Source organism: Sorex fumeus, unplaced genomic scaffold, assembly GCF_029834395.1.
Source record: "Sorex fumeus unplaced genomic scaffold, SorFum_2.1 ptg000098l, whole genome shotgun sequence".
In the NCBI taxonomy this organism is placed as follows: domain Eukaryota; kingdom Metazoa; phylum Chordata; class Mammalia; order Eulipotyphla; family Soricidae; genus Sorex; species Sorex fumeus.
Genome location: NW_026606155.1, coordinates 86,462,928 through 86,568,854, shown reverse-complemented (window position 1 = coordinate 86,568,854; position 105,927 = coordinate 86,462,928). Strand labels below are relative to the sequence as shown.

The 105,927-nt window shown below is 44.5% G+C and overlaps 2 protein-coding genes across 4 annotated transcripts; one reads left to right on the top strand and one right to left on the bottom strand.

Annotated features, from left to right (window-relative positions):
- Positions 1 to 943: 943 nt before the first annotated feature.
- Positions 944 to 61,687, top strand: ZNF106 (zinc finger protein 106). The gene is made up of 22 exons (XM_056134265.1): positions 944 to 1,115; positions 13,130 to 13,212; positions 18,924 to 18,985; positions 25,896 to 26,096; positions 29,911 to 32,091; positions 34,174 to 34,804; positions 36,030 to 36,099; positions 39,087 to 39,241; positions 39,324 to 39,384; positions 40,211 to 40,534; positions 43,329 to 44,109; positions 44,836 to 44,891; positions 45,525 to 45,670; positions 47,687 to 47,821; positions 49,569 to 49,685; positions 51,366 to 51,557; positions 51,983 to 52,045; positions 52,676 to 52,795; positions 53,695 to 53,766; positions 55,099 to 55,170; positions 57,222 to 57,368; positions 57,858 to 61,687. Exons 2-22 carry the CDS (start codon positions 13,159 to 13,161, stop codon positions 57,912 to 57,914), a joined length of 5,697 nt encoding a protein of 1,898 aa, XP_055990240.1. The 5' UTR covers positions 944 to 1,115; positions 13,130 to 13,158; the 3' UTR covers positions 57,915 to 61,687.
- A 1,446-nt stretch (positions 61,688 to 63,133) lies between these two features.
- On the bottom strand, positions 63,134 to 105,531 carry CAPN3 (calpain 3). Of its 3 annotated transcripts, XM_056134276.1 has the most exons (24): positions 105,223 to 105,531; positions 91,125 to 91,194; positions 90,542 to 90,660; positions 88,027 to 88,160; positions 87,514 to 87,682; positions 86,449 to 86,583; positions 82,693 to 82,776; positions 81,699 to 81,784; positions 78,904 to 78,981; positions 76,659 to 76,819; positions 75,176 to 75,345; positions 74,877 to 74,888; positions 74,160 to 74,368; positions 73,192 to 73,228; positions 69,646 to 69,663; positions 67,321 to 67,422; positions 66,016 to 66,093; positions 65,513 to 65,570; positions 65,372 to 65,436; positions 64,781 to 64,849; positions 64,611 to 64,689; positions 64,310 to 64,426; positions 63,585 to 63,643; positions 63,134 to 63,160 (listed from the first exon to the last, which is right to left on the bottom strand). In XM_056134276.1, exons 1-24 carry the CDS (start codon positions 105,529 to 105,531, stop codon positions 63,134 to 63,136), a joined length of 2,445 nt encoding a protein of 814 aa, XP_055990251.1. The 3 variants fall into 3 exon arrangements, with proteins under 3 accessions (XP_055990251.1, XP_055990250.1, XP_055990252.1); XM_056134275.1 differs by lacking the exon at positions 69,646 to 69,663; XM_056134277.1 differs by lacking the exons at positions 67,321 to 67,422; positions 69,646 to 69,663; positions 86,449 to 86,583.
- Between the last annotated feature and the right edge of the window lie 396 nt (positions 105,532 to 105,927).

Here is a 105,927-nt window from a genome sequence, read left to right as displayed (position 1 = left end):
GTGATGTCACAAATACAGAACTGGAACAGTTACTCAATCCTTTAGAAGCAAATTTGTATTTACACATAGATGGCGGTAGGGCGTTCGCCTTACAAGCGGCCAACATGGCCAACCCCAGTTCGAATCCTCTGTCCCTCTCGGAGAGCCCGGCAAGCTATCGAGTAATCGATATGCCAAACACAGTAACAACAAAGTCTCCAATCGAGATGTTACTGGGCCCGCTGGAGCAAATCCACAATCAACGGGAGGGCCTTTACCTTTACCTTTACATAGATGGTGGCAGTTGCTTTTTGATTTGCTTACACAAACGTCTAGTTAAATTTATTATTAGAAATTCAACAGTACAATAGTAATTCTTCTCATCTGCTTTAATATACTTTGGTTTATCTGACTTATTTTAGTAAAATGGGATCTCAGGGGAATGAACATGGTTAAGTTGAACAAATATAATATTTAGTATTGATCCAATGTCTGTTCTAATAGACAATATTCATTGATAGGTAGTTGACCAATGCTATTCCTTTTTATTTTAGCAACATCATGAAAAATATTCTAATTTTAAGGAAACAGAGATCCCCAAATCCCAATTTTCCCTCACATAAATTACTAGCAGCTTGGCTCAGGATCTGGACTCAGGTGAATCTGTTCTAGAGCTCTTGCATCTTCTACTAAGTTTTACAGTTTTGAACCGGCTTGAAGTTTAGCTTAAGCAGTTGCCGCTGACACAGGGGCCGGAGTGAGACCCGGAAGAGCCTGCTGGAAAAGGAACCAGGAGCTGGTCACAAGAGCCCAGTGCAGCGGCGTAACTCTTCCGCTAGCCGACCTGCTTTCGCTTTTCTTCCTCTAAGCGTCTCTGCTGTGTCCGTTGTTCACCCTTGTGTGTTCAAATAAAGCTAGATTATTGAGAAAGGCGTAGCGCAAAAGGAAAAAAAAAAAAAAAGAGCGCGACGGTCGCGGTGTGCGCCTGCGCGCTGGCGGCGGCGGCGGTGCCCGGCGGGGAGCGGGTCCGGAGCGGGCTGCCGGACCCAAAACAGAGAAGGGGGATCGTGGGGATCAGGGAGCTCCCTCGCCGGGGCCTCGGCGACCTGATGGAGTAAGAGGGGTCGGCTGTGAGTGTGAGTATCCAGGGGCTGGTCTGTGCGGAGGCGGACGGGAGCCGGAAGGTGCGGGTGGGCTGCTCCTTTCGGGAGGTTCGGGGCTGCAGAGCGCGGCCGGGTCCGTGCTCCCGCGGGCTGCGGCGCCGTGGCCACCGGCTCTCCTTTCCCGGGAGTCGGTACGGGTTTACGGGCAGTCGATGCTTCTGGCTTCGGGGTACAGATTCCCGCGGGGGCGTTCCTACTCTGCTCCCTGGAGGAAGCGTGGCTGCAGAGTGTTGACCTTTGGGGGAGGCCGCTGACCTCCTTTGGCCCCCGGTGCCGCGGGGAACTCACGGACCCGGCTGCTTTAAGAGGTACAGGTTTCAGGCCTGGAGCACCATTCGTCCTCTCCTGATTGACAGCCCCCGTGCTTTTTCATCCTGTGCCTTCAGTAGCAGTGAGAAGCTTCTTAGTAACAACTACGAATCGTGGAGTACTTACTATGTATCAATTAATGTTTAACTCGGATCCGGAGCAGAATTACGGGGAGGTGCTGCTTTTTGCACCGCGCTCTTAAATCTGTTCATGTGTTCAACAGTTTCATCTGTTGAGTATTAAGCCATCTTGTTGGAAAGTTTGAGATTTTTGTGGTTCTTAGCAACTTGGGACAACCATCCCACTTAAGGGAAGTTCTCTTAACTAGTACACCAGAACTTTATCTACCATAGGGGACTTTGCATCTTATTTACTCAGTCAAAATTTAGAATACTTGGTAAAAGCCTAGTATTCTACACTTCATGGGAAATCTTGAAATTTGTTTTAATCCTCATCCTCAAGTTTGGTAAGAATGAATCGATGGAGGATACTATAGGATACTATGTAGCTTCAATTAAGATTTACTTAGCACCAACTACATGCATGCTGGATTCTCTTAGTTCTGTCTTTTGTCCTCTCTCTCTCTCTCTCTCTCTCTCTCTCTCTCTCTCTCTCTCACACACACACACACACACACACCCCACACACACAATCAGGTATTTTTTTAGAGGAAGGTGGGGTTTTGTTTTGTTTTGTTTTCTTTGGGAGTCACAGCCAGCTGTACTCTGGGTTTTCTTCTGACTCTGCGCTCAGGGATCACTTTTGGGTGGGGATCCTTGGGGGACCATGTCGGATACCAAGAATTGAATCTGGGATTAAATCCAGTTTGGCCAAGTACAAGGCAAAAGCCCTGCCTGCTCTACTACTGCTCTGGCCCTAGGAAGGTGGTTTTTTGGGGAGCTCTTTCAGAAGAGGTCACTCAGAATTTGATGGTAATTGGCTTAAGCTAACATAGCTAGGGTAAGTGGTGAAATTGACATAATATCAAAATCTACCCTTTCCTGTTACATAGTCTAAATACTTATTCTGAGATGTATCGACATTACAATTGTTTCCAGAATTAATTATTGAGTCCATAAAAGGTGAAACCCTTAATAAAGATAATTTTATTTGCTTGTTTTTGGGTCACACCCTGCTATGCTCAAGGCTTACTCCTAGTTCAGTGCTCAGTGGATCACTTCTGGTCAGCTCCAGGGACCATATCTGTGCCAGGATTGAATTGAGTTAGCCATGTATAAGGCAGCCATCTTAACTGCTGTACTGTCTCTCAGGCCCCCAATAGATGGGTTTTTGTTGTTGTTTATTTTTTTTTAATTAAAATTTTTTTTTATTTTGGGGCTATACCTGGCAATGCTCAGTGGTTACTCCTGGCTCTCCACTTGGGAACCATATAGGGTACTGGGGATTGAACTTTGTTGGCTGCAAGAAAGGTCAGTGCCTTACCCAGTGTACCCACTGTACTATCCTCCCTGTTTTATTTTTTGGGGGGAGGGGGTTTTGTGTTTGAGCCCAGGGGAATCATTATAAGCAATGCCATCCACATAGTGCCCTAGTTGTTTTAATTTTTTTTAATTGAGATAGAGTTACAAAGCTTTCATGATTGAGTTTCAGTCATGCAATGATTGAACACCCATCCCTCTACCGTTGTACATTTTCCACCACCAAATGTCTCCAGTATCACTTCCCCTCCTCCTGCACCCCCCCACATCCTACTCCTCCCTCTGCCTTTATGGCAGGCACTTTCCTTTTATTCTCTCTACCTTTGGGCATTATGACTTGAAATACAGATACTGAGAGGCTGTTATGTTTGGTCATGTATCTAACTTTCCCTCGATGATTTTTGAAGTGAACTTCAAAGTGGTTGGTAAGGTGGTTATAGAATATAAAGTAGTCTGATCTGGTCTGGTCAGGACTGGAGTGATAGCACAGCGGTAGGGCATTTGCCTTGCGCGCAGCCAACATGGCTGACTCGAGTTCGATTCCTCCGCCCCTCTTGGAGAGCTCGGCAAGCTACTGAGGGTATCTCGCTCGCACGGCAAAGCCTGGCAAGCTACCCGGGATGTATTCGATATGCCAAACACAGTAACAACAATGGAGACATTACTGGGCCTGTTCAAGAAAATCGATGAACAACAGGAGGACAGTGACAGTGATCTGGTTAGTTCAGAACCAGTTGCTTTGATTAAAAAAAGAAAAGAAAAAATGAGTGGCTGGAGAGATAGTATAGCTGATAGGGCACTTGCCTTGCACACAGCCAACCTGGGTTTGATCCCTGCCACCCTGTATTGTCCCCCAAGCACCATCGGGAGTATGCAAGCCTTGGGCATTACTTGATGTAGCCCAAAAGCAAAAACAAAAAAAGGAGAAATTTAGATGTACAATAATTACCAGCTTTTCCTTTTTAAATTTCTTGGAACGTCTGTGTCTGAAGCCTCCTGCATTAGACAAGGAATAGTGGTAGACAATAGATTACTTGATTCTGGGATCAGGAAGGCTCAGTGAGAAGTATAAGTATTTAGTAATTTGAAGTTCAGGATTAGTTTATATACCTAAGAAAATGAAAGGCATCTAGGCAGACAAGTTACATATGAATACTCCAGTTACACATCCGGCTTGCTCAGTGTGTATTTGAAACCGTAGTCAGTTGGGACTTTTTTTTTTTTTTTTTTTTTGCTTTTTGGGTAACACCCGGCGATGCTCAGGGGTTACTCCTGGCTCATGCACTCAGGAATTACTCCTGGCGGTGCTCGGGGGACCATATGGGATGCTGGGAATCGAACCTGGATCGGCCATGTTGGCTGTGTGTAAGGCAAACACCCTACCCGCTGTGCTATCGCTCCAGACCCAGTTGGGACTTTTTTCCCCAATTTTTATTTTGAAATCTGAGTTTGTCAAGAGATGAGAATTATGTGTTCATCAATAGACAACTGGTTAAATAAATAATGCATCTGTTAGAATGAGCCAGCCATCTCTGTGCAAATAATATTGACTCCCCAGATCTATTAAGTGGTGGGGGTAGAGGGAAAGTGCAGAGAGGTTGTGCACTTTGCTACCATATGTGGTTTAAAAATATATATATGTATATATATATATGTTTTTGCATATGTATAAGTATTTGCTTTTGTAGATACCTGGACCTTCTCTGCCAGAATATTTTTGTTTGGGGGCATAGCTGGCAGGGCTCAGGGCTTATTTCTGGCTCTTTGCACAGAGATCAGTTTGTGATGGTGCTTGGCGGATCATATGCCATTCCTAGGATAGAAACCAGGTGGGCTGCGTACATGGCAAGCGCCTTAACCCCCTGCCCCCGTATTGTCTCTCTGGCCACTTGCTTCATTTTTTTATTATGAAAAATTTCAAATATCCAGAAATGTAGAGGAAATACCATATTGAACTTCTGTAAACAGGTGAATATGGTTTTTTTAAAAATATGTTAATATTTGTTCTGCCTGCTTTTATTCCTTGCATTTTACTACTGATAAGAATGACTTTTCTTGGCAGGGAGGATCACACCCAGCGATGCTCAGGGGTTACTCCTGGCTCTGAACTCAGGAATCATTCCTGGCAGTGCTTGGGGAACTCAGGAATCATTCCTGGCAGTGCTTGGGGAATCATATAGGATGCCAGGGATCAAACCCGGGTTGGCCGCTGCAAGGCAAACGCCCTACCTGCTGTACTATAGTTCCAGCCCCATGAATGACATTTTCTTGCATAACTCAATATCACACTGGACATAATTCCTCTGCATACCCAAATCTTATCAAAATTTCCTTGTCATCCCCCACAGTCTTTTTGTTGTTTTTTTTTTTTTTTTTGGTTTATTTTTGGTTTAGGGCTACACCTGGTGGTGCTCAGGGCTAATTCCTGGCTCTGTGCTCAGGGATCACTCCTCACAGTGCTCATAGGGTGCCAGGAATTGAACCTGGGTCAGTTGCATGCAAGGCAAACACCCTACCCATTGTACTATTGCTCTGACCCCCTTTTCAGTCTTTCTTTTTTTTTTTTTTTTGGCTCATACCTGGCGATGCACAGGGGTTACTCCTGGCTCTTCACTCAGGAGTTACTCCTGGCGGTGCTCAGGGGACCATATGGGATGCTGGGAATCGAACCCGGGTCATTCACATGCAAGGCAAATGCCCTACCTGCTGTGCTATCTCTCCAGCCCCCCTTTTCAGTCTTTTAAAACTATTTTTGTCTTATTTCTATTTATAGTCTGCATTGCATTTGATAACTATCATTTTCATATCTGGAACAGTTCTTTTTCTCTCCCTTTCTCTTTTATTACTCATGACTTATTGAAGAGTCTTGGTTGTTCATCTGATTAATTTTTGTTGTTGTTTTGTTTTGGGACCATACCTGGCAGTGCTTAGAACTTAATCTGGGGCCAGAGCTATAGTTTAGTGGGTAGAGCATTTGTCTTGCACACGTCCAACCGGGGTTCAATCCCCGGCATCCCATGTGGTCCCCCAAGAACCACCAGTAATACTTCCTAAGTGCAGAGCCAGGAATTACCTCTGAGCATTGCTTGGTGTAACCCAAAAAGAAAAAAAAAGAGAGAGAGAACTTAATCTGGGCCCTGTGCTCAAGGATCACTCCTGATGAAGCTCAGAGGGCCATATCCCTCCTGCCCTCCTTCTCCCCGCCTCTATGGCAGGCTCTTTCCTTATTAGTCTCTCTACTTTGGGGCTTTATGGTTTGCAAAACATACTGAGAGGCCATCCTGTTTGGTCCTTTGTCTACTTTCAGCACACATCTCCCATACCGAGCAATCATTGACTTAGTGGTGGCTCTGAACTCAGAGCTTACTTTTTGCTCTGAACTCAGGGATCACTCTGGCAGTGCTCGAGGGACCATATGAGATGCCAGGGATTGAGTCAGTCTTGACTGCATGCAAGGCAAACACCTCACCCACTGTACTCTCTCCAGTCTCCTATCTGAGTCTTTTTTTTTTTTTTTTGCTTTTTTTTGGTGGGGGGGCGGGTCACACCCGGTAATCCACAGGGGTTACTCATGGCTCTGCACTCAGGAATTACTCTTGGCAGTGCTCACGGGACCATATGGGATACTGGGAATCGAACCCGGGTCGGCCGCGTGCAAGGCAAACACTCTACCCACTGTGGTATCGCTCCAGCCCCCTATCTGAGTCTTAATGATAACATTTAAATTACTACAACTAGGAGGTAGAACTAAATTCTTGGCTGAATTCTGGTTAGAGACTTTGGAGATATTATAGGCATGCTATTATGTAACAGTAACTTCCTGCTTTTGGTGATAGTGAGTTTGATTTGTGGTTCTGTTGGTGAGTTGAGTCTTCACTGTAGAATTGCATCTACCCTTGAAGTGAACTGTAAGCCCTTTAAATTTTGAAATACTAATACAATATTAAAATCTTATTGTGTGGAGTGTGTGTCTTTGTGGTGCCACTGGAGATTAAACCTAGGATCGAATATATGTAAGCATAATGCTCTGTAACTGATTTACATCTGTTTTGTGGGGTTTGGGAGACTTGGCCATAACAGTGATGCTCAGAGTTTACTCCTGGCATGTTCTGGGAACCATATGGGATGCTAGGAATAAAATTTGGGTGCTTATGTGTAAGGCAAGTGCTCTATCTGCTGTATTATTTCTCCAGAACCTGTTTTGGATCCTAAACCTCTAAATGTGATATTTTTTTGGTTTGTTTTTGGGCTACACCTGGCTGTGATCAGAATTTACTCCTGGCTCTGTGCTCGGAGATCATTCCTGGCAGTACTCTGGGGACCATGTAGGGTGCCAGGATCAAACCCAGGTCAGGTGTGTGCAAGGCAAATGCCTGACCCACTGTACTTTTGCTCTAGCCCCAAGGTGATCATTTAATTTTATTTATTTTTTGGCTTTTGGGGTCACACCCAGCAATGCATAGGGATTACTGTTAACTCTGCACTCAAGAGTTACTCCTGGTGGTGCTCGGGACCATATGGGATGCTGGGAATCAAACCTGGGTCGGCCACATGCAAAGCAAACGCCCTACCTGTTGTACTGTAGCTGAAATGACAAAACTCACTTTAAGAATGTGGTTTGGCGTTGGGTTGGCAGAGGTTGGCACTCCCCCATCAAAGGTCAGGGGTTATTCCTAGTTTTGCTTGGGAGTCATTCCTACTAGACCTGGTGCAGGGATATCAAACCTAGGCCTTCCACATGCAAAGCATATCTTCTGGTTCACGTGGGTCAGAAAGATTTTGTTTGATTTTTGCTTTTAGTTTTGGGGCTATACCTGGTGGCCGGAGCGATAGCACAGCGGGTAGGGCGTTCGCCTTACAAGCGGCCAACATGGCCGACCCGAGTTCGATTCCTCCGCCCCTCTCGGAGAGCCCGGCAAGCTACCGAGAGCATTTGATGTGCCAGACACAGTAACAACAAAGTCTCCAATGGAGACGTTACTGGGCCCGCTCGAGCAAATCGAGGATCAACGGGAGGGCCTTTACCTTTACCTTACCTGGTGGTGCTCAGGGGTTGCTCCTGGCTCAGTGCTCAGGAATCACGGTCCTCCCATTGTTCGATTTGCTCCAGCGGACCCAGTAACGTCTCCATCGTGAGACTTGTTGTTACTGTGTTTGGCATATCCAATACGTCATGGGTAGCTTGCCAGGTTCTGCCGTGTGGGCGAGATACTCTGGGTACCCTACTGGGCTCTCCGAGAGGGGCGGAGGAATTGAACTTGGGTCGGCCATGTTGGCTGCGTGCAAGGCGAACGCCCTACCACTGTGCTATAGCTCCTAATATGGTTTGCTTAGAATTATCTGAGCCTAGAACCAAACTTTATAGATACTCATTTTCTTAGAACATAGTTATATAAATAAGTGTTTGCTTTCAGAAAGTTAGGAAATTAGACAGTAGGGAGTTGGTGAGAGGTGCCAGGAATCCAACCCTGGGCCTCGTATATATGAAACATTTGCTTGCTGTACCTCTGAGCTACATCCTGGTCTATTCATAATGTTTCTATAATATAACAATATAATAAACAATGTAGCAATGTATCCAAGATGTGGATATAAAAAAATAACAAACAAAAATAACATTAGTCTGCTTGTCACTTCACATAGTCTTACATAGTTTAATGTACCCAAATGTTTCTCTGTTGAAATACATGTAATTTTATGATAAATTGCTGTTTAGCTACAATTAGCAGTTTATATTAATATTTTAAATTCCATTAGGTATGTTAACGCTGAAACTTTGTTTCAGGCAGGATTAGGAGGTATTATAAAATATGATAAAAGAGGATATAAAATACATTGTGATAGTGGGGAAATTCACAGCTGGCCATACTTGTGATTATAATCTCTTATTCTTGGTGTGAATAAATATTTCCATAGTAAAATATATTAAGAAGCGAAGCGGGTATTGAGTCTTATGGGCCGAGAACTGTTATAGAGAAGGAACAGGATTTGAGAGGAATATACAACTAAGGAACTATTACCTAGTCTGGGAGCTTTTGTGGCTCTTCTTCAGCATCTGACACTTGGACTGAGATTCAAAGAGTAAGTAGTTAGCTAGATGAAAGAACTAAAACATTTCAAGGACAGGGACCAGCATGAAAGTGTCATGTGGGAGGGACGTATGTGGGAAGAAATGAAAACCTTGCTTTGTTGGGAGCTTAGAGAGCTGGGGGTGGGGGTGCGGACGGGGGAGTTTTTCTACACAGTATTCAGATCTGTACTCCTTGTTTGTTTTGGGACCAAACCTGGTGCTGCTCAGGGATGCTGGAGTGCTGGGGATCAAACCCAGGTTGGCTGCGTTTGATGGAAGACAAGCATCTTCCCTGCTGTACTATCACCTCCAGCCCCTCCTATCTGTGTTGTTATATAGTACATACCAGCAGTGGGCATAGTTAGTGGACATTGTAAGATCTGTTGATTTTTTTTGTCTTTTTTTCCTTTTTTTGCTCTTTAATAGAGCCTGGCAAGCTCCCCATGGCATATTTGATATGCCAAAAACAGTAACAAGTCTCACAATGGAGACGTTACTGGTGCCCGCTCTAGCAAATCTATGAACACTGGGAAGATAGTGATACAGTGCTACCTTAATAGATTCCCCCAAAGGGCTTTTAACTATAAGGACTGTGGCATAAGGCATGAGCAGGTATGGGAAAGACTTTTCCAGTGTCTAGTTGAGGGGATCATAGAAATGCATGCTTAGATGGAGGTACCACGGAATTGAAGTTAACTGGAATCCTGAGCCACCTGGTGAAAAAACAGCTGCCATGAAGGGTAACCCAGAACCTGTTGATCTTGTCACTAAATATAAGACCTCCCCCTCCCAGTACTCCACTATGGGAGTAAAGGATTCTTCTTTTTTTTTTCCTGGAGGGGAGGGTATCACATCAGTGATGCTTGGGGGTAACTCCTGAACTCTGCACTCATGAATTACTCCTGGTGGTGCTTAGGGGACCACTTGGGATGCTGGAAATTGAACCCAGGATGGCCACATGCAGGGCAAGCACCCTCTGTCCTGCTCCTGAAGATGCTTCTTTGACCTGCTCTACCTTCTTGAGCATTGTCTGAGTTAGGTTAATAAGTCCAGTTCTTTTATGACTCTATTGGCAGAACCTCCTGCAGAGAGCAGTGATTAACAGAAATTAAAACAACTAAAATCACTGGAGAGTGACCACAGACAAGCAGATTTTGGAAGGAAATTGACACATAAGGACCTGAATTGATTAAGGTGGTTTCTTGTTTTTATGGCCCAATATGTGCTAGGTATGAGAGGTTAAAATACCACCGGTGACCTCTTATTCTCTGAGGAACTAAAAGTTAAAGCTCACAGCGACCATTCTTTCCTCCAACAGTTGTTGGAAAGTGAAAGAAGAAATCTGGAAAGTACATACTGAAAGAAGCATCAAACCCTTTGAATAACTTCTACTCAGATCTTGACAGATGGGTGAGCTGTCTGTGTGAGCTGTCGGGTTTCAAGACGTTCAGCAGAGAGTAAAAGAAGTCAATGGAGATTTCATCTGCCCAAAATTATAGGTTGAGTCAAACTAGCTACCTGCTAAAAGAAAAATAAATAAGAACCATCGCTGAAGAGGAATATGTTGGAATCTAAAGACTCTACAACATGACATTATATTTAGGGTTATTGTATTCCAAGGTTACCTAATTAAGCAAAAGATCAGGAAAATCTAACTAAACCTCAAACTAAAAGATAACCCTACAGAGATGGACCTTAGAAAGCTTGTATGGTGAATTAATTGGAAAAGGATTTAAAATAACGATGTTAGTAAAGGAATGTTCTCATGAATGTCCAGCAGGAGACTGTAGAACTGAAGTTATAGTGAAGGGACTAGAGATATTGTAGAGCAGATAGGGTGCCCACCTTGCATGTGGTCAGCCCAGATTCAATCCCCTGAACCCTCTGTGGTCCTCCATGCCCCTCCAGGTATAATGCCTGAACCAGGAGTAAAACATGAGAACTACAGGTGTGACAACACACCCCTCCAAAAAAAAGAAAGAGTGAGCTTCTCTGCTTGGCTAGTTGGTCTCCTAGGGACTCCTTAATTGGCTGGTTTGCACAACCCAGGCCCCTTATCCAGTGTGTGTCATATGATTGCTACTGGGTCAGCCGAAGGCTCAGGTCATTTCCCTTGGTCACTCCTTGAAACTTGGGCTTCTCATAGCATGGTGATTGGGTTCTAACTGTTCAAATATACAAAGATAAAAATTGCAAGATTTCAGGGGGTGGAGCAATAACACAGTGAGTAGGGCTTTTGCCTTGCATGCGGCCGACTTGGGTTTGATTCCCAGCATCCCATATGGTCCCCCAAGCACTGCCAGGAGTAATTCCTGAGTGCTTGAGCTAGGAGTAACCCTTGAGTATCACCAGGTGTGACCCAACAACAACAACAACAAAGATTGCAGGATTTTAAAAAGCATCTTTCTTACACTTATAATTGGTAAAGGTAAAGGTAAAGGCCCTCCCGTTGATCGTTGATTTTCTCGAGCGGGCCCAGTAACGTCTCCATTGGAGACTTTGTTGTTACTGTGTCTGGCATATCGAATACTCTCGGTAGCTTGCCGGGCTCTCCGAGAGGGGCGGAGGAATCGAACTCGGGTCGGCCATGTTGGCCGCTTGTAAGGCGAACGCCCTACCTGCTGTGCTATCGCTCCAGCCCACTTATAATTAATTTTGTTTTTTTTGGGGGGGGGCTTGGGGGGAAGTCACACCTGGCTTTTCTCAGGGCCTTACTCCTAGCACTCCAAGGGTCACTCCTGCCCGTGCTTCGGGGGCGTTAGATTGCTGGGGACCCAAACTGGGCGTCCTACATGCAAAGCACGTGCTCCATCATGTTGAGCTGTCTTTAGAGGCTTGTTGTCAAAAAATCACACGGTCACTTTCACCACATTTTATTTGTCAAAATGTGTTACAGAGGAGGAAAAGTGGACTCTGCTTTTTAATGGGTAGTGACAAGATTATTTTGGGAGGTAATGTTAGGACTATCCATGGAAACCGTTTTCTACAATGCTTTTTTTAAAAAATTTTTATTAGTGAGACACCATGAGGTACAGTTGTAGACTTAAAAATTTTTGTGCTTGGGTTTCAATTATACAATGATCAAGTACCCATCCCTCCACCAGTGCCCATTTCCCACCACCACAAACAATCCCAGTATCCCTCCCACCCCCTGTCCCCCCATCCCACCCTTCCTCTGGCAGGGCATTCCCTTTTGTTCTCTCTTTCCTCTTGGGTGTTGTGGTTTTCAAAAGAGGCTACAATACTTTTATTTTTAAAATTTTATTTTAGTTTGGCTTTTGGGCCACATCTGGCAATGCTTAGGGGTTACTCCTGGCTCTGCACTCAGGAATCAGTCCTTCAGTGCTCAGGGGACCTTATGGGATGCCTGAGATCAAACCTAGGAAAGCTGCATGCAAGACAAGCACCCTACACACTGTACTATCCCTCCAGCCCTCCAAGGTGCTTTTAAAAAAAAATTTAAGCAAGTTAGTAAGGGGTGCAGAAGAAGTGGGTGGTGGTGGGGTGCGTGAAGCACACAAGTTCATTGTTCTCTAGAAGATCTGTGATGAAACAGTCCCTAGTGAAAATGAGACAATGAGCCATGAAAACCAGAAGGACATCTTAAGTATAAAAATACAGAGAGAAAGAACAGAATGTACTGAATGTACAGGGTGGGAGAGTCCCTGGTGAGAAATGAATAGCAAGGAGAGACTGTGGACATGGCAAAGGACTTTGGATTTCCGTGACACGAGACTATTAGAAGAATCTGAGCGAAGGCGATACGTGCTGTGATTTAAAATTTTAAATATCCTGTCCTGGGAAATCCTAGGCTGTTTTGAGAATAGACTGTCAAAGGACAGGAGTGGAAATAGGGAGTCCAATCAGCTGGCCTATACTTTCTGAGATGATTGCTGTGGTCATCTTGTTAGGAAGGTGTTAGGATGGGAGTGTAAAGGTGGGACTGTCAGGATTTGCTGATGTGGGTAGAGGTGTGCTATGAAAGTGGAATCCAAAAACCCAAATTTCATGCCTTTTACCCTGGGCACTTAGAAAAATGGGAAGACTTTGCCCAGAGGGATAGGGCAGAGATGAAGGAGATGCAAGATTTGAATTTGGTGGCTGTATTATGATTAATCTATGATAATTTGGGTGGCAAAAGGTTGCTAAATGTCACTTCCTCCTTCCAGGTGTGACGAGTGCTTCAGATCTGATCACTATGGTACGAGAACGAAAATGCATATTGTGCAACACTGTGTACAGCTCAAAAAAGGTAAAGCTATAAGAAGGGTGGAACCTGAGGCTTTGTGACTGATTGCCTTTTCAGGCATCATATGGAATTTGAGGATGGGTAACTTTACATATTTAATAGTTTTTTTTCCTTTGGCTGGGTTGGTGTGTTTGAACCAGACAGTGCTCAGGAACTGCTCCCAGGACTGTTCAGGGCCATGAGGTTTTGGGACTTGAATGCATACAAGGCATGCAAGGGCTTCGGCCCCTGTAATATCTATCCCCCAAGTCGGAGAGGGGAAACAGAGTTAAACAATATTTTCTACAATTTTTAATTTTTAGTCTCATTCTAAGTTTTTTTGGAAATGATTGCTTCACAAAGCCATTAACTATCTTAGTAAACCTCTATCCAGAATTTGAAGGTAAGAGAGATAGTTAAGAGAAACTTAGGAGTTAGAGAGATAGTACAGCAGGCAGGGTTCTTGCCTTGTACATGACTGACTTGGGTTTGATCCCCAGAACCCCATATGGTCCCCGGAAGCCCACCAGGAGTGATCCCTGAGTACAGAGCCAAGAGCAAGACCTGGAGCACCACTGGGTTTCACCCCAACTCACCTCCCCACCCCCCAAAAAAAGAAATTTAGCCAGTTACATATAGAGAGAATATATGAAATTTAGTTAGTAGTCAGTTACATATATATGTATATATATATGTGTGTGTGTGTATATATATATATATATATTCATACGGGCTGGAGCCATAGCACAGTGATAGGGTGTTTGCCTTGTGCGCAGCCGGCCTGGCCGAGCCGGGTTCGATTCCTCCACCCCTCTCGGAGAGCCCGGCAAGCTATCGAGAGTATCTCGTCTGCACGGTGAAGCCTGACAAGCTACCTGTGATATATTTGATATGCCAAACACAGTAATAGTAAGTCTCACAATGGAGATGTTACTGGGCCCGCTCGAGCAAATTGATGAACAACGGGAGGACCGTGACCGTGATATATTCATACACACGCGCGCACGCGCACACACACACACACACACACACACACACACACACACACACACATATACAGAGAGAGAGCAAGAGGGAGAGGGAGAGAGAATATGATTTATAGTTCAGGTTATTTTCTGTTATACAAGCTTCTGATTAGGGATGCATTTGTTGACATAAACATGCTTTTTTATGTTTTTCCTGTGCCTATGTTTGAGAAATTGTCCGAGGTGACCACAAGGTGGGGATGTTGCTCGATGCAAACTAGACCTTTAAAGGAATTACAAACAACCTGTGTTGTATCTTGGGGAAATTGACTAATTTGTTTCACGTTTTGCTAGTTCTTGATATTGTCCTTTATTTTCAAAATAGTGCTGCTAGTTTTTTAATACTTGAGAATATTTTTCCTTTATATTTTCAAGAATTTTTGATTGTCAACTGGGAAGTCAGAACTGTGGAAGTTACCCTGAGCCAGGATATTATAATGTCAGGGATGTCTAAGTGGACCTTGCAAGAAGTCTGGGTCTGGGGGTTCTAAAATAAATGGAGAGGGGCTAGGGAGGTGGCTCAGAGGACTGGAGCACAGTCTGTGTGCGAGAGCCTTGGTGCAGCATGGTCTCTTGAGCACGACTGGGTGTGACTCAAAATAAGATAACAAACAAATACTGTCTTCCCGTTGTTCATCGATTTGGTCGAGCGGGCCCAGTAATGTCTCCATTTTGAGACTCATTGTTACTGTGTTTGGCATATCGAATACATCACGGGTAGCTTGCCAGGCTTTGCCGTGCCGGTGAGATACTCTCGGTAGCTTGCTGGGCTCTCCGAGAGGGGTGGAGGAATCGAACCTGGCTTGGCCAGGCTGCCTGCGTGCAAGGCAAATGCCCTGCCGCTGTGCTAAGTGAAATTAAATGGAGAAGAGCTACGTTAGGTGGAAGAATATGTACAAAGCACAGTTATATGACATCATTTAAAAGTCCTAGGATTCAGTTAAAAAGGCTCTTCTGGTTAAAACTGTTTCATCTGGAAGTTGTGGGACAGCAATTCAGTTTTACAATTTAAGTGAAGAACAAGGGTAAACAGTGTTAAATGCTAGGCTGAGGGGTTCAGTTATGATTCATCCAGTGGTGTTGAGTGAAGTATGTTTTTCTTTTCCTTTGGAGATTTCTGTTAGTGCTGGGGAAAAATCAGTTGAAATTTCAGAATCATGAAATAACATCTGTTTTTTTGCAGAAGTAAAAAAACTGCTCTTTAAAAAAAAAGAAACCACTCTTATGGTTATGAAAATTGTCTAGGCTAGAGTTTAATAAAAAGCCACCATTCCTCTCAGAGAGCCTGGCAAGCTACCGAGAGTATCCTGCCCGCACAGCAGTGCCTGGGAAGCTACCTGTGGCGTACTCGATATGCCAAAAATAGTAGCAATGATGGTCCTTATTCCCCGACCCTGAAAGAGCCCCCAATATGCCATCGGGCTATACTAGCATGTGACGGGGACGAATGGAGATGTTACTGGTGCTCACTCAAGCAAATCAATGAACAACGGGGAAATAGTGATAGTGATAGAGTTTAATACACATTTTCAATAAATAGAAATTTCTTTTTCTTTTTTCTCTCTCTTTTTTTATTTTTGGGTCACACCCAGAAATGTTCAGGGGTCACTCCTGGCTCTGCACTCAGGAATTACTCCTGGCAGTGCTTGGGGGACCATATGGGATGCCGGGGATCAAACCCGGGTTGGCCGCGTGCAAGGCAAACGCCCTACCCACTGTGCTATTGCTCCGGCCCCCTTTTTTCTCTTTTTTTTTTTTTTTTTTGCTTTTTGGGTCACCCCTGGCAGTGCACAGGGGTCACTCCTGGCTTTGCACTCAGGAATTACTGCTGGCAGTGCTTGGGGGACCATATGGGATGCCGGGGATCGAACCCGGGTCGGCCACGTGCAAGGCAAATGCCCTACCTGCTGTGCTATCGCTCGAGCCCCTAAACAGAAATTTCTTATGGCTATTTTCAGACTACATGGAAATGGGAAGTTGAGTCGGTATAAGATTGGGAGGTAGGCAGTCAGAGGCGGGGGCAGGCAATCAGGGTAGAGTAGCTTTGCATGAAACAGCTTACAACTTTACTAGATTTTTCTCTTGGCATTTTTTCTGCTCTGATTTAAAACATGGTTACTTTTGTCTTTTTTTTTTTTTTTCTGTGCTGGGGATTGAACCCAAGGCCTCATATATTCAAGGCAAGTTATCTGCTGCTACCTCCCCAGACCCCAAATATTTTAATTATGAAAATTTTTCAAATTTGTTCAGCCACTAAATCCGTTTTCCCTCATGTCCTCCTCCCTCCACTCCACTCCTTTAAAAAAAATCATAATGCTAAAAAAATCAGTGCTGGGGCTAGAGAGATACATAGTGGGTAGGGCGTTTGCCTTGCATGCAGCCGACCTGGGTTCGATTCCCAGCATCCCATATGGTCCCCTGAGATCCGCCAGGAGTGATTCCTGAGTGCAGAGCCAGGAGGAACCCCTGAGCATCGCCGGGTGTGACTCAAAAAGCAAAAAAAAAAAAAAAAAAAAAGAAAAGAAAAGAAAATCAGTAGTGCTTACAGTGTGATAATGGTATATGAAGCATGGTCTATGGGTTGAGATCTGCCAGGGATTAGAGTTTCAGTTCACTATTTGTTTATCCTTGTTTACCAGAGAGCAGTATTGTGAATATTTTTGACATCAACCCTTTAATACCTGAACCTGTTCTTGGCACATTGTAAGCAGCTAGCAGATATCAGGGAAGAAAACAATGACTTTCTTTGAATTCTGTGTCTTTAGGATATTACTCAGAGTTTCCAGTTTAAGTGAGTAAATATTTCAGGGAACAGTTAGGGTAGTATTCAGCACTCAGAGTAATCTTTTCATTACCTATGTAAGGAGCCATTCTGTGTTCCAGCAAGATACAGACATAGGCTTGACTGTGACAAAGGCTAGAGACTCAGAGGTTTGAATTTTTGAGGGATTTTGTATACGTCAATTCCCAAGTATTTATGGATTTGTGTGGCCATGTGCATGTTTGTTTATTTTTGTTTGCTATTGTTGTGAAGCCTACTCCTGTGAGAGCGGAAGGGCCTCTAGGCCTGCACCCTCTTGTGCTCAGGGGACTGTGCAGTGTCCTGGTGTAAACTTGGTCGCACATTCTGCTATTTGGGCCATATGCCCAGCTTCGCACTTAATATTTTAAGTGGAAACTCTTGCCACAGATGTTACTTCTTTTCCGTTAATGTTGGGATGAAGGAAGAAATGAACCAAGTCAATTATTTATTTATTTATTTTTGCATTTTGGGTGACACCTGGCAATGCACAGGGGTTACTCCTGGCTCTGCACTCAGGAATTACTCCTGGCGGTGCTCGGGGGACCATATGGGATGTTGGGAATTGAACACGGGTCGGCCACATGCAAGGCAAATGCCCTACCTGCTGTGCTATCCCTCCTGCCCCTAATTTTTAAATTTTTTTTTTATTAGAATTTGATTATTTGAAGATAGGTGAGGAAGCAGTGAAAATGAAGGCAAGATTGAGCTGCTGTGTTTGGAACTTTTTTTGCTTTTTTTTTTGTGGAGCAAGATAATTTTTATTGAAAATTATCTAGACTTGAGAAGACATTTTAAGAATAAGTTGTTATATTTGTAACAAAGAATTTGTTGAGACTTGAGAAGGCATTTTAAGAAGAGAAGTTGTTATATTTGTAACTTCTCTAGAATTGATGTCTCCATCTGCTCATCCAGCAAGTATTGATGCCTTTATGCCAGGTTTTCACTAAGACTTGAGTCAGTGTTCCAGTTTACTCCAGAGAAATTCTCAGTCAAGTGGGCCAAGAGTGCATTGTTACCTGCGTTATTCAGTTTTAGCTTTTTGTGATTTAGTTACCTGTAGCTAGAAATAATCCAATATTACCTATAATAAGGTATTTTGTGAGAGAAAAATCACATTCACTAAAGTTTTGTTCATTTGTTTTGGATTTTATTTGTAAGCTTGTTTTGGGGCCAGAAATTCTCAGCGGCTATTCCTGGCTCTGCACTCAGGAATCACTCCTGGCTGTGCTCAGGGGACCATAGAGGATGCTGGGAATCGAACCCTGGTCAGCCATGTGCAAGGCAAATGCCCTATCCACTGTACAGTCTCTCTGACTCACATTCACACAATTTTTATTATGATATATTGTTATGATTGATTTTATTGTTGTTAATCGCTACTGCACTTAATGTATACTACTATGTATGTATAAGAAATAAACAATAGATGGAGGATTCAGTTCTGAGTTTTCAGCATCCACAGCGCCTACAAGCAAAAGCGCGCTGTGCTTTCAGTCCCCGCCACTGCTATTAGGCGAGTCTGCTGTTTGGAGTAAAGTAGATGAATGGTTGAGAATTCGTGTTGTTCTTTAAAAATCCGACTTAGGCAATTCCTACATTGGAATAAAATTTAACCTACAAAATTTTGTTTTTATTCTTTTGCTTCTAGATTTAACTTTCTCAACTTTTTTTTGGTATTTCTTATATAATTTCTTTTTCTCAAAATAAAATGTCAGTGCTATAAGTTGGTATTTCCTTTACAATCTTTTTCCAAAATAAAATGTCAGAACTACAAGGCAAGAGTTACTAGGTAAGGAACTGACTTTGGTATTGAATTGAAGGAGGAGTTTGAATTCCAATTGTTGACTGAGGAATTTCCCTCCCAAAGTAATCCCCCGAGTTTTAATTTGCTTTCTTTAATTTTGAAGGAGATGGACGAACACATGCGGAGCATGTTGCATCACAGGGAACTTGAAAACCTGAAGGGCAGGTATGGGAACTGCTGTCTTCCATGAGCTTGTGAGTGTGGGGGGAGCTGAGTGCTGATGGTGCCTGTCAGCTTACTTGATAGTAATCATCTTACATGAATGTTGTTTTGTGGCATAGAATTGTCTTCATAGCAAGGAAGTAGTTTTTTTTTATTTTTTGGCATTCCAAAGGGATGTTTTATGCATCTCAGATGTGTGGAAGTCATGAAACCTCTAGCAAATAGGTTATAATGAAAAGATGGATTGATGTATATTAGCTCTTTTGCTGGTAAGCTTTTATGTTCCTATACCAGTCTTGCAACTGATCTATTTCACATTATTGCCTCAGCGGTGTTGCAAGATACTGCCTGCTCTAAACTTCCTTTGTTGCTAGGATGGTCTTTGCAGTCCAGCTTCTGCTACATAGCCCTGATTCTCATTAGTGTAAAGAAAATCAAAAGCGTGCTGCGCTTCAATCCCCAGCACTGCATCGAGTCTTCCGACTACCTTCAGGTGATCTCTGAGCACAGAACCAGGAGGAAATCCTGACCTGTGCCAGTCGTGGCTTGTAAAAACAAACACAAGAAATGAGCTCTTCCTAAACTAAAATATAAGATACTTTACATTTTATATAAAATCAGTGCATCTCCATAGGAGAGAAACCCATTTTATTCCATGGCTCTTGGTGTATTTTACTCTACTGCTCAGGGGTTAAGGGCCTGCCACCTTGCAGTGGCAGACCCTGGTTCAAAGCCCTGTACCACATATGGTCTTCCTGGCACTGCTGAAAATGCTTGTTGCATTCCAAGGTCACTTTTTCTATTTTTCTTTTTTTCCCCCAAGATTTGGGGCCATGCTCAGTGTGCTTAGGAACTTCTTGTGGCTTTGTGCTCAGGGGACTGTATAGTGCCAAGGATGAAAACCACGTCTTCTGCATGTTAAACGTGTGCTCAACCTCTTGAACTATCTGGTCTCTATTTCAAGATAACTGATCAGTTATTTAAAGCATTTATAAAATGCAAATTTTGTGCTCAGGAAAAAACTCAGGTAAAGGATTAGTTTGTATGGTTTGCATGTCAGAGGCCTGGGTTTGATCCCTGGTACTGTTGGGTATGACCCCCAAAACCAAAATATCAAAAAGCCAACAAATTGATTACTTACAATTCATGTTCATAGTTAATACAGAATTATAAAAAGAGTTTTAGAAAAGTCCTTTCCTTCTTCTAAATCTTATACCTCTCTTAAAGCAAAGTTAACAGTCTGGGGTCTGTCCTATTCAAACCTCTTTTTGTCTGCATATGTAGATTTATATTGGTGTGCACAAAGTTTGTTTTGATTTACTAATATAGCCAAATTCACTTGCCTTATTATGTTTTGTTCTGTAACTTGTTTTCACTTTTTCTCCCGCGTATTAATTATGGAGACTTTTTTCCCCCTCAGTTACTGGAGCATAATCAAGTAATAAAGATCTGAGCTGACAGTACAGATGTCTGTTTTAGCACTATAAACCCTCTCGTTTTAAGGGAGTACTGTAGTACTTATTTTTTGTGGGAGACTCCCTTGTAGTGATGGCCAAGAGCCTAGTGTTACAGGGGAGAAAGTGTGATACTGGGATGAAAGCTAAGGCCCAGCACTCCAGCGTTTGAGCCATTTGAGCCATCTCCCAGCCCCTTGTCAGTATTTGCTTTGTCCTATACTAGAAACAGTGTTAACAAGTTTTATATTATTTCCTGATGAATTATAAGGGAGAAGTAAAGCAGGTAGTGAAGGAAAACAGCTGGCAAAATTATGCCAAAACCAAACAAAAATTTTTAAAAGCATTTACAGACTTGGAATGTTAATTATGGTGCTAAGCAGTCATCATCACTAGAAACAAAATAATTAGAAGTCATTATTTTCTTATTCTCTTTGTGATTATTTTCTTTGCATTTTATGTTTAATTACTGACTTTCTAATGTTAAGACTTCGTTTCACTTTATATCTCTATCACTATAAACTTTCGTTGTGTTTGAGAAAGTAAACTGCTTATTTTTAAAGTATCGGAATGTAAAATAATAAGTTGCATCTCTTACTTGGTTCATAATTGTGGACATCTGGAGCATTTCCTTATTTTTTCCCTAGTGTATTTGATCTGATGTGTAGCCTATAAATAGTTTTTGTTGATAGATGTTATTAAAAAGGCACAAACATCAAACAGCTGTTATGGTGTTGTTAGTGTGCAAGCTTAATAAAGAAAAGCTTATGGATAAAATATCTCAAGGCTTTGCATTTCATACATGAGAGGAGGTTGTGTGGTAACAGGATGAAGCTAATTTGGACCCTTAAGCACTAAGAAATTGTTTCCTTTATTAGTCAAGAAGTAAAGTAGTACTTTTCCCCAACAATCATTTTAAATATGTGTGCAGTGCTAATTTATCTACTATTGATGATCATTACATTATTGATTGCTATTAGATTTTTAGGATGTATCATTTACCAAACGCTGCGTGTTGAGAAGAATGAATGTAAATAAAGCATGTAGAATTGGTCCCATGGTGTCTCCAGAATTGTTTGGCTTCTCAAAACTTGAACCTACTGGCTTTTCCTCTTTTTTCCCTCTGTTTTAATTTTAATTTTTTAAAAATTTTAGTCTCTATGGTTTACAATCTTTCTCGGGCACTCGTATCTCTTAAAAGAGAGGAATGGTTTACAATGCTATTAATGGTGGTGCTTCATGCATAGAACATTCTGTACCCCAGCCTGTCCGTGTCCGCTTCCCTTCACTACTGACTGTTCTTTCCTTTCATGAATGTGAATGTTCTTTCACTTTTTGATATTTCTTAGGAATCTTACTAAAAAATATATTTTATTTATAAGGAAAATGTTAGCTATTTTCAGGTTTTGTTTCTTTGGAGGCCACTTGCCCTGTACTTAAAAGGCTTATTCCTGGTTTTGTCCTCAGGGATCACTCCTGGTGATCCTCAGGGGACTTACGGGTGCTGACAAATGAAATGGGTCGCTGTTTACAAGTGCCCAACCCCAGAATTACCTCTTTAGCTCCAAGATTTCTAATTCTTGATGTTTTTTGGCACTAATTTTTATATTGCCTGAACCCTTTGGCATAAGTTTTTTTGGGGGGTTGGGGGACAACCAGTAGTGCTCAAGCTTTACTTCTAGCTCTGTATTTGCGGGGCTGAGGGTGGCTCGAACCTGGGTAAGGCAAGTGCCGTACCCACTGTACTGTTGGTCTGGTCCTCGGGCAGGATTTCTTAGGAATTTTTTGTTTTGTTTTGGAGAATTGGAACTTCCCAAGAGGTGCTCACAAGGCCAGGGTGCCTCACCTGGTGCCACTCAACCATCTGGGCCCAGTGCTAGGTAGGACCTGAGGATGTGGAGGCCCTGCACGGTGTACCCAGTCATTTCCAGGAGCCAGCGGATGCTGAGGATTGAACCAGATGGAGTACTCGCTCTTTGATCCTCTGGAGGTGTATCTGTGTCAAATAGCTTTGGATCTATGGTGTCTTTCTTGCAAGGAAAGGAGAATGTTTTAAAAATCTGTTTTGAGGGGGCTGGAGCGATAGTACAGTGGGTAGGGCATTTGCCTTACATGTGGCTGATCTGGGTTCGATCTCTGGCATCTCATATAGTTCCCTGATCGCCGCTAGGAGTAACCCCTGAGCATCACTGGGTGTGATGCAAAAAGGGAAAAAAAAATCTGAGAGATAAGCAAGCTTTAAAAATTGAGTATATATTTTACTCATGGGAGTCCTGGGTTTGATCCCTGGTGCCTAATGGTTCCCTGAGCACTGATTCTGGGGATAACTTATGAGAACTGCCAGGTGTTGCCCCAGAACAAAAAATACACAGAAGTCACATGTGAGTGTTATGTATCCCAAATATGCTTGTGCTTTGGGGATTGCAAACTGCATTTGTGATTATTTACAAATAAATTTACGTTTTTTTTTTTTTAATAGAGTTACTGTCGTACTAGATTGCTTAATATTAGGAAAATTCACTGTGGCCTTTAGTAATGTCTTCAAAAAGAAAGGGATATTGATAGTTAGAATATGAGAAAACTTCTGTGCATTTTAGGTTTGTTTCTTTTTTATTTTTTTTTGCTTTTTTTTTTTTTTTTTTTGTCACACCTGGCGATGCACAGGGGTTACTCCTGGCTCTGCATTCAGGATTACCCCTGGCGGTGCTCAGAGGACCATATGGGATGCTGGGAATCGAACCCAGGTTGGCCGCCTGCAAGGCAAACGCCCTACCCGCTGTTCTATCACTCCAGCCCCTATGCATTTTAGTTTTAAGAGTAAAATTTAGAATTGATCTCGCTCGTACTGCAATTGGCAATGTGCAGTTTAAACTAGTTTTTAGATAAAAAGATCCAGGGCCAGGGATGTAGTCTTGCATGTGTGACACCCTGGGTTTGATCTCAGTACTCTCTTAACCCTTTTCCCCACCCTGCCCCATACACATACTGAGTCATACACATACACAATGAACTAAAACATTTCCATAGTTTTTTTTGTTTGTTTTTTTATAAATTTATTTATTGAATCTCTGGTAGAGCAGTTACGAAGCTTTCGGGTTTAAGTCTCGGTCATGATGAAACACCTGTCCCTTCACCAGTGCACATTTTCCACCACCAAAAACCCCAATATACCCGCCAACCCACACCCTCCTCCTACCTGTGTGGCAGATGGTTTCCACATTACTCTCTCTCTACTTTGATTACATTCAGTATTTTGACACCAGACCCACCATTATCATTTGTGATTTTACCCCAACATTCACATCTGCTGAAAAGGCAACATTAGACAATTTGTTTTCTATTGCTAATAATAAACATTTCCATAGTTTTTATGGTTAACAGGTCTAATATGAAAATTCAGTTGACTTGAAATTTTTATTATAGTGTATGTGTGTTCTTGGTCTATTACGGTTCTCATATACTTTGGAGACTGTCCATTGTGAATAGATTATATATGCATTTATTTTAATTTTGCTTCATTTATTTTGGGGGCCACAGTCAGCAGTATTCAGAGCTTACTCTTGGCTCTGTGCTCAGAGATCATTCCAGGTGATGCTTGAGGGCTATCTGCAATGCTGGGAACTGAAGCCTATGCAAGCAAGTCCACTATGTGGTCCCCAGATTATTTATGTTTTTATAGGTATGCCAAGAGGTGCTTGAGGGATGGTGTATATAAAACTGGGAATCAAACTCAGGACCTCACATATGCTGGGATGTCCTTTGTCACTTGATCTGTCTCTCCAGTTCTTATTATATATTTTTAACTTTCTTTTTGTTCTTTGTCACAACATAATGTTCACTTTGAATGAGATACTGTGACTTTAATTTGTTTGAGAGAGGAATATTTGCTGGAGAAAGTTGATTTTTCTTTAGATATAAGGGTCACAAGCACAGTGGGGGAAAAAAACAGAATTACATGGAGTTAGACCATTGATATTGGGATAATTGGGTAATGGTATTTTCAAGGAACTTTGTTAGAATTTATTTAAAAGAATCTTAGGTCAAAGACTATGTTCTGTTGAGAGCATTTTGTGGTTTCAAATCCCAAAAAGTGATGTTTAAATTTTCTACTTTTCTGAGATTTTATTTATTTTTTATGATTCTTGCAAAGTAAAAAGTTTTTTGTTTAATAAGCTTACTGGTGTTTTGTTACTCTGATGCTTAACCACATTGAGCTACTTTTAATATTTTAATCAAATTTCAGGTGATCTGTAACAGAAAACCATCTTCTAGTAAATGAAGTGCTTTGTTTTGAGGATCTTTTCTGGTTATGTGATGCAAAATCTTCTCTTGTCTTGAACTATGGAAAAGTGGAGTGTGTGTGTGTGTGTGTGTGTGTGTGTGTGTGTGTGTGTGTATCTGTATCTGCCTTAACAAAGACTGTCTGCCTTTCTATTTTTGATAGATTTCCATAGGAAGTGCACAAGTATTACTGGGTCAACCCAGTGATGCAAAGAACTGAGTTAGGACTATTGAGATTGTTGAATGAGTGTTACAATCCCTTCATTGTCCCTGTGGACTTGCTGTTCCAGTGTTTCTCAGCAACTGTTGCAGAGACAGCTGAAACCCATCAAGGGAGAAGCTGAACCGGCAGTTACAGTCTTACAGTCTGCCCCTGGGTTCAGTACCCGACTTCTTACACTCACCAAAGAAAAAAAAACAATTTCCTTTCTAAACTTAAATCCTAGCTTTGCTTTTCTGTATACTCCAGCATTTCTGAAATTTGAGAAAAACCATTTGTCTAATGCAGCTGTCAGCTTCCTACAACTGAAATGCTTTCCATTCCCTCTTCCCTTTAAAATAAGCCCTCCTAAAGCCGTTTGTGGATCAGATGTATCACCCGACTAAAAAAGTTTGCTGAGACTATTTCTATCATTTGTCCTGGGGTCCGGAATCTTCACATTCTGGGCAGAGTTCCAGTCTTTTCTGTTTAGTTACTGGATCAGGATTGGTTATGCCGCCTCCTATTTTCTCCACCCCTCAGTTTTCATTGGAAGAAAGCTCTTGGGCCCCAGGTTAAATGTAAGCGCTGTTACCAGGCTTTCTGAGTGCAGTTGGCACCATGGGTGTGCTTCAGGGCAACTTCTGTTTGCTCTGAGCCCCCTGCCCTGCCTCCCCTTTCACCATGTTTCCTCTGGCAAGATTTTAAGTACAGCAATTCAAGAAGATTTCTCCTCCTAAACTACATTATTCTGAAGTGTTTTGCCTCTTGATTGCTGGAAAAGAATCTTACATTCATTTCAAAAGTCACCTTTGAAAAAACGTATTGAAAGTGATGAAAGGAGCATTGAAATCGGCGATCACTAATTTCTCACTGTGCCTACCTGTGCAGTGTCTTTCAGAGGAAACTATTACAGATCTGGTGAGCGTGCCATGCCAGTGGGGAGCATTGATTGTCCTTCATCTCCCTCTTTCCCTAGGGATAGTAGTCATGAGTGCCGAGTGTGCGGGGTCACAGAAGTGGGTCTTTCCGCATATGCAAAGCACATCTCTGGCCAGTTGCACAAAGATAACGTTGATGCCCAGGAAAGAAAAGATGATGGAAAGGGAGAAGAAGAGGAAGAAGAATATTTTGACAAGGAACTCGTTCAATTAATAAAACAAAGGAAAGAACAAAGTCGGTGAGTAATGATTTTTGTTTTCCAAAAGCCTGTCAGAAACAGAACACAAGAATACATTTTCCACTTTCACATTCTCAACCTGTAGTTCAAACTAACCTGTGTTGCAAAGTTAAGTTGAAGTTGCAGTCTTATGAATACAGGACAGTGGAATATTTTCTTGAACCGGGTACTCTACTTAGAAAAAGAGAGAACTGTGTTATCCCAGCATTCAAACTAGCTATCACTATTACATAGCTGAATGTTTTACCACATTGAGGGCTATGTTTAGAACTTCCTGTTGATTCCAATTTTTTTTTTGAATGCCAATAGTTTGTATTTAGTATCCACATTTTCTGGCGTAAGGAGCATTGGCATAGTGCTTCAACCAAATTTGATTTATCTTTTAAAAGTTTATTATTTAGTGCTTTAGTAGATATTGAATAAATAAATGCATATTTTACGTTTGACATTGTCAAGATCATCTGAATTTTCGTGCTTATACTACACAGTTGTATGCCTATGTCTTTAACTTAGGTATTAGTTTTTTCAAATTTTACCATATTGATTTATGGCCTACCAGTGATGAATAAAAGAAACATGGAATTATGAGGTGAAGTTCACATTTCAAGTTTAAGTCATTATAGAAGCATTTCAAATTCTAAAATTTTAAGACTCGAATCTATTACTTCATCTTACTTCATTTTTAGTGGTAAAGTGAAGCTTTAAATATCAATGAGAAGAAAATAGTTTTTATGACTGCTAGAATTTTTTTGAACAAGTCCTGAAAGACTTTTTTTATAGTCTTAAAATATCAGTAGCAACATGGTTCTTCAATCATTTTTTGACCTTCAAATGACACTCTCACTGCTTTCTGTTTATTCTTTCTCCTGTTTTGGGGGTTGGATCTTATAGGAGACCAAGTTCTATTTTTGTTCTTACACACTTGTGCCATTATTAGCTTATCTGTGCAAGTGACTAAACATTAAATCAGAATAAAGGAACTTTTCATTAAATTAGATATTTATATTAGTAGTTAATATTTTTCAAGTAGCCTAGTGTGCCTCTTTGACCAGTTTGAAAGTTATCTACTGATTTCTTTATTAGGCTTTTAATTTCTTACTTCCCCTTCATTCGCCCTCCTCCCCCATACACACCCTTCCCTTCATGAAGGTTTTTTTTTTTAATTGTTATTTCTGGATGGGGGTGTTGAGCTGCAGGTTTTTGTTTTTTTCTTAGTATTATTATTTTGGTTTTTTGAGCCACACCGAGTGATGCTCAGGGCTCACTCCTATCTCTGTACTCAGTAAATGATCTTCCTGGCACGGCTCAGGAAACCATATATGTTGCCAGGAATCAAGCCCACTTTGGCCATGAGCAAGGCAAGTGCCCTACCCGCTGTACTCTGTTTCCAGCTCCTACAATAACAGCTTTTTAAAAAAATTAATTTTAGGCAAATGGTCAAGCTCAGCTCATCCTCCTATAATAGTCCTCTGGCCTGCATGCTCAGGGGACTACCTGGGCCACACCTGGTGGTCCTGGGGTGCCATATGGTGTGGGGGAATCAGACGTGGATCTTGCACACACCCCTGACCCCTAAAAGCTTTTGTAACGTTAAGCTTAGTATTGAGTTAAGATTCAAGCAGATTTAGAGGGGAGACCCCAGCAAAAGAATTTTGTTTGTTTGTTTTTCCATTCTGTCAAGTCTTTGTCATCACGCTCTCAGCTCTAGAATCAGATTGCCTAACTTCACATCTCTCACTTACTGGGTCTGGTACTCTAGGCATGTTAACTTTTTCTGATGCTTAGTTTCCTCATCTGAAAAGTAGGCATAATGATACAGGGGTATAAAAATTAAATCTGTATGAAATGCTTGTCATGAAATGGCTGACAATTAGTACTTATTCCATTTTAGTTATTTTTTATTTTATTTTTTTTTAGCATTTGTCACATGCTAAAAACACTGTGATAGGCATGCACAGGCATTTTGTAGGGGGAAATGCTTTATCAACTATTCCTGTGATGTTTACTTTTATTTATTCATATTTCTGTGGCTCCTTGTCTAAAATAGTTCAAGCAGCTGTAGCTTCTTTATAGAAACCTCTAGCTCATGGTACTCCTTATAGCACTGAGTTTGGGCACTACTCATTGGTATTTGCTATTTTATTCTTGCTCATGACCTTATTTCCACAACTAGAGTGTAAATCCTTCACTAACAGTGGTCAAAGTTTCTCTTCACTACTGGGAAAGAGGACTCACAAGGGCTGGAGCACATACTTTGCATGTGGAAGCTGCCCCTAACCCTTCGTGATCCCCTAAGCATTACTAGGTGTAATGATCTTCCCTTCCTCTGCCACCACCACCCCAGCTCCAAAAAGGAAAAAAAAAAAAGAAAATTTTTCTCTCAGCACCGAAGTTTTGAGTATTTGTTTTATCCCATGTATAGTAATGAAAGTGATTACATGCTAAGTAAAATGTTAACATTTAAAATGGGTGAAGAAAACTGAGATGTTTAGGAAAAACCTGTAACTGGAGAAGTCACAACAGTAAAATTGACTAAACTTAAGGGTTTGGTTTTTTTTTAAAAGTTTTTGGGCACACCCAGCTGTGCTCAGGGATTACTCCTAACAGCGCTTGAAGGACTGTATATTGTGTCAGGGATTGAACCCAGACTTCCCTGGTACAAGGCAAGTGCCTTACCCATTGTACTGTCTCTCTGGTCCCCAATTTAAAATTTTTTAACCAAAACAACTAATCATAGCTATAAAATTATTCTCACTTTCAAAAACCTGCACACGGTAAACTAGTTAGTGGATGGTAGGAATCAGAACAGACCAAGTAAAACAAGAGCAAGAAAGGTAGGGCAGTGTAGATATGATATGTCAGTCTTAGGGACTGGGCTCCACCCCAGCAGCACTAACCCTTAGTGGCACTTAGTGGTCATTCTGGGCATGTTGCTATCATCCAAGGCCCTGTGCCCGGCAGGCATGTATTCCAGGCTTTTGAGCCATCTCCCAGCTCCTAAAGGAATCAACGTTTTAATGTTCAAGGGGCAATAAGAGACACAAAATAGTTTAATTTCTATACTTACAAATCATGAAATAAAAGTTTAACCTTAAAGAAAGCAACTGCTATTAGAAATAAAAGTAGGGAGCTGGAGTGATAGTACAGCAGGTAGAGCATTTGCCTTGCACGTGGCTGATGCAGGTTCTATCCCCAGCATCCCATATGGTCCCCAAGCACAGCCAGGAGTGATTCCTGAGTGCAGAGCCAGGAGTAACCTCTGTGCATTGCTGGGTGTGACCCCCCCCCCAAAAAAAAAAGGAAACCAAAGTAGACTGTAGACTATTGCATATTCTAAGTAGACATGAAAGCAAGAAAGTAGAGACAAGTTTGATATTTGATCTAGTTATCTATGGGTTTTCCCAAGTGCGGCTCATGTGGCCTGAGCACCCTGGGGTGGGTCACCTAAGCCAACCTGGTGATGCTTGGAGCTTCCAGAGCCACACTTAATGATGCTCAGGGAACTGTGATGCTGGGGATTGAACAGGAGTCAGTCACATGCAAGGCATATGCCTTCGCCCCTCTGCTTTATTACTTTGGTTTTTGGGTCATGCCTGGCAATGCTTTGGGACTATTCCTGGCTCTGTGCTCAGGGGTTGGTCCTGGCAGTGCTCGGGGAACCTCACAGTGCTGGGCATCACACCTGGGCCTTCAGCATGCAATACAGGCACACTAGTTGTTGAGCTATCTCTGTGGCCCAGTTGGATTAGGCTTTTAACGAGCAATTCTTTTAAATCACCAATAAAAAGCCATTTTTTTTTTTATCCCTTTTCAGACAAGAGGAAGCTTCCCATAGCAGTCAAGAAATAAACTCAGATGACAGGCGACCCCAAAGAAGAAGAGAAGATCGAATCCCGTACCCAGACAGAGAGAGTTACGGTCAGCCCGGCTGGCATCACCGCGGGCCTCCCCAGCGGGACTGGAAATGGGACAAAGATGGCTTTAATAACACAAGGAAAAACAGCTTTCCACATTCTTTGAGGAATAACGGTGGACCAAGAGGCTGTCCTTTGTGGCATAAGGGTGTTGCAGGAGGCCCCTCAAATTGGTTTCACAACCACAATAATTCTGGAGGTGGTTGGCATTCAAATAGTGGAACCGTAGATTGGAACCATAATGGCACAGGAAGAAATTCCAGTTGGCATTCTGAGGGAACAGGTGGCTTTTCCAGTTGGCATATGAGCAACAGTAACGGAAACTGGAAATCCAGTGCGCGTGGTACAAATAGTTGGAATTACAGTGGCCCTGGAGACAAATTTCAACCAGGGAGAAACAGAAATTCTAACTGTCAGATGGAAGACATGTCTATGCTATGGAACAATAAACCCAAGCCAAACAAATACAGTCAAGAGAGATACCATTGGCAAAGGCAAGAAAACAGCAAAGGTGGGACAGTTGCCACTTACCGAAGCCCTTCTGCAGACTTTGCAAATGATAAATTTCCTTCGGAAGACTTATTTGACTTCAGTTTTGAGCAGCGGGAAAACCAGACCACTAAACCCACAGACACCATGGCTTCCAAAATTGGTGGGAAGAACGGCAGTGTGGCAAGGGAGAAGCTCCATCGCTGGACTCCTTACCCGTCTCAGAAAACCCTGGATCTGCAGGCAGCCATGAAAGAGGTCATTAGTAAGTCAGAAGTGACAGACAAGCCTCTTTTTGATTTTAGCCTGATAACCAGGGGAACGCAAGATTCCAAAAGCGAGGACTCAACAAAAAAGGGCCCATCACTGAAATCACACAGAAAACTCAGTCCTGCATTTCTTGCGCACAAGGCCACGTCAGACCATGCTGCTTCCTCTGAGGTGGTACGAGACTGCCCCGTTAGAGAAAAACCCGAGCAACCACAAAATTTAAACAAGGCGTCATCATTAAAATCCGCACCCCTTCCCACCCCAGTGGCTAAATCAGTTCTTCCAAAGCAGAATTCAAAGAAGCCTCCCAAAAACACCAAAAAACATTCTTTTTCTCCCAAGGAGTACATGAATTCCTCAAACAAACCCATTGTGGAAGATAATCATGATTCCACCTATATATCCAAACTGCGGAGTTCATGTCCTCGTACCTTAAAAGGGAAAGAAAGTATATCTGGTGCTCAAAGGGAACTTGAGGAAAACTTAAATGCTACGTTAGAAAAAGCCAAAGATGGGCTGCCATGTCCCACATCATTGCCAAATCCTTTTCCTGGCAGCACCACCAAAAGGAACTGTGCTAAAGCAAATAGAAATGTCGAAGAGTCTGGAAAAGGTTCTTTGAAAATTGAGTTTCAGGTTCACGCAACAGAGCATGAAAGTGATGGGGAGATATCGGACCCAGAAAAGCCTGGGGCAAAAATTGGAACCCCAGTTTCTGTGACTGCAGAAGCTTTATCTTATGCCACTCCCACCACAGCTGAGAGAGAGGGTAATGATGCCAGCCTGAAAACAGCTAGAAAACGATCCACTTCTCCATGTAACTCAACGGTGCCCCAGAAAGAGCCTGAGTTACAGACGACATCCACAGCCAATCCCCACTCGGATTTGCTGTTAGACTTGAAAGCTTCTCTCGAAGATGCTCAGGTTGATGAGATGGTCAAGTCTCATGTGTCTTATGAAACAGAAGGTTTTGAGAGCACTGCTTTGGATGGAGACCTTCAAAAAGGTGAGTTGGGCCAGCCCACAGGCCCTCTCCTTCCTGAGCTAAGTAAGCTGGGCTTTCCCGCCTCGCTTCAGAGAGACCTAACCCGGCACATCAGTTTAAAAAGTAAAAGTGGAGCGCACCTTCCAGAACCAAACCTCAATAGTGCGCGACGCATCCGCAATATTAGTGGTCATCGGAAGAGCGAGACGGAGAAGGAATCTGGACTCAAGCCAACCCTCCGGCAGATTCTAAATGCCTCGCGTCGAAATGTCAACTGGGAACAGGTCATTCAGCAAGTAACCAAGAAAAAACAAGAACTAGGCAAAGGCCTACCCAGGTGTGTGTCCCTTTTCGGTATACATTTTTGTTTTAGAATTAGCCTATAAGCCCTGTCTGGAGAATTCTACTGTTACACTTAATTAAATATTTGCAAAAAATGTATCTGTTATAGATGTCTGGCTCAAATATCAAAGATTGCTCCAGGAAAAAACCTCTCAAACCCAGCATTTGGTTTATAGGGGTTGGAAAGTAACAGCATAGGAATTATATTTATAAATCTTTTTCTATCTCTAGATTTTACTAAGTGGTACAACTTTTTTTTTTTCTACCCAGGTTTTTCTTTTTTTTTTTTTATTTAATCATTTTTTTAATTAGTGAAACACCATGAGGTACATTTATAGACTTATAAATTTTTGTGCTTGGGTTTCAGTTATATAATGATCAAGTACCCATCCCTCCACCAGTGCCCATCCTCCCCCACCACGGGTCCTAGCATCCCTCCCACCCCCCATCCCCCCCCCAACCCACCCTGCCGCTGTGGCAGGGCATTCCCCCTTGTTCTCTCTCTTCTTTTGGGTACTGTGTTTTGCCAGAGAGGCATTGAGTGGCAATCATGTTTGGTCTATAGACTACTTTTAGCATGTCTCTCCCACCCTGGGAGGGTCTTCACAACACCCTTTATTTGGTGCTTTCTTCTCTATCTGAGCTTCCTTTTCACCTAGCACATGTGGCTGGCCTTCAAGTCATGGAGCAAAATTCCTGGTACTAATCTGAGCCATTCCTGGGTGTTAGTCTCCCAATTGTTGCTTTATGTTCCCCAGATGAATGCAGTCTTTCTGTGTCTATCCCGCTCTTTCTGACTCATTTCACTTAAGTGGTACAACTTTTAAGTATAACTTCTCATTACTTTTAACTTGGGCTGGAGCAATAGCACAGCGGTAGGGCGTTTGCCTTGCACGCAGCCAACATGGCCGACCCGAGTTCGATTCCTCCGCCCCTCTCGGAGAGCCCGGCAAGCTACCGAGAGTATTCGATATGCCAGACACAGTAACAACAAAGTCTCCAATGGAGACGTTACTGGGCCCGCTCGAGCAAATCGATGATCAATGGGAGGGCCTTTACCTTTACCTTTATTTTAACTTAGAGTAAAAGAATAATTATCCACCTGTGTATAATTTGAATACATTGATCACAGCATGTTTTTGCTTGAATATTTTGTAATTTTGATTATTCATCTTTCACTGGGGTACTAAACAATTCTGAATACCAAAGTAGTATTTGACACAATTTTGCTATGTAGGTGGAAACCATTATTATGCTGTATTATAATTATAGTCTTCCAAACTTAAATTCTATCCTTGCTGAAATTACTTACTTGTTGTGCTCCCTCTTCTTTTTCCATATTTTGTGTTATGGGGATTCTGAGTTTCTTCTTTTTCCCTTGGAGCAGTTCTTGCAGTGTTCAAGGATTGCCAGTACCACACCTGGCAGTGTTTGGGGTGGTGGGGCAGGGGGGGAGGGGCATTCAGTATAGGGAATTGAGCCCAAGGCCTCACCCATCAATTAATGTTCTCTGCCATTTGAAGCACATCCCTGGTCCATGGTTATAAAGTTCTTAGCATTGTGTCAGACATGTGGGAATGCTTATTAAACATTATTATTTGTTTTGGCTTTCTGAGATTGAGTAGTATTATTGGTCTGGATCTCGATATTATATAAAACCCTGAAGTTTTATTCTCTCAAATGTGTCTTCACAGTTGTGCAGAAATTGCTTATTTGGTATTTGTTATATTACAATACTGACAATCATATGTTATACCTGAAACTTTTTTTTTATTAATTAACTTTTTAAATTTTACATATTTTTAATTGAATCACCATGAAGATAAACCGTTAAAGAGCTGTTCACAATTGGGTTTCAGTCATACAATGTTCCAACAGCCATCCCTACACCAGTGTACATTTCCTACCACCAATGTCTCCAGTATCCTGCCCGTCTGGAACTTTCAATAGACTGTGAAATCCTTGAGGACAAAAACCACCCTAGTTATGTTAATGGCCTCAGTGTTTAACATAGTCTGGCACTAAAAATGCCCTCTGCCCCCAGCCATGTCCATTTTATGAATTTTCTTTCTTTTAGGTTTGGCATAGAAATGGTTCCTTTGGTCCAGAATGAACAAGAGGGCTTGGATTTAGACGGAGAGCCCGATCTGTCCAGTCTGGAAGGGTTCCAGTGGGAAAGTGTTTCCGTTTCTTCTTCATCCCCTGGGCTGGCAAGGAAACGCAGCCTTTCTGAGAGCAGTGTGATCATGGACAGGACTCCTTCCGTGTTTGGCTTCTTCAGTGAGGAAGGCACAGGCAAAGAAAATGAGCCCCAGGAAATCCTTTCACCTCCTAATTCACTGAGGTCTACACAGAACCAGAAAGTGACCCTGGGACTTAAGCAGGAAGCCACGCCTCTGTCTACCTCCTTGATAATGGGTGAAGGAACTGAAAATGTCACTGCCAGGAGGCGGCATAGTACCCAGTTCTCCGACCACACAGCCCCTGTGATGCAGTTAGCCAAACACCCCAGCAGCCAAAAGAGTACACCCCCACCTGAGAACCAGAACACCCAGGAGAGCAATGGAGAAGGAAGCTCGTTATCGTCCACTGTATCCTCAGCCCTTGCGATCTCCAGTTTGGCAGATGCTGCGACAGATAGCAGCTGCACCTCTGGTGCTGAGCAAAACGACGGCCAGAGTGTTAGAAAGAAACGAAGAGCCACTGGGGTGAGTGACTCCCTGTGCTTTCTGTAAGGCACTTTGTGTGGTGCCCACACCATACGAAAAATTTGTCTTGACTTTTTTTGGGCTTTAACTTTTAAGTTTTTTCCTTGGGTATCTGGGGCTGTGGCTCTCACTACTTTGGAATACATGATTTGTGAGGCTCCGCCCTTACGATCAGAGCCTTGTTCTGCTGGTTTCTTTCACTGAGTAATTCTACCAAGTCAGATGTAATTGAATATGAATGTGCAAGGAAAATATGAAGTCATCTCTAAACCTAGTCTCCATGCCAGTGATTCTTTTTTTAATCACCTGACCATGGAGTATCCCACAGCTTCAGCTGTAACTTGATCTGTTTTCATGATGCAGATCTGGAAAGCTACCAAGGAAAAGTCTTAGAATTGCATTTGGAGGGCATATATGCCTGTTCGACCCAGGACAGATGACCGTAGCAATGCAGTGATTTTAATACTGCTACAGTACATCCATGTGAGCTTATTAGTCTTAAATTTTTTATTTATTTTATTTTTCATCTCTGTTGCATTAACTTTTGTATTTTACTCAGGATCCATTCTTTCACTGATAGGTGTCTTCACTAGCATCTCTGTTGCTGCCATTGTTCAACTTTTTCTGGAACCCTTTCTGAAGAGAAATACAGTCCAGAAGCAGGCAATTTTGAGAAGATGGGCCTTTTCCATCATGAACTGAGCCAGTGTAACCGTAGTTAAGTGCATAGGTTGTACATCTAGGTTTAAATTCTAACTTTCTTCCTTTGACTCCGGAATAGTCAAGCAAGAGATTCTTCCATGATAAAGTTAATCTCTTGGGGCTTGTCTGTTAGATTATTCAGTTCATGATTGTAAAGATTTTCTTGCTGAAATTTCAAGTAAAAACCATGCTAAGATGAAATTGTGTACATTATTACTATTTTTTTTCCAGACTTCTGTTTATACTTTGCTTTACCAAGATGTAATGTTTTGCCTAATCATCTTGGACTTTCCCATTTCTATGATGCTAGAAAGGTACTTCACCTTAGATTTTTTTTTTTTAAATCCAGTTCAGTCAACTAATGTTTCAGTTTGGACCATGTATAAAACTTTCATTATCCTATTAGAAATAGTAGCAACAATGAAGACTAATACATGATTATCTTAGAATTGACCTTTTTTTGTTTTCTCTGGATAATTATCTTCATATATTTATTATTGCTCAATTTTCTGTATCTCCTCAGGATGGATCTTCTCCTGAACTTCCAAGTCTAGAGAGAAAAAATAAAAGAAGGAAAATTAAAGGAAAGAAAGGTACAGTGTAGAATATTTTGGCAGAAAAAAAATAATTAGCAATGCAAAGCAACTTGGCATAGCATAACGTGGTTATCAAACACTGATTTTCAATTTATTAATATCTTTGTTGTCCTAAAGGTATATGAAAGTTTGATTTCTTATGACATTCAGTTGCTGTATAGAAGAATGATATCTTTAAACTAAATGTTAATATAAATCTTGAACAGATTCATGGTGTGTGAAGCCAGAGTGTCTCATTGGACTTCTTTCCAGTGTGTTGAAGAGGAAGAGATAATTGTATTATCTTTCCTGGTCTTACTATTTTTCTTGTTTTCCATTTTGAGGCATCTTGGTTGCTTTACTCATGTGAATTAAGAAGAAAAGTGATTTAGTGTGCTTCAGTTTAAGGGCCATTACAGAATATGATGAGCCTTGGGTGATTGGATCTAGTACATAAGAGTCAGGAAGTACAATTTCTGGTTGGGGCAGCTATGTAGATGATGGTTAACATTTGTAGAACTAGAAAATTTCATAGAGCTTTAGTATAGAGGAAGACAATCTTTACTTGGGGAGAGGGTCGGGTAGAGGTTGGATTTCTTTGAGTTAAAGGAACTTGGAGATAACCACCGCTAGAGGTACTATATTGGTGGTTGGCAATACGGGTCTGGAGTTTGGTGGTAAGACCTTGGTGTACTGAATGGGAAAGAGATAATGATGATAAAAACATACACATAATAGGATGTTTGTTCAAAAAACGAATATGAAACCCTCAGCAGCTCTCTCTCACCACCTGCTCACCCTCTGTGTTTGGTGGTCTTGTGTCACTTCCCCGACCCCAGGGTTGCAGATGGCAATGGGTGGACAAAGGAGGAAACAAGGGCCAGGCTGGGTGGTGTCAGTTGCAGTTTAATCAAATCCTGTCTTCATTCCTCTTCCTCATTTTCTTCTCCAATCCCCTTCATCATCCTCTTTGATTCTGCTCTTTCATACTTCTCCTGGATTCTCCTGATTCTCTCTCTCCATTTTACTTCATTCTCTTCCTCCCGATTCTCCCCTTGCCCACTCTTACAGTCTTAGTTATATCCCAAAGCATGAGGGGTTGGGGATTACACATAGGTGTGGTCATACAGTCAACAGATGTAAAGTCCTTCCCTCAGGGCAAGCTTCTTCTAGGACAAACTCTCATTCAGCAAGATGACCCACACAAGGGCAAAATACCATCTATGGGTGTGTTTCTCCCTTCCTTAGTCCAGCGAACATATAAACATTCACAATATTAGTCATTTTGTATGGACACAGTAAGAGTTATATTAAGCTTACAGGATGGCTCTCCTGGGGGCATCTTGCTATAGATCTCAGACAGTGCTCAGGCCAGAATAGTCTTTTCTTAAAGCCTCTCAGTGTCCTAATCTAGTTGGTACTTTTTGGATCATGAAAGAATTTGTCCATGATCATGTTTTTAACTTGTAGTTAAGTATTGTGGTGCTTTGGCCTGGCCTGTGTCCGTGCCAGAGTAGCTAACAGCCTGCCCTGGGTCCATCCAGTCCCTCATCAGGATCCCGCTTTTGGTGTGCTTGAAACTAAGGGTAGCTGAGGCTTAAGTCGAGAAAACAGATGACCAGGATTGAATATTATTAAGAGTCAATTAACTCCCAAGTTACGAAGCATAGCATTAACTGTCTTCCTGTGTCTGTACATGAAGGATATTTCTCTGAAGTAAAAGGAGATAAGGAGACTAGAAAGGCAATATTTCACTTATGAATACAATCCACTGTCCTTAGAAGGATCTGACCTTACAAGTTAACAGAGTCTGATTAGGGGATACAGGTGATTGACCAGTTGGGGAAGCAGAGAACAAAGAAAGAGGTTACAGATAAACAAAGGAATGGGAGTGCCTCAGGTGTACTGTGACGGGTATTACTCAGTAAACCTAAATTCCCTGCAGCCAGGAGAAAGGACAAACCAGTGTTAAGCCTAAAATGTTTAGATCTATATTCCAATAAACATAGAAGAATGGGGTCCACTGTGATGGGTAATACTCAATAAACCTAAACTCCCTGTGGCAAGGGAGAAAGGACAAACCAATGTTATCCTACAGTAAGATGTTTATTTTAAAGTAACTTAAGTGTAGTTTTTAAAGGCAACATACATGTGTTTTTATATATTTTTTGTTTTTTTTTCGGGGGGGTGGGGGGATGGAGGACATACCCGGAGATGCACAGGGATTACTCCTGGCTCTGCACTCAGAAATTACTCTTGGTGGGGCTCAGGGGACTGATGCCAGAGATCGAACCTGGGTTAGCTGATTGCAAGGCAAATGCTCTACCCACAGTGCTATATCACTCTGACCCTAAAAGCTGTATTTTCCCCCCAGAAAGCCTGCACTAATAAGGAGAACAATTTTTGTTTGTTTGGGGCCCACACCTAGCAATCTCAGTGCTCAGGGCTTTCTTCTGGCTCTGTGCTCACGGGGACCGTATGTGGTGATGGGCTCAAACGTGGGTTGACTCCGATGTGCAAGTCAGGTGCCCTATCTCCTATATTATTTCTCTTGCCCCAAGGAGAACAATTTTAAATGAACAGACTAAAGATATATTTTGGGATGAGAGTGTAAGCACTTTAGATAATGGGGTCTAATCTAAGCAAAAACCTTGGTTGTGGATGGTGGTAGGTAAAGGAAGAATAGGAAATGAAGCTGAGAAGAGTTGATTGATCTGGGACAAAGATTTTTCTTGGCTGGGTTGGTGGTGGAGGATGGTGATTAGGTACAGTGGTCTCTTAGTGGGAAACACTTTACCTCTAGCTTACCAGTTCTCTGCTTTTGGTTTCTAGCTCTCATCATGTTGGGTTTAACTGTGTGGTTTGTGAAACTAGATGAGTTTCCAGTGACTTCATGGGGAAAAATAAAATCTTAGATCATTCAAATAGTCCCATTTTTTCTGAGCAACTGACTTAATAAAGAGAAGTCTATGGTAATAAACTGAGCCTTGTGATTTTTTTGACAGAACGTTCTCAGGTTGACCAGCTGCTGAATATTTCTTTAAGGGAGGAAGAACTAAGCAAATCACTGCAGTGCATGGATAACAATCTCCTGCAAGCTCGTGCAGCGCTTCAAACAGCTTATGTTGAAGTTCAGAGGCTACTTATGCTTAAGCAGCAGGTAAAGTTTATGGAACAGTGAATGAAAATGAATTATCTCTGAAGTTGAGTTCCAAGTATTTAATTGAATGCTTTATTTTCAGATAACTATGGAGATGAGTGCACTGAGGACCCATAGAATACAGATTCTACAGGGATTACAAGGTATTTGGAAAGAATTGGATGAATTGGACCCTCTAATTTAATTTTTTTGTTCTCTAGGGCAATTAAATGAATGGAAGGACATATGTTTTATATATATATATACATATATATTATATATATTCTTAAAATGCTGAAGATAGTACATTACTAAAAAAGCCTTGGTTAGAAATCAAAAGATATGGTTCTTTTTTGTTTTTGTTTTTGGGACCAGCCACACCCCGTTGTATTCAGGACTTGCTTCTGGTTTTGCGCTCAGGGATCACTTTTGGACCAAGGGCTCAGGGGACCATCTGGGGTGCAGGGAGTCCAACCTGGGGTGGTCATGTTTAAGGCAAGTGCTTAGCCATTCTACTATCTCTCTGGCCCCATGGTTTAAATCTTGACTTTTCCATTAGTACTCATATATGACTTTGGATAAATAACTTAAAATCTGAACAGTTGAAATGTTAATGCATGTTTTATCTATATCCTTCTTGATTGTATGACATGCTATTTTGAAAAAACAAAACAAAAAACATGGGATTCTAAAATTCTAGTGTAAATTTTAAAAACATGCTTTAGGGCCAGATAGTAGGACAGCTATAGGGCACTTGCCTAGCATGCACCAACTAGGTTTTATCCTAGCATTATATATGGTTCCCTGAGCCCCTCCAGGAGTGATTCCTGAGTGCAGAGCCAGGAGTGAGCCCTGAGCACGGCTGGGTGTGGCCCCAAAATAACAAAATTTTTTAAAAAATGTATATTTTATATGTGTGTGTGTTTATACCCATTAAAATTGACCTTTTAAGTAACATTTTTCATTGTATATGTGTGTTTCCCATTTTAGAAACATATGAACCTTCTGAGCGCCCAGACCAGGTTGTTTGTAGTCTTCCACGAGAACAAAGAAGCAGTAGATCTCAGACATCTGCCGATACCGCCTTGCTGCCTTCTCCCTTTTTTCCTGTTTTTCTGGATTCTCCATCATCCACTGGAGTCCCTCTCCAAGTCACTGCATCTCCTACTTTCCAAGTCCACGGTAGCCTTCCTGCACCAGACTCCTCGGTTCAGATTAAACAAGAGCCCATGTCTCCTGAACACAGCGAGAATGTGAATGTTATGTCACAAGACTCTGCTTGCACTGAGTCCAAGGAATTACTGCAAGCTAATAGTATGTAAACTTTTCTCTGAGTTAAGGGCAACCCTGTAGTGAATCTGGGGCGATTTGATATCAATGATGTAATGTCATACTTCCCCATTAAAGTTCAAGTTACTACAATTAATTTTTCTTGAAATTTCCTTCATTCAAGGTAAAGGTAAAGGTAAAGGCCCTCCCGTTGATCGTCGATTTGCTCGAGCGGGCCCAGTAACGTCTCTGTTGGAGACTTTGTTTTTACTGTGTCTGGCATATCGAATACTCTCGGTAGCTTGCCGGGCTCTCCAAGAGGGGCGGAGGAATCGAACTCGGGTCGGCCATGTTGGCCGCGTGTAAGGCGAACGCCCTACCCGCTGTGCTACTATTTAATTATCAATAACTTTTTTTTAACCTATAATTTCTAAATTGGCTTTGTATTTGTTCCTGAAAGTTTTCACTTATTGGGATTGATTTAGAATCAGTTTGTTTTTGTGAGATATATGGGTTCAGTTTTCTAGACAAGGTATATCATTCATGTCTTCTGAGTTTCTTTTGCTGATATAGGATTTATTATGTAAGCCTGAAAGATAGGATGCTCTGCAGAGGGAATTTTGGGGTTTAGAATCATTGAATAGGAACTTGGATGGTTTTGAAAAATGGCCAGGATCTTTACCCTTTTCATAAAATTACATTCATCTGCTTACCATTTGAAAATAACTTCAAATGGTAATTTAAATAGATTTTTTTTTTTTTTTTTGCTCTTTGGGTCACACCTGGTGATGCTAAGGGGTACCCCTGACTCTGCACTTCTGCACTCAGGAATTACTCCTAGCGGTTCTTGAGGGACTATATGGGATGCTTTGGATCAAAACTGGATCAGCTTTGTACAAGGCAAATGCCTTACCCACTGTACTATTGCTCCAGCTCCAGAAATGCTATTTCAAGTCTGGAAGTTGCCCACAATGGTGCTATATTGATAAGTAATGTTTGCAAACTTAGAGTTATTTCTTTTTTGGAGTCTTTTTCGGTCACACCCGGTGATTCTCAGGGGTTACTCCTGGCTCTGCACTCAGGAATTACTCCTGGCAGTGCTCAGGGGACCATATGGGATGCTGGGGGATTGAACCCAGGTAGGCCATGTGCAATGCAAATGCCCTAACTCACTGTACTATTGCTCTGGCCCCATTTGGGTGATTTCTTATACAAAAACCAAATGTGAAGACTTATCCTAGATTTGACTACCTGTTGCAATTCTAAATAGTTATATCAAATGTATATTACCTTTCCTAATGAATTTTGTTATTTTTCTGTGGATAATATCTAATATTTTTAAAAAAGTAGTCAAATATTATATAGTACTCTTAACGCTCATTTTAGAAAGTAGCTTTTATCAGATTTCTTTTACCAGTTGCAAAAGTAGTTCCTATTTATTGTAAGAAATGGGTGAACTATAAAAGTAGAGGTATGCTACTTTGATATATATTATTTAAATCTTATATCATGGATGTTTATGTGTTTACATGTGGATTTAAACAGAGGTCATATTTGTCTGATCTTTGAATTTAAAGGTCTTTTTATTTTTAAGTATTCTGTATGTCACTACATTGTATATATCTTTGAATATGTCTGATTGTTTCATGAGTTAAAAATCCTAGACATGAAATAACGAACTCTAAGAAAATAGATGTTGTCGTTGTTGTCACTGCTGCTGTTGCTGGGGGGTGGAGGTGGACTTGTTTCCATGTGGGAAGTACACACTGTGCGCTGGGGTTGCAATGCTGTGGGGCACACACTGGTGTGCTAGGGATTGCCTTAGTTTTGGGGCTCACACACCCTATTGCTGTACCCTGGGGTTGCATACTTTATGGTGGTGCTGGGTATGGGGGGCATATTTCATACTCTGTTGCGCCAAGGGTCACACACTTTCTTGTGGTACAGGGGGTCAGAATTGTGGCACTGAAGGTTGCAGCTAGCATTGCACGGGATCACACTTGCTACTATGGGGTGGTGCTGAGTATCAAAATCAGGGTCTGATGCATGTAGGTCAGCAGCTTTACCACTGAGACACAAGTGGCCCCAGAAAAAAAGCTTTTTTCTTTTTAAAAAAAATAGTTAAAGTTAATGTGTATACAATGGTATTGACATTGATGACTTGTATTTTTAAGTCAGCTGACTTCTTATTAGTCATTAGTAGCACTGTAGCACTGTCCTCCCATTATTCATCAATTTGCTCGAGCGGGGACCAGTAACGTCTCCATTATGAGACTTGTTACTGTTTTTGGCATATCAAATACATCACATCATGGGGAGCTTGCCAGGCTCTGCTTGTGGGCAGGATACTCTCGGTAGCTTGCCGGGCTCTCTGAGAGGGGTGGAGGAATTGAACTCAGATAGCAAATGCCCTACCCGCTGTGCTATCGCTCCAGCCATTAGTATTTAGCTAAATTGGATATACAGGCAAATCCATTTGAAAACTTAAGAGAAATAAAAGAGAAAACACTTCAGTTAAGAAGATACTTAAGTATATACTAAGACTTAAACACAATGTTAAATATGTGGACATTCAAACAAGAAAGAAACAATCTACCCATAAGGAGCTTTCACAAGATATCATTTGTGAGATTAGGGCAAGTGCTGTCATAGATGTGTATGTAGGTTATGGGATACTAATGGGTGAGATAATAATGGTCATAGCCATAGTTTGCTTAGCATACAGTAGTGCCATTTTAGGGTGGAGATTCAATCAGTGATAAATGATTGCAGTTTATGACTAAAAAAATAGCAGACACAATAAAAGATTCAATAAATAATTTTTTTCTTCTCAATTCAGGAGAGACCACTGAGAGTGGTCCAGTTTTTCCAATCATCACTGCAACATTGCATTTATCAGAGCTAAGGGAAAATTTCCATGATCCTAGCCAAGAACTAAAGCTTTCCATGGAGCAGAGGCATACCAGAAACAAAGAAAATGTACCCTCTTCCCAGTCAACTGGTCTACCTAGCATAATTAAAGGAAGTGAAGAGCCAATCAAAGGCAACAGCGGGTCTGAAGCTTGTACCAGTTCTTTTCCGAGATTGTCCTTTCCTTCAGAAACCCCTTTAGAGAAGGAACCCCATTCTCCAGCTGACCAGCTTGAACAGCAGGCAGAATCCACTCTGACTTCAGCTGAACCTAAGGGAAATAAGAAAAAGAAGAAACTTAGGAAGAAGAAAAGTCTGCGAGCTGCCCATGTTCCTGAGAACAGTGACACTGAGCAGGATATATTCACTGCTAAACCTGTAAGGAAAGTAAAAACTGGAAAGTCAACCAAAGGGGGGAAAGTAACCACCTCCACCTGGGAAGATAGCAGAACTGGCCCAGAACAAGAGAGTATCCGGGATGAGCCAGATAGTGACTCGTCCCTGGAAGTCCTAGAAATTCCCAATCCTCCATTTGTAGTAGTAGACATTGATTCTTGTGAATCGGGAGAAGAGAAACCAGACAGTCCATCTAAAAAGGATATTTGGCACTCCACAGAGCAGCACTCCTTAGAGCCGTCTCGTTCTGGTTGTGATGAAGTTAGCTCTACCAGTGAGATTGTGACGCACAATAAAGATGGCATTCCTGTAAGGTAAGTTTGTTGGATTCTTTCAGAATTGTCTCTTTAAAAATAGTCTTTTTTTTTTTTTTGTATTTCAAGTGCAATTTTTATTTAAAATTGTTTTACTTTTGACTGTTGGGACACAGCTGGTGGTGCTCAAAGCTTATTCCTGGCTCTGAGCTCGGGGATTGCTCCTGGCAGGCTCAGGGAATCATATGGGTACTGGGGATCAAACCCAGGTCAACTACAATCAAGGCAAGAAGCTTACCCATTGTACTATCACTCTGGCCCCTTAAAAAATCATCAGTTTTAAAAGAAATCATATTTGTATGAAAGCAGTAGGGATTGTGTTTACAGTAGATTGGACCTTGGTTGACAGTGGGGATTCTATTTTCTCATTTATGTTGTAAATATTTATTATACTTTATTTCCTCTTATAATTTCAGAAAAAAAACCTCATTTTTATTTTATGGGGGTGGGTTTGGTGACACAACCAGCAATGTTTGGGGCTTACTCCTGGCTCTGTACTCAAGCATTATTCTTGGAGGTGCTCAGCTAACTGACTATATGTGGTGCCGGGGATCAAACCCTAGTAATCCCAAGTAGGACAAGCATCTCAGCCTCTGTATTATCTGTCTGGAAAAAACTGCTCTCCTATCATCATTGCTGCTTTGCCATTTGACTAGAACAATGTTTTGACAGGAAGAGTTTCACTTAAATTCACACCCATGCTAAAATATTTCTTTCATTTTGTAGTGTGGCAGAAACTCAGACTGTCATCTCCTCCATGAAAGGATCAAAGAATTCTTCAGGTATTTGGCCATTCAGTATGCCAAACACAGTAACAACAAAGTCTCCAATGAAGACATTATTGGACCTACTCGAGCAAATCGATGAACAACGGGAGGACAGTGACAGTGACAGTTTTTAAATTGGTCATAAGGGAAAAAGGCTTGTAAATAAATACTAAAGCCAAAGTTTAAATCTACTTAAGTGTACCTATAAAGTGAGAGGGTGGGGTTATCACCCAGGGTTTTCCCCTAAATTTTGAAATAATGAACTTTTTGAAAAGATCAGTCCCATCTTCCTTGTCTGTATAGCTCATTAGTATTAAGGTTTCATTGGGTCAGGGGGAGTTTGAAAGAACTGCTTAAAGAGTAAAGACTCAACAACATAGCTGGTGTTAGAAGAGACTAGATATGGAGAGATACTTGCTCCTTTTATATGTCACTCAAAAAGCCATTACATGAGTGATTGTCATTTTCCTAAATGAAAGGCCTTCTGTTTTGAGTCTTCACAGTGGAGATCATGAATGAAAAACATATTTTGTTGAAAGTAACTAAGGAGAAACTAAGAATCACCAGGTCCTGGAATGGTCTTAAACTTTTGAGCATCTTTTCACAATGCCCAAAGACATGTCTCTGAAAGCTATTATTGTTTTCTAGAAATTTCTTCCGAACCAGGAGATGATGATGAACCCACTGAAGGGAGTTTTGAGGGGCACCAGGCTGCAGTGAATGCAATTCAGATATTCGGGAGCTTATTGTATACTTGCTCAGCAGATAAGACGGTCCGGGCTTATAATCTGGTGGTAAGTTGATATCGCAATTTAGAAAACTTTCGATAGTAGTAGGTTTTAGAAACTCCAACATGCTCTCTAAGAGCAGTTGGAAGTTTGCTGTTCAGAGATAGTCTAAAGGTAGACTTTAGATTGACTTCATAGTCTCTCAATTCAGGATGATCTGATGCAGATATAATTTCTTCCTCACTCTCCCTTTGATATGTTATTCCAAAAACTAATACTTCTTCTCATTGAACAGACACTAGGAGCCATTGAGTTTCCTTTTCCCGTTCACCAAAATATGGTCCAGTGCCTTAATTCTTGGGCTAAGGAGATGAGATTCCAGCAATAAATGTGACATGCTCAGGATCTCAGCTGTAGTGCTGGTAATGAGGTCACTAACTCAACTAGTACCCAACAGAAAAGAGATGGGAAAATGGAGAGGTGTTGGAGCTGGTCCCAAGTTGTTCAAGTGGGTAGCTTGTTCCACTTCCCCACACTTAATATAGCCTGCTAATGGTTTCTCTGAAACTACTCAGAGTGCACTTTCTGAAATTTTAATTTTGGTGTATAAAATCCCACTGATTGTGTTAGGCAACGCTCATAGTCAAGAAACTTCAGGAACATTATATAGGTCCAAAGAAACACCATGAAGGTATTTGGAATTGTTGAAGGCTCTGAGAAGGTGAGACTGAGGAGTGGTTTGATAGTGGAACAGGAAAATGTTTACTGGGGCTGTAATGATAGTATACAGCAGGTGGGGCATTTGTCCTGCATTTGGATTTGATCCCCAGCACCACACACAGCTTCCTGACCCCTTACAGGAGTAACCCCTGAGCTTAGAGGCAGCAGTAAGCCCTGTGCCACTACTGGGGGGTGTGGCCCCCCATTTTTTTTTTTTAAGTTTTCTCTGGGCAGCTGGTGCCCAGAGTAGTTAGCCTTCAGTATGCCTGAGGAAGTAAAGTAGTGGTAGCAGAAAGTAAGAGTCTAAAATCTGGGGGATTGACTATAACTTGAAATTGCAAACTAAATGTATATCATGTAGATACTAAATGTTAGTGCCATACAGAGATAATATTTAGAATGTTTTTTATAAAACCACACTTGATCCACTAAGCTCTGTGATGGTTCCTTTGATGGGTTTGGGGCATTAGGGAACAGTCCCACAGACAACTGATTCAAGGCAAGATCTAAACTGGATGATTAGCTACAGTATATGTTAGCTGTGTTTGGTGCTTTATATGTTTGAGAGGGTTGGTCTTAGCCAATAGTTGAAATTTGATAGAATAGTGAATCTCCCAAAGTATTTTTCGGGATGACTCAGCTAACAACATAATTGTAGGTATGTCAGTACATGTGACTGAGCAGATAGTTACTGAACACTTGTGTGCAGGCACTGAGGACACAATAATAAACAGGTTTTAGCTTTTTTGTTTTGTTTTGTTTTGTTTTGGGGCCACACCCACCGCTTACTCCTGGCTCTGCACTCTAATGAAATTAGTCCTGGTGGTGTGCTTGGGGGACCATATGGGATGCTGGGGATTGAGCTGAGGTCACCATGTGCAAGACAAGTGCCCTCCCCACTGTACTATCGCTCCAGCCCTAGCATCTTTTTTTTTTTTTTTGAAGGGGGAGGGGGCCCACACCCGGCAGTACACTGGGGTTATTCCTGGCTCTGCGCTCAGGGGACCATATGGGATGCTGGGAATCAAACCCAGGTTGGCTGTGCAAGGCAAGTTCCCTCCCTGCTGTGCTTTTTTTTTTTTTTTTTGGCTTTTTGAGTCACACCTGGAAATGCTCAGGGGTTAACTCCTGGCTTTGCACTCAGGAATTAACTCCTGGCTGTGCTCAGGGGACCATATGGGATGCTGGGAATCGAACCCGGATCAGCTGCATGCAAGGCAAACGGCCTACCTGCTGTGCTATTTCTCCAGCCCCCCAAAATCTTTATTTGTTTGTGTGTGTTTGTTTGTTACATGTGTGGAGGACACACTTAAGCTATTTCTTTTCTGTTTCCATTGTAATCTGATTTGTGTTTGACTTTAGAACCGGAAGTGTATTGGTGTCTTTGAGGGCCATACCTCCAAAGTGAACTGCCTCCTGGTTACTCAGACTTCTGGGAAGAATGCTGTCCTTTTCACGGGTTCCAGTGATCATACTATTCGCTGCTATAATGTGAAGGTTGGTGGGTCCAGATAAAATGATATTTTGAACTGGTTCCAACTGCATTTGTACTGTGGTGTGAAGAAACAACTGTCCTCTTTCTTGTTTTGCTTTTGGACTGATTTTAACACACACAATTCTTGGTAGATAGGGAGATTTAGATCTGATCCTTGTTTGCCTCTCTTCTTCACTTTAGGGCTGGAGCGATAGCACAGCGGGTAGGGCGTTCGCCTTACAAGCGGCCAACAAGGCCGACCCGAGTTCGATTCCTCCGCCCCTCTCGGGGAGCCCGGCAAGCTACCGAGAGTATTCGATATGCCAGACACAGTAACAACAAAGTCTCCAATGGAGGCGTTACTGGGCACACTCCAGCAAATCGACGATCAACGGGAGGGCCTTTACCTTTACCTTTACCTTCACTTTAGGACTTTGGGCTATTTATTACTAATGTGCTCACGTGATTATTTCTGTAGGCTGTTGCAGCAAAAACACAGGGAAGGGAAAGAAAAACCTGAGAGAAAAATCAGTGAATCCAAAAATTAGTTCTTTGAAAAGATAAACGAAATAAGCCCCTTGCTAAATTGATATTCAAAAAGAAAAGAGACACATTTGCAATGTCCAGGAGGAAAGAACCAGATAGTAGCAGTAATCTTGTTGTGGTAAAATAACAGAAACAATGTATGTCAACTGGCAAATGGGTGTATATAAAAACAAATGTGGGACATAAAAGTCGGGAACAGTAAGAAGAACAAGCTGTTGGTACTTGTAGCGTCATGAAGGGGTGTGGAAGACTGCATTTCAGAAATGTTCTCAAGCTCTGGTAGTTCACATGACTACACTTGACCAAACTTAAAGTATTTTATGGTGAATTTTATTACATGAAAGTTACTCTTCAGCAAAGTTATTTAAGAAATGTAAACATATTCTGTCAAAATAATTTTTTAAAATCTCTTTGTTGTTGTTTTATGCCTAGTTAATTCCTAAGCGGCAATTTTTTTGCTTCTTCAGTTTCTTCTGTGGTATCCTTTTATTCTGTGCAGCCCTCCTCTTCAGGTTCAGGAATACTCTGTATTTTTTTTTTTTTTTAGTCAGGTTCATATCAGTGCGACAGGGAGAACTCATATGGGAGTTAAGCCACCAATAAGCCCTGTCAGTTCTATGGTGCTTGTTGGGCGTTTGTTCCCCTTGATATGTTCAATGACCAGAGAATTTCCATCTAAACCCATACTTTCAGCATTACTTGCTATATTTGAGAGCTTCTTATTCTCTATAGCTTGAGGGTCTTTTAGCACATATTTCAAAAGAGAAATATATATACATTTGTAGGGACTATCATACATATATATCATATATGATGTATGTATATAGTAGCACTGTAGCACTGTCCTCCCATTGTTCATCCATTTGCTTGAGTGGGCACCAGTAACTTCTCCAGTATGAGACTTGTTACTGTTTTTGGCATATCGAATACGTCATGGGGAGCTTGCTAGGCTTTGCTGTGCAGGCGGGATACTCTTGGTAGCTTGCCGGGCTCTCTGAGGCGGCGGAGGAATTGAACCTGGGTGGGCTTCGTGCAAAGCAAACGCCCTACCCGCTGTGCTATTGCTCAGCCCATGTATATAGTAGTTTCTACAAATCAGAGAATTAGAGAATGCTGCGGTTTCTTCCTCTTGAACATCATTTCATACTCTGCTACCAAGAGACTTGTGTTCATATTTGATTTGCCGCTAGTGCCTGCTACTGATGTGTTGTATATTTCCACCAGACTCGAGAGTGTGTGGAGCAGTTACAGCTGGAAGACCGGGTTCTCTGCCTCCACAGTAGGTGGCGAATTCTCTTTGCTGGACTGGCAAATGGCACTGTGGTCACCTTCAACATAAAGGTTAGTGCTAGAGGAGAAATGGCTGAATTTCCATGCCACATGAGAAAAGTATGTGTGTAGAGAGGGAAGAGAAGTACAAGTAGACATTTCCTGTTTCCTGATGTGAGGAAGCAAGAATTAGCCAATATTCAAGAAACTTACCCTCTGATGGAAGTGAAACAAATTCCTAAATTCTGTCTGCTCAGGCCCAAGTGTGTCAGGATCAAATGTAAATGCTACCAAAGTAAACCAAGTCTGACAGTTAGGGGACAAATAAGGAGTCATAGGTTAAACTTGTCTGTCTCATTTTTAGAATGACACTATGAAAGATGAGCTTAAAAATCCTTTGACTTTGGTGTGGTTTGGAACTGGCTAAGGGTTTCATGAGGGAAGCCTGGCAGTAAAGTGAGCTGAGTTTAAAGTTTGCTTTCAGGACAAGTAGTCTCATTCTTTCCTAACCTAAATAGAAATTAGTTTGTTGGACAAACCTTCATGGATCATCTATTATGTTCTAGGCCCAGAATAAGGCTAGTAGTTCATGGCAGACCGTGCCCTGTGAGAGGTCAGCCTGGGCTTCTTATATGCAGATATGCACTCCAACTCGTTATCTGCCCCTGCCCTGCTTTGTTGTCAGGGAGGCATTTGGGAACTAGTGAAATAATAGTTAACTAGAACGCATATATTTAATGCAGTTATCAAATATACAACGGTGGTTCATATTTTCCTTTTTTTGTTTTTTGTTTTGAGGCCACTCTTGGCTCTGTTCCAGGGGTCACTCTTGGAGGGGCTTTGGAGACCATATGGGGTATTAGGCTTGAACAGGAATCAGCTGTGTGCAATGCCAATGCCTTAACGTCTGTACTACCTACCTCTCCAGTCACACCTGCCACCCTCATTTTCCTTTTAAATGTTAAATGGGACTTTATCTTTGGCCACTCAAGAGGCTAATAGTTCATAGTGTCCTGAATTTCAGTCCCTCCAGCACCCAGGATTCTAAAATGTGTATTTGGCCATGTGGACTTCTAGCGGCTGCTTTTGCAATTTCTGGGAGTTTTACCTTATCTGCGTGCCTAACAGTCTATTTTGGGTGGAGAGGTAGGACATCACCTGGTGTTCAGGGGCTCCGTCTGGCTCAGTGCTCTGGAGTGACCCATGATGCTGCTCAAGGCACTGTATTTGGTGCCAAAGAATTGAACTAATAAGGTTGGCCACTTGCATGGAAAGTGCTTGCCTTAGCTCCTCTCTGTGGCTCTGACTCCTGGTTTTTGGTTTGGGGGCTGCACTTGGCAGTGCTCAAGCACTTTTTTTTTAATTTTAATTTTTTTTTGGGGGGGGGTCACACCCGGGGATGCACAAGGGTTACTCCTGGCTCATGTGCTCAGGAATTACCCCTGGTGGTGCTCAGAGTACCATATGGGATGCTGGGAATTGAACCCGGGTTGACTGCGTACAAGGCAGACGCCCTACCTGCTGTACTATCGCTCCAGCCCCAACTCAAGCACTTCTTTCAGCTCTGTGCACATAGTCCCCCAAATCCTACTGGTTATGATCCCCTTAACATTAATGACCCAACAAAAGTTGAATGACAGGGATAGGCCATGGGAATGAGAACTAAGTACAGATAACCAATTTGAGAGTTTGTCAGGATCTTGATTTTAGTTTGCTCATTGTGTCTACTTCATGTAACGGCCTTTTTCCCAGAACAACAAACGTCTTGAGATCTTCGAATGCCATGGCCCTCGGGCCGTCAGCTGTCTGGCCACTGCCCAGGAAGGTGCCCGGAAGCTGCTAGTGGTGGGGTCTTACGACTGCACCATCAGCGTGCGCGATGCCCGGAATGGACTACTCCTTAGGACGCTAGAGGGCCACAGCAAAACCATTCTCTGCATGAAGGCAAGTAAAGTGTGGGGCAAGAAGAGTTCTCACACAAACAAGAGATTTGAAGACATTTCTCCTGTCTCACGCCTTATTTAGAACATAATCATCTTTAAAAGATGAGCAAAATGATTACAGACCTTTTCATTAGACTTGAGTCACCAAGGAATACGGTATTTTTAGTAGACTGAGATATCATTAAATTGGTATTATAAAATGTAGATAAAGGTTGTTGCCTTCTTAACCATTCTGGAGCAATGCTGAACATAATCCTTACTAGCTTATCAGAGTACCTGGTAGTACAATCTAGTTCAAAAGTTTACTGTATCCCTAGTTACTACACATCTGAATGGAAGATGATAATTAGAATATGCTATTGTTCATTACAGTGGAAAGCTCAGAATTTTCCACCAAATCTCACTCATTGAACTTGTTTCTTTAAGGTGGTGAATGACCTTGTGTTTAGTGGCTCCAGCGATCAGTCTGTCCATGCCCACAACATTCATGTAAGTCCTGAGTAAAGAAACCTTTGACAGAATGATAAATAAAGCTTATAGGATTCCTCAGACCACTTGCAATTTAAATGGAAGACCTTTTTACTGTGAATGTCTTTATAACTCTATGCACAAACTCTAGGATAGTAACAGAGCATCCTAGAAATTCCGACAGTTTAGTTATTTTGAATGACTCATTTCGACTTGAGGTAAATGGAGCATCCGCTTCTTTCAAGTAGATGTGATCCATAATCTAATATAGACCAAGTGAAAACAGCTGAGACTCCACTCAGGTCACAGAAGCAGCTTTGAAGATTCGTTTCTGGCCTGTAAACCTGCAGGTGATCCACCTCAGGGTGTTTCATCTTTGGGTGTGGTAAAATGATAAAGGAGTAAATACCTTAAAAACTATCGAATGCCAACATATAGTTGTGACACTTCTTTTTCTGTGGCCCTGAGTTCTCTCCCTTTGATGACTGAGCACAGATTCTGTGTGGGTAGCACATGCTCGTGAGAGGGCCTCAGCTGTTAAAATTAGCACAGCTCTCTGTGTGTCCCGGCGTCTCCTAGTCGGGGCCAGGGGACAGCCAATGCCACGCACTCCCAGAAGTCTTCAGTGACTCCTTCCTCTCCTCTCCACAGACGGGGGAGCTCGTGCGCATCTACAAAGGCCACAATCATGCAGTGACTGTGGTCAACATCCTTGGGAAGGTGATGGTGACCGCATGCCTGGATAAGTTTGTTCGCGTCTATGAGTTGCAGGTAGAATTCAAATTATTCAGAACTTTGCTGAAATGATTTGGGGAGAGTGTCCATTTGGGTTTTATTTATTTATTTTTCAGTATAATGAGTTAGGTGAAACCTGGGAACCTGACTTTTTTTCAAGCTTTTTGAGCTAATTGCCCAGAAACCCCCATTCCAGCAACATTGCTGTGAAATAAGTGGTCGGGCTCACAGGTTCCAAGAACTGAAGTGAGAATCAGGGCTGTGTGGCTCAAGGGTAGAGGACTTGCTCTTGCCTATGTGAGATGCTGGGTTTGATCCATGGCACCGCAGAAATACAGAACAAACAAACAAAAAATAAATTCCTTAAGTGGGTTTCTGTAAAGTCACTATCATCTCTAAGTCCTGTTTAATTTTTCTTGCACCCAATTTCAAGTTTGAGATTAGATACCGTATAGAAATTTTTTTAATTTCCAATTATTAGCAACTTTTTCTTGAGAAATTATTAGAAAAAATGCCATGAAATTCTTGTTTTTGTTAAAATGCTTTACCTTGGTGCCTTGGGTATAATTTTAAACTGTTTTAAACCTGTTAGTTTCCAAGACCATCCTTAGGAAACACACAGGGTAGCACTGTAGCAGTGTCCTGTTGTTCATTGATTTGCTTGAGCGGGCCCAGTGACATCTTAATTGTGAGACTTGTTACTGTGTTTGGCATATCGAATATATCATGGGTAGCTTGCCAGGCTTTGCTGTGCGGGCGAGATACTCTGGGTATCTTGCGAGGCTCTCCAGAGGGGCGGAGAAATCGAACTCTGGTCGGCCAGGTCAGCTGCGTGCAAGGCAAACAACCTACCCGCTGTGCTATCACTCCAGCCCAGGAAACACTCAGGGTATGTAACCTTAATCTCTTCTTTTTTTCCTCTTTCTCCACCAAAGTCCCATGATCGATTGCAGGTTTATGGAGGACACAAAGACATGATCATGTGTATGACTATCCATAAAAGTATGGTGAGTATAATTTTTCATGTCATTAATTGCCTTTAAAAAGGAAAAGAACTAAAAATTTTGCAAACCAATAATAATGTTACCACTTGTCACTTCCCAAAAGGAAATTTTTTCTTTTCTTTCTTTCTTTTTTTTTTTTTTAACTGATAGACCTTACTATTAGATACCTTTGTACATACCTAGTAGGTTTTTAATTAGTTAAATTTTTTTGTTTGTTTGTTTTGGATCATTCCTGGAGGTGCTCAGGGGACCTTAAGTGGTACCAGTATCAAACTTGGGTTGACTGCTTGCAAGGCAAGTGCCTTATCCTCTGGACTATCTCTCTAGTTCTATCTAATAGTACTGAGAAATTACCCAATACAGTTGTTGAATATTTCATATTTAATATATAACATAATTACAGTAAAAATCAAGTGCATCTTTAAATAGAAGAATAAATTTAAGATGTGTCCCCTAAATTAACTGGGCTTTCCCCCTGAGATACTATGATCTGAATAGAACATGGGAATGGAATCATGCAGTTTGGCTTATGTGTCATGGTTAGTTATACCAGACCTGAAAATAGAAACTAATTTAGTAATCCTGCTCTCTTTCTTGGGGGTAGGGAGGTGGATTTGGACCACACCCGACAGTGTTCAAGGTTTTCTCTTGGTTCTGCATTCAGGGGTCACTCCCAGCAGGGCTTAGGGGGCCATATGGGATGCTGAGGTTCAAACCCGGGTCAGCTACATGCAGGTCAAGCACCTTACTCGCTGTGCTATTGCTCCAGCCCAGATCTTACTTATTTCTGAGTTGTTTTTTTAAATTATGAGATTAAACCAGAATGGATGATTTTTCAACTCTTGAGCAGTACAGATCTTTGTCCCAGTGAAGCACAAATGCTCAGTGAAAGCTAGAGCCGTACCAAGGCAAGTGTAAGTAGGTGCCTGTGAGTTCTGCCACTTCTGAGACTTGAGCCCAAGACTGACTTCCAAGTGGTGCAGCTTCCAAGTAGCTGGATTAGAAGATCTAGTGAAACTTTTCCATTGTAGTGCTCTGAGACTGCTTTAGTTTAGATTTGTGTTTTCTTCTCTTTGATTTTGGAGTCACACCTACTGATGCTCAGAGGTTATTCCTGACTCTACATTCTGGGTCGGGGGGATCATATGGGATGCTGGGGCTCAAACCTAGGTCTGCCATGTGCAAGGCAAGCACCCTCCCCTCTGTACTTTCTGGCCCTAATATGTGTTTTCTTAATTGACTTCTACAAGTACCTTTCAGCTCTGGTTTAGAGGGTTTTTTATAGTTGTTTTGTGTGTATAGTTTTGATCTGACCTGATAACCCTCTTTCTCTAGATTTACACTGGCTGTTATGATGGCAGTATTCAGGCTGTAAGACTAAATCTGATGCAGAATTACCGCTGTTGGGTAAGGAATGCTGGTTCACCAGACTTAGGAATTCCTTAATCTTTGACTAATTCACAGGCTTTCATCATCATCAGTAGATTTTTTTAAATTTTACTTAACTATTTATTGATGGGCATTTGGTCAGGCCACACCCGGCAGTGCTTGGAGACTACTCCTTGCTCTGTGCTCAGGGGTTGCCCCTGTCACAGCTTAATGGGCCATTCAGTGCTGGGGATTAAACTTGTGTCAGCTTCATGCGAGGCAAGTGCCTTAACCCTTGTACTCTCTCTCTCTGGTCCCAGGATTTTAATTTTATTTTTGAGCATCAACTTTATACCTCTACTATAGGACAGGAAAGCTATACTAAAGAATCTGTTTAATTTCTATACTCCCTTAATGAAGTTTGTTGTAAGATTAAATATGAAATATATTTAAGTATCATCCACTCAAGGTATATCCTTGATGGATTCTGCTTTATTATAAAATAAGTCAGTGCTTACCAAAATTTCCATCGTACAGAAATATATGAAGTAAAAAAAATGAAAGCGCTTGTCTTTGTAATCTGCTCTCTGTAGTTAAAACCATTTCTAAGGGATTTCACATATTCATAGTTTGGTTGTGTCTTCATTGTTTTTGAGGAATAAGCAATAAAAATTGTTTTTGTTTGTTTTTTTTGTTTTGCGGTGATGGGGATTGAAGGCAAGTGCTCTATCACTGAGCTACATTCCCCACTCAAGATTTGTATTTTTGAAGTTTAAATCAGCTCTCTTGGCAATTCAGTGAAATCAGTGTTTTCCATTTGGGGGTTTGGACTGGTAATTAACCTCAAAACTGCCATCTTTCTTATAAGTTCTTGTTTGTTTTTGTTTTGGGGACAGAAATGCTCAGTTACTTTTGGCTTAGTGCTTGGGATCTGTATTGGCTTCTAAGGGTACCCAGCTGGGGTCAGCCACATGTAAGGCAAGCACCCTATCCACTGTGCTATTCCAGCTCCTTCCTCCTAAGTCTTAATTTGTTTCATCACTCTACTGTATATAAAGAAATGGGGACGATGCCTTCAGATTATAAACCAGAGTAGTGTTATTAATAGGGGAAAAGCCTAAATGAACATGTTAGCATCCTAAGAGTCATTACAAGCCTGTTGAGAAAAGTCAAGACCAAGGGGCTTAATGTTTTCTCACAAGTAAAATTGTATCACATGTATAAGTAAAGTTACACTATTTTAAAAAAAGATGAAAAAGTAGCCAATAACATGATTATGATTCAGTTTAGACTTCTGTGATTTCCAAACACCATTTTCTACAATAAGTATTTGCATAAATGTTGCTTTCTTTATAAAACATGTTCATTTTAGGTATACAGATTAGGACCATAAAAATGTAAAAGCTTTCAGTGGACAAGTCCTTTGCCTTTTTTAATGAATGGACTGAGAAACTCATTTTATAATGAAAAAATAAAGAATAAATATGGCTTGATTAGGATTGTGGGGGGTAGGGTTGGGGGACACTGGAACCATGGTGGAGGGAAGTGAACACTCTTTGAGGGAGGGTATGGTAAGGGATAGTATATGCATGGAACCCTACCATTAACCATATTATAAACCACAGTACCAAAAATTAAAAAATTATTACCAAAAAAAATATGACTTAAATAGGTATTTGGGTTGGGGGGATGCTGCGGGGTTTGTGGCCATATCTGATAATGCTCAGGGGTCTCAGGATCAAACTGGCATCAGTCACATGCAAGGCTTAACCCCTGTACTATCTTTCTGATCCCTTAAATGGAATTTTGTGTTAATCTTCCTATAGGTATTTATGCCAGTCTTTTTTTAGTAATAGCTATTTAATACTTTATCAGATTACCAAAGTGTCAAAAGACCAGTGTTCTCTAGGTTCTTCATTATATTGATAAGTAAACTGATACCCTCTGCTTTGTTGTATTTTATAGTCAAGAGTAAATTAAAGTACGAAGGCTTCTTTTTGTTTCCACAAAACTTTGGGGATACAAATGTGGAATGTTCTCACACACGTTCCTTGTGTTCCTTTTAACTTCCTCTTTCATTCTCTTTCCAGTGGCACGGATGCTCTCTGATATTTGGTGTGGTGGATCATTTAAAACAGCATTTGCTGACTGACCATACGAATCCAAACTTTCAAACTCTGAAATGTCGCTGGAAGAACTGTGATGCTTTTTTTACTGCTAGGAAAGGATCCAAACAGGTACCTCAAGTATGCCTGACCCTTGGGGCCAGGCTGACTGTCCCAGTCCTGATACTGCCATACTTGACTTCCCATTCCTGTCTGTCCCAGTTGTGACTGTCCTGATCCTGACTGTCTCGGTTCTGACTGCCCTTGTCCTGGCTGTCCATTCCTGACTGCCCCGTTCCTGACTGCTGGGCCGACATAACGTATGGACATTAGACTATTCCTGAAGTGAATATTCTGATTTATTGATTTATTTATTTACTTAGCTTTTTGGGTCACACCTGGCAATGCTCAGGGGTTACTCCTCACTCTGCATTCAGGAATTACTCCTGGCAGTGCTTAGGGGACCATATGGGATGCTGGGAATCGAACTCGGGTTGGTCGCGTGCAAGGCAAACGCCCTACCCACTGTACTATCGCTCCAGCCCCTGAGGTTCTTGACTTTGACATTGTCCCCTCCTGCTACCAGCTTTTCTCTCACAGGCCTTGTCCCTTTCTTCCTAGGATGCTGTGGGACACATTGAACGGCACGCAGAGGATGACAGCAAAATTGACTCATGAAGTTTTTTGCCTCCCATGTTGGGAAGTCATTAGTTGAACTCATTTCATACTGACCTTCTCCTGGCCATGTTCTCTTCCCTTCCCAGGGAAGGAGAGATGGTGCTCAGCCAGACTCACCACTAGCACAAGTCTGGTCTGTTCAATGGGAGGGTTAAATTACCCCTTAAGTTGTTACTGGAGGTTGATCAGATTTTATGAAACGATACTTTTCTGGAGAGCATGACATATAGTAATGTGTGCTATTAGTTTGCACCAAATGTTTATTAAAGATGCAGATTGAAATTGGATACCCAGTTTGACACTAATCAAATGTGTATTTTAAAAAATTTTTTTTGTTGTTTTTGTTTTTTGGTTTAAACTTGTAGTCAGGCCTTTAAGTACAAGTTTGTTCAAATGCTATGTTTTTTAGGGTCATTTTTGATTCCTCTAGGCTTAATAACTATGTAAACTAGAAAGCCAACAGTGTCCTTTTTTGGTGGTGGTGGTGGAGCAGTGCTGAGGATCTAGTAGCTTCCCTGATAATTACGTTCACTCTGTTTTAAGATTCACTTTCTCCATAGATAGTCAGAGCTGGCTTTAAACGCTTATGGGACACGCTGTAGGTCTGCAGCTAGAGTAACTGCTGACTATAGTTCAGATCTCGAGGCAGCAGAGCATTTCCCCATGAGCTCCTGTGAGGGTCTTGATCCTCAGATGCTTGCTGCTCTCCTAGACCTGACATCTGCTCGGGAACCTGCTCAGGCCCCAGCCCTAGCTGCCTCGGGGCTTTTCAGACTATTGGAATTGGAGATGGAGCTTTTATCCCCCTTCTGGTTTCTGGTTCCCCGTGCCAGTTTGGAATCCATTTGCTCCATTGTCCACCTCTGTCTCCCACTGTCTCGCTGTGCCTTGGCTCAGGATGGCCACAAGTACTTCCTCAAGGCTCAGGGCACTTTCCATCGTGGACAGTGCCTAGGATGGGGAGAGTTAGAGTAGAACATCTAAAACCACTTTTGAGGCCTCAAATAGGCTTCTTAAAGACTGATTTATAACATCAATGTCTTTTGCTCGTTTCCCTACTAACTGGGAAAGAAGATTAAAGTACCATGAAAATAAAGTTTCAATCTGTCCACTGAAAACGCCAATTAACAAGACCGCTTTGGCTGTTGGGGAGTTTCTGTGGACTCCTGAGAAGCTAGAAAAAGTGTTGCTTACCAGCTTTTTATTTTTGACTTCTCAGAACTCTGAAAAATTCTTCAGAGACAGAAGAACCCGACACCACATCCAAAGCTTTGGGGTGTGACACCCACTGCTCTGGGTTTGCATCTGGGTCCTTCTCTGCCTGGTCACATGCATCTGTGCATGTCCAGGCTGCAGGTTGGGGATGGGGGGGTCATGAGGGACTTGGGATAGGTTTCAAGAGGATAAGAGGATATAAACCTCCTGGAATTAAATGCAGGACACTAAATTTGTTTTTCCAGGGAAGTAGTAGTACTTATTGGATTGGGGGAGGGGGGGAGTTAATTTATCTTGGAGCTGCTACTAGACCATGGGTGACTCCCCCAAAGCTATTTAGCTCTGTCCGTGTTAAACAGGAAAACTCTTTGGGTGACCACATTAACAGTGGTTCACACTGACGCATACCACCCATGTCTCACACTTGGATGTGACTTAACACAAAGATTGCCGAGCTGGTGTCAGGGTGTTAATGAGATTTGCATGATACTTGGGAGAGAACAGAGAAACTCCTGCTAATCACAAAGTATATTTGTTCAGTTTCTGTACAAGATTCAGAAGCTTTTCCCCACCTCTTAGTCCTGTTTCCTCTAAGTGCAACCTGGGGAACTGGGCTGTTCTGTGGGGTCGGGAATGGTGATTCCCCGGGAAAGTGCATTTGGATTTGTTGCTGAGCCTGGTGTGTTGTCTGGGCTGTGGTAGAGGCACATTTCCCACTGGCTAGACAGTTGCTAAGGAAGTTTTTTAACCCTCTGTTGCTGAGGTGCCTTTCTGTCCTGCCTGAGGGTGTGTCTGGACAGAGTGGCAGAGCCTTTGGTCATCAGGAAAGGGGTATGTGAAGTGTTGGACTCCATGAGGGACCTTTGCAAGAATAACAGATGATTGAATCAGGACTACATTATTTGGGTTTCACTTTGGCAGAATCATGCCGTCTGTCTGTCTGTGCGCATGTTCCTTGTGTGTGCATGCACACGGGCGCCCAGACTTATTATTCTTTTCCTCATTTCACAGAGGTTTTTTTGTTTTTATTTTTAAATTTTTGAAGCAGTGACTATAACATCTTTTTTTGAGGATATATAAAATTCATTTAACATCAGGTAAATGTGTTGTCCGAAATGCACTATTCTGGTTCTCCATTTTGAAATAAAGACTGCATAAGAATCTTGGCTGCTTATTGTTATATGTTACTACTTTGAAGTATCTTGAAAGTTATACAGAACGTCAGCTATGCGTTAAGGCTTCTCCTCTGTCTTGACTAATTTTCGCCTGTCTTCCCTCAGAGAGGAGCTGTGGCTCAGGGATTTGTGTTGACTCGTATCTCAATGAAGGAAGGAAACTGTTCTGTAACCTGACAGAACCAGCTCATTTTTCACAGGTAGTTGGAGAATGCAGAAAACTCTTTTTGTAGAATGTTAGTTTTGATGGTCTGCTTTTATCGACTAGAAACCAAGAAACCATGGCACGAATCTTTTTATGGCACATGCTGCTGTTTCAGTGGCAGTCTGCTGTGAGAAATATTTTTATTTTGAAACTTTGAGTCAGGTTCAGAATGTATTGGGGCCTCCTCTGTTAGGAGTTAAACAGATCTCTTCAGAGCAGTTTCTTTACCTGATGTTACTTGAATTTGGAAGTCACTGCTCTTGCACTCCTGCTTCTGTGTGGAAGTTTATTTCTGCTCAAATGAGTTAGCAGTTGAGTGTTTAACTACTGATCTACCTGTCATTTATAGGTGATATTGTTCTTGAAGTGGTCCTTTGCCTAACAAAGGTTTGGGTTTTTTGTTTGTTTGTGGGTAGATTATTGCAGTGGGCAACTTTAGTGACTAGGTATGTGAATGAATTGGTGAAAGTAGGTGCACAAACACTTAGTAAGATGGAATGGTATATTTTATGGAAGTGAATTCATTGTGAAAGGAAGATTGAAGTATATTATGGGATTTGAACAGCACATCATCCTCTGGTTTGCTCAAGTAATTTGTGATTTATATACGCTGACTTAAACATTTTTTTAAACATTTTTTTTTTTAATTCCTGTTACCCTAGAGGAGAACTCCAAGAAGGTCATTAAGGGTCTGAAGGTCATGCCTGCCACATTGCTAGAATAATGGTTTCAGCCCTGCCTCCGGCATCAGCATCCTTATTTCAGAACCTGTGCCACAGGTGATTGGGGCTGTACTGAGTTGCATATGCACATGGCTGTGAGTCCTAGTGTAAGCAGCAGCTGCCTCTAACCTCACCTCTAACAGCACCTGTCCCCAAGCATGCAGCTCTGTTTAGTCATGTGACACTGTAGCCCCACAGAACAGGGCTGGGAGAGTGTCCTGAAGAAAAGACCATTGAAGATCTTTTTCCTGCTTAAGAGAAACACGCCTTGACTGCTCCAGCACTGTGCGATCTGATTTTTGTTTTATGGAACATAAATTGGAAGAATGAAATCAGATGACACCCGACTGCAAAAATGTTTATAAAGCAAATAGCGTATAAAGCTGTGACCGTCATAACTTTGTAAAGCAAGATTTAAAGCAAATACAAGAGGAAAATAAAATACTTTTCCTAATTGATTATTTACTTTGTGGGGACACAAAAGGGCACACCAGGTGGTGCTTGGAACCCTGGGGTCACTTTCACTGATACTTGGTGCAACCAGTGAGCTGTGTTGGGAGGGGACCAAACTTACTACTGGTGGGCTGGGGATGCAAGGCCTCCACTTTCCAGACCTGTGCCCCACCGCTTGAGCCATATCCCCAGCTCTTTTCTTTGGTTGTTGTGTCTGCAGACACATTGCCAACCTCTTTTCCCTGTCAGTTTAGGAAGCAAGAAGAGAATTGGGTAGATGATGCAAGGTGATTAAGCCATAGACTATACTCCAGATGGATTTGGGAAACAGCTATATTTTAGGATTCTTGAAAGGCTATTAATAGGTCACTTAATGGAAGAGAAATAAAAATGGCATCACACAATGTAGTAGCCTCCAGTGCAAGGCACCACTTAACCTTGATGTTCTTCGTATGAACAGCTATTCTCTGCTCCTCATGTGAGAAATTCCAAGGCTCAAGAAATAGCAAAAAGCATAATTAAGGGGGGCTTCTGATTTCTTCTGTGCGATGTGCATTTTCCATTTGAAACAAGGGTTGTACGCTTCATAGTAGACTCTAAGATTGGGCACTCTTCAGCCCTGCTGTGGCAACTGCACAAATGTGAGAAAGCCATGTGAAACAAACAAACCACAAATGGGCTGGAGCGATAGTACAGCAGATATGGTGCTTGCCTTTCATGCAGTGGACCCAGGTTTGATCCACAGCACCCCATATGTTCTCCTGAACCCACCAGTAGTGATCCCTGAGTTCAGAATCAGTTATAAATAAACCCTGAACATTTTCAGCTGTGCCCAAACAACAAATACCGCAATTAAATCAGTCATACACATACTTTTATTTAGACCAATTTTTTTGTTCAGACTGCAACAGAACTGAGGCGTTAGACAACCAAAAATGCCCAGCCCAGTGCTCTTTCACTGAGCTTTATAGCTCTAGCACAGCTCCTAAAATCCTAAGGCAGAACCAAATTCTTATTTGGTTTTTGTCCCATGGGTGGGAAAGCGTGACGGTGACAGAGGGCAGTGCCCAGTGCCATTAGCAAATGCTGCTGCGTAGGGCTAGATAAGTTCAGGAGGAGCCTTTGTTTTATCAGAGCTGAGGTCACTTAGATTCCAAACCAGTCTCAGCTGGGCCAGCCACAAGCCATTGCAGATAGACACCTGCCACTCAGTGGCACAGGGACAAAACTTATTCCTGCCTCATTCCTCAGCTAAAAGGCCAGCTGGGGCTTGGGAGACTGAAGCTCTGAGGCCCAGTAAAGAGAGACTTAGAGGATGAATATGACCTGTGAGGCTCCTGGAGGCCTCCTGGGCTGCAGCTCCCATGTCCTTTCAGGCGAGTGACTGGCTATGTTGGGTGACGTTGAAGTTGGGGTAATCCTGCCTGGGCTTGGATGAGGTCAGTTGGTTCAGGCATACATGGTGAGTTGCAGCCACTGAAAGAAGAAGTTCCACGGTCAGAATGCAAGTGAGCCCAGCAGGTTGGACAGTGGCGGGGACTGTCTATGAAGCGGTCTGGAAAGTCCTGGGGCTTGAGACCCCCTTGGAGGGCTCCCCCATACACAGTGCCTGGTACCACATTCCTGCTCCCCTCTAGACTTGCTTCCTCACCACACTCTTAAGACATTCCGAACTGAGCTGTACGCAGTGGGTTGCCTCCCTCTCTGCTGCTGCTTTTATTTTTATTTATTTTTTTGGGGGGGGGGCTTTTGGGTCACACCCACCGAAGCTCAGAGGTTACTAATGGCTCTGCACTCAGGAATTACTCCTGGGGTGCCAGGGATTTAACTCGGGTCAGCCATGTGTAAGGGAAACGCCGTACCCATTGTACTATCGGTCTGGCCCTGCTGCTTTCTTTACCTCTAAAACGTTGAGTTTGATGATCCCGTCTCCATCCTTGTCAAATGCATTGAAGGCTCCTGTGTGGACAAATGCACAAGCCAGAGAGCAGTTACTGTACTCTCCCCTCCACTGCTGGAGCTCTTTCTTTGTCTTGGACCAGACCCAGTCCTCCTCAGAGGCTATTCCCAGTTCTGTGGTCAGGGTCACTCCTGGCAGTGCTCAGGCCTTCTGCATGCTATGCATGGGCCCAGCCCCACTCAGTCCTAGTAGCAACCTAAGAGGACCTTGTGCTAAGGGACTCTCCAGCATATAAATATGCCAGATAGGTCACCAGTCACCCTCGGCCACCCTGTTCTGAGCCTTTGCCTTTGTTCAACCTGGATGAAGTAGGTGAGAATTTCTTTTTGTTAGTTTTAGAGCCACATCAGTGGTTCTGGGGTTCAACTCCAAACATACACAAAGCCTGAACTTGGGGCTGGAGCAGTAGCACAGCACGTAGGACATTTGCCTTGCACGCGGCCAACCCAGGTTTGATAGTCCCCTGAGCACTGCCAGGGGTAATTCCTGAGTGCAGAGCCAGGAGTAACCCCTGTGCATTGTCAGGTGTGACCCCCCCCCCAAAAAAAAAACCCAAGGCCTGAACTCCAGCCCACTGAGCTCTCTCTGGCCCTAGTGGATGGGAAGAAGATTGGACTGAGGGTTCTTGGAAGGGCAGGAGTGGCCAGGAGGGTTCTCCTACGTACTGAACATGCCCTCCAGCCTGACAAAGCAGCAGATGAAGCTGTCGAAGTCGATGTTCATTTGTTTATCCGCATACCGCATGGTGATGATGTCGTAGAGCTGGCTGTTGAGGTGGAACCCTGCAGGAGGAACATGCAAGAGAGGAGAGAGGGCCGGAGTCCTTAGACCCTGCTTCTGGGAAAGGAATGCCGGGGTCCCTTTCTCTCTGATCCTCTGGTTGGGCCCTCAAGGCCTGGTCCTCCCCTTACATTCCTTTTCCCCTCCAGCTCCATCCCCATCGCCCACCCCTCTGTTTCTCAGCACCTGCATCATTGACTGCATTGCGCATCTCATAGCTGTTGATGGTGCCAGAATGGTCTGTGTCATAGCATTTGAAAATTTTCTGGCAAGAGAAAATTAGAGGACTAAGATCATACCATGAAGCCCCTGAATCACTTGAGTCCTCCCAGCCATGGGTCATCCCCTCTCCCCACCTGCCAGGCCTTAATCTTGTTCCAGAGGTGATGGAACTCTTGCAGATTCAGTCTCCCAGAGCCATCCGTCTGGAGGAAGGTCAGGGCTAACAGCACAGAGCGAAACCCCCCAGCATGAGGTTTCTAGGGGGCTCTGCGGGGAAGGGGGTCCCATAGGAAGGATGTTGGTGTCGGGGGGGGGGGAATCCAATGCCTCATGCTGGCCTATTATTCAATCCCCCAACAACTCTAGTGCCAAAGTTAGTGCCATCCCCCCTTCCCCCCCAATGCAGGGCGCCTGTCTCCTCAGCCCTGTTTGCCTTTGTGGGGCTTTTGCGAGTCCCTATGTTCTTCTGCTGCCCCCTTCCAGCCCAGATGTGCATTCAGGAATTGCTCCTGGCAGTGCTCGGGGGACCATATGGGATGTTGGGAATTGAACCTGGGTCGCATACAAGGCAAACGTTCTACCCGCTGTGCTATCACTCCAGCCCCTGCTCTGGATCCTTGACATCTCTCCTCATGCATGGCTTTGTACCCCGCTGCCTTCCTGGGTGCCCCTCATGCTCTGGCTCCTGCAGGCTGCTGGCAGCTGGTGACGGGTGGGAAGGATACATCCATGAGCGCAATCATGCTGCGGCACGACTCCAGAGTGAAGCCCAGCGTCTTCAGGTCTTTATCTGGGAGGCGTGGGGAGAGTGAGGGGGTGCCAGCCCAGCTCCGGGCCCCTCCTGCTCCTGCCCCCCAGCAGCTCACGTTTGTTCACCACAGTGTTAAGGACGTTCTTGAGCTCATCGGCACAGATCTCCATGTCCTGGAACGGGAGAGAGGACAACTGGCTCCACTGAAGCGAGACACGCATTCGCTCAAGTGGAGCCAGGGGGCCAGGGCCGCTGCCTCCTCGGAGCTCCTCAGAGCAAGACACGTGGCAGCGGGGGACCTGAGGCTCAGGCTTCATGGCCTTGATTTGTTCCCCCTGGGTGGATGATGCATTCTGATCAAAAGTGCCACTGATTTCCTCTCTAGAATGACATTGCTGACCATGTGAGTGTTTCGCCAGGCTGGGGAGCTGGGCCGGGATGTGAGCTGGGAGCTGAGCCTGGGAGCTTGTCTGGGAGCTGGGCTGGGAGCTGAGTCTGCAGGTGGCTTGGGAGCTGGGCTGGGAGCTGAGCTTGGGAGCTGGGCTAGGAGCTGGGCCTCGGAGCTGTGCTGGAAGCTGAGCCCGGGAGCTGGGGCAGGGGCCTGGCCTGAGCCCTCACCTCCCCTGCAATCTGCCGGAAGATGTTCTGGAACTGCTGTTGCTCGTCACTCTCCTGTTCAGAGCTATCAGGTCGCATCTGTGGAGTACAAAAGAAGTTCTTGGTGCTCAGGAGATGGGCTAAGAACATTTCTTTTAAATTATTTTCTAAAATTCACCACAATCTATAAACTTTCTGATAACAGTTTCAGGCTTCTAATGTTTCAACTCCAAACTCCCCACCAGTAACCCCAGGCCCCACCCACCTGCCTCCTTAGCAAACTCGTGTTTTAAAAAATTACAGTGCTTTGGGTCACATGCTTGCACTTGTGCTGACTCATGGTTTTGGTGCAGGTGCCTCCCCCCACATCACCAAAATGACCAAGACCCCTGACCAGGGCTCTCAAGTTATCGCCAACTTGCTTCCCCCATGTCCTTCCCTCCCCCACACTATTCTCCTCCTTCCTCACCATCCCCTCCCCCGTACCCCTTTTCTTAGCATTCTCATTTCTGAAATCCAGAGAAGGAAATTCCCTTTGGGTGAAAGAGCTGGAGGGCCTGGCTGGGCTCTGGGTGCAGGCAAATCTCTTGGCTTCTGGGCATCCTCTCTTCTTTCCCTACGGGCTACAACCCCCATCCCCCCCCACACTGGCTGGGCCTGGGTATAACACACATGAGCCCCAGCAGGACAAGCAGGGATGGGCCCTTCAGTCTCCCTGGCTGTCGGCTCAGAGCCGGAGCATCCTGGGTTGGGTAAAGCTCCGGGCTGGAGGCGACGCCTTGAGTCTGCTGGGGACTTACCCTTCACTGCTGCCACCAAGCTTTGTGTGGCCAGTGGACTTGGCCATCCCCTGAACTCTGCGTGACTCCCATTTGGATGGGAGTCCCCTTAGTTGCTGCCATTTTTTGGTCCTCCACCCCAATATCAGTGACCTCAGGCAACAGAACATGTAGGTGGGTCCCAAGCTGACTCTTGGCTCCCCCTGTCATCCATGTTTCCCCTCTGTCTGCCATCCATGTTTCCTCCCCGCACCCTCCCATTTCCATCCTCTCTCCAGCTAGCGAGGCTCCTGCGGGACACTTCTTTTTGTTCTTCCCGGGCCCAGGGTGGGATGGTGGCTGTGAAGAAGCCATTGGCCTCTGAGACAATCAGCCAAGCCACAGCCTTAAGTTGAAAACATGACAGAAAATGCCAGCAGCACCGATCTACACTGCTAGGTGACAAAGGGACACCCTGCCTCCGTGGGCCCCCAGTGCCCATGCAACCCGAGGGCTTAGCAGGACCCCATTTGCATGCTGATCCCATTTAAGCCACATGCTCAGAAACCTGTGGGGATTTCTCTTGTTTATCGGGGCTTGTTTTGTCTTTGCCCTCCTCTGTGTCCAGTTCCTTGTTGCTGTTTGCTCTGTCCGAAACGAAGATGATGGGCTGGAGAGAGGATGGAAATGGGAGGGTGCAGGGAGGAAACATGGTTGGCAGGCGGAGGGAGGAGCACAGGCAGGGGGTGGAGTGCCGGTGAGGGAGGAGCACAGGTTGGGGAGGAGCTCAGATGGGGGAGCACAGGGAGGGAGAGTACAGGTCGGGGAGGGGCTCAGGCATGGGGAGAAGCCTGGGCAGAGGGAGGAGCACAGCGGGAGGAGGCAGCCTCCCTCCCCGAGAGCAGCTTTATTCAGGGAGCAGGAGAGCAGTTGTTCACTCAAGCTCTGGCTCAAGCTCTGCGTTCTGCCATTAACAAGCCAAGAAACTTGGGGAAGATGCTGGATCTCTCTGGACCTCAGTTCCTATCTCCCTCCTTGGAGTTAGGAAGAATAAGTCAGCTAGGATCTGAACATGCTAAGAATGCACCAGAGTGGCATGATTTAGTAAAGTGGTCTAAAAACACTCTGTGGCCTTGTTTCCCATCAAATTAGAAACACTGTCAAATTGAATTTCCCCAAAGCCTCAAAGCCTGACAGTATAGAGTCATTTAAGAGAGTATGTGTGAAGAAGAGAGCAGAGCTTGTTTCCCTCACCGGCACTCCTCCCCTGCTTGTTTCCTGTATCAGTATGACAGCTACTTCCAACCCATTTCTGCAAAGAACAGATTTAAGGGGAAAAAATGCCTTTGGCTAATGGCTTCGTCAAAGGGAAAGAGCCTCTGTTTACTCATGTGTTACTTGGGGGTGCTAATGCCTGTCTTACTCTCCTTATGGAGATCAGTGAGATAAAAAATGGAAAAACTGTACCCTGAGAACATTCAAGGCACTCCTCAGATGACAGAAATATTCCAAGACATGCTCATGCAGTTGAGGAGGGGACAAAGGACTTCCCGGGGTGCTGTCCAAGCCAAAGGAAGCCAAAGGAAGGTGGGGTGCAGGGGCTGAAGGGCAGAGGTGCGGGTACAGTATGGTAGGCACTCTAAGTTGTGCCCATTTGGGAACCCCTCCACCCCCATGGATCCTTCATCACCCTAAAACCTCCATGGCCTGTGGCTAATTGCTCTGAGGGCTGAAAGGTTCCTGAATGTCAGTCATCTCTGACCTTCTGAGGGGCCAGGATGCCCGTTCTTTGGGACTTCCCTGCCTTGGAGACCATGGGGGAAGTTACGGGGTAAATGGAACAATAGCGGAGTTAGAGGGAGTTGGAGTTGTCTCGAGTTCCCCAACTCAACAGAGAACTATGCTTGCTACCCAGTGAGTGCTTTGCTCGAGGCCCCAGAGAGGCTCTTCTCTGGTCACTGTTAGCAATGGAGGCCTTAGAGCAGAGGGTGGTACCCAGGAACCCCCAAAGGGGCTGTTGGAGGCACCCAGAGTTAGAGGAGGACAACAACTACCCAAGTTGTGAGGAGCGGGTGCTGTTGCAAGAACACTCATTCCCTCCCACTTAATCTGTGGAGCTGAGCCATTCCTCTGGGGCCTGGGGACGATTGTTCCCCATCCCCCTGCTCCATCGGGACACAAGTAGCAAACTGAGGAAGGGCCCATGATTTGGAAAGGGCCCAGGTTCCGCGTGAGTGCTCACTGCCCTAAAAGGGCAAGAGGCTTTACCCAGAATAAGACCCTGTCTGGGGCTTAGTCCCCCAGGCAGCCTCTCCCACCCCTTCCCAGAAGTCTGAGCAGGGAGATGAGGAGTGGAGAGAAGGCAGGAAAATAAGGAAGGAGAAGGAGGCATCCTGTCCACTGAGCAGAGGGCCAGTGTCAGCACACCTGCCCTCCCCAGCTGTCTCACAGTCCTGAGGAACAGGCCCTTCAGGAATGGCTCAAGTGAGCCAAGCACACTTCTGAGAAGTTTTCTTTGGGCTTTTACACCCCCCACCCCTCCACACACACCCCGCTCCCATTTTCACTAGTTTTGCTGTCCTCTCCCTCCCTATCCATGTGAGTGACACAGCAGAGGCCACCAAGCTGATGTTGGCTCTGTCACTTGTCTGTGTAGCCTTGGGCGGGTTAATGAAGTGCAGGGGCTACCAGTAGCGCATTCTCCTGGAGTTAACTCATGGGCAGCACCTGGGGGTGACTCTGGCGCAGGTTAGTGGTCACTGGTACAAAAGCAGGGCCCAGGGACAGGAGCTGGAGGCTGGAGGGTAAGAGTGTAGAGCGCAGAGATGCAGCTGCTCGCTCCCGCACCTGCATGCATTGAGAGGGCGCTCAGCGCTCACCCCCTTACACTCACCTTGGCTTTCTTCTTTTTCTGCACAGAGAAAGGAAGCAGTAAACCCAGAATTAGTGATATGGTAGTGTTTCACTTCCCTGTCACCTGGTCCTCAGCTTGGGGTAAGGTTCCCAAGGTTCAGAAATTGGGACATAGGGAGCTAGGAGGGACTCAGACGGTGATGGGACAAGGGGGTTTTCCAGGTCCCAAGGCTGCTGTGGACACAGCCTCGAAAAGGATCTTCTGGCTAAGGCTTTATGCTGCCTAATGATAGTACTGAAACGCTACTAAGGCTCAACTAAAGCAGGACTTCAGAGTTTTGTGTTTACTGGGTTTGGGCTACATCCAGCTGTACCCGGGTGACCCCTGGTGGTGCATGAGGGGGGAACTATATGGGGAATCATATGAGGTGCCAGGGATCAAACTGTTTGGCTATGTGCATGGTGTGAGTTGTAATCTCTGCTATCTCTCCACCTCCTGTGTTGTTGCTTTTGGCCTGGAATAGAAGGGAAGAAAACCGACCAGCAGAAACACAGCAGTATAAGGCAGCGTGTGGAGCATATGCTCTTTTTGCGGGGTTGTTTGTTTTTTGGGGGAGGCTATCCCTGACAGTGCTCAGGGCTTATTCCTGACTCTGTGCTCGGGAATCACTTCTGGTGGGTCTCGGGAGACTGTTTGTGGTGCTGGAAATTGGGAACTCAGGTTGGCTGTGTGCAAGGCAAGAGCCCTGTCAGTCACACGCTCTCTCTAGCCCTAGTACTCATTTTCTTTTTTCTATGTTAAAGTATCACTGCACGGTAGCACTGTCCTCCCGTTGTTCATTGATTTGCTTGAGCGGGCATCAGTAATGTCTCCATTGTTAGACTTGTTGTTACTGTTTTTGGCATATTGAATACTACGTCACAGGCAGCTTGCCAGGCTCTACCGTGTGGGCGGAATACTCTCGGTAGCTTGCTGGGCTCTCCAAGAGGGGCGGAGGAATCGAACCTGGGTTGGCCACATGCAAGGCAAATGCTCTACCTGCTGTGCTATTGCTCCAGCCCTATGTTAAAGTAAACATTTATTTTTGTCTTTTTTTGTTTGGGGGCCACACCCAGCAGTGTTTGGAGGCTACTCCCAATTCTGTGCTCAGGGGTCATTCCTGCTGAGCTCAGGGGACCATGGGTTGGACGCAGACCTCCTGCATGCAAAGCATGTGCTCAGCCAGCTGAGCTAGCTCTCTGCCCCCTGAGCAAATATTTACTCTAGAAAGGCTTCATCTGGAAAAGCTGGTTTGGGGCTTCCTTTGTGAAGTGAGAAGCCACCCGCAGCAATGACTGTGGAGTGGCAAGAGCTATGGACTGTCCCTGACTTCCCTGAGTATCATCACAAGATCACAGCAGACACTGGCCACTCCAGTTGTCTTTCTGACATTAATGTCCATATCAGGACACCAAAATCCCCATCCCTGCCCCCTCTCCTCAGTTAGGTGACGTGCCATTCCCATTAGTTTCTTTTTACAAATTGTTCATTTTCTTTCTAATTATTTAATGAGCACTAGAAATAGAATTACTTAATGTCCTTGACAAAAATTTATGGTTCAATGTGAACCACATGTTGAACCTTGATTCCAAAGTCTTAAGTTCCTATATTATAGTCACTACTATAATAGTAGGAACATACTTAGTATTAAATATACATAGTGTGTAATAGTAAGGCATCTGAAGAACTTAACATTCCAAGTTACAATGGCTGTGGATAGTGTTTATTTACTTTTATAACAAGTCTTTAATAGACAGTTGCACAATCCTGCTCACGCAGACATTGTGGTACTTTCTTTCTTTTTTTTCTTTCCTTTTCTTTTGGTTAATTTTGTAATTGAATTATCGTGAGATATGCTCCCAGTAGCTTCTGAGACTGCAGCTCCTGATAGTCTGCCAAGTCTGAAGTTAAGAATAGAGCTGAGTGCCCGTCAATAAGACCTGCATCTGTGGCTAGTCAGGGGCACTTGGACATCTGGCCGGGGCACAGAATGGTTTAGTGCCATGAGTGTCATTACCCAGAAGACAGATTAAGGCAGAGGTGTCTGCCATCTCCTGGGATCCACCCGCAGAGCATGAAGGCCTTTATTAACCAGAATCCAGAGCCCAAAGCAAGCACAGAGACCCCAGTACAGCCCAATTCTGTGCTTCCAGCTCTGGGTCTCACATCCCTGGAGACTGTCCCCAGTATGGAACTGGGGTGGTGGCCAGATCTGGATGTGAATCCACCTTTGCCTTTTAACCCCACGGGGCCACAACTTGCTTACTTGAAAACCAGGGACAGTAACTTTATTGCAGGGCTGAGGATGTGGCTCTATGATGGAGCACTTGTACTGCATGGGTGAAGTCAAGGGTTTGATTATATCCCTTTAAATTAAAAAAAATTTTTCTAAATAGCCTTATTTGGGCTGGAGTGATAGTACAAGAGGTAAGGCACTTGCCTTACACACAACCAACTCAGGTTCATTCCTGGCATTTCATATAGTTCCCCGAGCACTGCCAGGAGTGATGCCTGAGGGCAGAACTAGGAGTAACCCCTGAGCATTTCTGGATGTGGTCCCAACAATCTCTCCTACAAGTCCCATCCCTCCAAATCTTATTGTATCTCAGATCAATCCATGAGAGGTATGTGTGAGAAGGACCTTGTAAGATGCTAAGCATGAAGAATAAGCCCTATCTGAGAGCCTGTGCTGGGCCCAGGCTTCACACATGTGTGTTGAGTCAAACCTCACAAAAGCCTTGTAAGGTCTAGGTACTATTTGGGGAGGGATTTGGGCCACACCTGTTAGTGCTTGGAGATCTCGCCCAGTGGTGGTCGAGGGATCAAGGTATTCCAGGGATCTGCAGCTGAATGTAAGACAGGGCCCCTACCTCCTGTATTCTATCTGGCTCTATATTTTACACAGTAGCAAAATGAGCCCAAGGGTTACATGACTTGTCCAGTGGCTGCAGAGCTGGTCTGCTGTCTTCTCCCTATGTGAGACAGTGCTTCATGTGCCTAGATTAGAGGCTGCTCTCCCATCACTGCCGTAGCTGTGGTTCTACCCTTGACTAATCAAATTGCTGATTCCTTCTAGGATTCCTTCTGGAGTGGTAGCATAGTGGTTAGGGCATTTGCCTTGCACGCAGCCGACCTGGGTTCGATTCCTATGTCCCTCTCGAAGAGCCTGGCAAGCTACCGAGAGTATCCTACCCACACAGCAGAGCCTGGCAAGCTCCCTGTGGTGCATTCAATATGCCAAAAACAGTAACAAGAAGTCTCAAAATGGAGACGTTACTGGTGCCCCCTCGAACAAATCGATGAACAATGGGAGGACAGTGCTACAGTGCTTCTAGGATTCTTCTGTACTTCCAACCATGGACCTATTTAATGGTCACAGGCCTGTGGGCCCAGTCATTATTCCCAGTCCCACAAAACAAGGTGCAAGGACATGGAGTCACTGCTCACCTCACATTCCTGTCTCCCTTCTACCACCCCTGCTCCTTGCCTGGCTGGGGGGGAGGTGACCCTTTGGACCTTCCTCCACATAAGAGCCAAACTACTCACCACTGGACGGTCCACGGAGATAGTGTTTTCAACATCCCTGTGAGGAACACAAAACATTGGGGTCTCAGGGTTGCCAGGAGCCAGTAGAAAGCACAGAACTTGCTCAGATCACACGAGTCAGGTCTGACCTCAAAGAACCCCAGTAACTGAGATTCTCCACCCCAGGGGACCATGCAGTGCCATGCTGAGCAGCCACCCAGTCATTGCTGGCTCTGTCTAGAGCTCCCCAAAGGCAGGGCTCACTTCATCCCCTGGACCTGAGTCCCTCTTAGGATTGAGGGCAGCATGGCAGAGCCTTGGGATTTAGCTGGGGTGGCCATGAGGGTTAAAAGTGCCTGGCTGGCTTGCCTAGACTCCCTACCCACAAGTTCAATCACCCCTATCACCCTAATAGTTGCTAGCCCTCTTTCCTACTGTTTTATTCCCCATATTTGTGTGTGTGTGTGTGTGTGTGTGTGTGTGTGTGTGTGTTGGAGGGGCACAGATAAATAGATAGATCTTTTCTTCATCTTTTTTTTTTTTTTTTTTTTGCTTTTTTGGGTCACACCCAGTGATGCTCAGGGGTTACTCCTGGTTCTGCACTCAGAAATTACTCCTGGCAATGCTTGGGGGACTATATAGGATGCTGGGGATTGAACCCGAATTGGCTGCATGCAAGGCAAAGGCCCTACCCACTGTACTATTGCTTAGGCCCCTAGACAGATCTTTTCCTATCTATGTTATCTCATGCTAGAATGTCAGGCGCCATCCCTGTTACGGCAGTGTTTCTGCTCCATCCTCTGTTCTATCCTCAGCAACTGAAGAGGTGTCTGGAGCATAGCAGATGCTCAATAAGTGGGGGAGGGGGCTTGTGGGAGAGGCCCTGGCCTCCTCCGTATGGCCTTGGCCTCCTCTGTGGGACCCACCGAGCACCCCTCTGGGTCCTGCGGGCTTTGGGAATGAGCAGAGGCAGCCAGGCCGGGACTCACTCAGAAAGGTTCCTCTTCTCTGAGAAGACCCGGAGAATGAACTCTCCCTCCTGGTGGGGCTCGTAGGTGGAGGGCACGATGACGTACTCGCTGGGAGGCAGGCGGAAGCGCTCCGACACTTCCCGCATGTTGATGTAGGTTCTGCTGCGGGCCTTGGAGGCATTGTACAGGAAAAAATCCTTCTGCAGGTGCTGCCTGTTCCCATGCATCTGCGGGGTGAGAGCCGCTAGCCTGAGCCTGTCCTACCGAGCCTGAGAGCGCCCCCTTCCCTGGCACCGTCTGCCCCCTTTCCTCTTCCCCTTCTGAAGTGATTCAGGTCTGTCTCTCCCCCTCAGGGAACTTACCACCACTGCATCACCTCCAAATCTCCTCCAGGCCAGGCTGAGCCCCAGGGAGACAGGAGGTCCTTGCTGTTGCTGGAGGGAAGTGTCTCCTCCTCCACAGAGGGAAACGTCCCTCAGCAGTATCCCCCTGACACTGTGAGGACGTGAGACACCGTGTGGGGGGTACTGGGGTATAGGAGAGTAGGCGCCTCGAGGTATGGGGTGGGGGGTTTCACACAACTGATGAGGCTCCTCACACACTAGAGGTGGGGCCTGTGACAAGATTCCTCTCCTCGCTGAGTCCTGCCGCCCACCCTGTCCCCATAGGCAACCCAGGACTCAAGACCCCAGGAACTATACGGTACTCCACTGCCAGCAGCGGCCACTGCTGTACCTCTTTGGGGACCTAGAGGAGAGAAAGAAAAAGAAGACGAGGCATAAAAGCCTCATCAAAGACTTGCAGGAAGGAAATGCCTGAAAATGGGTTGCGACTCCTGGAGGTCCCCCCTCGTGCTCATGGAACAGCCTCGCTCCAGCCCTCCTCCCCAGTCCTTTGTTCCTCATGACAGAGGCCTAAGGGATGCTAATGCCAGGAACTGGGGTGGAGGGGACCGGGGGACCCTCTGAATGTCTCCCGAGAGCCTCCTCCATCAGAGTGTGTCTCGCTGACAGGAGTGATCGGGGTGTGGGCACCTCATAGATGGCGAAGCCAATGGTGAAGAGATTGGCCCCTAGCTTGCGGTCCTTGCGCCGGTTCTTTTGCATCAGGGCCACTAGGAAGCTGCAGATCACCTCAGAGTCCTCAGGGTCGTCGTCTTCCTCCAGCAGCTTCAGGCGGTACTGGGGGTTGGTCCAGAAAGTGTCTGTGCTTCCAAAAGGAAAAGAGGTGTGTGCAGGAAGGGAGGGAGGCAGGGCCCCTTGGCTCTTTCTCTTAACAAATAAGGCAGCCACGGTGCAGAAGGTCTGATTATGTGATGACTGGGATGAGGCCACAGCAGGGAAGGCTCAGAGGGTCTTCGCGCTCCCCACGACCCCTCCCAGCCTCCTCCTTCCTCCTCAGTCTGTGCTCAAGGCTCCACTTTCTGACAGGCCTCTTAAATGCTGCTGGTCCACTGATGGACCTGAAGTAGCATACATTTGTTTGGGTTTAACATATATGTTTGTAATCTTTTATACAAGGGCTTAAATGGCTCCAGGATGAAATACAACAATCTTCACACACTTTCCTCTTATGATTGATGGGATGGTGCACGGTGGTGAGATTGGTGTTTGAATATAATCTGTAATGAACTATTGTGAACAACTTTATAAAAATAAAATTTTAAAAATGCTGCTGGTCTCTGGGGAGTGGTCCTAACCTCTTCTTTCACCCTCTAATTCTGCCCTCACCCCAGGCTGTCTCACCCACTTCCACTTTCAGCTGCTCCTCACACACTGATTACACCTCATCCATGTGTCCCTGCCTCAGTCTCTCTTTGAATCCCTCCCTCTCTCCCTCCCTCCCTCCCTCCCTCCTTCCCTCTCTTCCTCCATTTCTCCTTCCTCCCTCCCTTCCTTCCTCCCTCCCTCCCTCCCTTCCTTCCTTCCTTCCTTCCTTCCTTCCTTCCTTCCTTCCTTCCTTCCTCCCTCCCTCCCTCCCTCCCTCCCTCTCTCAAATACTATCTAGCTCAGTCATATAACCAAGCTATCTAATCTGTGATTCCAACTCGTACACATTTTCCCCGGGTATTTCAAATTTCCCATGCCCTAATGTGAACTACTCTCCCTACAAACCCACAGCCAATCCCACCAAAAACAAACACTTGAGTTTTTCCTTTTGTGCCTTTTATTAACATTAACACCATCCTCCCAGGCCCCCAAAGTCTCCATTCTTCCTTCCCACCCTACTCACAATTCTCTCCCCTAAATCTTCATCCCTCCTTCCCCTAACCTCCGAAGCTTCTGACTTCGGCATGAAGGGTTGCAGAGCCACTCCCTCACCCTCCCGTCCCTCTTGGTCTAACAGTGTCCCTGTTGCAAACTGTTGAATATGGCGTTTTCCGCCCCAGAATAGACTGTGTGTGTGTATGTGTGTGTCGGGGGGGTGGTGCTTCACAGACACTGAGTGAATGCTGTCAGGCCATGCTACCCGGGGCCTGCCCTTCCCTGGCCCTCCCCCTTCAGGAGCATGCCCTACCTGGGAAGTTGCGGCAGCCCCCAGCGGAGCAGCCCCGCACCCAGCGGCCCTCATTCACAGACACTGTCCAGGTCTGGAGGTTGTCAGACTCCAGGGCGTCGGCTGTGAGGTTGCAGATCTCCAGTTTTGTGAAATGGTAGATGAAATCATCGTAGGACATCCTAGAAGGAGGTAGGAGAGAGCTACTCAGAGCTGTAGGGAAGGGCTAAGGAGGACAGCTGCAGACCCCGGCACAGTGCTTGAGCAACATCAGCATCACAGTCCACAAAGCACCTGCCCCTCCTGGTGAGGGTAGCACTTGTAGCATTGTCCTCCCATTGTTCATCAATTTGCTTGAGCGGGCCCAGTAACGTCTCCATTGTGAGACTTGTGGTTACTGTGTTTGGCATATTGAATATGTTACAGGTAGCTTGCCATGCTCTCTGAGAGGGGCAGAGGAATCAAACTCAGGTCGGCCAGCTCGGCTGTGTGCAAGGCAAATGCCCTACCAGCTGTGCTATCGCTTCAGCCCTGGTGAGGGTAAGTACTGTCAATTCTGATATGCTCATCCCAAACTCTCATCTCGTCTAGTCAATCAGGACTCTAGGGACTGGAGTATAGCACAGTGGGTAGGGCATTTCCCTTGCACATGACCAACCTGGGTTCAATTCCCAGCATCCCATATGGTCCCCCAAGCACTGCAAAGAGTAATTCCTGAGTGCATGAGCCAGGAGTAACCCCTGTGCATCACCAGGTGTGACCCCCCAAAGAATCATGACTACTCCACGCATCTCCCTTGAGGGGAGGGGAGAGTTGAACAGTGACTGTTTCTCTGAAAGGTTGCCGTGTTCCTCACAAATGGGCCCCAGGTACTGCACTGGCCCAGGGAAAAGGAGGGGAGAGTGTAGAAAGGCAAGTAAGCAATCATAAAGGTAGTAGTTATAGTTACAAATGTATTCACCCTTTTACTTAGGAAAACCAGGGAATCTGAAAAAAGATTCCTTTTAGAAGGGGCTTGAAGGCTTAGAAATTATGTGAAGGTGGTGGAGGGTGACACAGAGGAAACATCAGCCTCAGTCAGAGAGCTGCTGTGAGAAGGGGCTGGTGGCTGGAGCGAGGTGCCTGGCATGGGGAGGCAGGAGCTCCGCCAAGCTGGCCTGGTCCCAGGTCAGTCAGTCAGCACAGCGCCCTGACAGAATCTTCTAGAATTTCCTCCTCTCTGTGTTAAACCCCATTTTGTAGAGACTGCAATAATATTGAATTGGTAAAGAAAACTTCAGCCTCATACTGTGTACTGTAGGATCCAATGAGGATTGAATGTCTGTCTCTGGGGCCAGAGCAGGGAGGGCATTTGTCTTGTATGTGGCTGACCTGGTTCTATACCCATATAGTCCCCCGAGCACTGCCAGTGATTCCTAAGTGCAGAACCAGGTGCAATCCCTGAGTGCCACCTGATGGGATACAAAAAACAAAAAACCAAAATAACAACAAAAAAGTTTTGGGGGCTGGAGAGATAGTACAGTGACTAGGGTGCTTGCCTTTCACTTGACCAGTTCAGGTTCAATCCCCAGCATCCCGTATGGTCCCCTGAGCAACGCCAGGAGTAATTCCTGAGTTCAGAGCCAGGAGTAAACCCTGTGCATTGCTAGGTGTGACCCAAAAAGCCAAAACAAAAAGTTTGTCCCTGAGATTTACAGGCACCCATCAGTGCTCGCTCTGCATCTATGTGTTGACACTAACTCCCTGCTAGTCCCTGAACTTCGCCAGAAGCCAATCAGGCTCCCTGGTAAGTTCCAGGAATGTGTGTCCTGACCCTGAGCAGTGGAAAATAAATCATTTTCTCCCTTTCGACAATATGACTGTAACCATATCTCGTTCCCCTCATATCTCTTTAGGCCTCGAGGCAATGTTTTGGTTTATTCCAAACATTTGGTTTATTGCAGTTCATCTTGACTGCTTTTAATTGACACACTGGCATGTAGTTTCAGGGTACAAACGTGATTGTAATCCTTGAGTCATTTCTTGAGGATAAGAGGCCCTGACCCACTGCATGACATTTAGGGAGGACGTGGAAAGCTTCTTGTCCGTCTCTCCCATTTGGCTTCAGCGGTTCTCACTGAGTTTGGAAGAACTTGGGCGCAACACCTGGGCCTCTGGCTGGAGAAGGCGAACGGGCCCTGCTCTGCTGAAGCTGGAAGCTGAGTTCGGGAAGTCTGAAAATTTCAACTCCCTGTCACCTGCCTGCCCCACTGGGTTAGGGACTCACCAGAACTCGCCATCCTCAGTAACCAGGTGCTGCAAACGCGCCTTCTCTTCTTTGTCCACAAAGCTCCAGTCGTTCCAACTGGAAGGAAAATGCAGAAATCAGGGAAGGACGGGAAAGCCTATTTGTGGATGGGGTCAGGAGGCAGCAGAGAAGTGGGAAATTGCAATCCAACTTCCAGCTGCAGCCTGTGCTGATGTGTACCTGCCTCGGGGATCTGGGCCAGATGCCTTGAGTAAGTTGATCAGGGCTGAATCTTCCCCTCCTTACACTTCATCCTGACACCTGTGCGTACCACCAGTGGCTCACACTTGAATGTGACTTAATTAACACAAATTGCACTGCCTGAGTCATCATATTAAAGAATATTTCTTGGGCTCTGGAAATAAGCTGCGATCCAATTTAAGAATGCCAGTATTAGCATTGTAGCCTTGGGCAAGTCACTTAACTACTCCCAGTTTCTGTTTTTTCAGCAGCACAGGGGGAGTGATTATACCACCTACTCACTGGGCCTCCGGCTGCCAGGAGCAGTAAAGGAAGCATCATGCATGCAAAACCAGGGCCAACACGCGATTAAAAACTCACAGCTTTACTTATATAAAATTTATTTTATTTCCCCCCCTCCATATTTTGGGCTATACCCAGCGATGCTCAGGGATTACTCCTGGCTCTGCACTCAAGAATTTCTCCTGGTGGTGCTCAGGGGACTATATGGGATGCCGGAGACTGAAGCTGGGTCAGTTGCTTGGTAGGCAAGCATCCCACCCACTGTTCTATTATTGCTATACTATACCGAGCATGTCAACATCTCCTTTCTTTTTTGCCATCCCAGGAAATAGCCTTAACATTTCTAAATGGGAGGTTTTGTGCTCTTCATTAAGAGGGAGGAAATGGAGATCATTAGTTTCAGGCTGCTGGGGAGCAGGAGAGGAACTGAGAAAGGACTGGAGTCGAAGGAGTGGAGTAGACAGTAGACAGTAGAAGGATTGGAGTAGACAGTAGACAGTAGAAGGATTGGAGTAGACTAGAGGCTGGAGGAGACAGAAAGTGCTGAGAGCAGAGTGAGGAGGGTGGGAGAGGGGTGTTTTTGAGAGATCAAAGCCTAGTCTGCCCCTTCTCAGCAGTCCCTGTAAGGAAGACTTTGGCAAGAAATGAGTTAAGGCTAGACACCAAGTTGTGAGCCTGGAGAGCATGGGTCCCACCCTGTTGGACTCTGGCCAGTGGCATGGAGAAGCCCAGGGCCCAGAGCAGTGCCATGTTCTCCAGGCAAACTTTCCTTCATGTCAGGTTGAAACTAGGTATGTGTGTAGGGGTCCCCTACACGCTCCCTCCACCCTTCTCTCACTGTATATTAATGTTTTCTTGTCTGTTATTCCCACTGAATCTACAGACAAGCAGGGCCTGTGCCTCTGTGTTCATGTCTCAGTGTCCAGGCCCAGCCTGTCCTTGGCACCAAGGAATGAGGGATTCACCCCATGGCGGAGAGGAGGCAGCCAGGTATCTGCTGGAGGCAGCAGAGGACAGGCGTCAGCACCCACCGCCCAGACCAGAACCTACTGCTTATACCTGTTCAAAATATGTTCACCAGGTGAATGTGTGGTCCAGTGTGAATGTGTGGTTTTCCCCTCCTCCCTCCCTCCCTCCCTCCCTCCCTCCCTCCTTCCCTCCCTCCTTTCCTTCCTTTCTTCCTTCCTTCCTTCCTTCCTTCCTTCCTTCCTCCTTCCTTCCCTTCCCCTCCCTCCCTCCCTTCCCTCCCTTCCTTCCTTCCTTCCCTTCCCTTCCCTCCCTCCCTCCCTCCCTCCCTCCCTCCTTTCCTCCCTCCCTCCTTTCCTTCCTTCCTTCCTTCCTTCCTTCCTTCCTCCTTCCTTCCCTTCCCCTCCCTCCCTCCCTCCCTCCCTCCCTTCCTTCCTTCCTTCCTTCCTTCCTTCCCTTCCCTTCCCTCCCTCCCTCCCTCCTTTCCTCCCTCCCTCCTTTCCTTTCTTCCTTCCTTCCTTCCTTCCTTCCTTCCTTCTTCCTTCCTTCTCTTCCCCTCCCTCCCTCCCTCCCTTCCTTCCTTCCTTCCTTCCTTCCTTCCTTCCCTTCCCCTCCCTCCCTCCCTTCCCTCCCTTCCTTCCTTCCTTCCTTCCTTCCTCCTTCCCTTCCCTTCCCTTCCCTTCCCTTCCCTTCCCTTCCCTTCCCTTCCCTTCCCCTCCCTCCCTCCCTCCCTCCCTCCCTCCCTCCCTCCCTCCCTCCCTCCCTCCCTCCCTTCCTTCCTTCCTTCCTTCCTTCCTTTCCTTCCTCTATGCTCAGGGCTTACTCCTAGCAGGGCTCAAGGGATCCTTATGAGGTGCCCAGGGATAGAACCAGGGTCAGCCACATAGAAGGCAAGTGGCCTACACACTGTGTGGGACCCTTCATGTGTTTTATTTCTGTGCTCCTGAATCTTGCATTTTTGATGATAAAGCTGTAAAATGCTCTCTGTGGCCCCTTATATGCCTTTTTATGGGGCCAGCTAGGAAAAGGACATTTTAGCACTGGCTAAGTATGCCACGAGGTGCCCAGAGCCCTCGGCTATGCCCTCCTTAGCTCTGCAGGTGATTGGTTTTGGGTGATTCTGTTTTATTGTATCTCCCCTTCCCTTTTGCAGTGGCTGTTGTTGCGATGGCTGAGGGTTGCACCTCACAGCCTCCCGTAAGGATGATGAGCACGCCGTCCCTGAGCCCCTTCCTCAGTCCCTTAGGCTCATCTGAGATCAGGTGCTTGTAATAGTCTTGTGTGCCCAGGCCCCACTGCCCCCACTCACAAGGTCCCCTGCCTACCCATCGCTCCAGGCACCGTTCCACTCCACCTGGCCCCAGGGGTTCCGCAGACGCACCAGTTTCACTTTCTCATCCTTGAACAGAGTCTGTGGGTGGAAGGAAAACAGGGTCTTGGGGTTCACCTTTCTGGAAAAGCATCTTCTCTGTCCCTCCCACAGGGCAGGAACAGAGGGATTTGTCCTGCCTGGTTCAGGTCACAGACCTCCGTGGGAAGTTCCTGGTGGGTGGCAGAGTGAGGGTTTGACCTCACAACTGACTTGGCTCTTGCCAGTTCTTGTGAAGTGTTTTCCTGTGATGAGTTTTGGGAGACTGTGGACATGTGACAAACAGTGAAGACCCTCCCCGGGCCGTTCAGAGGGTGGCTGCTCTGGGCCCATCCTGCCATCTCCACCCATCCGAGAATAATAGGCCTGTTGAGCTTCTTTTCTCCTCATGACCAGATGTCCTAGAAGGGGCATGACACTATGGCTATGGGACCAGGGCAGGATGAGAATCACAAGAGCCTCTGAAATTAACTTTCTAAAATATAAGCAATTTCTACCTGCCCCATGGCAATGCTGGGGAAACTGCCATCTGCATCACAAAATTGAAAGACAATTGAGCTAATCTTATGCCAAATCCTTCCCTTCCTGTCTCAGCAGTCCCCATCCTGTTCCAGTGGTCCCTTTCAGCCTCTGGCACCTGGCCTTGAATGCATCCCCTGGTCAGAGGTAGGCTCTGCTGATGCCAAGAGGGCATAAAAAGCAAAGTCCTGGGGCTGGAGAGATAGTACAGTGGGTAGGGTGCTTGCCTTCCACTCGACCAACTCAGGTTCAATCCCCAGCATCCCATATAGTCCCCTGAGCACCACCAGGAGTGATTCCTGAGTGCAGAGCCAGGAGTAAGTCCTGAGCATCTCTGGGTATTGCCCCCCCTCATCCACAAAAGCACAAAGTTCTGACTTCAGGGGTCCCTCCCTGGCAACTCCCCAAGCTGCCCACCCTCCCAGGCTTACCTCGTCCAGCCCCGTCACTGAGTATGCATGACCTTTCACAAGGCCAGAGGCCATTCTTGTCTCATACTGAACCGGAACAACTGTCTGTGGAGCAAATACCAACAGCCTGTCAGGGGCGAGGGAGCCGGAGTCTTGCAGCCCAGAACCAACTTCACAGGATTTCATTTTCTGGGGAACTGTGTATCCTGGCTCTGTATTCAGAGATCACTTCTGCTGGGGCTCAGGGAATTATATATAGTGCTGATGCCAAGAGGGTATTAAAAAAAAGTCCAGGGGCTAGAGAGATAGTACAGTGGGTAGGGTGCTTGCCTTGTACTCAACCAACTCAGGTCCAATCCCCAGCATCCCATATAGTCCCCTGAGCACCATAAGGAGTGATTCCTGAGTGCAGAGCCAGGAGTAAGTCCTGAGCATCCCTGGGTCCTTTGAATTCAGGTCCACATGCAAGGAAAGTGCCCTACCACTGCCCTCTCTGGCCCTCAGTCTTTTTTTTTTTTTTAACATCCCTTCTCCACCTCCATAGCTACCCAGAAAACAAGTCGGTAGAGAAAGCAAGAGTGATGGGGCCTGGGCTGGAGTGATAGCACAGTGGGTAGGGCCTTATACGTGGCTGACCCCGGGTTCAATTCCCAGGATCCCATATGGTCCCCCGAGCACCACCAGGAGTAATTCCTGAGTGTATGAGCCAGGAGTAACCCCTGTGCACCCAAAAAGAAAAAAAAAGAGAGTGATGAGGCTGGGAGAGTCTGAGGAGGCAGGAACAGGAGTCCTTTTGGGACAAGACTGTGTGAGCAGCGTGGCTCACAGGGTGCCGGCCCTTCCACTGGCAGAGGTCCCCAAGTTGCAGTCACAGGACCTCCCTGGAAGAGGACCCCCAAATCTCCAGGATCTTCAGCATTCTATTTTGTGACTGCAGGAGGAGCTCCTGGAGTCACACGGGGCTATGGAGTCCCTGAAGCCTTTTTAGGCTGAGGGGCCGAGCTTCCGGCATCTTTGCCTCCTGCAGTTCTCAGTTCTCACAGACCTAGGTTCCAGACCTGGAAAGGGAGAACTGGTGGGGCAGGAGGTTACCGCGTGCTTGGAAAAGACCTGGGAAACCCCATGAGTTGATTCCCTGAGCACGGCTCCAGAAAGCCCCGCAATGCCAGGGCTGGCTTTCTGTTCTAAGGAATTCTTCCCAGCAGGCACAGAGAGGTCTCTAATGAGATGTATGTTAAAGCATCCAAAAACAATAGCAAAAATGAGAGGGATGACACAATTTTATAATATAATATAAGGATTATGGATATATAAATGATAACATGTGAAGCTACAAAACAAATGTCAGCGGGACACATTAAGAATAAGATTCTTACTGGGATGTTAAGAATAAATGATAAGCATTATATATTCTTAACATCATGGTATGTTATGTGCTGGAAAGAGCTCAAAGGGATGGAACATACATGAAGGAGGCCCCAAGTTCGATCCCTGGCACTACATGACTCCCGAATACTGCAGATATGGGTCTCATGGCCCCAAGTGCTGCTAGGTTGGATCAGTATCACATGGCTGGGCCTGAGCACTGAATCCTCTGGCCTGCACAGGAGGGCTGAGTACCACTGGAACTGGCCCCTCGGCCCCCTGAGTACTGCTAGGGAAGTCCCACCTCCAACACCACAAAAAGAGGATAAAGCTTGCTGACTAAAGCATCCTGCAAAGAAGTACATACAGAACAATGGCAAGATTATTAAAATTTTAGATTAAGGGTAGCAGTAGCACTAGCACTATCCTCCCGTTTTGTTCATCGATTTGCTTGAGTGGGCACCAGTAACATCTCACAACAAACTGTGAGACTTGTTGTTACTATGTTTGGAGTATCAAATATGTCACAGGTAGCTTGCCAGGCTTTGCTGTGAGGGTGAGATACTCTCAGTAGCTTGTGGGCTCTCTGAGAGGAGTGGAGGAACCGAACCTGGGTCAGCCGCATGCAAGGCAAATGCCCTACCCGCTGTGCTGTCGCTCCAGCCCAAATAAAAAAAAACAAAACAAAACAAAAAGCCCAACCACCCCCTACCCTCACCCCTCCAAAAAAAAATTACCTTTCCAACGATTCCAGTTTCCATATCTGGATTAGCTTTGTGAATCTATGGCCACAAGACTGTGAGCCAAGCACAGCAGTACTGGACCCAGAGGCCACTGAGCCAAAAGGCACAGTCCACGGGTTCCCAAGCCCAGAGCCTGATGGTCAGACTCGGAGCAGCCTGTCTGACTTTCCCGATGCATGTCCACGTCCACGCTGGCCTCAAGGGCCCATGCCCACCAGCCAATCAAACTCCATCAAGGCAACTCAACTCAGCACCATTCATCTTGAGCTATGTTTGACTATTATTCACTCCACTGTGTAAGCACATATACAATGATGTGAGCAATTTTAACAGATTCCCACTAATATCACTGGAAACCCAAAGCTACCGACACAGGGCCGTGAGTTCCAGAGCAGGTTGCTGCTTCCTGCGAACTAAAGTGAAGCTCTGGACACTAATAGCAGATTGGACCACAGCTTCAGAGGGAAAGGTCTGACTCTCAGAGGGAATCAAAAGGAAAGTTTTAAATAAAGCTGCGATTTGCTTCGTAGACTTAAGAAACACGAGAAAAATCTAAATAGATCTGGCAATGTTACTCCCAACAGATCTAAATTTCATCGACAGATACTTCACAAGTATGTATAGTTGCAAAATATATAGATGAGGTGTAATAATTCTTTTTATCTTTTTTTGGCTTTGGAGGCGATGCTCAGAGGTTACTCCTGGCTCTGCACTCAGGAATTACTCCTGGCGGTGCTTGGGATGGGATCGACCATATGGGATGCTAGGGATCGATCCTGAATCAGCCACGTGCAAGGCTGTGCTATCGTTACGGTCCCAAGGTGTTATAATTTTTAGATGACCAGTCTGATGAGTGCATTAAAGGATGACAAAGTCATAAGAACTGCTTGCTGTACCAAATCAATGCCAATAAAAGCTTCTCATAATAAAGTATTTTGTTTATATGATGCCTTTGTGAAAATTGTCTTTAAATGGGCTAACTCTTACCAATTCCTTTATTCTCAGCCACATTGTATTCAAGGGCATGATGAAATCACTGCTAATAAAACACAAATTTCAGCCAGTTTAAAACCTCAACCTTTCCCACTCTCCATGTGTGCTGGAAGGATTCTCTCAGCTCTTCATATGCATAGAAAAATCCTAGAAGAATAGATTCCAAAATGCTAAAACTCACTATCTTTTCAGATGGGGAACATCTCAGTTTCTTTTCCCTCTGCTTTTCTAAATGGTTCAGCATTGCTCAGTAAACATGCACATTTGAAAGGGCAGGATATGAGAAAAAGGTCCTTCTCTTGTTTACTAAAATTGTATTCAAAGGGGTGAAATTTTTCTGTAATGCTAGAAAAAAATTAGCACCTAGTAGGGACTTCATAAGTAATTATGTGTTGAGTGAATAGATAGGTTAGGAGAGGAAGAAATAGTGAAGTCTTTTATTTCTGCCTGTTAATTTATTACAGACTCCCTGAACCCAGGAAGTTGAAAAATCGCTCACTCACAGATTTCCCTCCAAACCCTGCTTCTCTGCCTCCTCGGGAGTCTGGAATCAGGTGGAGGTCTAGGTGTGTGGGGGGCAGGGTTGCCATCTGGAGGGGAGTCTAACAGCACACAGACAAGACAGCCCTCAGGCTGCAGAGAGACAGTGAATTTTGACACCTGGGGATGTACACACCCGTGTAGCTCTGTCATCTGGGAGGAGGTCTGAGTCTCCAAGTTGTGCATTATCCATATTCCTCACCATCCGCGCAATCAACTCTCCCATTTTCAGCCCAGAGGGAGAAGTTCCATAGGTCATGTTGGTGCCATCCTGAGGCCCGAGGGGTGGGACCAGAGCAGTGATGAACAGGGAGAGAGCAGACCAGGAGGGTGAAGAACAGGAAGTAGACAACAGGAAGGGAGAAAAAGAGAAAAAAATAAAGGATGAATGGAGAACAGCAGGGTAAAAAAGTTCACCCTTCCTTCCTTCCTTCCTTCCTTCCTTCCTTCCTTCCTTCCTTCCTTCCTTCCTTCCTTTCTTTTCCTTCCCCCTCTCTCCCCTGGTGCTAATTGATTTTCCCAAGCTTGTCTCTCTGTTGGGATATTGGGAAAGGAAGGAGAGATTTCAGCTGGGATCCTGGGCTCTCCTTTCCTCACAATAGGAAAGTCAAATGGGTTATCCACCTTGGACAGCCATTTAGGGCGGCCCCAGGCAGCTGTGAGTCAGCACCACCCATCCCCCCTACATCCATCCCCATAAGCCCTCTCCCCACACTTGCTTATGGTCTCAGTTCTTCCCACTTTGCTGTATCAAGAGGGGGGTTACAGGCTGAGTTCCTCCCAGATTATAACTCCAGCCCCATGACCCCTAGTGAAACATATGACCAGAGCTCAATTGGTAGGTGGCTTTCTTAGGGAGCTGAGGGGGTTCAGGTCCACAGCCAAGAATATAAGCAGCCTCCTGGGGTCTCACTGGGACTGACCATCCCCAGCCAGTGGGCCTCCCTGGCTGGACTCTGCTCCCATTCCCACCTAACTTTCAGGGTTTGGACTGTCCTGACCTAATCTCTGAACTGAAAATTCCTGGGATGTCTCCCCAGAGAAGTTCCTGATTTTCAAAGCTGAGGGCCAGATCCTGCTTCCCCCAAACAAAGCATGCACCTTGTCCTGGCAGGAAATCCCCCAAGAGGTAATCTGTGGGGTAAAATACTTCCCAATAGTTGACTGATTCCCTGCCCCGCACCCTGTACCCCAAACTCACATCAATGGAGCAGCCCATAAGGGAGCCTCTCTCGATGGCTTTCCTCATGATCTTGTACATGTCTCTGGGGGCATCCTTGATCTCAAAAAACTCTGTCACCCCTCCTGTGAAGTCCTCCATGGCCTCTGTAGTGTTTCCACCTTTCAGAGCTTCATAGGAACCATGGAGTCTTGAAGGAAGGTTGAAGACCAGTGTCACAAGGTTCCCCAAAACATGCCCCCATGCACTACTGCCACTAGAATTTTACTTTGGGTCCAATGAGGTTTTCTCATCCAATTCTCCATCATTGTGTAAACTAATCGGATAGGTACCATAATGCCCTGATGCCCTTGTACTGCAGTGGAGAAATGAGCTCCAGACTTGGGTCACAGTTTTATACAACACACACACACACACTTACACACTTACACACATACACACACATTTTGAGATCTCTTTTTGAGATCTCATCTGGATTTTGCAACCCAACTGCTTACCTCCAGCCCTGCCTCACAGTCTAAAGTGCTGCCTTACTTTGCATAAGCTTTCTCCAGGAGAGCACTCCAGAACTCATTGCGGTGGTTGGATTTGGTGAAGACCAGCTGATTGTTGTAAGTTGGCAGACAGTCATCGATAACCACGTCCACCCAGTATCCATAGCGCCAGAACTACATAAAAGTGTCAAGCATAGAGTTATATTCACTGGGAAGTGAGGCCCTGTTCCACAACCTGTTGAGGTCTCTCTGCTCCCCACACAGTGTCATTCCCCTGAATTTTCTCAGAAGTTGCTTGCTCCTACTATTTTGGGTTTGGGGCTATGTAAACCTTTCTCCAAGTGGACCATGCGTTCTTTGAGAGAGGTAATGAGTTACAAACACTTTGTCTCTTGCACAGAGCACAGCTCAGTTCTAGGGAAGGTAGGTGCTCCGTGAAGCAGTGAGGACTTAAGATGTTCATTCATTTGCTCAGAATTCTGGGCTGAGGTCTAGGCATTGGTACTTTCAGACACCTCAGCTGACTCTAATGTGTAGCTAGGGTTAAGAACTACTGTTCTAGGTAAAGGTGATGTATTGATTTACATGTCTTTGGATGACAGACAAGATAGAAGTTTCTGTTGAAAAAGAAAGAACATAAGAGAGGAAAGTAACCCAGAATATACTCTGCTTTTTGCTGAAACACTGTCCAATAATTTCACTTTGGGGTGGCTCTTTCTGTCTGTTTTGCTTGGAGGCCATGACTGATAGTGGTTGGGGCTATTTTCAGTTCAGTATCAAGGGACCATGTGGTGGTGGGGAACAAACCCAGGGCCCCACCATATAAGCATGCATACCATGGAATTTGTTGGACAGAAATAGTTTTAATTGAAGATGAAAGGTACTTCCAATAACATTTTCTCCTAAACTGAAAATGGGGCAAAAATCCAGTCTGATCTTTGTATTTATGGGCCTTAGGTATTGGACTATAATTATCCAAGGGAAATAAGCAGCTTGAAGGCACAGGAAAGAAATGAAGTCCAGATCCTGATTGTTTAGCCCAGGCTCAGAGGGCAGCAGATACTGACCCTGAGCAGAAGAGAAGATCTTGTGTGAGGCCTCCCACCTACAGGCACTCCGGAGACAGGAAGCCTGGAACTGATGATCTGGGTCAGTCCCAGAAAATTAGGAGCCTCTGGGGTCAGAGACAGACTTAAGTTTTTAGAACCCTTGAAAAGTAGCTGTGCTTCTCTCCTGGGAGGGAGCATAACACGACACACACTATAACCATGCTGTTAGATCCGCGCCAGGCTGTTTCATTTGGGGCACCCTGGAGGGGGGTGCCTCTCCACCCCAAGGGACTCAGCCCTAGCAGCCAGGAACCTACAGAATTCAACTGCCACCATGCTCATGGCTGCTCTTCACATGATCTGGCTGAGTCTCACCCACGAGTGAACCTATTCCTGGACCGTGTGGACACGAATGCACACCTATACTCCAAGAGTACCATGCTACATTTGATGGGGTTAAAAGTGGAGGCAACCAATTTTAGAGGGAAATATTTTTTCACAGATATATATATATATATATATATATATATGCACCAAGGCTTTGACAACATGTTAGTGATCTCTTATAAAAGGGCTTAATGGCCCCTGGGTGAAATACAACAATATTCACACTCTTTCCTCTAAGAAAACTTTTTGGTATCATTTTTAGCAATTTTTCATAACAAACAATGCAAAATAAATTATTTTGGTTCTGCTTTGGGGCAGGGGTTAGGGTTTGGGATGGAAACATCAGAAATATGGTGATGGAAATGGTGTTGGGATTGGTGTTTGAATATTAAATGTAATCAAATATTGTGAACTACTTTATAAAATTTTTAAAAATGACCACAAAATAAAAAAAAGAAAAGAAAAGAAGAAAAGAAAAGAAAAGTAGTTGCTGGGCTACTATGAGGAGCATGCGAAAGTCATTTCTGTTCTGGGCCACCACAGGGATTTGGCTCTATGGCAGGGCCCTTCAGATGGGGAAAATTTTCAGTGACTGAATTGATTCTGGGGCCAGAGTCTCACTTCTAAGCCCAACTAGATTAACCAGATTGTTCTTCTAGGGCCAGAAGGGATAGTGAGAGACTTGGCACAGACCTGCTTTTGTAGAAGGAAATGGGTCAAGTCACCAGTGGGGGCTTTCTTGATGGCCTTAAGGACCCTGTAGATTCCCAGTACAAGTGCATTTGAAAATTCAAGACCTGCTTGGGATGCACTGTGGGCCACCACGCTGTGGCCAGGCAGCTGCTGAGGCAAAAATAGATCCACATGCCCATCAACAGGATGTTTTTCAGCCTTTCTGGGGAACAGCGAAGGGGCTGTGAGTTGGGGGATGGGGGTGATGAGAGACAGGCACAAACAACTGTTTCCTCACAGACTTGAAGTCTTAAGGGGGTCCCTGCCTACAGCTAAGGCTGGCAGGGTGGGAGGAACCTTTTCCTGAGCTGTGGGGAAACAAATACCAGGAGGTCTGCAGCGGGTGGGTACCAGCTAGTCCTCTTATCTGTTGACTCATTACCTCACCTGGAAGTGGAAGATGCCTGCATAGTTCTCAGTGAAACTCTGGTCATGGGGTATGACGCGGAAAAGCAGGTGCTCGTTCAGGGTCAGGCAGGCGATGGCTGCGAGGAACCAGCAGTCCCCTGCAGGTGAAAGCAGGTACAGCTCTCAGGAGGGAACTCTCCAACCCAGCCGCTCTGCTGCTCTACAGAATGGGGGTCATCTGAGGCTCTGTCCTGCTTCCAGATCTGCCCCTAAAGAGGTGTTACCCAAGGGAAGGAGTTTGACAGCGGTCTGTTGATGTGCCACTGAGTGACCTACTCCCACGGGACTGATTTCCCAGGAAGTGGCAGGTAATTCCTCCATCAGTGACACAATCTCACATGCTCATGACCTCCATGGAACACCTCCATGGGGGGAGGGTGTTGGGCCACACCTGGTGGTGCTCAGAGTTTACTCCTGACTCTGTGTTCAGGGAGCTATATGCTTGAGATTGGACGGAAGGCTCAGTTGGACAAGGTGTCCCAATATCTCTCTGACCCCAAGAATCTTACCTTTTAGTATCCCCTTGATTATTTGGCTGGTCATAACCCAAAGACTTTCCTACCTAGATCTCCTTGGCAGATGTCAGTTCTGTTGGCTCCATCAATGATAAACCGGGGATTCTCACAAATCTCCTGTGAAACAGAAAGGAAATTTCAGTAGGGGTAGCACTGTAGCACTGTCCTCCCGTTGTTCATCCATTTGCTGGAGTGGGCACCAGTAACGTCTCACAACAAATTGTGAGACTTGTTGTTACTGTTTTTGGCATATTGAATATGTCACAGATAGCTTGCCAGGCTTTGCCGTGCGGGCAAGATACTCTCAGTAGCTTGCTGTGCTCTCCGAGTGGGGCGGAGGAATCAAACCTGGGTCGGCCAAGGAAAATGCCCTACCCGCTGTGATATCACTCCAGCCCAATAATACCCCAGTGGTTTGTACCCAGTAGTTTGTACCCCTACTGGGTGCAAACTATTATGTATTGTGGTCTGTTCCATAGTGCAGGCTCTATGTATCAGGAGTTTCACATTCTTATTTCAGTTTCTAAAACAGTTATGGTTAATTGAATACCATAACTTCTGTTTTTCAGGTAAGAAAACTGAGACTCAGTGAGCTTAAGAGACTTTCCCCCAAAATACACAGCTAGAGAGGCAGACAGCAGCAGGATGCCTGCCTTTCCTATGGCACTACCTGCACCCCCGCACTGTTCCACGTCTGGAGGATGTATCTGAACAGCTAGGGCTTTGTTGTGACAGAGGAAGTGGGGCAGAGTCAAAGTAGAAAACGAAATGATTGGGGGCAGGAAACACTAAGAAGTAAAAGGAAGTCCTTGGGCAAGTAGCTTCCTCTTTAGCCCCATCTGCACAGATGGCAGGAAGTAGGTAGCTCTCATCCACACAACATGTGGCCAGAACAAGGAAAACCTTGAGGACAAGGAGCCACTGGAGTGACCCTCGAGAGGCCCAGTGAAGATTACAGAGTAGCAAACCCAGCGAGAGGACATGGGATACAGGGTTCCCGCTGTAGATCTCAGACATGGAAGTCATGCACTGAATCCAGCACAGCGAGGAACAGGACCTGGTCACCATGCACTCAAGGTGTATGGGCAACGAGGGACAGAAGCAGGAAGTTGTATTCTGGACAAGTGTCAGCGAAGGGATAGATGGATAAAGTAGTGCATGGGCAGAGAGACCTGGACATTTGGTAGAGACCTAGAACCATCTGCTTAAATGATACAATAAACTATAGCTTCACAAGCATCTGAGTTTTGTGTGCTCATCTTTCATGCAATACTCAAGGGCTGACAAACTCAGGAAAACATTTTTTATCTTTTGCTTTTGGGTCACATTCTGTAGTGCTCAGGGATCATTCCTGGTGGTGGTCAGGGGAGCATATGGGATGCTGAGGACCAAATCCAGGTTGGCTGCATGTAGGTGCCCTAACTTCAGCCCAATTTATGCATGTGGGGGTGATAGTATCAGTACTGTCTCAGCTTTGACAAAGGAACAACAGTCATGCTCTTAATTCTGTGACAGAAGAAGAGATGCAGGAGGACAACTAAAGCCCTTTCTTCTAGAGATGTGGTAATACAGATAACTTAGAGCCAGCCTATGTTCCAGCGTTCACAGGACTCAAGATCTGAGGCAAACAGAATAATTGGGCTGGACCTCATAGACTACCTCCTCCTTAGGGGAAGTAGTTAAAAACTGAAATTCACCCAGTAGAGAACTAGGGTCTCCGAACTTTTCAAAAGTACAGATACAGGGTGCCCCACCCTGCCACCACTACTTATAGATGTTTAGGTGACACCACTTCACTTTTGTGTGTGTGTGTATGTGTGTGTGTGTGAGAGAGAGAGAGAGACACCAGGATATTCACAGGGTTAATCCTGGCTCTGCACTCAGGAATTACACCTGGCAGTGCTCAGGGGAACATATGGGATGCTGGGAATCAAACCCAAGTTGGCCGGGTCGGCTGTGTGCAAGGCAAATGCCCTACCTGCTGTTCCTGTCCCACCAACTTCACTTTTAAGAAAGACCAAATTAGTGCCATTGACCCTTGAATAAGGTTTTAACTGTGAGGATTCGTATAGACTTTCACCCTCTGCGTGGCTTTTGGAGCCACAGATTCAACGAGACAGGGAGGTTGGTTGGAGCCCACAGACAGGGAGGCCAGAGTAGGCTGCCCTGCTCAGTGCTGCAGCCAGTGTCTCTAACCCCTGAGTTGTTCAAGGCTGACCACACATTAATCAGAAAGCATCACTGTCATTAACCAATGTGTGACTGAATGAGTGGTCATCATTGTTGTGATTTATGCCGTTTTGGTTTCAAAAAGGCGTCACAGGGACAGCTGTGCTTTGGCACAGAGGGAGATCTGCATGACCAATGATGTGCAACTGATGGAGTCCAACAGAGGGTGCTCTTGTTTTGGTTTGGGTGTATCTTATGCTTTTTAATTTTTAACTTAAAAAATGGAAATAACTATAGACTCTGTGTTTTAGTTTTAATATCACTTGGTGGAGGAGGTTGGGGATACACTCAGTCGTAGTGCTACTCCGGGCTACTTCTGTCTCTGTGCTCAGGGGACTGACCATATGCATTGCTGAGGATCAAGCTAGTCAACTGAGTACAAGGCAAGCCCCTTAATCCCTGTTATTATCCCTGCAACACAGTGCCACCCCTTACCTTCTCCCCATTCTACAATTCAAGATACCCCAAGTGTATCCCTCCCATTCGATGTCTTACTTAGACCACACACACAACTCTTACAGGAAATCAAATGGAATATATTGACAAACCAACATCAGCTATTTGTAAAAGGTTACCAATAAGGGAGGGAAGGTCATGGGAATAGGGCTGAAAATAAATTTATTTTCCCTTTTGTTGTGGTTTCTATGACCAATTGTCACACACACACACACACACACACTTGGTGTGGTGTGCACCAGGGGTCACATACTTTGGTTGTGATGCTTGTGTACAGTGCCAGAGACGATACATTCCATATCTCTGGAGACCCCATACAGCTTAGCCAAACAGCAGAGCAAGGCTACACTCAGTGCATATGGGCAGAACCAGGGACCAAATAAACTCTTAGCCTCCTGTGTCCCAGGAAGGCACTTGATGCCAGAGTCATCTTTAGGATCCTCAAAAGAAATTTCTGAAGGCATCTGTCTGAAAATTGTTTTGGTTTAGGAACAATGCACATGCAAAGCAAGTGCCTTAACCTCTGTTCTCTCTCCAACCCTGGCCCACGTCAGTCATGATGATTGAAATAATATAAACACTTTCCAGGGCTGGGGGAGTTAGAAGGAAATCTATAGCACTAAATGTATTAAAAGGGTATATGAAGAGAACTAAGATCTTCTATACTCTCCAGTTCTACCTTGTAATACAAGAGCAGGTTTAAGTTAAACACAAGCAGATGAGAAAAGTAATTTTAAAAGGAGTTGAATCAACAAAAATGTAAAATTGGAAATAAAAGATAACATGAAATCCCAAAGCTGGAGTAAAGTCAGAAAGACTTTCAGATGACCAATATAAAAAATGAATGAAGGGTTATCATTACTAACACCACAGACCATGAAGGGGTAAGGCAGTAATGACTCTACCATCAGTCAATAATAACCCTCCAAAAGTGCAAGAATTGCATGTGTATTATTTTGTTGATAAATTCTATGATACATCCAAGGAAGAAATGGTTCCACTTTTCCATAATCTCTTTCAGGAAATAGTAGCAGAAGGAAAACTTTCTAACTCATCCTATGAAGCCAGTTTTACCTTAATACCTACACGAGAAAAAAAAAGATATTGCAAGAAAATAAGCTATAGACCTATATCATGTCCCTCAGGTGTGTCTTCACCACCTTGGGCTACTTCAGGGGGTTGCCTCCTTCTTGGCCTTGCAGTAGCTTCTTCCACACAGACCTGGGTTCAGCCTCTGAAGCTGTTCACAGTCGGGCCTAGTGCATGCAGGCGTGTACTCAATAGCTGAGGCAGCTCCTTAGCTCCATGATGAGCATTTCTTGTCATGGGACAATTATTTTCTTCTAAAAATTTTCAGAATTTTTGCTATCTTCTTCCCAGATTTGAAAATTCATATTTATTTGTCCTGGTAATATACTGTTTACTTAATTTTTCATTAAAAAATTGGGGAGGGAGGTTGAGACACACATGGTGGTACTCAGGGCTTACACCTGGCTCTGTGCTCAAGGGTCATTCTTAGGAGTGCTCAGGGGATATATGTGATGCTGGGGATCAAAGGCAGGTTGGCTGCACACATGCAAGCACCTTACCTGCTGTAGTATCTCTCCAGTCCCTGAGTTTATTTATTTTAAAAAATATTTTTGTTTCTGTGCCACACCTGGCAGTGCACAGGGCTTATTCCTGGCTCTGCACTCACATATCACATCTGGTAGACTCGGGAATCATATGGGGTCCTGAGTATCAAACCCAGGTAGATCATGTACAAGGCAAGTACTCTACCTGCTATATTATCACTCCAGCCCATGATACAATAAATATTTTTTTTTTTTTTTTTTTTTTTTTTTTTTAGTCAAGAGTAAATTTATTAGCAGTAGTAATTAAAACGGCATGGTATTGGGCTAGAAACAGACCTGCAGATCAATAGAACAGAGTTGAATATTCGATACAATAAATATTTAAAGGAAAAAATTCCATGGCTGTTTCAACACATGCAGAAAAAAATATATTAAAGTTCAATGATAATTGATGATTTCTAAAGAAACTATTAGCAAAAGGCTTTAATGATGAGTAATACTATAAATGAATCTATAATAACTCCATTCATTAGGATGGAAACACTGGGGAGGGGGAGATGACTCAAGGAACTGGGCTCATGCACTGTATTCAGGAGACCAAGGTTAAATTCCTAATAATATCTGGTTCCCCCCAAAACACTGGGAATGACCCCTAACACCTCTTTGTGTAGTACTGTAGCACTGTCCTCCCGTTGTTCATTGATTTGCTCGAGCGGGCACCAGTAATGTCTCACAACAAATTGTGAGACTTGTTGTTATTGTGTTTGGCATATCGAATACATCATGGGTAGCTTGCCAGACTGCTGTGCGGCCAGGATACTCTTGGTAGTTTGCTGGGCTCTCCAAGAGGGGCAGAGGAATCAAACCTGGGTTGGCTGTGTGCAAGGCAAACGCCCTACCCCGTGCTATTGCTCCATTTCTACCTCTTTGTGTATCCCCCCAAAATAAAAAAGAATGGAGATATTAGAAATATTCCCTTTAAATTGGGGAACCAGACATGTTATCTCCTTTATTATTAACATATTCTAGGGTTTGTGGGGGGCATTGACTTGCCACTACATAAAACAAGAATTAGATGATACAATTGTATACAATGTACACTTTGGGATCTGGCCATACCCAGTGGTTCTCAAGGGCTACTGCTGGCTCTGTGCTCAGTCATCACTCGTGGTGCTCAGAGGACCATAAGCAGTGTCAGGGACTGCAGGGTTGGCAGCATGCAAGGCTATAAATGTACACATTTTTAAAATGTGATTTGTGAAAATAAGAACAACAAGAAAAAAACACCTAGAAATTAATCTGACAAGGAATGTTCAGGAATCTTCTGTAAAAATTGATAAAAAGTTGATTGAAAGATTGATAAAATGTTGTTTAAAGTGAGAAACCTCTTTCTTCATGTCTAGGAAGGTTTATTGAGGTTTATTACAACTTCAAATAAAGTCCCAACAGGATATGTTGTAGAAGGGAACACTCTGATTCTAATGTTCAAGGCAAAGAGCCAAAACTGACTGAAGTAATGCTGAAGAAGGAAGCAAGTTGGGTGGACTTGCTGGACCAGATAATCATCTCATCAGCACAGGGGAGGTGTTAGTACAAGACAGACAAACCCAGACAGTACCCTTACTATGGCGGAAACAGACCCACACTGACACACTTACTTTATTTTACAATTGTCATTACAAAAGGAGAAAAGATCAGCTCATTAACAAATTATGCTGAAACATTTGAATATGCATATTTAAAAATCCAATACATTATAACCCTATCTCCCCAGCATAGGCAAAAATCTCATTGAGTTGGATTACAGACCCAAAAATAAAGGCAGAAAAGTGCCTTAATCCCTTTATTATCTCTCCATCTCCCCAATAAAATACTCTATTTTTTTTGGCTTTTTGGGTCACACCCAGCGATGCTCAGGGGTTACTCCTGGCTCTTCACTCAGGAATCACTCTTGGTGGTGCTCGGGGGACCATATGGGATGCCGGGGATTGAACCCAGGTCAGCTGCGTGCAAGGCAAACTCCCTCTCCGCTGTACTGTCTCTCTGGCCCCCCAATAGTATACTCTTAAGAGAGTGAAAAAGCAAGTCACAAAGTGTGAGAAGATATTTAAATACATCTAACCAAGAAAAGGTCTGTGATTTGTACAAAATGCCTACATTTTGAGATGCATTAAAAAACTAAATACAAAAAAGTAGCAAAAGACATTTACAGATATTTCATGTGTATGAGCTAACAAGCAAATAAGAGATATAGAATTGGAAGGGAGCTCCTTCAGCCAGCACCAAAATGCCAAACACCTAAATTCAATGCAGAATCCCATCGGGAGGGAGTTCACTGATAAAATCTACTGGAGAACTCAGTCATCGTCGCTGGGAGATCTGAGGTCACAGAACACAGAAATGTGGCCACTGGAGGTCAGAGCTAAGAAGTCCATCTCTAAAGAGGGCGGAAAAGGGGAGGCAGATATGAAAAGCTTGAGAAAAGAAACTGGTGAGTCAAGAATCAGCACGTAAACTTAAATCTCCATGCTTAGAAAACCCAAGCTGGAGGTGAGGTACAAAGCTGGCAAGATATTCAGGGCTCTCTGTAGCTCCCTGCAAACCTACTCTGATAAGTTTTAATTAATTTTGGTTTTTGAGGGGATCTCCCAGAAGTGCCAAGAGCTTACTCCTGGCTCTGTGCTCAGAGATCCCTCCTGGTGGTGGTTGGACGATGATATGTGCATATGGTATCAGAAACTGAATCAGGGTCAGTGGTGTGCAAGGCAAGTGCCTTAACCCCTGTGCTATCTTTCTGACCCTTAACCCTTAACCCAAGATCAAGTAGGAAGCAATTGAAGAGTAAATTCTGTTGTTTTAAACCAGTTTGTGCTTGGATCTCTTCTCCAGCCTTTTCATATCACCAGCACAGCGGGTAGGGCGTTCGCCTTACAAGCGGCCAACATGGCCGACCCGAGTTCGATTCCTCCGCCCCTCTCGGAGAGCCCGGCAAGCTACCGAGAGTATTCAATATGCCAGACACAGTAACAACAAAGTCTCCAATGGAGACGTTACTGGGCCCGCTCGAGCAAATCGACGATCAACGGGAGGGCCTTTACCTTTACCTTTTAATGAAGAAATGGAAGAATTTACCCTCACAAATGGATGGGCACCAACAAGACCTTCAAACATGTCAGAGCTTTTAAACTGAGGAAGACTTCTGAGTAACAATCCTATCTCTGTTAATTAACTGAAGATATCAGTGGAAGAAACACAATTTTCAGGGGCTGCAGTGATAGTAGTGGGTAGGGTGACTGCCTTGCCAACCCTGGTTCAACCCCTGGAATCCCATATGGTCCCCTAGAGCACATCACCAGGAGTGATTCCCGAATGCAGAGCCATGAATAACTCCTGAGCACTGGTAGGTGTGGCCTCAAAACAAACAAACAAACAAACAAAAATCAAAAAAGGAGACCTCATTTTCAACATTGTATTGCTGAGTTTTTTCAGTTTGTTCACCACTGTGTCTAATTTCATATAGGGTACTGGGTCAAAGCCAAGTTAGCCAGGTGCATTTGTCTTTTCCTTCCATAGGAACTTACGGATGCTAACTCAGAACAATTGGATAATAAGAATATCGTCTTTCATTATAGAAAAGAAAAGTGAACCAGAAAGTATGTGAACTTGCTAGTGTCAGCATCAAGATCAGGTCTGGAGGCTAGAGAGAGGTGGTGGTGGGGGTGCGGTTCAAGCGACAGTACAGTGGGAAGGGCATTTGCCTTGCACACGGATGACCAGGGTTCAATCCCTGGCATCCCATATAGTCCTCCAAGAATCACCAGGAGTTAATTTCTGAGTGCAGAGCCAGGAATAACCCCTGAGCATTGCTGGGTGTGACCCCTCCCCTCCCCACAAAAATAAATAAACGTGGTGATTTAAAAAATAAATAAACAGAGAGAGAGAGAGAGAGAGTGTACAGTGGGTAAAGTGCTTGCTTTTCATGTAACTGACCTGGGCTCAGTCTGTAGTACCACATATGGTTCCCCGAGCACTGCTAGGAGTGATCCCCGAGCATAGACTCAGGAGTAAGCCATGAGCATAGCCTGATGTTGCCCATCCCCCCATTGCGTCCCCAAAACAAAGACCAGATTTCTATTCATAAATACAACTGTAAGACTACTCTTTGCAGTGCATCCCCTCCTTTCCCCATCTTCCTCTTTGTGCCTAACCCAAGACCCCCCTATCTGTAAACTGTCTGACAGAAGATAATATTCTAAAGCAAATCACAAGCAGACCTCCAGCCAAGCTGGTTCACTGGAAAGAGAAATATGTCCCTGAGAGAAGTTGTTACAGAGTAAATGGACTCCAGGCTCTAGAAATTGGGGTCTCACTGCATGCCACCCAGAGTTCCCCTGTAGTTCTGCTCCTTCTCTTACTGCTTGCTGGCCTGACATAACTTTTATTAGTGCCAAAGAATTTATTTTTCTGCACTGAGTAACACAGGTCAAGTGATACTCTGGCAGGAAAGATACCTAGGGGGGGAGTGTTAATTATAGAGGCAATGGGGTACATGGAAGAGGTCGTTAGAGCAAGGGACCACAGGTGGCCAGGAAGCTTCCAACTTCAGAGTGACATTATCCTGATGTTAAGGCCAAGTACTGGATCCTAGAAGTTGGTAACAATGTTCTTCTACACTTCACCTTCTTAGTTTAACTATCTCAGAATTAAAGGAGTCAGTTTTGATGTAAGAGTTAATTCTAGAGCTGGAGAGGTAGTATAGGGGTCACGGAACTTGCTTTGCATGTGGCCAATTATCCCCATATATAAGGTCTCCTGAGCACTGCCAGGAATGAACCCAAGCATATAGACAGGAGTCAAGTTAAAATTAATTTGCACTCAATAAACTAATTCAGGGTCAGGAGCAAAATATGTAAATAATGAGCCTGCGCCATTTTGGTGTGGTCAGAAAATGAGGAGTCTATTGAAAATGAGCAAGGTCATAAGAAAGAAATGGTACAGGCAACTTACAGGAATGGGGGGGTGGGGGGAGGACTCCCAGTGTCCAAAGATGGGATATTTTGAATATCCAAAAGAAAAATAGCTGGGGGAAGGGGTGGAGAGATAGTATAATTTGCATTGCATGTAGCCAACCCAGGTTTGATTCTTGGCACCCTTAGAGTTCCCTGATTCCTTGAACATTGCCAGGAATGATTCCTGAGCACAGCTAGGCCTGTCCCCCTTCTTTCCAAAAAAAGAAACAAATGACTATAATGGAATAAAATATGTTTCCATACCTTTTACTGATCATACTCTCAATAGGGCTTTGTTTCAAGCTCTGAGTCTCTTTGGACCACACCTGCTGTTGCTTGGGACCATTCCTAGCACAGCCTGGGAGCCACACAGGGAGCATTTGGTGCTAGGGATGGAACTCATGGCTCCAACTCTTTGAATCATCTCACCAGCCTCTCAAGCTGCAATACTTGACACTGGTTCTTATATTCTACAAAGGCACTGTAAAGACACTGGGAGTGAATCATTGCTTACTCAGGGACACAGGATCAGATTCCTGTGATTATCTGATCACATTTTAATCAACTGATCAATACAAAGTCTTATTTAATGTGTTTCTGCTCACTTAATATATAATACACATATATTTATGTATACATATTTATATATAAATACATGTCACACTATTGATTCACTGAAATTGAATTCACAGCGAACAACATCCAAACTTGACTGAGGAGAAACCTAAACCACATTTTAGCACTGTGGTTGGGGCATATTTTAAACATTAAAATCACCAACAAAAAGAGAGAAAAAAAGATGAAAAGTAGGCACTAATAGAACAATCGAACAGAAGAAGGAAACTTGTTACAGCCTAAGAGCTGAAACAAGAAGGCAGAGTAGCGTCTGGTTTGATTTCAGAAGGGCGTATGCAAATCCAATTTCTCACTGTCCTACACATGTCTGAAAATGTCCAGAGAAGCACCAAGAATATTGATTTTTTTTAACAAGTAAATTCAGTAAATAGTTGAGTTCACAAGTGCAAAATAAGGAAGCTCAATTATATATACCTCATTGCACTAGCACCTTCAGAGTGGGGAAAGTAATACCTTTGGGATAAAGTTAGAGAATTTGATGACTAGTTGACATGAAACTAAAGGCAAGATGACATTATTCAAGAACAAGGAGAATTACTTTATGAGGAAATCAGCTGACTATTTTACTGCTTTTTGGGGTAGAGTCAGAGACAATGTGGCAAAGCTGTGGCCAGAAGAGTTCTGACTAGAAATAGGGGGAATTTTCTGCTACAAACCACAGATTACTGAAGGGGATGGGGCCATACATTTCCCCTTCAACATCTTAACAGCAAGAAAGAAATCCAACCCACTTGGAATGGCTGAAGGAAAATTCTCAAATACTCTCCATCTTGTGATCTATATGGAGGCATTTTGTTGTTGTTCTTGTTCTTGTTTATGTGTTTTAAAATAGAAGCTGTTTATGCTGTTTGTGGTGTTCCAGGAGTTGATAACTTCTAAAAGTTCTGTTGGTGATGGTTTTGTTTTGTTTTGTTTTTTTAGCTTGAAGCTTGGCTGAAAATGCTAAAGCAGTTCTCAGCTTCTCTTAAGCAAAATGCTTCTCTGGTGTTCTCAGGGGCCCTTTGGTTTCTGGGAACCTTGATCAGCTTGTCATGAACCCCTACAGTTCATGCTTCTGAAAAGGCTCTGTCTCCATTCTCCCTCAGCCCTGTTTCTTTCTTGATGTTTCTCTCTCTTCCCGTAGTCCTGTGCTTTCCACACTGACTTCCGCCTATTCTGACCAGTCCTGCCTGTGTAAACCAAAACACTCACTTCTGCTTTTTACCCAGAAGTTACTTCCTTCAGGCATTTCACAAGCTTACTTGTAAAGGTGAATTTTTGAGAGTTGGGTCAAAACTTCTGATCCTGGGGTCTGTGGCTTTTTCCCATCTGCCTGGGCTTCTAATTTTCTCTTCTGTTTTGAAAGTAAAGGAACTATTTTTCTTCTAGAAAACAATCATGTGTACACCCCACAGCCACCTCAGAGAAATCATGATCACAGTCACGGTCCTCCATTATTCATCGATTTGCTTGAGAAGGCCCAGTAACGTCTCCATCGTGAGACTTGTTGTTACTGTGTTTGGTGTATTGAATACATCACGGGTAGCTTGCTAGGCTTTGCCGTGCAGGCAAGATACTCTTGGTAGCTTGCCGGGCTCTCCGAGAGGGGCGAAGGAATCAAACCTGGCTTGGCCGGGCCAGCTGTGCGCAAAGCAAACACCCTACCGCTGTGCTATCGCTCCAGCCCCCTCAGAGATATAATACACTTTAAAAAGTTATAAGAATCTTCCTCTCCCCGTCCCAACAAGACCCCGAGTCGCCGCCCATGAATGGCCTCTCTGGCTTCTGATCAAGGTGCTTAATAGCCATGATCCCAGAGATTCAAACAAATCTCAGAACCCAGTGGCTTTTTGGCAGAAATATGTCCAGTCCCTGCAATAGGTTACTGGTGCTGGGTCACCCCAGGTGGGAATAGGTTTTGTGCCTTGGCCTATTCACCCTGGCAGCCCAGTGGCCACCATCCTCCAGAGGCCACTGGACAGTCAGGTTTGGGCCCGCAGTGACGAGACATGTGGGGTCTCATGGGATGGGGTGGAGCTGGCCCTTTCCTCCTCGTCCCAATGAGAACCTGATTTGCTGCCCACAAAAGGCCTCTTTGGCTCCTGATCAAGTTGCTTAATGGCCATGATCCCAGAGACTCAGAAACAAATCTTGGAACCCAGCGGCTTTTGGCAGAAATGTGTCCAGATCCCATAGTAGGTTAATGTTGCTGAGCCATCCCAGAAGGGAAAGGGTACTGTCCCTCCGCCTGCTTCCCCTTGATGGTTCGGTGGCTGCCATCCTCCAGATGCCATTGGACAATCAGGTTTGGGCCCTCAGTGACAAGACATGCGGGGCCTCATAACGGTCATGATCCCAGAGACTCAGGAACAAAGCTCGGAACCCAACAGGTTTTGGCTTATATCCCTCCAGATTTGTTAAAATTTTGAAATTTCAAAATTGCGTGGCCACTACTGCAGCCACATGACATCATATGTTATTGATAACCAGCAATAGAAAACAAATTGTCTACTGTTGCCTTTTCAGCAGGTCTGAGTGTTGGGGTAAAATCCCAAATAATAATGGTGGGTCTGGTGTCAAAATATTGAATGTAATCAAAGTAGAGAGAGAATAATTTGGAAATCATCTGCCTCACAGGTAGGGGGAGAGTGTGGGATGGGAGTATACTGGCGTTTTGGGGGGTGGAGAATGGGCACTGGTGAAGGTACGGGTGTTTCACTGTATGACCGAGACTTTAAACCTGAAAGCTTTGTAACTGCTCTCACCATGATTCAATAAATAAAATTATAAAATTTGAAAAAAAGAAAAAGTAAGATGGAGTTCATGCCCAATTCAATCAGCCTAATCAGTGGCTGAATAAATAGCAGTACTCCTACATAAAAAAGTTATAATTATCTTCCTAATTTTTCTCTTTTTTGGTGTGTGTGTGTGTGTGTGTGTGTGAGTGGGGGTGGGAGGGGGTCATACCACATGGTGCTCAGGGACTATTCCTGGAACTTGGGGAACCATGTATGGTGCCAGGGATTGAACCTGGGTCAGCTGCTCCTATACTATTCTCTGGCCCTCTAATTTTCCCTTTTGAGCCTTCCATTGAGGGAAGCAGCTACAGAAATTGTTCCCAAGTTAAAGATTCACATTCATTAAGCTCATCTGGGATGTTTATTATAATTTTTTTGTTTGGGGGCCACATAAGTTGTGCTCAGGAGTTATTCCTGTCTCTGGAGTAATTACTCAGAAATTACTCCTGGCGGTGCTCAGGGGACCATATGTGATGCTGGGGATCAAATCCAGGTCATCTGTGTTCAAAGCAAATGCCCTACTCACTGTACTATCTCTCTGGCTCCTATTAAAAAAAAACAACAAAAACTCATAGGGCTGGAGTGATAGTACAGTGGATAGATTGCTTGCCTTACACACAGCTCACCCAGATTCAAACGACAGCATCCCATAGAGTCCCCTGAGCACTTCCAGGAGTAATTCCTAAGAGCAAAGCCAGGAGTAACCCCTGAGGATGGACAGAAGTGGCCCCAAACCAAGAAAAACAAAAAGAACCCCCTCATAGTGGGAACAAGACCTAACTAACTTGAAGAATGCAACAATTTATTATTATTTTGATGTAGCAACCTAGGGATAAAGGGAGAAGTGGGAGAAGGTCATTATGCCTGAATGCTCAAGGTTTCTGAAAGGGCAGGAGACCAGGCCAGACAGCAGCAAAAATCAACAGAATTGACTTGCTTGTAACTGACAGGTAACAAGGGATAAAGGAATGACTGAGAGAGAAGTAGGAAAGGAAAATCTGAGTTAACTTATTTCCGGCATTTTATACATGAAAAAAGCAGTCTATGCCCAAAACACTCCTTTTTTCTGGGCTTCTGTGTGTCAGAAAGACATGGTAACTGACAAACTAAAGAGAAACATCGTGAATTTAGGTTGAGAAATGGAAATGATTTAATAATGATGCATGACATTGCAATAGAGGACAAATCTGGGCTCTTTGCAATTTGTTTTGGGAAGGGAATATTTACTTTGAGGGAGTTCATTATTATACTGAATTCCAAAGGACTTTTATAAAAAGTAGGATTTTTTTTTCCAGTCAGGGAATGAGATTGAGGACCTGCCAGGGCTCACCTGAGGCCAGAGCCCCGAGGCAGCCGCCAGGATCCTTCCCCCAGGACCCATGTGAACAGCAGAGTGCAAGAGATGACAAGTGGGAGGACTTCTCTGAGGGAAAATCCCAGCCAGCCAACAAATCAGTTACTCACCGGAGGTCTCTTCCAGACAAACTGGATGGGGAACTTCTGGCTATAAAAGAGAGAGGTTTCATCTGGGGGGAACTCAGGATCCAAATACAGAACCTTCTTATCGAGACATTTCTTGTGGAGCTGCTCAAATGTCTTCTCTTTCACTCCGATGATAGGAAAATTGCGGCTGATTATGGCTGAGTAGATACCGCTTGGGTTACCCCCGCCAGCCTCGGTGGTCTTGTTCTCGACTGGGCAGGGAACAGGTCTTGGAGACTTGGGCTCAGCCCCTGTCCGGGGGGCCACGGACGGACTGATGACGGTCGGCATGGCAGGCAACTGTGGAAGGAAAAGGTTTTCAAAGAAAACAAGACGCAGCTACCTTCAAGGAAAGGAAGCAACTACAAAGGGGAAGTTGAAGTGATTCTGTCATCTGAGAGAGAAATGTCCACATCCAGTTCAAAGACGAAAGCCCATCAGAAGGTTGTCCAGCTGATGTTCATCTTAATAAATGAGCTGTGAGCCGGAAGTCATACTTTTTTTTTTGTTTTGCCTTAAGGAGCTCTATGGGATTTGCAGTTTTCACCTGGGGGGATCCTCACTGCAGCATACACACATGGCAGAGGGAAGGACGGAGAGTGAGGGTTGTGTTTCAGTGGCCTGAAGAAGTTTGAGCCAGGAAACTAAAAATAGACATGAAGAAAGAGCAGGCATATTTAAGCAAGT

Excerpts from the sequence above, each read along its gene's own strand:
- ZNF106 (XM_056134265.1), top strand. The coding sequence starts at position 13,159 with ATGGTACGAGAACGAAAATGCATATTGTGCAACACTGTGTACAGCTCA. Across the intron at positions 39,242-39,323 it reads TACTTATGCTTAAGCAGCAG|ATAACTATGGAGATGAGTGC; the intron begins GTAAAGTTTATG and ends CTTTATTTTCAG. Across the intron at positions 44,892-45,524 it reads AGGATCAAAGAATTCTTCAG|AAATTTCTTCCGAACCAGGA; the intron begins GTATTTGGCCAT and ends ATTGTTTTCTAG.
- CAPN3 (XM_056134276.1), bottom strand. The coding sequence starts at position 105,531 with ATGCCGACCGTCATCAGTCCGTCCGTGGCCCCCCGGACAGGGGCTGAG. Across the intron at positions 78,982-81,698 it reads AACGGTGCCTGGAGCGATGG|TTGGAACGACTGGAGCTTTG; the intron begins GTAGGCAGGGGA and ends TTTTCCTTCCAG. Across the intron at positions 63,644-64,309 it reads CAGGCTGGAGGGCATGTTCA|GAGCCTTCAATGCATTTGAC; the intron begins GTACGTAGGAGA and ends TTGTCCACACAG.